This window comes from Pyrus communis, chromosome 10 (assembly GCF_041283825.1).
Source record: "Pyrus communis isolate YQ-2024b chromosome 10, ASM4128382v1, whole genome shotgun sequence".
Lineage (NCBI taxonomy): Eukaryota > Viridiplantae > Streptophyta > Magnoliopsida > Rosales > Rosaceae > Pyrus > Pyrus communis.
In genome coordinates, this window is record NC_142574.1 from 23,298,280 (window position 1) to 23,441,522 (window position 143,243).

A 143,243-nucleotide genomic window follows, 5' to 3' on the forward strand; every position below is an offset into this window, starting at 1 on the left:
CGGGTTCTATTGGAACTCCGAAGTTAAGCGAATAGCGCGCGAGAGCACTCCCATGATAGGTGACCCACTAGGAAGTTCTCGTGTGAGTTCCCAAAAACAAAACTGTGAGGGTGTGCTGGGGGTCCAAAGCGGAAAATATTGTGCTACGGTGGAGTCGGGCCCTGGAAGTGGTCCCGCCCAGGCCGGGATGTGACAATTTGGTATTAGAGCCTAACGCTGACCTCATGTGTGCCGACGAGGGCGTCGGGCCCCTAAGGGGGATGGATTGTGACATCCCACATTGCCCAGAGGTGTGATCCTTATATGTATATTCCCATCTCTACCTAGCACGAGGCCTTTTGGAGCTCACTGGCTTCAGGTTCCGTTGGAACTCCGAAGTTAAGCGAGTAGCGCGCAAGAGCACTCCCATGAATGGTGACCCACTAGGAAGTTCTCGTGTAAGTTCCCAGAAACAAAACCGTGAGGGTGTGCTGGAGGCCCAAAGCGCGGACAATATCGTGCTACGGTGGAGTCGGGCACGGGAAGTGGTCCCGCTTGGGCCAGGATGTGACAATTTACATCCCACATCGCCCAGGGGTGTGATCTTTATATGTATATTCCCATCTCTACCTAGCACAAGACTTTTTAGGAGCTCACTGGCTTCGGGTTTCATCGGAACTCCGAAGTTAAGCGAGTTTAGGCGAGAGCATTCCCAGGATGGGTGACCTACTGGGAAGTTGTCGTATGAGTTCCTAGAAACAAAACCGTGAGGGCGTGGTCAAGGCCCAAAGCGGACAATATCGTGCTGTGGTAGAGTCGAGCCCGAGATGTGATGGGGGCCCGAGCCGGGATGTGACAATTTGGTATCAGAGCCTAACCCTGGTCGTGGTGTGCCGACGAGGACGTCGGGCCCCTAAGGGGGGTGGATTGTGACATCCCACATCGCCCAGGGGTATGATCCTTATATGTATATTCTCATCTCTACCTAGCACAAGGCCTTTTGGGAGCTCACTGACTTCGGGTTCTATCGGAACTTCAAAGTTAAGCAAGTTTGGCCAAGAGCAGTCCCAGGATGGGTGACTTACTGGGAAGTTCTCGTATGAGTTCCCAGAAACAAAACCTTGAGGGCGTGGTCGGGGCCCAAAGCGGACAATATCGTGCCATGGAGGAGTCGAGCCCGGGATATAGTGGGGGCTCGGGCCGGGATGTGACAACTTTTATATAAAAGTCAAACAAAAATTAAAATCCTAATGCAAGATTATACTTTGTATATATTAAAAAATTTGTTATCTAAACTACATATTATAGAACCCTCTTTGTCAACCAAAAGGGGATTAATAACTATTTAGTCTTCTATTACTGAAAATGATAATGGGCAATAACGTAATTTCACAAGATTAAATTTTACTGTTTTTTATTAAAACATCACCTACATATAATTTTAGTATATATCTAATATTAAAAAATAAAAATAAGAAACAAAAATCTCTCGTCCAACTCCCACTCTCATGTTCTCTTCTCCCTTTCTCCTTATTTTAAAAACAAAAATAAAAAAAATATTCACACACACAAAGTGCATAAGTATATAAATTATGTTTAACTTTGTACTACAACGTCCTGTGTATGTTTTCTTTTCAATTAGTTAAATATATATTTGTTCGAATATAAAAATTTCAACTATTTGGTGGCATACCAGTAACATATAGGCACTATTTTACTCTAATTTTTGTTTTGTATATGTATGTCACCATAATTTTGGACGTTAGGCATTGTGGATGTCGATGACATGCATTTTGTCTTATCTAGCGATGACAGAAAAGAAAAAAATGCAATGCTATTTTCATCTATTTTAATTGAGTGGAGGGAGATTTTATTAAAATGTTTTATAATGTTAGTAAGAAAATTGACGTTAAAGTATAAAATGACAAAAAATTCATAGAAAGTCTACTTTCAAGAGAATCTTCTTAACTTTTTTCTTTTATCAATTCAAGAATACAAGATTGCAAATACCAGAGTATACTATAGTTTACATTATTGGCAAAATTTATATGTTGTTACCAATGCAGTATTGACACAATAATTGGGCACCACATTTAAATAAGCAATTCACTGATAAGTTATATGATCGGCCATGAAATCAGAAACAATTTTTAGGATTACAAGGTGTGCTGTATGAGCTAAGTTTTTAATTATATGAAACCTAATCGCTCAAGTAATAATCTTCAATACATGTACACACTAGGAAAACAAGCAATCCAAACCTAATAGGGCGCTTACTGCAACAATTCCCTATGCACACAACTTGTCTCCTAATAAGCCACAATATAGGATACGAACGATTTTTTTTTTTTTTTTTTTTAATTTTTTACAATAGGTTGTTATTCCACTCACAATAAGGCACAATGTTTCACTATTTTGTATCGAGCTTACTACAAGTAATCAGAACTGGTCCTGAGAATTTGAGAGCTTTAGGTGAGCTTTCGAAATTGGGTTCTAGAGTTCTATAATTCAAAATTCTTTGTACATTGATATGCATGAAAAAATTCGCTATATACATGAAAAAATCTATTTTTACATCAAATAAAAAGAAGAAAGATATACAAGCATTACTTAAATATTACACGTCTCGCGTTTTTAGATGCAAATGTGTATTAATTTATATAATCTAATTTTTCAACCGATTCTTTTCCAATTGGTAAAATAGCTAACTAATTCATTCAATCTTTCTTATGACATAATACCAAACCATTGGTCTATCACCATAATATAGAAAAAAAATCTCAATAACTCAAAAAGAAAAACTATAAAAATGATAATATTTTCTCTTCGATTACATTATCAATTTGCAGTCAAAAGTCTAAGATTGAGAGTTTGAGAGTTTTGTCTATTTAAGAAGGCAACCGATTAGAATAAACAATGGTGTTTGTTTGGTGTTTGTTTTGGGAATGCGACAAAAACCAAAGGGTTTAGCCGATTAGGGTTCGGTGTTTGGAAGTCTGGGAAGTGCAACAGAAAAACCACACAAGGTTGTTTTTCAAGTCAATAAGAATAGATTTGAGTCGCTTAACGTTTCACCTTTCAGCTTTCAATTAATTATAGGCTTATTAATTGCATTGCCTTATGAAACTGTCACTTAATTTCAATTTACCCTTTAAAATTGGTTGTCTCATTTCGTCCCCTGAAACTGATATTTTAAACTCTTTTGATCTCACTTCACCCATTCCATTAAAAAAAGGCTAAATGCTGAAGTATTTTATGATAATTTAAGGCTTAAACACGAATGATTAATAAAATATGAGATCGTGCTTGGTAATTATTTGCGAGTCATTGACCAAGGAGACAATTTCTGAAACATGGAACTGAGGACTCTAATTTTATCGTTTTGCCATTCCTCGAGCCGGTGATGACGTGGCAATTGGTAGATGTGGGGCCTTCAGATCTGGGGAAACAGTGCCATTCGTGCGGCGTGTCAACATCAGAATTGCAGAAGTAGATTCGATTCACAGATTCTTATTCACCACGTGCACTGCAATCCCGAGATTATTAACCCGTTCTCTCCTCATCCTTTGTCATCTTCTTATTTTCTTTTTCTTAAATTCAATTTAACAATTTTCGTTTATAAAAGTTTTTATTTCAATTAATCCTTTATCTTTTATCAACTCATCAATTTGGTTTTTTATGTTTTTTTTTCGAACAAACGATATTATCTACATTAAAGGGAAGGGTGGACTTAGCCTTACAATGGGCTAGCAATAATGTGGTTCAAATTCTCTTTTGGCGATAATCGAATATAAAACCTCTCACTTATAAGTGAAGAGGAGTACCAATGAACCGTAGTACTAAGTGGATGGTCTTTTATGTTTTAAATTCATCATTTTTTTTTTTTAAACAAGCGATATTATATATACTACGGGGGTGGGTGACTGGGCTAAGCCTCACAATTGGCTAGCAATAATATGGTTTAAATTCGTCTTTGGTGAGAATTGAACGTAAGATCTCTCACTTATAAGTGAAGATAAATATCATTAGACTGTACACCATATTACTAAGTGGCTCATCATATTTGTTCCTCATGTCTAGCTCTACTCATCGATGTTATTTTTGTCACCCAACTTTGTTAAAAATCTAGGAGCATTTAGATCAGGGTCCAAAAAATTAACATATTATTAGGTTCTGGTCCATTATTACCTTATCTTCGCTTCTATTTTTTTTTTAACTCATTTTACATTCTTTTCAATACTAGAGATAAATAAAAAAAATTAATTTCATGCATTTTTTATTGTATTTTTGAATTTCTCAAAATTAAAAAATTAGTTTATTTTTAATCTACTTAATATTTTCCAACAAAAAACTAATATATTAACATAAATCCACCTGCAAAGCATACAACAAATACATCAATAGATAATATATTTATAAGTGAGATATGAAACCTAATTAAAAGATGCAAAAATGTAATACTCCTACAAGCAAGATACATTAATCAGTGATACATGTTAATTATCAAAAAAAAATATATGTCATATAGGTTGATAAATACAATTAACCTATGACATGGGTTGATTATAAAAATTAAATAAATATATATGAATTGGATTTAGAGGTGGAGGAAGAAGAAGAAGAAGAAGAAGAAGAAGAAGAAAAAATAACAAGGAATAATTAAAGAATCTTTTAGTATGATGACTTGGAACTCATGTGGGATTCACAAAGCTAATCCTGTGTTGCCACATGGATTACTTAAAATAATTCAGTTTTTAATTAGTTTAAAATGTAAAAAATGTCTTGGCAAAAAAATGGAAAAAAAATAAGAAAAAGATGGACTCGTGTGGGTAGGGGTCGACAAATTATTATACACTTTTTCTCTTTTGTTGAATTATTTTCCATTTTGAAACTTTTCTTTTTTTGAACAAACGTATTAACTACACTAAGGTGGATGGGGTGGGCGTGGTCTCATAATGGGCTAGCAATAATATGATTCAAATTCGTCTTTGGTGAGGATTGAACCTAAGGCCTCTCACTTACATGTGAAGAGGAATATCACTAGACCGTTATACTAAGTGCAAAGCATTTGTTAAAAACATTTCGAAACTTAAAAACATTTGTTAAACTGCCAAAACAATTTTTTTAATTTAAGATTCTTTCTTGATTGGGATTATGATGCGTAAAATTTTGTTCTTAAATAGTTTACCATAATGATAAATTCTTATAGGCATCAACCAACAATAGTAAACTCTTTTTTCATGACAAACATGTATTAAACAAGGCTGATCTTTTGCAGCAGAGAAGATGAACACAGTAGAGAATACATAAATGAAGAGAGAAAGCTTAGAGAATAAGTTATCTCAATTGTATTGATATTTCACTAACTGAACCTAGTACATTAACATTGTAGTATTTATATGTAACTATGGTAGCTTACAAGATAAGCTAACCATTTAACAAACTCTAACTAACTGCCTAATCTTATGACACATGTCAAGAAAGTAACCTTTAGATTGGTTACTCCTTACATCCCCCTTCAAGCTCAGGGACAATACAATTGAGTTTGAGATTGGCATAATGAGTCATGAACAAAGGCGTGCAAACAATCCTTTAATTAATATGTCAGCAAACTGCTCGAGTGAAGAAACAAATTGAACCAACAACACTTGTTTAGCCACCCGTTCTCTCACAAAATGAACATCAATTTCAATATGCTTTGTTCTCTGTTGCATAATAGGATTACATGTGAGGGCAATAGCAGAGAGATTATCACAATATAGTGTAGGTGTACCAGAAATAAGAACCTGCAAAAACTGTAACAATTGTTTAATCCAGTCAATCTTGGCAGTAGTTGTAAACAATGCTCGATACTTTGCTTCAGTGGAAGAACGAGAAATAGTGTTTTGTTTCTTTGAAGACCATGAAATGGGATTTGAGCCAAGAAAAACAACTAGACCTGTAGTAAATCTCCTATTATTGGGATCCTCAGCCCAATCAACATCACTAAACGCTTGTAAATCCAATCCTCATTTGGTATAATGAAGTCCACAACCTTTAGTAGCTTTGAGATATCTCAGAACCTGCTTAACTGCCACAAAATGAGCTTTTATATGACATTGCATAAATTGACAAACCTGATGCACAACAATGCAATATCAGGTCGTGTAAAAGTTTGGTATTGAAGTGCTCCCACAAGGCTTCTATATAATGCTGGGTTATTGTATGGCTTCTCATAATCCTTCAACAACCTATTGTTGGGTAGGCAAGGAGTAGCACATGGTTTGGACATCTCCATTTCATATTTACTAAGTAAATCACTAACATATTTATCTTGAAAGAGAAATAATCCATCCTTCTTGTGAACAACTTGAATACCAAGGAAGTAGTGCAAAGGTCCTAGGTCCTTGATATCAAACTCTTGAGTAAGAGCATGCATAATATCTAATATAGCTTAAGATGTACTACTGTGATGATAATATCATCAACTTATAAAAAGAGGTCATAACTGAACCATTCACAGCTTTAACAAATAGAGAGGAATCATTATATGTGGATTTAAAACCCAAATATGGCAAGAAACTAGTAAATATGTCATTCCAAGCCCTTGGGGCTTACTTGAGACCATATAAAGACTTGTGTAATTTGCAGACATAATCACTGTGAGTAAAGTCCAGAAAACTAGGAGGTTGAGCCATATATACTTCCTCTTGTAACATACCATATAGAAAAACATTTTTCACATCAAGTTGTCTGAGAGTCCAATTAAAGTAAGTAGTCAAAGCAAGTACTAACCTCATAGTGGTTGGCTTAACCACTGGACTAAATGTCTCACCATAGTCTATACCTTCCTCTTAATTGTACCCTTTTGCAACCAATCGAGCCTTATATCTCCCTATAGAACCATCAACATTATTTTTAATCTTAAACACCCACTTGCAACCTACCAAGTTTTTGTGAGGAGGAAGAGGTACTAGAGACCAGGTTCTTTGATTACGAAGAACACTCAATTCATCTTTCATTACAACCAACCATACTGGAGATTTTAATGTTGATTTGTAACTTGCAGGTTCAACTTTAGTAAGATCAACACCACCATGTTCATGGACAGAAGCTAATAAAGAAACCTTTTTAGAAATGTCACTCTTTGATCTAGTTTGCATAGGATGAAGGTTCAATGGTGGTATAGACAAAAGCACTTGAAGTTGTTCACCCTGAAATTCAAGAACCACAGAGAGTGAAGGAGAAGATTGATGTGCAGTGCCAGTAATGGGTTAACTTGCGGTAGAAGAACTAGAACTGGAATCACTCAGAGTTACAGAGTTGTTGTCATTAAGAGATGCAGAACTGTGGGCATTCAGATTTGCAGGGCTAACTTTAGTTGACATAGGCACAGATTCTATGCTTGGTGTATGAGATACTGATGGTGATAATGAAATAGGCAAATAATTAAAATGAGGTGTAACTAGAACATTGTTAAGGTTTGGGGTTAACACAGGTGTAGATATGACACTATAGACAATGTAGTATTCACTCTTGAGCATTGAGAAACCAAATTGGGATATGGAAATCCTGTCTCATCAAATAGAACATGTCGAGATATATAAACTCTCCTCTTGTTGACTTCAAAACAAATATAGCCCCTATATTTTGAAGCATAACCTAAGAAAATGCACTTTGTAGTTTTAGGTTGCAGTGTGGTATGATTATAAGGTCTAAGCAAAGGATAGCATAAACAACGAAACACTCTAAGATGATGAATCTCAAGAATGGAGTTAAACAAAGCATCAAATGGTGATTTATTGTCCAATGTTGATGAAGGCATTCTATTGATGAGATAGACTAAGGCTTAAAATGACCAAAACGAAGGTGGTAATAAGGCTGTTTGTAATAAAGTGATGGATATCTCTATAATGTGCCTATGTTTCCTCTCTGCAAGCCCGTTTTCTTTTGAGGTATGTGTCTATGTTTCCTTACAACATGTTCCATGCGTAGAAAGTGTTTTTTTATAGGGTTTACCAAACATGAAAAACTTTTGTTATATATATATAGGAGTCAGTCGCACATGAAAAATTCTTGCTCTTCATATTGATGTCATCTTACTGTGCGTAATATCTTTTTCTTAACAGGAGTCCGATATATATGGACGAACCAAAATAGACGTCACAGGTTGCGATATCAAACCTTCCTTGGCTAACAACCTCCAAAAATCAGTGTCTGGTCATCTTGACGAACTCTACACCGTGGTCTGCTGCTCTCTTTAATATCGTCACTATAGCGAAACTGCCAAAGCTAATTATTATTAATAAAAACTTAAATTGCCAAAGCTTAAAATTCCTTTTTATCTTATTGGAATTTACTTGAAACTAAGTACTACTATTCCAAATTCTAGTAGTCAATTTATCCTTATGTATCTGCAGTGGTGTTTTGCAAAAAGTCATTTCCTTTCCTAAATTCTCATCATCCCTCTCTATTTCGTCAGCCACATTCTCTCTCAATGGTTACTGCTGGCTAATGTAAAGTTAAAAGTATAATGTTAGTTTAAAAGACAAAAACTCAGTGGGGGTTGAAATAAATGTATTTATAAAGTTTTGTTTTTTTACACAATCGATAATAGATATACCGAACATAAGACCTGGAGTGCTTTGAGAGAGAATAAAAGTGTCAAAACATTTGAAGAAAGGCGGTCTAATGAACGCAAAATATAATGGGGCGCAAATAAAGTACTGATAATGTTGGGGGGGGGGGGGGGGGGGGGAAAGGAGAAAATGTGAGCAATGGCCAATCACCATACAATGCATGGCATGAAATGGAGATGTTTTAAGACAATGTGAGAAAATGTTAGCATCACATGAAATGAAATATGCATGCTTGTGATTATCAGTATTTATTTAACCATCCCTAAAAGTTTTAAGACAAAAGTTTAGACAGGTGTGTACGCCATGATGTTCTCTTTTGAAGGTTAGTTGAATTCCTACTATACACATATCTCAAAGAACAATTATTTTATATATCTTCTATCCATTTGTAAACCTTCTTGTCCATATCCTTCTGCACATTATTTCCATGCTCAAGTGGCCAACAATACAGGATCCCCGTTGTTTAAAAGGTCTGCCAATGGTCCATATGGCTCCATTGCCGAGCACAACACCCCCCACACAAAACACACCCCGCCCCCCACACCCCCCCCCCCCCTCCCCTCTTTTCTTTGCCCCCCCAAAAAAAAAACCCCAAAACAAAAAACCCCAACCAAATGACGTCCACAGGTACCAGATATACTTAGCAGTTTTACATACAAGAAGTATTGCTCTCTATATTGCCAATTGAATTTAATTTATAATGAAATATCAACTTCTGTTTACAAACTTAAATTGTTAAGATCAGTCTCTTGCACGTATATTGATAATTTTGAAGTATAATATAGCTCCCACAATATCTTTGAGGTGGTTTTCAAAATAAGCCATGAAGTTTTAATCTCATTTTACATCCTGGGATTGAAAGGTATCAATTTTATAAATTTTGAGAAAGACATAAATTGATACAATTTCAATATATAATTTATGGTGCAAAATGAGAAAATTCAAACCTCGTGACCGAGTTTGAAAATCTCACCAAACCTGGAGGGTGCGAAATGTAGTTAGCCCTTACTTAAACTAGTATCAATTAGAACCAAACAGTTACATCCTTACCCAAATTTATACTGCTTATTGGGATCACAAATTAAATCGATATGCAGAACCAAAATGAAAAAAAGGGAGTTGGAAAGGAACAATACTTGGCTACTAAAAACATGTCAAAGCCAATTTATGAAACATTGTGCTTATAATTGAAATCTTGGTATTTAGAGAAGGAACTCCTCCTTATCTTTTGAGTAGCTAAGTTAATTTCGCTGGAAAGATGGGGGGATAGATAGTTATATTAAGTTAGGGTGTCATTATTAAGTTAGGGGGTGTAGGACCTAACCGCACGTCTACATGTTTGTAGCAGTGGGTGGCAAAGCAAAAGTGATTATGATTAATATAAGATTATTTATTTAATATACACTGTATTGCTCAGACAAACCGTGACTCCATAACTTAAACAAATAAATTGAGAGAAAGGACGGAGGAGAAAATCTCCTTTCTCTCTTCCTAATGTTTGTGCTTCCCTGGGCAGCCAGTGTTGCATTCCAATGTCATTCCCTTTTTTCATTCATTGTCGAATATCGTTAATTTCTTTTCTTCTATATCTTTATGCCTCTTGCACGTACGATTTGGATTTTATAGATTATGCCCAATTAATCCAATAACCACATTGGCACAATATTCCACCAAATATATATGTTTAAGATTTAATAAATTCATCATACTAATTGGATCTGATTAAAAATATTCTCCCATATGTGCAACTCCGTACTAATTAAACTATTGAAATGATATATACTTGTGTCTCCTATTTTTGTGAATTAAAGGGGCCAGCAGTTCCCTAACCTGGATTGATTACTTAATTAATTCTTATCCAAACTAATTAAATAGCTAGTTAGTGTTGTGAGCTTGTCTAACGACCACAGTTTTGTCGGGGGCTAGAGTTAATTAGTTCGAACGTAAACATCCCCTTCACCGCGGTCCAAATATTACCGATCAATGCCAGCTTTCTTTTTATCGAGGGATAAATTAGATGAATATAATATTTTAGTTAGGCTTATTTTTTGGAATGTCTCTAGAACTCAATTAGTATCACTTTCTTCCCTGTAATTCAATTATTCCATTTTTTTATGTAACTCAATTCTTATCCCACGCGTGTCACCACACAAGTAACCTGAAAGGTACATGAGCAAACTTAACATATATTTCATGAACTTAACGGAATTCTGGCAATGTAAAATGAACATTGAGTTCTAAAAGAAAGTGGAACAAAGTAAATTTTTGGAGAAAAAATGAGACTAAAATTAAATTTTAAGAGAATTACAAAAACTAAGCCACATTTGTTAGAAGTATACGATCACTAGTGATGTAGAGATATGCTCTCTTGCAGATAGGTTTAATGCAGGTTATATATAATTGGTGATGTGGCTCTACATGTATTACTACCCAACTACAAAGAACGAAATTAATTCATCAAAAGAATGGAAAGGGGTTTGGTTTGTGGTAGCTCTTTTTGTCGTATAAGGAGGTACAATGGAATCTAATATTGAGACTCAGTGTATACAAATTTAAGATGGAAGGAAAAGGGAAAAAAATAATGATGTATGTACCCCATTAAGGGAACCTAATGCAATTAATTATTGATATTTTATAATCAACTCCACTCTTCCTATAGTGTTTATAAACATGGTGATAAATAATGCTGAGCACAAATGATAAGCTAAAGCCAACAGAGCAGAAATCACCAAAATCCCTAAATTAAAACATAATTGAAATCATGACTGGTTCTGGTTCTCCTTGTGGAGCCTGCAAGTTCTTGAGAAGAAAATGTGTGAGAGGGTGTATTTTTGCACCTTACTTCTGCCATGAACAAGGTGCTACCCATTTCTCGGCCATCCACAAGGTTTTTGGCGCAAGCAATGTGTCGAAGCTGCTTGCTCACCTTCCGGTGAGTGATCGTTGTGAAGCCGCCATGACGATATCATATGAAGCTCAAGCGAGGCTTCAAGATCCCATTTATGGTTGTGTTTCACATATTTTTGCTCTCCAACAGCAGGTTTGTAGCTTTTGACCTTGAACTTGTGGGTAAAAATAGAAAACCTAATGCTGTTTAATTATTTTATAGTTATATTATATATCCAATTGATTGATGAATATATGCTTTTGCTTTGAAATCTTCAGGTGGTCAGCTTACAAGCACAATTAGCTTCCCTTAAGGATCAAGCAGCTCAATGCTTTCTCAATGGCTCTGCTGTAGCTAACCCTAATGAGAAATTTTATGGGAAAGCTCCTTCTCACACAGAAGAAGCTCATAGTTGGTTTCATGAGTTAGAAAATTCATCAAACCCTTTGCCAAAATTGATCAATTCCAATGATGCTGGAACCACATCATACTATGAGAATGGAATGAAGAATTCATATAACTCTGTTAATGGGAGTTATGAAAATTCAATGAATATCCCAGATGAAAATGTGTCTTCGTATGGCAGCATTGAAGAGGGCACTTCTCATTCCATGTCTTCTTTTGACATGCAAACGAATTACAACAGGCAATGGGGTTTTCAGGATGCTGATGAACTTCAGCCAGTGGCTTTCAGATACACTGACCTGCATTCACGATGATGAGGTGACCGGCAATGATAGTATACCGGTGCACGAGTTCTATATATCATCAGTTAAAATGACTGTGTGTCAGTTTTGAATTTCAGCAATGCATACTTTGAAGCATTCACTTTAAATTTGTTGCTATCGTTAAGCTCAGACTTATAATGAACCCTAGAAATGTTAATCCAAGTGGAAACCCTACGTACCATATATATGTTAAAGCTAGCTAGTGTAATTTTATATATTAGTCGAATAATATAAGTTCATTTCTCTGATCGGTCAGTCTCTGACAGAAATGGATAGATCGCATGATATTCTGCTTGAGCTAATTTTCTTTGTTTATTGAACCTCATGTAGACCTAAAATTTTGACCTAATTTTGCTTTGTTAATACTGCTCTTTCTATATAAACTTAGTATGTTGCATTTCACAAATTATTTTATCTTATTGTTTAATTTGATCTCAAGTTAAAGATATACTGATTTGAAGGCGTAATGGACAAATCTAATGACCCTAGAATATTCTATCTCCAATACATTTGCTTAAACAATAAGATCAGATAGAAATTTAATGTTTGAAGATTTATTAGGTGCAAGTAGCTGCACTAGCTAGCATAATTCTTTACTCGCACTGAATGTTTAAGCATATAATTTACTTCCTATCTTGCTATATAATTATATATTAGACCATTTTTACTATTTTTTTCCTTTCTTGAATGGTTTTTTCTGAAAATATATGATTGAAGTACTTGATGAAGTTCAGAATTAGTTTCCTTTTTGTCCTCATATAACTCTTGCTATATATATATATATATATATATATATATATATATCTATATGTATCTATGTATGAATGTATGTATATTATACCAACTGTCTAGCTACCTGTTTCCATTCTTGTATATAGTTTCTAAGAAAATAGATGATTGAATGACTTGATGAAGTTAATTCATGAAAGGATAACATCTAAATCTGCAGCTTGTACGTCTCATATTTGTAATATTAACATGAGGAGGATTGCACCTCAAATTTAGAAAGCCCTGATCCCAATGAAATCAAAACCTCTCCCTGTCATTGGAACTTGGGAGGAAACCCTGAAAATTTTCTCCCAACTCTGGTCTTCCAGCCCCTTTTGTTTAATTATTTCCTTCTTCCAAAAATTTTATCTTTCCCAGATTTTGTTTCATGATTTCTTGAAAAACATGCAAACATAGATATCTGAATACCACATTTGATCAAAGTGGAAACCTTAATTAGAACTCAATTGATATTTGTATCTTCCTAACACCTGCAATTTAAACTACTATTTTGTCAAGCGTACGTGATGCTTGTTTTTGTGTGAGAATCTGTAGTAGACTGCATATACATGCATGCTTTTTTCAAAATCATGTTTATCTGATTCTGATATATAATTGTATATATTGTGCTCATCAATGCAAATATTTTAGGGACTAAAGTTAAACTGCCTGCTTATGAGTTTTTTGCTAATTGCAGAATGATGATCCTGTGGATCAAAACCCTATCTATCTATATATTCTAGTGAAAGGATTTCAAGTATATCTCCAGCATTTCATTCATATTTCCTAATTAATAACAAATTAAGAAATGTGATATGGCTAATTCTGAGATCAATGTGGATCATCAAAACCCTAGCTATCTTCAGACCAAAAACGAACCCTAGCTATGTATATATCCAACATAATGTGATGCAGAATTCCATTATCCCAAATTTTATGGGTTACAAAACTCCGTTGATTTTACTATTTATAGTACTAGTGCTTATTGATTTCTTAATCAGGCGTGCCCTAATCCTTCCATAAAAAAGGGAAGTGGTTTTTTGCTATTATTGTCTTGCTCAACCCCGAGAACCATTACAGTTAAAAAGAAATAATCGCGTACACTAGTGAGGTGGTATGTTCCCAGCAATGCAATAGATAGCCTTATGGCTCTCATTTTTTTTATTAACTTCTTCACTAAGAAATATCAAGATTAGAGTTTCTCTCACTTCGATTCTTTCTCTGTTTTCTAAAGCTTCTCTCTCTAGACTGTTATACACATTTCTCTCTTTAGATTAACATGGTCAACCATTTAATAATGCTTCTTTTTACAAGAGTGTTGTAGGAGCTCTATAGTATCTTACCTTTACTAGACCTAACGTAACTTTCTTAGTCCAAGTTTGCTAGTTGATGCAAGATCCTATGATTTCTCATTTTACTGCGGTTAAATGGATCTTGAGATACTTGAAGCTTACTATACACTTTGGCATATCTTATTCCAGATGAGATTTGACTGTAAAATCATTTAGTAATGCTAACTGGGCAGGGGATGGCAATGACAAGATCGAAATGGAGTCGAGATGTTTTTCTGAAGTCAAACCAAATCTAGCAAAAAATCATCATGATTTTTCAGTGTAAGTCGTCGGGGATGACTGGGGTGTCACCGGTGACGACTTCAGGTCGTTGGGGATGGCAGTTTCACCAAAAAGCAATGAAAGAAGACAGGAGGGGCTCGGCGTGAGGCGAGCGCGGATGGCGTCTTTGGTCCAATGGGAAAGACGACACAAATGACGTCTTTTTGGCCATTTTGTTTTTTCTTTTACGGGTGTGATATCCACTTATCTTTTTTTTACTTCTCACACACATTTTTATTAATTTTCAGTCGTCGGATGAGATGAATTGAAGAAAATCATAGGATATAAATTAGAACAAGGGATGTGTGGATAGTACACTATTTTTTTATATTAAAAACAGCAGCTCGGCTCGGCTTGGAGCTGCTCATCGGCACTTTTTGAGCTGCTGGAGCGTGGTACGGCCGCGCGGCTCGACGTGGCGTGGCTTCAGGCACCGCTTACACAATTAGGATCTTTTTTTTTTTTTTTTTCTTTGCTTATTCACACAAATGCAATTCACCACAACTATAATAACAGTAAAAGAATATAATTGCAAACAATACTTTGAGTAAATATATAATTCGGTAATCGAAAATTAGAGTTCATAGTTAATGGTGAATGTTGCATGCAATCAAGCTGAAAAAAATATCGACAATTTAGATGGTGAACTATTCTCGCCCATGGTCAGATCTCAAAATCTTAACTTTTATACCATACTATGTTTTAAAAGAACCTGGATTGCGATGAACGGATTTGTAGCAAAAAACCTTTGATTCCTTTGATTCCTTAGCACAACAACAAAAGCGTACTGATAACGTGTTATGCCCTAATATACTAAAGGAAGAGAGAGTGTGGCAGATAAAGAGATGGAGAAAGGCTTGAGGAATTATGTGTGTGTTATTTCTTATGCCTAGTGCCTTTATATATATAGTAAACATGATAGGATTCCTTACCTTGCTAGTAATACAATCATAAAAGATAAGATCTTTTAATATCCTAAATACAATGTACTAGTAGTTAACACAATTACACATGTGCTATAATTAATATCACAATAGTTTTCCCTTTGAAGAAGCCGAAGGTGAAACAAATTAAACGGCAAACTAGTCCTCAGTTAAAAGTTAAAACTCCCAATTAACTTGGACCAAACCCATGAATTAGTATATAGACCCAACTCTGTGGGCAACCCCTAAGTGAGTCATGGTAAAAGCCCAAAGACCCATGGAATCTATTCAGGTTCATCTAACCAATTTGAGGAAAAATAAATAAAAGATTTAAAGGAGGCAAACTACTTGTCAAAGTAGGGTGATAGCATCCACACTTTTTTTACTTTTCACACACTTCTTAATTTTCTGTCATTGTATTGGATAAATTGAAAATGATAAAAAAAAAAAAAAATAGAAATTAACAGAGAGTAAGAGGTAAAAAAAAAAAAAAATGTGTGAATGACACCACAAGTCAAAATATACAAAGGAATTCTTTGTTAGTTCAAGGACTAATCCAACTGTAGCTGTTTTCCTTAGGCTAAAAATGGTGAGTAAAATTTAAGCTCAAGTGGTTAAAAACATTTATTTGTACACACAAAGTCTTATGTTCGGTTATCTTCTCTTTCAATATCGTTTATGTGAAAAATAAATAATTATAAGAAGAGAATAAGTGTTTATCAAAACATATACTATTATGCATTTATGCGTTTAGATACATCATTTTAACCAAATTTTACATGTGACCACAACAAGTTTTGTTACAACAAAATCATTGCAAAACTACATAATGTTAGAAGTATAAGATTGTAAGGCTGAGATGGTGCCACATGTAAGCAGATTAGCTTGTCTGTTATATTTGTTAGAAGAGTCGGTTAATTATGACTATAAATACTCTATCTTGTAATAGCTTCCTTATTAAGCAAGATATCAATTCAATTATATTCTCCCTCCTATTTCTCTGTCTACAATTCTCTCTCTCTCTCTCTCTCTCTCTCTCTCTCTCTCTCAACATTCATAGAACCTGAGATACTTGGTTAATATGGTATCCATCGCCATTGTTGCTCACGCATAAAGATTCGATCCTTCATTGCTTCCGCATTCTACAATTCTTCGTCTACTACTCTGGAGCTGAATTGTCTCTTCTCTTGGTGATTTTTCTTGGTGTTCAAGATTCTAGGGTTTCTACATCAAGTCAAGATTCTTGTTTTCTGGGTGTTTTTCGTTTGCACACCAGATGTTTGCTTTTTTTTCTAAGCCACAGAAAGGTATTTTTTCACTCAGATTCTTCGTATACAACCATGGTAACTGCTTCTCAACTTCAGATTTTGCAATCTCCAATTACTGGGTTGATTTCCTCTGTGTCAAATTCTGTGAATATCAAATTGGATGAATCTAATTACCTTAATTGGCATTTTCAAATGGAATTAATGATGGAGGGACATGGAATTATGGGGTTTGTTGATGGTTCATCCCCATGCCCTCCTTGTTTTGTATCTTTTGATTCTGTTGCATCTGAAGTTAGTTTTGGTAACTCATCTGCTAATGTTGAAAATGATGAATATAAAGTGTGGAAAATGCACAATCGTGCACTTATGCAGTTGCTAACTGCTACACTGTCACCTGTATCTGTTTCTTGTGCTATATGGAGTACTAGTTCTCAGGACATTTGGACTTATCTCAAAGATAATTTTTCGACAGTTTCAAGAACTAGTATCTTTTAGATGAAGTTTGATTTAAAAAACATTAAAAATGTTCCAATTCAGTATCTCAATATCTGCAAAGAATCAAAGAGGCTTGAGATTATCTCTCTGCTGCATGAGTGCTTTTTGAGGATGAAGATCTCGTTGAAGGAATTTCGATCTCAATTGCTTGCAGAAGAAGCAATTGTTGAAGCAAGTACTAATGCTCAGATATTGTCTGCAATGTTGGCTACCAATGCTCCTACTACTGACAGGGGTTCTAATGATCAATCATCTGCCAATTCTCCTAATTCTGGGCAATCCAACTATGGTTTTAGGCAGTACAACAATAAATACAAAGGAAAGGGCAAGTTCAATCAAGGAAACAGGTTTAACATGCCAAGGCAGTCATATCACACTCAAACTCGAGTGCTTCCAACTCCAAGTCCAGGTGTTCTTGGTCATGCACTTCAGCAATCTTATGGTGGTTATCTTGATCCTTATAATACTTTTCAACTGTGCTATCAAGAAGGGGCACACTACATGTTTATGTCCTAATCCGTTCAGGTATAAGCCTAAGTGTTACATTTGTGGTAGATATAATCATATTGCTCAACAACAATTTGGCATGTCTAATAATTCATGTACTCCACAATACTCTATGCAAGCAATGAACACTGTGTTTTCTCAACCCTCACAGTCAACACGTGGAATGCCCTCCACTCAAGCTGCTTCTCCTCAAGTTTAGATTGCTAACTCCGGTGCAACCAACCATATGACTGCTGACTTCAACAACTTGACCTTGGCCATTCCTTATCCTACTTCTGAAACAGTGCAAACTGCTAATGGTGAAGGTCTGGGAGTATCTCATATTGCGAGTACAATTCTCAAACCTCATGTTCATCCCATTAAGCTGAATTTTATACTATATGTGCCTCAAGTGTCTCAAAACTTGTTATTTGTGCATAGAATCTGTCTAGACAACAACTGTTGGCTAATATTTGATGCATATAATTTTTGATACAGGACAAGGCCACATTAAGGATACTGTTTAAAAGAATTTGCAGTAATGGGCTATATCCAATACCTTCACTTGCCAATCATCATCTTGCAACTCAGAAATCGATTCTGCAACCAACAGCTTTCCTTGGTTAGCTTGTCATATCTATTATTTGGCATAGTAGACTAGGTCATACCTCAAACCCCATTGTGTCTTTAATGCTTAGTAAAGCTAAAGTACCTTGTACAAAATCTTCATTACCTGTGTTATGTCAAAGCTGCTTAGAAGACAAGTTTAGCAAACTGCCATTTCATTGTAGTGTCAATAAGCCTGTTAAACCTTTTGAAGTTGTTCATAGTGACATTTGGAGTCCAGCACCATGTATTTTTGCCCATGGTTTTACATATTATGTTATAATTGATGAATGTACTCGGTATTGTTGGATGTTTCCTCTCATTAATAAATCATATTTGTTTGACAAGTTTGTTGGTCTTTATTCATTTGTGTTGAATCAATTCTCAGTTTCATTTCAAATGTTGCAAAGTGATGGGGATGGGGAATACCTTAGTAACTGGTTTCAAAGGTTTCTTAAAGAAAAAGGAATTTCCCATCAAATATCTTGTCCTTATACCCATGAGAAAAACGGGTTAGTAGAGAGGAAACATAAACACTTGGTAGAAACCACAATTACCCATCTTCAAAATGCTCAGTTGCCACCCCAATTTTGGTCCTTTGGTTGTCAAACTGCCAATTATCTCATAAATAGGACGCCTTCTGCAATTTTGCAGAATAAGTCACCTTTTGAGCTTTTGTGTGGGGAGTTACCTTTAATTTCACACTTACGGGTTTTTGGGTGTACCTATTATCCTCTTCTTAAGCCTTACAACAATACCAAATTGCAACAAAAAACAACCAAATGTGTTTTTCTTGGGTATGCTTCCAAATATAAAGGGTATATCTGTTATGAGGTGTTAAGTCAAAGGTTATACATTTCAAGACATGTGATCTTTGATGAACAAGAGTTTCATTCAGCCTTATTGACAGCAGCTAATTCTTCACATAAAACACATACACAGTCCTCTACAGCAGCTATTTTTACATATCCATTACCTGTCAATAATAGTCTTAATGAATTAGTTACATTCCCATCTCATTCATCATCGCATACATCTTTTATACCTGTGTCACCAAGATTATCATCTCATAGTCATGTTGCTACACCATTACAACATCTTGTTTCCACTCCAACTCCATCAATACCCTCATAAGAGTAACCCCAAATCCTGTATCTCAGTCCATTACTGCGGCTGCAAATTCCTATCCTAAAATCCCTGTGGAACTTGATTTCAATCCTGATAGTCTTCAAGTTGTGTTGACAATACCTCCACTAAATTTACATCCTATGCAAACAAGGAGTAAAAGTGGAATTGTTAAAAAGAAGGCACTCTTGACAACATTTGATGAATCTACAAATGTTGATCTCTCTTTGGTGGAACTTGCTACTTACAAGTTTGCACTCAAGGTTCCAGTTTGGTTAAATGCTATAAAAAAAGAACTAGATGCATTGTATAAACAAGGGACATGGAGTTTGGTTTCTTTACCACCACAAAAGAACTTAGTGGGCTGCAAATGGGTATTCAAGATCAAAAAGCACTCCGATGGATCTATAGCTCACCATAAAGCTCGGTTGGTAGCAAAAGGGTTTTGCCAAGAACCTAGTTTAGACTATGGAGAAATCTTCAGTCCTATGGTAAAGCCTACTACTGTGAGGTTAATTTTTGCATTGGCAGCTCAATTTGATTGGCCACTTAGACAACTTGATGTCAAAAATGCTCTTTTGCATGGAATTCTTCAAAAAGAGGTATATATGGCTCAACCTCTAGGGTTTGTAGATGCTAATCATCCTGAGCTAGTTTGTAAGTTACACAAGTCCCTTTATGGGTTGAAATAAGCCCCTCGGCCTTGGAATGAAAGGTTCACTGCATTTCTACCTTCTTTGGGGTTTCAAAATACCTATTCTGATTCTTTTTTCTTTTTGAAGCAAGCTGGTGAATCTGTTGTGATTTTATTGTTATATGTTGATGATATAATCATCACAGGGAGCAATTCTGTAGTAATTACACAGGTCATTCACTCTCTAACAACTGAGTTTGATATCAAGGATTTGGGGCCTTTACATTTTTTTCTGGGGACTCAAATTACTAGACATACAAATGGTCTGTTCTTATCCCAGACTAAATACATACAAGATCTGTTGCATAAAACAGAAATGATTGACTCTAAAGCTTGTGATACTCCATGTCTTCCTTATAATCGGGTTTTGAAGAATGATGGTCAACCCTATAACAATCCAACCATGTATAGGAGAATAGTAGTGGCTCTTCAGTACCTTACATTCACTAGGCCCGATATTGCCTTTTTTGTTCATCAGGTGTGCCAGTTTATGCAAGAACCAATGAATTCTCATTTTACAGTTGTGAAGAGGATCTTAAGATACTTAAAAGGGACTATGCATCTGGGGTTAAAATATTCCAAGGGTGATTTGAATCTAAAAGCTTTTAGTGATGCTAACTGGGCTGGAGATCCTAATGATAAGAGGTCTACAACCGGTTTAGTTGTCTTCTTAGGTACCAATCCCATCTATTGGTCATCTAAGAAACAACAAACCGTTTCTCGATCATCTACTGAAGGTGAATATCGGGCATGTCTTCAACAACTGCTAAATTAGACTAGATACAATAAATTCTGGCATTTTTGTAGGTTTCCATTAGTTCTTCCCCTGTGTTGTTTTGTGATAATCTTTCAACAATTGCCTTATCCTTCAATCCAGTTCAGCATCAACGAACTAAGCATATTGAGATAGATGTTCACTTTGTTCGAGAGAGGGTTGCCAAGAAGAAATTACTTGTTCAGTTTGTCTTTTCTCAAGAACAATTTACTGATATTCTCAAAAGGATTCAGTACTCCTTTGTTGAAGGTTCATTGTAACAATCTAATGCTTGGCAGCTCCAAGCATGAGATTGAGGGGGGATGTTAGAAGTATAAGATTGTAAGGTAGAGATGATACCACATGTAAACAGATTAGCTTATCTGTTATATTTGTTAGAAGAGTCAGTTAACTATGACTATAAATACTCTATCTTGTAATTGCTTCCTTATTAAGCAAGATATCAATTCAATCATATTCTCCCCCCTATTTCTCTGTCTACAATTCTCTCTCTCTCTCTCTCATAAAACCTGAGATACTTGGTTAACACATAAAAGGATTATGAAATAAAATAAACATGTTGATGCGTTTGGTTCATTTATTTACAATGAAAGGACAATCAATCATGCACATTATGTTGATTGTTTGACTCATTTATTTACAATGAGAAGAAAAATCCATCATGCACATTATATCTTTAACTTTAGTGGTCTATACAAAAGTAACTTTAAAAGTTCAAACAAAACCCTCTAAAAGTACGCAACAAAAATTGTCCATTTTTGCGTGAGACGCAACTCAGCACAAAGCTCAATAATCTAATTAAATCCTATTAGCGTTCTTCTGCGGCCAAACTTCTTCTTTTCCATCTTTTTCTTTATCATAAAACTTCGGTTATGTCAAGTTAATAATGCATTATTTTAAGCAGAGCGACACGCACTTCAAACTTGTAAAGAATTATAAGGAGCCCCAACCTCTCTATCACTGATCCCTAAGATCGGATGGCTCACATTGCACGTGTGTGCATCCATAGTCAACAGTCAAATTTTGGTATTTTTAAACCCTAGAGGCAATGTCCCCTCGTGCTTTTCCTCAGTTCACAATTACAACCTTCCAAGTTTCTTTATTTATTTTTTTTACCTACTCAATTCCATCTATTGAAAATATTCTCATTTTAAATCCGAATATTATAATGGTTATCAACATATTAACCTTGAATAAGACTACTCTAAGAACTGTAGATTTCAAAATTATGTTGGCGACTCACTGTTATCTTAGCCTCACAATGGGATAGTAATAATGTGGTTCAAATTCGCTTTTGCCGTAAATCGAACCTAAGACCTCTCATTTACAAATGAAGATGAATACCACTAGACCGCAGTACTAAGTAACAAGGAGATGTCAAATTTTAAATGCAAAATTTAAATTTGAAGATTTAAGGGGCACATTGAATTTTTTTTGTAAATTTTATTCTCTAACCGATATGTCAAATTTAAACTATTATTAATTACATTATTTAGTTTTCATAATTGTAATTAGTATTTTAAAACAAAAGATAATAACAAAAATTATACAGCATTTATTATCCACTAAATATAGATTTGAAGCTGCTGTCAAATTTGACAGTAACTCCATCAGTTGCCATTCCATGTCATGCAACATAGGAATTGACATTTCGGTTGGAAAACACTAGTGCTGTTTTTTTTTTTTTTTTTTTAATACCGTTATTGCTGATGTGGATTTTTTGACATCTCCTTTGAACATACTCTTAAAGCTTTCAAAATTGAGTTTGTGACCTAATACTAATACACAAATGTTGTCTCAATTTAATCATATGCACACAGTTCAACATGTGTTGAATTATATCACAAAAGGTCTGAATGCAAATAACAAAAACTATTTAATATAAGTGTTCCTTTATTTTGTCAAGTTTCGATGAGAAATTACCTTCTTAAACAAGAACTACTTGTTAAAGCATTAAAAACAGCAAATTTAGGTCATGACACTATATTCAGATGTGCCATAATGCTAGTTTTTCTGGCCAAATCTGACACCGATCTGACACCGTTGATGGTGGTTATGTCGATGATCATAAGTCATTGGAGCATTGTCGATTTTTTTTTGTTACAAATTATGAGGAAAAATAAAATGAAAACTTGGTGTTTGCGAACCATTTGTAAAAATCCAAAGATTTACAACAAAACATTTCTTCATCTCTTCTTCTTTCAAGAAAAAGACTATGGCAAGGAAGAGAGGCTAAACTACTTTTGAAGCTCTTAGTTTTCTATACATTTTCTATCAAAGTTCAATTCTTCATGTCTTTTTTTTTTTTTTTTTTTTTTTTTTTTTTTTTCAATTCACCTTTTTTTCGTAATTTTACTTTCTAAGTGCAACTGTTTTGCAGGTGCGTGCATTTTCTATTATTTTTCCACAATGCAATTGTTTAATGCCAAAGATGCAAAGGAGTAACAAAGTGGTTACAGGCCGCTTGACTGGACTGACTACAAATTTCGTGTCTACGCCACAGTTATGGGCCCGAAGAAACAAGATTAATTATTCAGTTAATGTGACTTCACTACCATTATTTATTCTTTCCCATGAACCCCTTTTTTTGTTGCTTCTAATATCTTGTTTAAAATTAGATTAATATGTCATAATCTTCTTTGTAATTATAGATTTTGGAGAAACAATTTGGTTAATTGGTTTGACAAAACTAAAGTTGCTGAGGTACTAACTAATGATTTAGGTTTGTGCATTCAATCAAGGGGACACTTTGTCTATATATAGGAATACAAAATCATAGGTACGAGAATATTAAATTTGGATTAGAGTACTAATGTTAGGTGAACCTACTTATTAGAACAAAAACCTCAAGCTAGCAAAGTGAGGCCATTAAGTACTCTTTAGTGTGTTTGCCCTTTAATTACAATGATAACATTCTCTTGATCTCCCCCTAATTAATCACACCATTAGGGAGACGACAGATTCCAAATCAAACTCATCATGTCAAACCCTAGCTCCCAGGGGATGTATATCCCAGTGAAATACCTTCTAGTTTTGCTAGCTAGGAGTATACTTCCTTATAAAGAAAGCTGCTCAATTAAGTTGGTAAATTTATTTATATTAGTTATAGAATTAGAAACATGGTTAGCATGGATGATTTATTGCTTTAATTTTGTTATTTGGTGATGACTATCAAGGACAGCTGGACCAACAATATTTGTTAATAAGGAAAAGATTAAACTATTCATGGGATTTCCAGGAATATTAAAGGTGTAGATGTTCTCCTTTAACCATGCTATACATGCCTTTGCATGTCAATCCAAATACCATAATAGACACCATTTGTTTCTAGAGGCAACCTCAAGTTAAAGTTCGAACATATATATAATTTCATGTTATTTAATAATGGGGCAAAACCAAGAGTGCTTGAATCTTAGCTAAATCCATGAAAAATAGGTTAATTACATTAGATATTTGAATGCTAGAGTGTCCAAAAGTATCATCTTTTGTTTTAAATGGAGATTAATGGAGGGGAAGGACAATAGTTGAACTTTTTTCTTGAAGGTGGCAAAAAATGCCCCATCGCTAAACTTGTAAACCGGGCCAAACGTGTATCATTGTTGAATTTGATAAGTGAAAGATGTAATTAACAATTCAAGATGACTCAGATTTCAAGATTAATTTGCCTCAATGTGGTGTATTCTATTATTGTCTCTCAGTAAAAACTACATTATCTTCATAAGATTAAGGTTGATTACTTAGATTAGCCAATAGTAATTTATGCACCTGCATTAGTATTTTTAGTGCAACAGAGAGAGAGAGAGAGAGGGAGAGAGAGATTATATGATTAATGGTGCTAATTTCTTTTTCTTGAAAGAAAAAAAAAAAAAAAGAGGCTCAGTATATACATCTTTGGTCACAGAAACATCTGAAAGGCCACCGTTATATCCTTGAAACAAAACATGATGTGTAGGGATCGATCAGTTTCTCATCATTCTGAGGGCCAAAGCTTGAAGATCCCCCAAGTTACCATTATATGGTCTCTTCTTAGAACAAACTTGGTACGAGAACTCCTCTCTGCTGCTTTGAATCTCCTGCATATTCATGGCAATATCACTGTTGGGGTCAATGGAGTCCAGAGAGCTCTGAGGTGAAATAGGATTCATGTAACTCGTATAACTCGGAAAGCTTGTGACTGATCCATTCCCAATCCCATTCCCCTGCCATTGAGTACTCTCCATGTTCCTTGAATCAACAAGGCTTTGGTGAGCCAGTTGAGCCTTTGCTTGCATCAATTGTGCTTGCAAACATGCCACCTACATATGAACGAAAAATTAAGACTAACTTTTAGACAATGATATGAAAGGAGTTTTCTTAATTCAACCTAACAACAAATGGGTTGGCTTATTTCAACCTAAAACCACGTATTCCATCCAAAAACCAAAAGTGTTTTTCTTATTTCAGCCTAAAACCAAAAGGGTTGGCTTAATTCAACCTAAGATGAAAAGGGTTTGCTTAAGTCGACAAAAATAGAAAAGGATTTACGAGTTAGCTAAGTTCGAATTCCTCCAGTGTAACAAAAAAAAAAGTAGAAGGGTTGGCTAATTCAACCTAAAAACAAAAGGGTTAGCTTAATATTCTACAGAAAAAAAAAAGAGAAGGGTTACCTGTTGTTGCAAGGCAAAAATGTGACCCACGCATCCATAAACGGGGTCTCGAATTCTTGCTTGAGCTTCGTACGCAATTGTGACAACAGCTTCACAACGATCATGAACAGGAACATGCAACAACAACTTGGACACATTGCTGGCGCCAAACACTTTGTGAATGGCAGCAAAACGAGCAGGTCCTTGCTCGGAGCAAAAATAAGGTGCAAATATGCAATCAGGTGCACACTTTCTCCTCAGAAACTTGCATGCCCCACAAGGAGATCCAGTGCCAATACCAGCGCTGCCAGCACCCCCAGAAGCCATTTTTGGTACAGACAAACACAGAGGAGGGGGAGGGAGGGAGAGAGAGAGAGAGAGAGAGAAATGGTGAGAGAAAAAAGAAAATATAATGAAAATTAAGCACACGAGCACACTAGGAAACGGTGATGAAGTTGAAGGAGGAAAGTGGGGCATTTAGAAACATAAAGGGGGAGTCTTATAAGCAATGTGAACGGGGGACAAGGAAGGTCTATGTGTAGGTTTCTAAGGGGACAATTTTTAATGGTTTATGTAATATCATGGGGTCTACTTTTTTTAAGCATTCATCATATTTTTAATGCAATCATTTCTTTTTTCGTTTTATATTTTTCCAGTGTGGATGATTAATGGCTACTGAGTATGATTAGCAATTTTTTAATTGCAAAGTTTGATTTTAGGGTTTGAATATGTTTATATTTTCCGCCGAACGCCGCACCTGGGAAATGCTGCAAGTTGTCGCCTTGTGACATTGTGGTTCACTCACTGCACTTGCCACAGCTCTTCTGGTATATTTTTCTACCGACAATTACTAATGATTCAGTTACCTTGAGCAATATGGCTTAAAAATAGGGTTTATAATGTTGCATACATATATACGCACGTGATTTATTAAACTAATTAGTCATTACTGTTGTTCAAGCTGAAGAGTCCAATCCTCCAACTTGGTGAAGAAGATTGGTGCTGCTTTGGTTTGGTTTGGTGTTTGTTACGAGGAAGACTTACTTGTGAAGAATATACTACATATATATGTTTTTATCTCATGTTTATGTGATTGAGGACATAATTAGTGAGATGGGCACAAAAATATAATCGGAGATGGGTAAGATTTTCTGATTAGGTCGAGATTTTCGAAACTGGGTCGTAAGAAGATGACGAGATAAGTGCCTTCTTGTAGCTGAAGGATTGAACTTGAAGTCTATAATGAAGTGAATGCAGTTGTGTTATCCGTGCGTTATACAACATACCATTGATCACATGAGACAAAAAGGAAAACTAGTCAAAAGTGGGTTTAATAAGGCCATCGTTTTCACAAACCAAAATCTCACCTGTCACAAATTAAATCCTTCAGTCACTACTGGCCTCAACTTGAACCACAAGAACTGCAAAATTTTGGATTTGTTGACTGATCCTAGTTGCTGCAGTCCAGATACTTTGTTAATTAGGGAAAAAAACTAGTTCGGTTACCATCAACTAACAAGTAACATCTCATAGAGATTTTATTATTATTATTTTTTCAGGAGGTCCGTTCTTTTCCAAATGATTGACTTGTCAAGAATAACCCTTTAGAGCTTCGATTTTAGGTTTTAAGTTTCAGAGTTTGGTGCTTTAAAATTTTATGTCTAAGCAATTACATACTATGAGACTAGCTGGACTCTAAAGTTTAAGCTTTTGGTATGGTAAATTTAACACTAGACAATCACTCATATCAATAAACAAAATCAAACAAGTAAAAAATATGAGATTTTCTCAACGCGCCCATAGTATGGGGTGAAAACCCTAAGTCCTCACTTCAACTATGCTAGTCCCTCACAAGACAGTTTTACCAAAACCAAAATAGAACTTGGTCAATCAAGTATATGACCCAATTTATCCAAGGTAAAATTCAATGAATGAATGCATGGATGAATAATACAACAGGTGCTCCCGCGGGAGTGGGATCAGAATTATTATTGACCAGCTGCCACCTCCTTAGGGCGCATGTATAAAAATTTTGTACTGTGGCTTGGTGCATAGATTAGAAGCCACAAGGGAAGAGGTTTCAACTCAAATGAATGAGAAGGTCGTCATCCTAAAAAAGGAAAATGGCAGTTTGCAACAAAAGCTACACTCCCATGTCACGGATAATTCTGACCTCAGGTTTCTGCTTCTGCTTCTGCATGCAGATCAGCTTACTGGACAAGCTCTTACCACCAAAGCACTTAATTAAGCACATGAATGAATGGATGAACGGTAGTAAATTAATATGACAAATATATACACACACACATATAGGGGTGGATCCATATAGACCTGGCAATTTCTTACACGACACGTAAACGATACGAAAATAATGGGTTTCGAGTCAACATGATAACTAATCAGATCCTTATTATGTCACACGAGAAGAACCTGTTAATAACAGGTCCTTAACAGGTTTACACGAAAGTGACACGCGGGTAACTTATTTCGACACGTTAAGAAAAAGTTATTTTGATGATTTTAATTTTTTAAACTACAAAAAGCTTACAATAAAATGCAATAGCCATAGTATATATGTATATAATTGTATATTAAATATGTATTGTTATTCTATATAAATGTAAAAAAATTGTTTTATTTATTTATTTATTTTTATAGTATACTATAGGTAAAGAGTGAAATTAAAAAAATTATGAAACACATTAAAAGTAAAAGTATCAAGTAATTTAAAAATACCAAACACATTAAAAAAATTATAATAATTAATTTACAAATGCGAAAAAATGTGACAAAATATGCAAAAGCTCGTGATCGCATCCTCTACGCTATGAATATGGATACATCATCATTTGAATTTTTCAAACCATACAAACCCTTATGAATAGTATTTTTAAGGGAGTTCAAAATAAATAAAATTCATAATCATTACTGTACAAGTCTAAAAAATGTGAAAACATATATAAACGTGCAAGGTTCCTCAACCTTGAAATGCACGTCCCTTCATTTTGCATATCCTTTAACATTTGGTATTTTGTAGTAATGTACTGATGTTTTTTCGTTACGCTCTGATTTTGGAGTATGTAATACTTGAAAGACAATTTTTTTTTTATTTTTTTATTTTATGTTTTGAAGTAATACCAATTTAGTATTATGTTTTCTATTTTTTGTGGGTCAAGTTATGTTTTTCATTTTCATTATTTATTGATTTAAAATATATTTTCCTTAATAGATAACGGGTCAGGTCTATTACCTGATAATATTAACGGGTCAATTTCGGGTCGTGTCATATTACTCGTTTACTTTAACAGGTATTACAAGATATGACCCCTTAAGATGTCGGATATGACATGAAAATGACACGATCCATAGCACCTCTTTTTTCACATAACTATTGACACACATTTTTGTGGGGCCTACTCCATAGTGTATTTAACGATCCAAACCGTTTATCTTTTAGAACATCATTCATAGATTATCCTTACAAAAAATTAGACAAATGCAAAACCATTAAGACATTCATTTGAAGTAAAGAAAATGGACGAATACGATTGTACAAAGAAACTCTAAACACTTAACTCCAACGGTCATATGGTTTCAAATTTGAGTAATTTTGGTAAACATGATTTTTGAGGGAATAACTAAAAGATAGACGGTTCAAATCGTTGAAAATACATTACGAAGTATGCCCCACAAAAACATATGTTAAAAATTATAAAAAAATAAAAAATAATAAAACTATGGACCCATCCCCATATGTATATAAACAAGAGTGAGGATCCTCGTCAGAACCTCTTTGTGAAGATCATGAGGATTCTCAAATCATATTCGTTCATCATACATCGTGGTGATCAGAAATCATTGTAATTTTTTTTTATTTAAAATTGAATATAAACAATACTTGACGAAAAATGATCTCATGATATACGATAAACGGATGTAATCGAAGGATCCCCGGGATTGTCACAAAGATGATCCGGCGAAGATCCTCCCTCTATAAACAACTCCTATCCATTCACATACATGACGTCGGAAGCTTATGTTAACATTTATTTGGAGTCAAACTTTGATCATCATCCAAGCACATGGCACACATGCAAGGCTGCCTGCAAGATCCCATATCCAAGTTCAGTTCATCCCGTATCGGTAACGATTTTTTTTTTCTTTGGGTCGTAATTTCTTTCTTTTTACTCATAGCACTAGACAAAAAATATTTACACCAATCTACATCAAGAGGCCAAAAAGAAAGATTTGAATTCGGGAGACAATGTGTTAAAGAAGAAGATTATAATCATCAAGTAATCCACCACTCGCATATGTTCATCTCCTTTATTTAGGGTAGAGTTGTCCTTCAGAGTTTTAACTTTAGGTTTTAAGTATCAAATTTTGGTCCTACAACCTAAAACCTAAACTCTAAATGACAATTCTACATCTTGAAACAATCGATCATGTATAAAAACAAAACTAAAGTTATAAAAACAAAATATAAGTAAGGGACAGGCTTTCAACCAGAGCTACTATGTCTGTTGCGTTCTAAAACAATATTGCGTAAGAAACTTAAAATACATTGTTTGATTTGCCAAGTTGACATATTGTCTCTAGGTAAACCTTTCCCCAAAAAAATCCAACTTACCCCAACTTGTAGTCCAATTGGGGATGGTTTTACATTTACGGTTTTCTCCTTCTAATTTTTCCTTTCGGTCCCTAGTCCAGTTGTTGTTTGGTCTGATATCCCAGCCCAGTTAGATGCTCCAGTTGCCTGCCAGATTGGATTTCATTTAAAGATAGATTCCTTGGTATACGCTACAAGGACTTACATTGAACGTGTTCATTGTCACGTACTGTCCCGGTTCAATAATATATTTCATGTTTAAATTTTTATCTCCACATGACAATGCAGTATTGGACCAGAATGGTAAATCCGTTCCATGTAAAGACGCTATAGAAAGATTGTGGATATTGTGAGGAAAGGAGAACAATGGCATCCTCAATGGTACAATACAAGAAGAGTGAACAAAATGCCCGAAGAGGGACTTGATTCTATTTCATAAAAACATTCTTTACAATGCCAGAAGCAAAAAGTTCAAAGATCTCACACAAAACCCCAAAATAGATCTTATCGCGCTATGTTCATCCAAAATCTGGCACAAAGAAACATCGTGCGAGTTTCTTAGCACACCACCGTTGACTCTACACCGCGGCCAAAATACTGAACATCAATACGTCTCCCTCATCTCTTGTGATGAAACCTCACCTTCAACAGGTATTGCATCTTCACCTGTCCACATATGTCATCACCCGGAAAAGTTACTAATGGCCCTCAAAAACTCCATTTTTAGATTTACTTGTAAACTATTTGTTTAATCAGCACAATTAAACGAGTGATGAAATAAGAGTCAAATGTGGCATGTGCCAATTACTAACAGAAACAAAGCTTAGAACTTACTTGAGCTGTATCATAAACGATGTACTCGTTATACATGAGCTCAGAGGCCTTGACATTTGATGGCACTGGTTTGCCACAAGGCACGATGACATCGTCCTTCCATTTCACATACTCCGACTCTTGAGGTATTTTCTTGCCCAGCCCCTTTGTAGAGTGCTTTCCTTTAGGAGGTTTGTCCATATACTGAAAGATAGCGGCATAACAATAAGTTAAATGGGCAAAAGTCAAATCAGAAATGGAAAATTTGATGCATCAATATGGGATTATTTTTTTGGCTCCACACGCCAACATTAGAACTTTTAGGATGCATAAGAACGCCGACAAACTGCTACTAAAGTTACACATGACAAGTCTATACCACTAGCTCGGGTTAGTGGACACACCATGTCAAATTTCAGATGGAATATCAAAACACACAACCAAAGCACATAAAACGATAATGGAAAATGTCCTCACCGCAGCCTTCTTGAGCTCATACACCTCCCCCAATGCAACTTCACTTAGAAGCATGAGGCCCACAGGATTTTTCTTATCTGTATAGCAATACTGTGCACTCTTGCTGACAAGGTCAGCAAAGTAAATCCCCTTGCCGAACTGAAATACAAAATGTTTACACTTAGTCTAGCAGAAAAAGCAGATACACCACTACTATGCACCCGCAGAGACATGTAAGACATCACATAGACATAAATGTGCAAGAGAGAGAGAGAGAGAGAGATACCATGTAACCAGTAGCTGGAGCTTCAGGAGGAGCTATTCTTAGTCCTTGGCTAAGTATACCCACGAAATTTGTAAACCGAGAACCTAGGAGGATAAAGTTATCAGTTAGTACAGTTAGTAGTGCATTTCTATCAACCTTGGTAAAAGAAAAATTGCAAGGAACTTTCCCATCTCACTGCACAGAAGTTTTATGACGTTATGTTTATAGGTAGTGCAACTTACCATGCCAAAGAAGCATTCTGTTCTTAAGCTTTTTCCGATAGGGAGCAAATTTATCAAATTCTCCTTCCCTTTCAAGTGCAAAAACTTCTTCAAGTTCAAGACTCCAATCCTGATTGCATTAGAAGATGCCAGACACAAGATTTAGGGGAAGAAAACTATAAATTAACATTTAAATATTGAGTACACTAACATAGGTCACCAGCACATATGCTCAAAACTCAAGAGTATCAAGATAACCCACCGTATGTGTAGGAGCATGAGTAGTAAGAAGGTATTTTTCAATCAACCAATAATCTTCACTATCATGAGGAATTGGATCAATATCACACCGGAGCTTCTTATACTTCTCATCAAGGGAGTCATCACTATCAGCATCCAAACCAACTAATCTGGAAGCAATTTCAATGTCCTGGAGAGCTTCTAACATTTTCACCTGCCAAGGATAAATGAAGGCTGATAAACATTTTATCCCTTGCTTGTAACCATGCGGACTTGCCAATATCAGTTTCAATGTAAATGTTCATCACAGCAGTAAATTCAGCATCAACGTCTTTTAATATGTCAAACACCAATATCCCACCTTTTACATGAACTTTTTCTTTTCACATGAGTTCATCTTTTAACATATGAAAAGTAATGAAACATAAATATTATTCATACCAGAATCACATTTTTTTTTAGTAAATAACTTATCAAAATAATTATGGTTACAAAGATAATATCTGAACGATGAAACAATAATATTACAGTGCTAGCATAAAAATTAACATAAGCAATCCATTAAGGAAGAGATTGGTATCATCAACCAAAAAAAAAAAAAAAAAACTCCAACGACATCATTTAATACATGCATATTAAACATAGGAGCAGAAAAACCATCTTTCGATATTGAAAAGGCATGAAGGAAGCCACTGGCTTGAGAATATGCAAAACACCCTTATGTACCTTTGACTTAAAGTCATCCTCATCCCTGATAACCCGTGGGTGTATGGAAGGGATCACAGTGAAAAAACGGTTGCTTGCATCTATAATCAAGCTTTCTTTTATGGAAGGAGCATGGCCATTATTATTCAACAGATTCTGTATTTCCGTTAATGCCTCAAATCCTGAATAGAGAGAACAGACAAATGACGAAGTTAAAGGACACAATACTTTATTATCCAAACAGCTAGAATAAGTATGAATATAAAACAGTTTCTATTTAAGCTCTGCAGAGCATTGAAGAGATCCTCCCTTCAATGTTTACCCTTTTGGATGTTGGCTTTACTCAGTTTTCCAAGCGGCATTTCTGACATATTTATCTCAAATTCCATCATGGCAGCTCTGCAAAACTCAGTACTCAGTCTCACAGTTATACATAAATAAAAAGACGGGATGGGGGAGAAACAAACATTTAAAGAAAAAAACTTGCTAACCTGTATGTTTCAACATTGAAAAGCATCTTCATCAATTCTGCTAACTGAGGAGCCAATTTGCTGTCCCCATTGTTCTGATTTTTTTTGGAAACCTGTTTATTAACCCCATAATCCTGAAAATTCCAAGTTTTAGTCAGATATTAAATTTAAGAACAAGAAACAGAGTTAAGGAAAATATAAAAGAACAAAAAGAACAAGCAGTACAATATCCAATGGAAAGAATTTTCCAGCTTGCTTCTGAAAATTTTGTTTTTGCTCCCATGCTTCCCACGAATTCCCAGTCTTCTCAAGGAACAAACGTTTAAATTCACGGATCGCATCTGATTTCGACATATCTTCCAGTTTGTTTCCTCCAATTTTATCATTCCCCACTCGTCCCCATTTACGGAACAAATAACATTCAGAACTCTTATCATCTTGTATAATTTGGAGAATGTAGTAACTTTACATAGAAAACAGAAAGAGAGAGTTAGAAATAAGAATTTATAATCATATATTGTGAATTTTTATGGACAGATAATAGGCACTAAAATAAGAGTTCAAATGTTTATTTTAAAAAAGCTAAGATGAAAAGAAAAGACACAACTACTGCAAGTGATGGGTAAACCAATACAATAAAGTTCATCTTCCAATACAGTAGAACAACACTTTATTCCTTTTAATTTATAAAGAAAATTATTGATAAGAACTAATGTTTATATCCCAACCTAAGTTCAGAAGAAAACTGCAATTTTGAGAGACTATTTCAATGAGACTTCGCAAAATTGTTTTATCTTAAAACATGATGGTCTAGTCATGCATTGGGATACAAGGCTAGAAACGATAATAGCAACTTAAATTCAAGAAATGATTAGTACCAATTGATGCAAAGAACAACAGATTAGTTCCAGAAAAATATGCGAGCAAGGAAGATAGAATAAACCGAACACACCTGTTAACACCAGTTGACAGATCAGACATACTTAAAGTTGTATTGTAGATGCTTTTCCCATCCTCAAGTATATGCCCAGTATCTTGCAGACCAGAAGATTCATGAACAGCACTTCGGCCTTTCACTTTGACAGTGACCATGCTAGACGATTCACCGACAGCTTCGACTTTGTACATATCAAATGGAAGCTTCTTCTGTCTTTTAAAGCAATCAACCAGATAATCTTCCCTAACAATTGGTAATTTCATCCTCCTGAAAACGTACCTATCATAGTCAGATAAAAAGGAACCAAGGTAGAAATATACTCAAGAGTCAAAACCAGAATTTAATAGCATCTTAACCTGGCTTTTCTCATCTCAGCATCATCATCAAATGCTCCACTCACAACTAAGCAATTAGTATCTGCACTTTGATATGGTAAGCAAGGATAACTATCATTATGCATCTTTTACTGATACAGCTGTAAACCAAAGAACGCAAAAATTAAATCAAAATTATGTCAATGAACAGCACATGCCTTTCTTGATCTTCGAATGAACCGCTCCAGCTGCACCGTCAATTTTTCTACTCCATTCTTCCTGCAATATCACCCTCGATGAAAAAGATAAGACAGAACTGAAACTACGGAAGAAAGATAATTCCACAGATAATAAAAACTAAATACAACTTAAAAGGAGCAAAAAAGGGCATACCATTGATTCTTTAGGTAATCCGCGAAAAGCAACTTTTAAATCCGCCAAGCTTGTACTGTTAGATGAATGAGATTGGCCTGGACTCCCAGAAGGCTTGCTAGGTGTCAATGGAGGCAGTATCCGCACAGGTTTTGCAAGCTTTTGTGATTTAAACCACTGCAAATAAAAATAAATAAATACATAAATAAAACTCAATTCATAACTTGTCTACCAACCAATGCGTAATTAACCAAAGTTGAATACCTTCTTAAGATATTGATTCTCCGTATCTTCTGGGATTTTCCACTTCCCTTCAAGACGTTCAGGTTCCTGAGTAGAGTAAGAACACTTACTCCAGGCCGATAGGTAGCCATGGCACCGGTACATGCCTTCAGAATATCGAAGAGAACCAGAACAGAGTGGGCAGCTCTTAAGTGCTCCAAACATCATTCCATCAGCACTAAACAAGTACAGCAATACAAAATATCATCTCCAAGTCTATTAGATGAAAATAATGATCTACTTAGAGACGATGATTACACAATAGCAATTAACACATCGAGAATTTACACACAGCTGGGTACATCTAGGAAACAAAAAAAAGAGGTCTACATTATGGAAAACAATCAGGCAACAAAATCTAACAAGCCAATGCGAAGCTGCGAACCTTTAAAAAACAAGGAATATGAATAAAATTATTCACGGAAAAACCATTTTTAATCAAAAAAACTATTTTTAAAAGTGAAACTGCAAAAAAGAAGAAACTAAAGGGAGAAGAAAATAGCCAATTTCCACACTTAGAACAATGTATAAGATATTACCAACGCTCGCGCAAATCAAGCTCTGATCCTGTTGAATCTTGATCGTTGGCTTCAAGCATTTCACGCATCTCTGCATTTGTCACATGCTTTTTAAGATCATCTTTCAGTGCCCACAGCTCTTTAGTTTGGGCCTCCAGTTTATCCCCCACATCACAAGCACTCCTCACAGAAACATCCCTGCTCATTGACACATCTCCTTCAGACCTAGCAAATTTTGACTTCTGATCATCACCAGCATCTTTTCTTCGTTTTGTGCCAGCATTAGAAGGAACCTTCTTAACCAAGGCACGTACAGCTTCCTGATCAGAAATTGGGAGGGTCTCCCATCCAGGCAACTTCTCCACTTCGATGGATGGTGATAATTCCATGAAGCAGTTGGCATGGTTCCATGCCAGGCTCCTAGGCCCTTGACCTTCAGGCTTGGTTGATATACGGACCTAAGAATGAAATAAAAAGAAAAGAAGATTAATACAAAGCCCCTCGCAAAACCTTTTTTTTTTTTTTATTCAGAAACTCTTAGACAAGGTTCTTTATCATTAAGGTCACCTATGTTTATTATTAAGGACATGTTTTTCAATTCAAAACCCTCATGAAGTTTGACTCCTCTTTGTTTTTTGTCCTTATAATATAAAAAGTGTCCTTAATAATAAGACAAGTTGTTAAGTGTTTTTCGATTAAAAAAAAGTTTCGTGAGGGACTTTTTATTAGTTCCCCTAAAAAGGAATCATGCAGATTGACTCACTCAACTTCAGTTACACCATATTAACTAGAATTGCAGAAAGATATTGTATCTTATATATGATGATGATAGGTTTTTATAGATTAACTAAGACGAAAGCTTGTCACAACGAATACAAAAATTCACTTCCTGAACATAGAAATGGTAGAGATACATCAGTACCAACCTCTGTTTTTAAAATCTTTTGGCTGCATTGCTTGCAAGTAGCGCGAGAAGTTGGCGAAACTTCAATACCACATTCTTTAGTAGTGAACTTGCTTGTTGCTGGTGATGTATCCGGAGGTCCACCACTTTGTACATAACTTCTAACTTTCTGCTGATCTTCCCAACGAATGAGCTCAAGGCCTTCAACCTCATCAGTTCTAAATGCAAGACCAAAGCAATTAGTTAATCACTGCATTCATCCACTAAATTCAAGGGAGATTACGATAAGCATTACAGTAACACGTACGATTTTATCTGGTTCGATTTCTTCATTATGCAATCAGCATGGTTCCACATCTGATTCAGAAAACAAAAACAAACCAAACATTTATATATGCAGTAGTATTTGAGGAAATCGAACAAGAAAACAGGAGGGCTGATTAAGAAAACAAAAGTAGAGCAATATAAATCTATAAAGCTTCAGTTTTTTCAAGCGGAAATAGGATAAGTTTTCTCGATTATGTTTCGATAAATATGTCAACTTCACAATAGAGCTGGAAAAGTTGTCTCTTTTCTGATAAAGAACAAAGAAAAACATTTCTCACAAGCATCTCCTCATGTAATCTTGGAAAGTTATCTGCCGAAGAACACTTTCCGACTAACACAATATTTATCAAACATTTCTGAATAACTACGTCACTTTGAAACAAACAGAGACTAAGTTCCCAATTACATAACAGTAACTAAAATGCTAAACAATGTGAAAACCAACAAAAAGCTCCAGACTTTTGACTAACAAAACAGCAAAGTAATTGAAAATGCAACATAATATGCACAAAAAATAACAGAAATCCAAAATTTCTAAAGTTAAAATTCTAACACTATCGATGTTTTCAAGGTTCTTGTTTTCTTTCTTTAACTTTTTGCTGTTTTGTGTTAATACCAATGAGCCAATGGCAATGAGGGCAACAGTGCAAGTGAAATGGGGGTTAGAGAGAGAGAGAAAGATATATATATATATATATATAGAGAGAGAGAGAGAGAGAGAGAGAGTGAAGGGGGAGTGAGTTACAGGCATGACGCCGTCGAATTGGGTGGCCTGGACCATCTTGCCGAGGCGGAGCGTCTCCTTCTCAATGGGGGATTTGCAGGTCTTGCACGACGATCTCGACGACTTCGCGTACTCCACCTTCCATGGCTTCTGGGCCTGCGGGTTCTCCATTCCTCTCTCTCTCCTTTTCTCTCTGTCAACTGAGAAGTGAGACTCTTGCTGGGATTTGAAGAAGAAAGAATAACTTTCCTTCTCCACACGGGGTCCTTGTCGCTTGCTGTCTGGTTTTAACGGACCGAGGGCTCCGTCCCTTTTTCACCCGACCCGCCCCGAATCATCACACTCACACTTTTAAGTCCCGATATGGAACACATCACAACGTGCCAAAGAAGCTTTCTTGCGGCCTTTCAAAAAAAAGAAGCTTTCTTGCGTTTTTTAATGAACGATAATGTATTAAAGTGTGCTAAAGAAGCTTTTTGCAACCAAGTCAATTTCAAAAGGCCACTTTAGAGATGAGAGCTGTGCTTGGTTCGGTCTACCGACGTGAATGGTTCGGTCGACCGCTCGCATCTGGTCGATCGCCCACTCACACGTGACCGGCACTTGGAAGGAACAAAAATTCACATTTGTATATTACTCCATGCAATATGAATTTATTTGTTAAAGATCGTGTAGGTTATTACACAAACACCAATAATCCCAAACTAACAACTTTGTAACAATATGTATAACAATACAGCTTAATTCATTCGATTCGGACAAAGTAAAAAAATTTGGTTCCTTCTGTTTCTCCCCAACTTCATGCTTCCACGACATGGATGAACTGCCTGTGTCGGAATGATTTGGTGTACGGATGAAATGCACCGGGTGATGGAAACTGTCTGTCATTATCTACTGCACTAGAGGAGCTTGCATGAAGAGAAACTGCACATAAAACGGAGACTTCAGTCGTTCTCCTGATAAGATGTACTAAATCTAGAGTTTGATATGCATACCTCGAAGGATTTTCCTGATCTCTCAAATTCCAGCATGCTTAGAGCAACTTCGCAACTCTGTGACACAATGGGTTCAGGATCCCTCGCAAATTCTTCAAGAAGTGATACACTTCGGTCATCTACACACAAACTAGTAACTTAATTAAATAGCCCAAAACGCCAATTAGCTACTACACTATATACAGACATATATTTGGAAACATAATTGTATCAAGCAGTCGTACCTGCAATGGAACCAAGAGCTTCTGCAGCTTCATGTCTAACCATTGGGTGTTCATTTCTATCCATAAGTATGTTGGAAAGAGCAGTCGAAGCAGCTTTGTTCTGCAATTGGCCCAACACATAAGCAACCTGAAAGTCACAGAAAAGAAGACATGAAGGTGACAAAACACCGAGCAAATCTATATCAGATAAGAGGTGTAAACGTGCTAGTTTTGCATGAATGTCAATTGATCATACCCAAAAAGCAATTAGAAACATTAAACTTTAAGCATCCTTGTGCAAGTTTAGCAAATCAAATAGCCATTTTGAACCCAAGGAATCAACTATAGCGGTAACAGCTTCATCTCCACCATCATTCCGCAGTGCAAAGAGAGCGGCATAGCGCTCATACATACTTTTGTTTTCATCCAGAAGAACTTCCCTTAAAATGATTGACACAAGTCAGATATCTAACATATTAGAATAAATGGAAGAAAAAAATATAAGCCATGGATGATAGCCATGCAGACCTTAGCTGATTTACTGAAGAACCAGAAGAAGCAGGTGCAGCAGGATCAACCGACATAAAAGGTGATTTTTCATCATTTGATTGACAACCAGCATCCTTCAACTGCTCAATCCGATTAAGGGCCAATTCACAAGTTTCCTTGACCTCCTGAGCGGGATCTAGAGCTAGACTATTTTTCAAAAGAGGAACATTGCTCTCTAAACCAATTGCACCAAGAGCTTCTGCTGCCTGCATAAAATGCAATAAGAAAATTAAGATGTATTACAAGAACGCGAGGAATATTAGTAGATTGAGGTGGCAAAGCTCACCTCATGACAAACAATAGGATGCAAAGAGAAATCATTTAGAATGGCAACTAAGGCAGGGATTGCATCCACATCTTGCATTTGACCCAATGCAAATGCAGCCTCATGTCAAACAAATTGGAAGGATCCCTTGTTGCTACAGAGGAAACCACATATCCTTAATCCAATTAGAACAACACTAATTACCAATACACAATTATTTATAACAGGAGATCTACGAAGGTAAAACGTGCAATAATTTACCAAAGAACAAAACAAAAACTCCAATATATAGCATCCAGCCCATTTCCAAGCATTTGTAATTGTAATGCCAGAAGTTCAGTGTAACGCCGTGTCTATCAATAGACACCTAAGGTCCTAATGATCAATTTTCACTTATCTAGTAAAACTGATTACTGCCGTCACAATGTTCATCCAAAGTTCTAAACTTTTTCTTTTAATACATGCGAGGGAGGGAGCAAATCAAACAGAAGAATGCTCTTAACTAACCGAGCTACCAGCTCCTTGCCCAAAGTCCAAACTTTTACTTCAGCTCAAAGATAAAATAGTTAATTTCACTTTAAGAATCAAAACAACTACTTTCAAATTTCTAATCATTCCATAAAAAAAGTTTACCCTTTTTCTAGAAATTGAAAATCCAAAACAAGTCCTGAATTTCCAAGCAAATTGGCTCCGGAAAATATAATGATTAACAATAAATAATTGACAAGTAAAGAAAACGAACCGGCAATGAGGGCGTCGCGAGGGGCAGGGCCCTTAAGATTGCGGAGAGAGAACAAGGCTCTGAAACGCTCCGAGATGGGCTGGGCCCGGTCAAGCAACCGGTCGCAGAGAAATTTCACCATCTCCGGTGAGGACTCGAAGGTGGTGGCGGTGGTGGCGGCGGCGTCATCATTCAGTGAGCCCATTGATCTTGAGATGTGAGGTATTCAGATTCCAACAAGCCCCACCTTGTACGGATTAGGGTTTTGTTTGTCACAGTCCGACCAGAATTGGATGCTCGCCAATTGAAGACGACGATGAAGTTTCCACCTTTTTTTGCTTTTTTACACTTTTTATTTTAATTTTAGATATGATGGACTCTGTCCGGATTTGAAAAACCCTATTCAGATTCCAGCCCAGCCCAATAGGTCTTAAAAGCATCACCCGTGTATGAATGTTTGTCACGTGTTCAAAAATTATCTAATAAGTCGATAAATATTTATTATGTAGCGTCATCGGTTGTCATGTAGCAAAATATAACCTGACAAGAAAATTTAACAGTTTAATCCATCTTTATATCTTATTCAAGTTCGTCCAACTCACATATCACTTTAATAGTCGAACAATTTAACCATTAGAACATACTACAACTTCAGTGGTGAAAAACCGACATGTAAGTGTCAATCCTTCTCGTCAATATGATTTTATGGAGAAGAGTAACCTATTACAAGTAGAATCGTCAAATAATTAAGGTCGATCTTTGTCTTCTAATAATTGCTTCCACTTGGTCGACTAGGATTTAAATTTAATGTACATTAATGCAAGTTTGATACGCACTTATAACTGGCTACTTCGTGGTGCTATTTTAATTTATTTTTATTTTATTTTATTTATTTTATTTTTTTTTGACAAACGATAGCAATAATTTATCTGCGAAATTTTTAGTTGGTGAAGGAGACGAAAATTGGTGGACGAAACTACATCAAAATACGCATAAACATGATTGTTTTCTGTCGCTGCGAGCAGTAAAAAAATCCATTTGCTGCCAGTAGTGACAAATCCCAGTGCAGTAAAAACATTCCAATTCTTATCCAATATTTTCATACCCATCATCCAAGTTTATCCCCCACATCACAAGCACTCCTCACAGACACATCCCTGCTCATTGACACATCTCCTTCAGACCTAGCAACTTTTGACTTCTGATCATCACAAGCTTGTTTTCTTCGTTTTGTGCCAGCCTTAGAAGGAACCTTCTTAACCAAGGCACGTACAGCTTCCTGATCAGAAACTGGTAGGGTCTCCCATCCAGGCAACTTCTCCACTTCGATGGATGGTGATAATTCCATGAAGCAGTTGGCATGGTTCCATGCCAGGCTCCTAGGCCCTTGACCTTCAGGCTTCGTTGATATACGGACCTAAGAATGAAATAAAAAGAAAAGAAGATTAATACAAAGCCCCTCGCAAAACTTTTTTTTATTCAGAAACTCTTAGACAAGGTTCTTTATCATTAAGGTTACCTATGTTTATTATTAAGGACATGTTTTTCAATTCAAAACCCTCATGAAGTTTGACTCCTCTTTGTTTTTTGTCCTTATAATATAAAAAGTGTCCTTAATAATAAGACAAGTTGTTAAGTGTTTTTCGATTAAAAAAAAAGTTTCTTGAGGGACTTTTTATTAGTTCCCCTAAAAAGGAATCATGCAGATTGCAGAGTACTCAACTTCAGTTACACCATATTAACTAGAATTGCAGAAAGATATTGTATCTTATATATGATGATGATAGGTTTTTATAGATTAACTAAGACGAAAGCTTGTCACAACGAATACAAAAATTCACTTCCTGAACATAGAAATGGTAGAGATACATCAGTACCAACCTCTGTTTTTAAAATCTTTTGGCTGCATTGCTTGCAAGTAGCGCGAGAAGTTGGCGAAACTTCAATACCACATTCTTTAGCAGTGAACTCGCTTGTTGCTGGTGATGTATCCGGGGGTCCACCACTTTGTACATAACTTCTAACTTTCTGCTGATCTTCCCAACGAATGAGCTCAAGGCCTTCAACCTCATCAGTTCTAAATGCAAGACAAAAGCAATTAGTTAATCACTGCATTCATCCAGTAAATTCAAAGGAGATTACGATAAACATTAGAGTAACACGTACGATTTTATCTGGTTCGATTTCTTCATTATGCAATCAGCATGGTTCCACATCTGATTCAGAAAACAAAAAAAAATACCAAACATTTATATATGCGGTAGTATTTGAGGAAATCGAGCAAGAAAACAGGAGGGCTAATTAAGAAAACAAAAGTAGAGCAATATAAATCTATAAAGCTCCAGTTTTTTCAAGCGGAAATAGGATAAGTTTTCTTGATTATGTTTCGATAAATATGTCAACTTCACAATAGAGCTGGAAAAGTTGTCTCTTTTCTGAGAAAGAAGAAATAAAAACATTTCTCACAAGCATCTCCTCATGTAATCTTGGAAAGTTATCCGCCGAAGAACACCTTCCGACTAACACAAACATTATCAAACATTTCTGAATAACTACGTCACTTCGAAACAAACAGAGACTAAGTTCCCAATTACAGAACTGTAATTAAAATGCTAAACAATGTGAAAACGAACAAAAAGCTCCAGACTTTTGACTAACAAAACTGCAAAGTAAATGAAAATGCAGCATAATATGCACAAAAAATAACAGAAATTCAAAATTCTCACACTATCGATGTTTTGGGTTAATACCAATGAGCCAATGGCAATGAGAGTAACAGTGCAAGTGAAATGGGGGTTAGAGAGAGAGAAAGATATGTGTGTGTGTGTGTGTGTATATATATATAGAGAGAGAGAGAGAGAGAGAGAAATAGAGAGAGAGTGAAGGGGGAGTGAGTTACAGGCATGACGCCGTCGAATTGGGTGGCCTGGACCATCTTGCCGAGGCGGAGCGTCTCCTTTTCAATGGGGGATTTGCAGGTCTTGCACGACGATCTCGACGACTTAGCGTACTCCACCTTCCATGGCTTCTGGGCCTGCGGGTTCTCCATTCCTCTCTCTCTCCCTTTCTCTCTCTCAACTGAGAAGTGAGAGACTCTTGCTGGGATTTTGAAGAAGAAAGAATAACTTTCGTTCCCCACACGGGCTCCTTGTCGCTTGCTGTCTGGTTTTAACGGACCGAGGGCTCCGTCCCTTTTTCACCCGACCCGCCCCGAATCATCACACTCATACTTTTAAGTCCCGATATGGAACACATCACAACGTGCTAAAGAAGCTTTTTTGCGGCCTTCCAAAAAAAAGAAGCTTTCTTGCGTTTTTTATTGAACGATAATGTATTAAGGCGTGCTAAAGAAGCTTTTTGCAACCAAGTCAATGTCAAAAGGCCACTTTCGAGATAAGAGCTGTGCTTGGTTCGATCTACCGACGTGAATGGTTCGATCTACCGACGTGAATGGTTTGGTCGACCGCTCGCATCTGGTCGATTGTCCACTCACACGTGGCCGGCACTTGGAAGGAACAAAAATTCACATTTGTATATTACTCCATGCAATGTGAATTTATTTGTTAATGATCGTGTAGGTTATTACACAAACACCAATAATCCCAAACTAACAACTTTGCAACAATATGTATAACAATACAGCTTAATTCATTCGATTCTCACAAAGTAAAAAATTTGGGTCCTTCTGTTTCTCCCCAACTTCATGCTTCCACGACATGGATGAACTGTCTGTGTCGGAATGATTTGGTGTACGGATGAAATGCACCGGGTGATGGAAACTGTCTGTCATTATCTATTGCACTAGAGGAGCTTGCAAGAAGAGAAACTGCACATAAAACAGAGACTTCAGTCGTTCTCCTGATAAGATGTACTAAATCTAGAGTTTGATTGGTTTCAAACCATAGTTTGATATGCATACCTCGAAGGATTTTCCTGATCTCTCAAATTCCAGCATGCTTAGAGCAACTTCGCAACTCTGTGACACAATGGGTTCAGGATCCCTCGCAAATTCTTCAAGAAGTGATACACTTCGGTCATCTACAAACAAACTAGTAACTTAATTAAATAGCCCAAAACGCCAATTAGCTACTATGCTATATACAGACATATAATTGGAAACATAATTGTATCAAGCAGTCGTACCTGCAATGGAACCAAGAGCTTCTGCAGCTTCATGTCTAACCATTGGGTGTTCATTTCTATCCATAAGTATGTTGGAAAGAGCGGTCGAAGCAGCTTTGTTCTGCAATTGGCCCAACACATAAGCAACCTGAAAGTCACAGAAAAGAAGACATGAAGGTGACAAAACACTGAGCAAATCTATATCAGATAAGAGGTGTAAACATGCTAGTTTTGCATGAATGTCAATTGATCATACTCCAAAAGCAATTAGAAACATTAAACTTTAAGCATCCTTGTGCAAGTTTAGCAAATCAAATAGCCATTTTGAGAGAGAGAGAGAGAGAGAGAGAGTGTGTGTGTGTGTGTGTGTGTGAGTGTACGTGAGCGCCCAGTCTAAATTTAGCCATTTTGAGAGAGAGAGAGAGAGAGAGAGAGAGAGAGAGAGAGTGTGTGTGTGTGTGTGTGTGTGTGAGTGTACGTGAGCGCCCAGTCTAAATTTATAAAGTTCAGTATGATAGAGTAGATAATAAACAAACCTCGTGACGCAAGAGAGCACTGTTTGAACCCAAGGAATCAACTATAGCGGTAACAGCTTCATCTCCACCATCATTCCGCAGTGCAAAGAGAGCGGCATAGCGCTCATACATACTTTTGTTTTCATCCAGAAGAACTTCCCTTAAAATGATTGACACAAGTCAGACATCTAACATATTAGAATAAATGGAAGAAAAAAATATAAGCCATGGATGATAACCATGCAGACCTTAGCTGATTTACTGAAGAACCAGAAGTAGCAGGTGCAGCAGGATCAACTGACATAAAAGGTGATTTTTCATCATTTGATTGACAACCAGCATCCTTCAACTGCTCAATCCGATTAAGGGCCAATTCACAAGTTTCTTTGACCTCCTGAGCGGAATCTAGAGCTAGACTATTTTTCAAAAGAGGAACATTGCTCTCTAAACCAATTGCACCAAGAGCTTCTGCTGCCTGCATAAAATGCAATAAGAAAAATAAGATGTATTACAAAAACGCTAGGAATATTAGTAGATTGAGGTGGCAAAGCTCACCTCATGACGAACAATAGGATGCAAAGAGAAATCATTTAGAATGGCAACTAAGGCAGGGATTGCGTCCACATCTTGCATTTGACCCAATGCAAATGCAGCCTCATGTGCCAACAAATTGGAAGGATCCCTCGTTGCTACAGAGGAAACCACATATCCTTAATCCAATTAGAACAACACTAATTACCAATACACAATTATTTATAACAGGAGATCTACGAAGGTTAAACATCCATTAATTTACCGAAGAACAAAACAAAAAACTCCAATATATAGCATGTTTACTTCCAGCCCATTTCCAAGCATTTGTAATTGTAATGCCAGAAGTTCAGTGTAACGCCGTGTCTATCAACAAATACCTAAGGTCCTAATGATCAATGTTCACCTATCCAGTAAAACCGATTACTGCCGTCACAATGTTCATCCAAAGTTCTAAACTTTTTCTTTTAATACATGCGAGGGAGGGGGCAAATCAAACAGAAGAATGCTCTTAACTAACCGAGCTACCAGCTCCTTGCCCAAAGTCCAAACTTTTACTTCAGCTCAAAGATAAAATAGTTAATTTCGCTTTAAGAATCAAAACAACTACTTCCAAATTTCTAATCAATCGATAAAAATAGTTCACCCTTTTTCTAGAAATTGAAAATCCAAAACAAGTCCTGAATTTTCAAGCAAATTGGCTCCGGAAAATATAATGATTAACAATAAATAGTTGACAAGTAAAGAAAACGAACCGGCAATGAGGGCGTCGCGAGGGGCAGGGCCCTTGAGGTTGCGGAGAGAGAACAAGGCTCTGAAACGCTCCGAGATGGGCTGGGCCCGGTCAAGCAACCGGTCGCAGAGAAATTTCACCATCTCTGGTGAGGACTCGAAGGTGGTGGCGGTGGTGGCGGCGGCGTCATCATTCAGTGAGCCCATTGAGCTTGAGATGTGAGGTATTCGGATTCCAACAAGCCCTACCTTGTACGGATTAGGGTCACAGTCCGACCAGAATTGGATGCTCGCCAATTGAAGACGACCATGAGGTTCCCACCTTTTTTTGCTTTTTTACACTTTTTATTTTAATTTTATATATGATGGGCTCTGTCCGGGTTTGAAAAACCCTATTCAGATTCCAGCCCAGCCCAATAGGTCTTAAAAGCATCACCCGTCCATGAATGTTTGTCACGTGTTCGAAAATTACCTAATAAGTCGATAAATATTTGTTATATATCGTCATCGGTTGTCATGTAGGAAAATCTAACCTGACAAGAAAATTTAATAGTTTAATTCATCTTTATGTCTTATTCAATTTTATCCAACTCACATACCACTTTAATAGTCGAACAATCTAACCTTTAGAACATACTACAACTTGAGTGGTGAAAAGCCAACATGTAAATGTCTATCCTTCTCGTCAATATGATTTTATTGAGAAGAGTAACTTATTACAAGTAGAATCGTCAAATAATTAAGGTCGATCTTTGTCTTCTAATAATTGATTACACTTGGTCGAATAGGATTTAAGTACATTAATGCAAGTTTGATACGTACTTATAACTGGCTACATCGTGGTGCTATTTTAATTTTTTTTTTTTTTTTTGACAAACCATAGCAATAATTTATCTACGAAATAGCAATAATTTATCTACGAAATTTTTAATTTGTGAAGGAGAAAGAAAATTGGCGGACGAAACTACATCAACATGCATAAACAGGATTGTTTCTGCTGTTGCGAGCAGTAAAAAATCCATTTACTGCCAGTAGTAACAAATCCCAGTGCAGTAAAAACATTCCAATTCTTATCCAATATTTTCATACCCATCATCCAATTGGGACCCACAAACGTAAAATCTTTCTTCCTTCCTTCCCCCGCTAGATCAGTCGAACTCCTCCTCGTCCCCTCCATTTTCCCCCTCCTTTCTTACTCCGCAGGGAAAATTCCTCCGCTTCCCTCCAAAACGGTACGTTTCGTCGCTCCCAGTATCTCAGATCTGAATAGTTCATCACCTCTGCTTTTATCATGATTTTAATTTTCGGTTTCAGTTTTAAGATTTTTGGAAAAATTCGAATTTGCTTCACAGAAACTCGAATTCAAGGATCAAAGAAGCAGCAACTGGATTGAATTGCAGTCATGAATGCTCGAAGGTTAGCTCGATTCCGGTTCCCATACGAATCCGATTCATTTGGTGTTTTGTAATTTTCATCTTTCGTTTTCCAGAACATTCTGAAGCTTATTTACCTGATTGTGTTACGTAAATAGTAAATTTGTATTTGGATCTGTGTAGTGGTGTGGTTTTAGCTATGCGATTTTTCTGTTTGTTGTGTGTACTGATTGGTAACTGAGGGACAGACTTTGGGAATTTCGTGAACTCGAAAACCCATATTCGAATTGGGTCTTGGAGCATTTTTGGGTTAGTTTTCGGGTTCAGTCAGTGTTTCTGCTAAGTTATGTTTAGGCTGTTTTGGACCAATTCGTGTACGAATTGCTTCGGTTGTACAAAATAAAACGAGATTTATATTCGAGTAAGCGTTCATTCGACATGGTATTGCCTGTTTGGGATGTCTTAGCAATAATTTGATGAGAAAATGGTTTGATTGATTGGATACTGCAACCTCCTTGATTGCTCGTGATTGTTACCGAAACTTTTTAAAATTTTTCACTCGAAAAAAGGATTCTGTTAAATTTTGTGGAGTTTTCCCATGTTACATTTGTAGGAAATAATATCTGTTGTTGATGGCATGTTTTGCTGATCATTCTGACTTACCGAAATGATCTTCCTTATATTTAGGGACTTCCGCGGCAACAAAGTTGCTCTTTTTGATGGCATTGAGGAGGGTGGCATCAGGGCCTCAGCTTCCTACTCCCATGAAATTGATGAACATGATAATGAAAGGGCTGTGGACGGGTTGCAAGATAGAGTCAATTTGCTGAAGAGAGTAAGCTCCCCTCCCCCTACCCCCTTCATTCCCTTGTCTTTCAGTGCCCGGAAACTTTGAAAAGTTGTAATACAATTGTTATTGTACCGGTTTTTTGACTGACTTAGATATACATTGGTTTTTATGTCATGATATCAGTAAGATTTTGTGTTGTTGCGTAATCAGCGGTATGCTTTCTTCAACTGTTTGAATAGGTTGAGGAGGCAAAATGTAGCTTTTGAATTTGTTGTATGGTAATGTCTTAAAATCTTGCTTAATTCTTTATCTTTACCCTTTGCTTTATTGGCACTACATACAGCAACAATGACATCATTCAATGGTTCTTTGCCTTTGTCTTTTGACAATGTAATTAAACATCACCTGTTGAACTTAATGTCTGTCTCAAATCCTCCATTGTTTAAGACTAGTTTTGCTATGAAGTTATCGATTTAACAAAATATTATCTGAAGATAGATAGCAATTGATGTCAGTATTTATACCTTCATAGGTTTTAGTATGTCCCTGCCAAATACTTATCTGTTTCTCTCAAACAGTTGTCAGGTGATATACATGAGGAGGTGGAGACCCATAATCACATGTTGGACAGAATGGTATGTACGCTGCAGCTAATAAATCTTTTTCTCTATAATTTAGATTTGTTTTGGCCGGACATTGGTCTACCTGGTTTGTAACGTGCATCGTCTAATTCAGGGAAATGATATGGATTCATCGAGGGGAGTGCTATCTGGTACAATGGACAAGTTTAAGATGGTACATTCTCTAGATTTCTGTCGCTGTACTCCTTTCCAAATTTTTCGTTTTCCTTTTTGAAATTATACATATTTTTCCATTATTTATCCTCCCGAGGGTTCCCTCTTAATTCATGACATTGTGATGGGTTTCATTTTGGTCAGGTCTTCGAGACCAAGTCAAGCAAGAGAATGTTTACGCTAGTCGCATCGTTTGTGGTCATATTCCTAGTCGTATATTATCTCACTAGGTAACTAATCCATGAGGGATTTGGTACAGCCACTAGTTTTGAGTTGAATATGGAAGACGCTCGCTTTTCTTTGTAATCGATGTTTACCTTCTGCTTGTAAAGATATTCTGGTATGTTTGTATAAAGATATTCGAATGTATGAAGTAGGAGTTGAATGCCGGAAATTTGCATCGGGTTATACATCGTTTCATCAACCACATGACAAAATACAAAGTACTCTGCCTCTGTATCGTCAGTCAGAGGTTATCAATCTTCTAATTATGTTTAGCTGCAGAACTAACGTAAGTCCATAAATCTTTGTTCCGGCAAGGCGTTCATCCAGTCAAGTCAGTGTCCTCCAAGCTCCATCTAGATTGTAAGTTCTTTGAGTCATGTATTAGTAATGTGTGGCTAGTTGTTTGAAAGACAAGATTTGAACTTGTCGAGCATCAACTCGTAGAACAAGAAGAGAACGGAGGATGGTGATCAACCTCTTTGGAGCATTAACCTTTCGGGAAGTTAATTTAGAACGTTAAAAAATGCAATCTAGAAGCGATCGATATAGATGTTCATACAATCAACTCAAAAGAAGGAATGTATGTATAACGAATATAAATTATAAAAATTAAAATGTAATTTCAATATCAAGTCTATCTAACAAACGTGAGTTATCTGAGTTAACCAGACTAGAGTGTAGCCTTTTTGCAGCCAAATTTGAATCACTGTTACGGTAATTTTGTGGCCTAATATGAATTTTCGTTAATATAAATTAAAGTAGTTTAGAGTATCACATTATCAGAATATCAAGTTGTTCCCTGCACAGCCCTGCAGGCTGGTCGGCATTCCTGAGCATGACATGTGTTGATCTTGTGGCTGCGCGGCTCAAGTAAGAGCAGATCAAAGTCAGTAGATCGTCATGAAACCGCTCACCGCATTTACTCCCATGGCGGCATGGCCGTGGCCTGCATGCAGAAAATTCTTCAAATATTACTTCGTTTGGTCAAAGTCAGATTTCTCTTTTATATATTTAATTATATGCTTAGCCGATCATGTACGTACAATATTTTATTTATAGTTTAGTATATATTCAACCTCCAGTAATTGCTGTATAAATATCAAAGGATATTTCATTCATATGAGGATATTAATCTCCTAATTATCTATGTAATAAATAGATGAAAATTAAGAGATATTCATATTAGAATATACTTGAGATTTTCATAGGTTTTTCAGTCTTTATACACATTTCTCAACCACTATATAAGGAGGCTTTGAGAAGAGAGAAAATACAAGAAACACGAGTTTTTCCACAATTCAAATATTCTAGTTAGGTCATTAGGGGCTATCACTTTCAGCCCTAGCTCTTGGGAGTCGAAAACCAAGGGGCAACTTGACATACCATAGCCAACCCCATCAATGACCTGCAAGGTTCTAGACGTGCACGGAGGGTCAAAACAGTTGTTCGTGTTTGTAGGAGCATGTTGAGATTCAAGCTTCCGCATAAAAGATACACACGTCCTTCCGAATTTATTTATAGTCTTCCAACATATATACATATATATATATATATATAAGTGTGTGCGCACGCTGCTGCAGAATATCAAATTAATTGATGGCCAAAATATAAAACCAAATGCGAGAAATATAATTGTAGGGATCGCTAGTCATCAGCGCAGCTATTTAATTTGCACAAAAACTCCAGTCTAAGATCTCTCATTCTTGCAAAGGGAGTATAGCTCAAATGGTTAGACTCGTTTATTCTTGCATTTGAAGTCAGTTAAGTTTGATTTTTGTTTTTCCACATATCGTTTGTACAAAGTAAAAGATTTTTCATCCTTGATTTTACAATCCCTTTCCAAGCGAGTAAAGAGCTTTAAAGTCAAAATTATTAAAAAGCAATAGAATTGAACAAAAACCATATAATTATTAAGAATTATATATCTAAGATGTAGTCTGAAAATTATCCCAAAGTCCCACAAAGCATGCCATTCGAAATCCCAAATAATCAAAACTTTAACACATCAATTCGAGATCCGCTGGTTATAATTATCAGCTGGCCACTTCAAACATTACTAATTTTCCTAATTAACATCAAGGGCTACAACTAACATGATTCTTTATAGTTCAAGCCTTATATGTAGTTTAACTCGCCTAATCCGTTATCATCATTTCATAAAATTAGAAAAACTATATATGATAGTTATAAATGGTTAACATCTTACCTGGTATATACTAGTATCTTCGTTTAATTTGTACAAATATTACTATATATTACATACAAATCTAAAAGATTGCCAAGTTTATGAAGACAGATACAACTTAACAATGAAAACTAATGTGTTTACTGCACATGAGAGTGACCCTAAAATCAGTTGAATGAGCCTACGAAACAAATTTTGTCGGCACAAATTAAGCTTGTATAACCTAAATTTGATACCATATTCATATACGGCTGACAATCCTAGGTCCAGGGTTTAAACCCTCCAATGTAACTTAAGAAACTTAAAAAAGAATAATTTAGTCTAAAATCTCAGAGCGAACCTGAAATGTGTATGGCAAGTTGGGGTTGAATAGTCGAGCTACACCGGCCAATGGTATGCGATGATTTAGACGTACACAAGAGAAACTTGATTTGTAGAGTACTTGAACATGGAATTAAGCAAGGTTTCCCAGTTAGTATGTACTTGTTGATTCATTTTCTTGAAAAAAAAAAAGCAATTAAAGATAACTGATATATGGGTTAATGAAGCAAGAATTCAAGCAAATTAATTATGTCATTCTGGATAACAAGAAATTTCAATCTCTTCATACAATATGATATGAAGTACAGCAGTACAAATTTATAAGCAAAACTTGGGCTAAAAGAGACATATACAATGGAAGGAAGAAGAAGACATAAATTATAAGAAAACTTCTTAAAAAAACCTAACAAAAATTAGGGCTAGGTGTGTTGATGGATGAAGCAAAATTCCTTCTTTACTATACGTACCTGTAAAATTGCTCCTTCTTCCTGCCGTTAAATCCTGCCGGCCGTTAGAGTAAAATTGCCATGAAAATTTGGGATGTTGAGATATTCTATTAACTCATCACTTTTTTTCCATGAAAAAAAAAATATATATCACATGGAAATTTGTACAGATAAATCCATAACTGTACGCACAAATAAAAAGTGGTGTACAAATTAATTAATAAAAATGTATAGTTTATGATCTCTCAAATGTTTGATAAAATTAACTAATAAACTTAGGGATCATGACCAAGTCGAAGCTCCAAATCCAATTCATCGTCCGTTTCTTCAAGGCCACCATTAATCACTCTTTCCTTGTAATCATCTGATGGCTGGCCCATTCCCAAGCTCAAACTACTCCCTGATCTCCAATCCCGATGATCATCCCTTAGCAGATTCCGGTGCCTCGGAATATAATTTCTTGCACACAAGTCCTCATCACTAATATGATTTGCATGTGGGGGCCTTAACCCCCCTGATGTATTAGATGCAGGCACATCTGTTCTATAGTTCATATGGTCATCCGGAAGAGCTATAAAATAATGTGGCGGCCCTGGCCGGTAGCTTTGAATTGCCCGGTATAATGCTGCCCTGGGATGATTCTGATCTTCTACTGCCGTGCTAATCGACGAAGCCAAACTTGTAGGAGCTGAACTAGGTCTGGTCTTGGCTCTCTCTTTCCGGTGAATATTCATGTGTCCTCCCAAGGCCTGCGCCGTTGTGAAACCTCTCTTGCAAAATACACACTCGTACGACCGCCCTGTGCCCATGTCATCGTTCGCATCCGGTTGATGATCAGCCTCTTCATCAGTACTGGAGGTCTTTGAATCTTGATGATCATGATGCTTGGACTTCATACTTCAAAACAAAACTTCAAGTTTTAGTTTTCTAGGATATATGATGGTAATATGAAATATCGGAAATTAGGGTTTGTAATTATAGAGAGGAGGTGTTGGTGAAGGCGGGGGATAGGAGACAAGCACAAGGCATAGGTATTGTCAGACAAGAGGGTTGGGAACTTTCTTAGAACTTTGTTCAGAGAGTTTTCTGTTAAGCCGGCCGAAACTGGATTCTTCTTGTTTACTTTTCTTATTTAATATCTATTTCCTTATCCTCATTTGTCTCCCCATTTAACTAGAGAGCGGTCTTTCTTTGTCATATCTCTTTATCATACCGTCATTGTAATTTTTTTTAAGTGTAATTATCACATATTCACGGTCATATAATGTTATTAAAATATCTCACAACGACCTTATTTTATAGAAAATAAGACTCTAAATATCTTAACCCCACTTCAACTAATATCAAGGTCATTTGTGTTAAAACTCACACCTGACGAATTGTACACAGGTGGTAATTATTAAGTTGGGGACAATATGGATGTTGCTAGAAGTGGGATTTTGGCCCGTCTCTTTTGATAATTTGACATGGTATCAGAGGCAAGGAGCAGGCCCGTACTGCCACGTAATCGGTGGGTCCCCTTGACCCCACGCGATGATGGTGGGTCCCTTGACCCCGTAGAGGGTGAGTCCCCTTTTGGCTTCACATGGTTGCCGATGTGTAAATCTCCTATGTGCGGCCCACTAGTTGAGTCCCACATGAGGGGTCGTGTCGAAATATCTCACATCGACCATAGCTCTGAGAAAAGAAGAGTTTAAATGTCATAACCTCAATTCAACTAATATCGATGTTGTGCAGATAATAATTACCAAGTTGAGGACAATATCGGTGTTGTTGGAAATGGGCATTTAACCCGTCTCTTTGATAATTTGACATTTTCCTTTTCTTTTCCTTTTCTTTTTTTTTTTTTACTTAAAAAGAGATTATTGCATGCGTAGGTCTTGGGTGACCTACACTTGATAGCTCTGATAACATATTGAAGTATCTAACCTATAAAGTTATGTTGTTAGACCCACTCCAACTCTGGGCTAAAACCTATAATTCCCTTTTTTTTCACCCCAAAACCCAACCCAACCCATGACCTAAAACTAACTTAAAACCTAAACTCATCACGGGGCCAAATATCGACTTAAGTTTAGGCCACAAGTTGGAGTGGACCCCAGCTGGTGCAAATGCACCACGAGTTGTGAAGCCCAGATGCCAACCCAACTCACGCTAGACGCTAGCCCAATGGGACCCCACCCACATGGGCGTGTCCCCTAGCTGTCACATCATGTCGGTAGCCGTTGGCTAATCGAACGGTCCACGTTCAAATTTTTTTTATTTTTTATATTTATATAATTATTGAATCCAACGGTTTAGATCGAATATAATCAAATCTAACGGTAAAAAAAAGATCTAATGTCACATCCCGGCTCGGGCGGATCACTTCCCCGGCCCGCTCCACCACCGTAGCACGATATTGTCCGCTTTGGGCTTACCATTCCCTCACGGTTTTGTTTTTGGGAACTCACGAGCAACTTCCCAGTGGGTCACCCATCATGGGATTGCTCTAGCCCCCTTCTCGCTTAACTTCGAAGTTCCTACGGAACCCAAAGCCAGTGAGCTCCCAAAAGGCCTCGTGCTAGGTAGGGATCGGAATATACATTTAAGGATCACTCCCCTGGGCAATGTGGGATGTCACAATCCACCCCCCTTAGGGGCCTGACGTCCTCGTCGGCACACACGCGGCCAGGGTTAGGCTCTGATACCAAATTGTCACATCCTGCCCCGGGGCGAATCACTTCCCGGGCCCGCTCCACCACCGTAGCACGATATTGTCCGCTTTGGGCTTACCATTCCCTCACGGTTTTGTTTTTGGAAACTCACGAGCAACTTCCCAGTGGGTCACCCATCATGGGATTGCTCTAGCCCCCTTCTCGCTTAACTTCGGAGTTCCTACAAAACCCAAAGTCAGTGAGCTCCCAAAATGCCTCGTGCTAGGTAGGGATCGGAATATACATTTAAGGATCACTCCCCTGGGCAATGTGGGATGTCACATCTACCGGTCCAAATTTAAATCCAACGACTAAAATAATTTAAAAAAAAATTATTTAACTCAAAAATCACCCAAAAACTCTATAAATACCTATGTATTTGTTCAAACATCCACACAAAACTCACTTTTCTCCTACAATTCTTCCAATTTTTCTTTCTACCATTTCTTCTCATTTCCAAATTTTTCAAGATGGCAAAAGAGCATGTTAGAGGTTGTAATTGAACCTTTGATGAAGATATTGCTTTATGTTTGGCTTGGATTTCTATTAGCGAAGATGGTGTCGTCGGCACGAATCAAAATAGAAAGGTTTTGTGGGGTAAAATCGTTGATAAGTTCCATGAAAACTCCAACGTCAATCAAGGGGAAGCTAGTGGTGTTTATGATCGGTGGAAGATTATCAACAAAGCGTGCACTTTGTGGAAGGGAAGCTTGGAGAGAGCCACAATTGACATGCCTAGTGGAAGGAGTTTCTTAGAAATTGTGAGTTTCTTTGTTGATATTTTATTTGTCATGTACAAAATAGTATTTTTCAACTAACTGTTTTTAAGTATTTGATGCATAGGGTGACAAAGCAATGACAATTTATAAGACAAGAACTACAACAAAAAATAAAGCTTTTAAGTTGCATCATGCTTGGAACGTCCTCAAGGATTGTCCGAGGTGGGGAACTGATGCGGACCAACAATAGGGAAGATTATTTCATAGTGAAGCCCCGCCCCCAAATGATTTCAATGAAGTTGCCAATGAAGGTGTCAATAAAGGTGTCGAACAAATGACCCCAACTTCTTCTTTTGAAAGGACCCTGAGAAGAGATAAGCAAAAGGAAGCAAGAGAGAAAAGGGAAGTCCCAAGATCTGATGAGTGGACACATTGCTATTGGAATTGCAAAATTGAGCGAAACTCATAGCACTCGCTAAGAAGAAGCAGCCCGAATGCATTTGCAAATGAAGGAAGAAGGGGATAGGGAGCAAGATAGGTTTGAAATTAATTTCATGATGGAGGACCTCAACAAATACACTCCAGAGAGGAAGAAGTTCTTATGTGGTAAGCAAAATGAAATTTTGCGAAAGTATGCCACAATGAGTATATTTCAAGATGATGAATCAACTCAACCCTATATCCCAAGTCCACCACCAACTCCACCAACAAGTCAACCACCAAGTCAAGATGGTGGATATGATTATTAAGTTTATGTAGTGTATGAATTATCGATTGTCTTAAGTTTATGTGGTTTATTAATTGTTATTTGTATTAAGTTTATGTACTTTATTAATTGTCGTGTGTATTAATTATTGTTTCTATTAATCTAGATGCCTTCAATAATTCTTGTACTTATTATTCCACACTTTGATGTAGAATAGATGTCTTCAATAATTCAACCTCCATTCAATAATTTATCCAACGTACTACACAAAATAATTTGCACAAGAAGACACTTAAATGTATTACTAGAAAATACCAACATAGTACACTTAAAATTATTACATAAATGCTCAACCAACATCATCAACATTCACCTTCTCGGCGCCATACATGCTTAACCAAATCCTTGCGGAGTGTGTCATGACCTTGAGGAACTTGAATTCTATTTAAACATCTCATATACTCACTCAATGTGACTCTATCCTATCGGGTCTCGTATGTGGTTTCAACGAGATATTCAACATCTCTTGCAATAGCTCTTGCATGTGTTGGTTGGTCATCATCCACATTTTCGTCTGAATCTTCTTCAATTTTGATGTACTCATCTACCACAATCATGTTGTGAAAAATTATGCGCGTCATCATGATTGAATGGAGGTCTTTGGTATGCCAAAGTCGTGCAGGCCCTCTAACAATGGCCCATCGAGCTTGTAGGATTCCAAGCACTTTTTCCACATTTTTCCTGTAAGACTTTTGCCTCTGCGAAAATAATTTATTCTTTGCACTATCGGATGAGAAGACTTTTGACAAAGGTAGACCAACTAGAATAAATACCATCAGTTAGGCAGTAACCTAGCTCATACCTATTACTATTCACCTTGTACCGAAATTCTGGTGCCCATCCATTGACAACATCATCGAGTTTGCATAAACGAACGCCCCATGATAGAACCACAATAGCTAGATTCGGCATGGTGCTCAAATTGCATAAGCGAGTTTGCAAGTTCAGCTTCTGCATGGATCATTTCTGTATCCTCAATGTCAAGGCTTGCTTGGTATTGTGTCATCTGCATTGCCCTGCTACGCCTTCTTCTATCACCCATTGATGAGATATTGAGAATTTTTAGGAAACAAAAACACTTTGAAAGTTGAAAGATTGGTGAACATAGAGTATGATTAAAGGTTGAAAGATTGTGTGATTAACTGATATTCAACCTGTATTTATATAAAGGATGATTGATGAAAGTTGAAAGTTTGGTGAAAATTGAACGATTGGTGAAAGTTGAAAGTTTGGTGAGTTTCATGTGTCGATTTAATGATTTTTCAATATTTATCAGAATTTAAATATTTTTAGATTAAAATGTTCATAAAATTAAATTATTGTAGTCTACATAATTTTTTTTTTTTTTTGAAAAAAGTTAATTTAAGAAAAAAAAATAGCCTAAATTCATTTTTTAATAATCCTGGGCTAAAATTTTAGGCCAGAAGGGTTGGAGCAGAAAAGCTATTTTCTGGGTTAAAACCTAAATTTTCTAGGCTAAAAATTTTAGGTTTTAGGCAAGGTTGGAGATGGTCTTAGAAGGGGAACCAATCAGCCAATAAGTATATATCATTTTTGTGTGTTCAAATAATGTTATTGTATAAGTAATAAGGAAATATAGGTAAAAATCAATATAATCTTAGTAATTAGAAATATATCAAGAGTTAATTTTGATTTTGGACAAAGTCAATGGGCTTTGTTATTAATTAGTATAGGTTAATGCAAAATGTCATATGGGTTTTCATGCCCTTGTGAATACTTAAAATATGACTCTATCTTTCATTCTTAATGATCTGACTGAGACTTGAAAATTGAAACTTGACGTGCTAGCTCGTCCTTGAAGCTCAAATCATAAACTACATTGCAGTTTCTATCCTGCAGTTACGTGAATTCAGACTAAGTGTTGCCGTTTATGTTTTATTATAGTCGAACAGTCTAATATATATTGAATTTTAGTAAGATGATTGTGGAATTGTTATATAAATAAATTGGGTGAAATTTGGTGTTCTAGTACATTAATCAAGATTTTGAATTTTATTACCTTTTTATGCTTTTAGGTTTCAGGTTGGTTAATTAGGGATTAACAAAGTTAGTTAGTTTGGGTTTTAAAATGTTTTTTTGTTTTTTGTGGTGAAACTTGTGACTATTGGTTGACAGGCAAGTTAAATATGAAAAAGATATAATGAAGTAAGATTTTCTATTTCTATACACAAGGAAGGTGATAAATTAGTCATTTTAAATTTTCTATTTCTATACACAAGGAAGGTGATAAATTAGTCATTTTAAAACATGCTTCTATACACAAGTGCATACTATATTAGTAACAAAAGTTAAGGTTTTACCATAAAACTAATTGGTAATATAGAGAGTAGCTCAACTTACTTATAAGCCCATGCAAAGTTTCTCTTTTCACCAATGTGGGATTCATTCTCAACACGCTCCCTTACATGTGAGAAATTTTCAAGCTTAACACGTGAACAACACAACAGAGTGACATGGAGCATGCGTGGCCATTGAGCTTCACACGCAGGACAACCTGCTCTATTACCATGAAAAAAGTTAAGGTTCCACCATAAAACCAATTGGCAATATGGAGAATAGTCCAACCTCTTGCAATGTTTCTCCTTTCACCAATGTGGGACTCATCATTTACCTTCACATTCTCATAGGACCTCTCACGTGTGGTAGATTTTCAAGCCAAACAAGTGAACAACATGAATTGGGTGACGTGGAGTATGTGTACTGTTGGGCTTCACACGTGAGCCAACCTAACTTTGATATTATGAAGAAAGTTAAGGTTCCACTATAAAATCAATTGGCAATATGTAGAGTAACCCAACTGACTTATAAACTCATGCAAGGTCTCTTTTCCCATCAATGTGGGATTCATTCCTAACAATTACTACTATATATTATTTATGGTTAATTTGCACATTTTCAAAACAACATTAATTTTCAAAATATATAGAAACAAACCCTTTTAGATTATTCCACCTGTTGATTAAACACACACATAAATTAGAAACTTTTAGTTCAAAAGAAACTTTTACCATTACAGACCAATTAAGACGTAGCCAAGTTTGAATAATGCCACAAATTAAAAGATGACATGCAGATACAAAAACAAATTAAAATAATCGTACATGACTTTCTAACACCTTTTACTCCTTTCTTTTCTTTTGGGGTCAAATAATAGATTTTGTTAAATTCGATTTTAGATTAGTCACCGACGGAGTTTGAACCCACTTTGAAATACAAGAGTTCAACTCATTTCCACTACTACGATAAATGATCACTTACAACATCTTTTACTCCATTAGGTGATAAAGAATTGTACAGAAACAGTATTTCATGCTGAACTGATCGATGTTGCTTATCGTAATCGGCAGGAAAGGTGTAGGAAATTCCTCTACATGATATATAATAAGCAATAAACCGCGCATTTTGGAGCTTACAGTTATACGTAAGTGTAACATTTTACACCATATAGTTATATATATTACACACACACACACACACATAAATCAATTACAAAACATACATCAGTTTTATGCCATCACAATCAAAATCATGCCCTAACTTCAGTATATCATATAGCTAATCCTGCTTTAAGATCATGTTTCTGGTTCCACGGTATACTACTAAAGGAAAAACTCTGAGCACGACTAGACTTAACCTCTATATATTTCTACATAAATGTTTCTTTCGGCGGATTGTTTTGCAACGTAAAATGTTTATAATTTGAAATTTGTTAGTACTGTTTTATTCATCGTAACTCATGAGGATTTCATACGTGGTATGTGAAACATAGCTAGCTCTCTATCGCACCTATGTATTGTATAATATCATATGTGTATATATAATATGTATGCAGGCCAAAATATATAATTTAGTGTAGCAGGTTACTGGCATTAGGTATATGCCGTTTGCAAATTACATGAAAAATGACTGGACTAAATATTGTGACTATATTAGTTAATAATTAACATAATCTTCTGCAGAAATGACAAATTATATATTTTCCTCGAAAGAAATGAAATTCAGTCTGCGGGCTTGAATGAACACGTGTCACTATACGTGGTTCAAGCTTTTACTATGAATCCATGATACGACTTCTACCTTGTTATCTTACTATTGAATATGTATAAAAATAATCGAAGAAACACTAATTTTCTATGTGATTAATTCAAATTAATCATTGTATCATATCCTTTTCTGATGTGGGCGACAAAAAGGTGCATAGTGGTTTAAAAGAATGAGGACATAACCCCATTTGATGTTAATCTTTATCGTTCAATTTTGGCTTCAAGTAGAAGAAAAAGAGTTTAAGAGTTATAAGAAGATCGATTGAGACTAAGTCTGCAGGAAAATTCTAAGAAGAAAAGATAGAATTACATACATTCGTGGACAAGCAAGGAGATGATCATGAACATGGACAACAACCACAACGTGAGTAATGCGGCAACAAACCTCCAATTCTCCAACCAAATCATTTGCATCTTTTAATTTGAGTTTTGATAACCTTTTCTGTTTGTTTGTTTGTTGCCCTTAATTTGTTAGCTAATAAAAAACGGAATTTAGTATTCCTCTATCCGACCAAATCAAAGTCTAAAACTTCACTACTACTCCATCCTCTGATTTTTCTTTAAACTTTTTATAACAGTGTATGAATCACACTTTTTCCTGCTCCTAGAATTATTGCTTTAAATTTAGCATACAAATAAAGAGCCATATTTCCAAACAATTAAGAACCAAAGTCAGCAGACGGCCTGCCATTCAACGGTTGACCCACCAGCTTTCAACCCATCGCATCAAAAAATATAAACAAAGTTTCTGGAATTTTATTTGCTGAAGCTGGTGGTTTGGACCGAAATTGATGGATCCGTTGGCGTTTGCAGTTTGGAACATTCACAACAGTCAAAGCTTTCAAATGGGGAATGAATATCTTTCGAAGGGCTTAATTGCACCTATATTAAACTATTCATTTACCATGTGAAACTCAAATTGTATCACGTAACTTTGCCCCGTACTATTCAAGTCCGTCGAAAAATTAAAACAGCTTATGTGAGAGGGAGGGAGTTTGATGGTGGATATTCTTTTAGATTTTTTAATTTTAATTTCTGTTCTTTGTTTTGGAGAAAAGTTTTAATTTTAATTTGAGATTTTTGTTAACACGTCTACAAATAAGTGAGCCACATTTTTGCCATGTCATCATATTTAACAGATTATTTAACGAAATCGACAGTGGGGGACTAGTAAGGCAGATAGTTGAGTTCAAAAGGCTTAAGTGAGAAAAATAAAGTTTAATAGGATTAAGTGAGACTAAATTTGAGTTTCACGAAACGTTACCTTAAATAAGTCATCTCAATGTTCAAATTGAATAAGAAAAGAGACGAAAGCTATTTTGGGGAAGAAAAGAGAAAGAACAAAGATGTCCTACAGTTAATAATTAATCTTTAGTTATTTATAATCAACTACTTCATTGGTTTGGTATAGATTTAAAATTCTATATGCTAGATGGTCAAAAGATTTTGAAATGGGGTGTGCTATCCACACACCTTTTTTTACTTCTCACACACCTCTTATTAATTTATGTCCTTTGATTTTATTTAATTCATCCGATCCGACGGTTGAAAATTAAACAAGTGTCTGAGAAGTAAAAAAAGAGTGTGAATATCACATCCCTTTTGAAATATATGAATACAACACGAAATAATTTAGGTCGACAAAAAGTCAGATTAACTGCTAGTGTTTCTAACACTCTTAAGAACTATTTGAAAAATAGTCATTTAATACTACGGTCTAATGATATTCTTCTTCACTTGTAACTAAGAAGTCTTGGGTTTGGTTCTTGTCAAAGACGAATTTGAATCATATTATTACTAACTCATTATGAGATTAAGTCAACCTCCTCATCTGTTGAGAACGTTTGTACCAGAGAATTTTTTTCTTTAATATATGTTTCTTTTGGCTAAAAAATAATAATAATAATTACCCGACTGTATCACCATGTAAAATGAATTCCCTCAGAATTGCGACTAAAAAATTAATAAAAATAATATTATTTAATCTGTACTATTTTTTCAATTGTTTTTCATTTTTTTATTTTTTTCTTTCTTCCTTCCTGTTTCTTGAAACCTCTCATCTTTCTCCGATTTTTCTCCGTTGTACTTTCAACCTTCCCTCTTCCTTTTTTTTTTTCCTTGCCTTACCATCCCTTCCCCATATCCCCATCGGCTCCCGATCCCCTCCTTTCTCTCTCTCCCTTCCTTTTTTCTCCGTCCCACCCCTCTTTCGAATTCGACTTAACCGTCAAATCTACATATCTCCTTCACCTCCTCCAGCAATTCGTACCCCTCACTCTTACATTTTTTTTCCCGATCATTCTCTGCTCTTCTTACAATTCCTCTCCCTCACTCTTGCATGTTCTTCATTTTTTTTAAATTTTTTAACGTGGTTGACGTCAAACCACTTGGGCGATGGGTTGGGCAATCCCTGCCTGATTGCTCAATCCAGTTCTATTGGACTCACGAGTAGCCCGACTGATTAAGCTGGGTGGAGAGGGTCTTTTGGGTTTTGGGGATTCAATTGCCGAACTGCCAACGCAATTGCGATGGGGTGGAGTTTCTCCTAAACGCATACACTCACGTCATCTAACACGCTTAGGTCGCTACTTTAATCGTGTTAGCCGCCTTAAGGCACAACTGAATGCCACCTATTAGGAATTACAGTCTCTTTAGTACCAAATGATTGATATATCCCTGCTCCAACTCAGTGATATGATCGAGGTTACTCATTCTCTCTGGGCCCTGCTTATAAATAGAGCCAAAAGCCTTGAAGCTTGAGACCCTCGTCAAATTCAATCTCTACTATTAAACAAAAACCTTGAGTGATTATTCAACAAACCCAACTGTTTTACAACACAAACCCAATTACTCTTCACCAAAACCTTTCTTAGCTCTTCAACAATAATCTCAAAGCCTTCCTTTGAAGCAAACACTACCTACAACCTTGATATCTAAAACTTTAACAGCTTGGCCACCCTGTGGTATGATTTGGTTGATGTGCAAGTCCAACCACCCTGATTTCCTCTCCAAGGCACACGTTTTGTACTAAGTCCAATTTGACATCAGTGACCTCAATTGACTCCTCTAGCATTGAATCGTGCTAGAGTTTTACTGCTTTCTTTACATTTCCAGTCAAGTTACATTTCAAGTATGTAGCTCGGCCCATCAACCTAGATTTTATTTTTGTGAACGTTTTTAATCTTGAACCTATCATGCAATGATTACATTCTGTTTCTCGTTTTAGTTTCTTTTTTCGCTTTAATTTACTTTTTAGGCTTGCATACTCGAATTTACACTGAGTTTTAATTCCTCATTCCCTCGAGGCACAAAAAAGAGCTTAACTGATACAACGTCCCACTCGGTGCATAATCATTTGGTAAAGAAGTCAGATTAACGCGCAACTTTCACACACACTCAAACACGAACACTGTCTGTTGGCAACCTCCAAATGTGGCACGCCTATTCTCTATTTCTTTTGAGCCATCTCGTGGCACTAAGATTGAAAACAACACTACTCAAAGCAAGTATGTGTTGAATCCAGTCCAGATTCCTTCTGAATTTTGGCACCAATAATAACTTATACATGAAGAACCCAAAGAAAGATGATTAGACCCAAATAGAAGGACAACTCTAATAGCCTTGTTTTTCTCTTCATCATCATCTTCCTTCTTCTTTTCCTTTGGCTACAAGCTCTATTAATTCCTTCCTAACTGTACCATAGTTCTTTGAAATGTTTTAAGATTAGCATCAATAAATTTTGCAGTCTAGTTCTATTTCTTCTCCCAATATAATGCTCACTATTATCTAATTTGATCCTCATCCCTATTCTTCTCTTGCTGAATGATCAACTCAACGAGTTTTTTTAGTATGCTTCTATGTATTTTATACGCCGAGTTCTTTGGTCATTATTTTTTTTATCAAAGATTTAATAACCAATATCTTATGGTAGCCTAAAACAATTTCCCAAACAATATAATGTTTACTATTATTTTGATATTAACTCATGCTGTGTTTTGGGGCGAAGGCACAAAATAACTCAAAGGGTTGAAATGTGGTCCTTAACCAACGAGATTTTCTAATATGCTTTAATGTACTCTATACATTGAATTTTTTGGCTGTTATCTTTGATTAAAGATTCAATGACCAATATCTAACCGTACTCTTAAACAATCGCCCAAACCATATAATGCTTACTAATATTTAAAACTCATGTTGTGTTTTGGGGTGAAGGTACAAAACAACCAAAAAGATTGAAGTATATGGTCTTTAACTCCATTTCCTCTCCTACTGAATGAGTCCTACGAGATTTTATAATATGCTTCGATGTATTTTATATACTGAGTTTTGTTATCATTAGACCTTTGAACAAATTGATCAAGAATTCAATATTTGATACACCTTATTTTTTGGGTAAATTATATTTTCATACCTCAGGTTGAGGTCTATTTCAATTCCTTACAACATCTTCAAAACATTTCACTTTCATACCTCACGTACTATTTTATTTCAAAATAATACATCCGTTAGATTTTTCATCCATTGATCCGTTAAATGCTGACGTGGCTGCCAAATGTCTGTCACATGGCAAATAAAATAATTTAAAAAAAAAACCTGAATTTTCTCAAAAAAAAAAAAAAAAAAAAAATGAAACCCACGTTTGCAAGAAGAAGAAGACGGAGGAAGAGAAAAAAAAATTGTCCCCCCCCCCCCCAGCGAGGGTTTTAATTTTTTTAATTTTTAATTTTGAGAAAATTCAGGTTTTTTAAAAAATATTTTATTTGCCACGTGGCAGACATTTGGTAGCCACGTGGCATATATGTGGCAGCCACGTCAGCATTTAACGGATCAATGGAAGAAAAATGTAACGGAGGTATTATTTTGAAATAAAATAGTACTTAAGGTATGAAAGTGAAATGTTTTAAAAATGTTATAAGGAATTAAAATAGATCACAAACCTAAAGTATGAAATTGTAGTTTACCCTTATTTTTTTCATCTTATATATGGAAACATTTGATGAAAAGGATTTCATTTTTGTTTTTGGTAAAAAGAAAAAGAATTAAAAAATATAATGAATAGAGAGAGGAGGTGGATGTATCATTTAAGTTTAGGTGAGAAAGAGAGAATTAGGGGGTGGGGATGGTGACGTGCGCCGACTAGCCTATACTTTATCCCATGCCCTCATCTTTCACAAAAACAAGCACTCTGGCAGGTTCTGTCCTACTCACCCAGATGTCCAATTTTATTGCCATTTTCTTCTCTACAACACTTAAATCTTCTAACCTCATTTCAAACTTCAAACTCCATCCAACGCCCCCAATGACCACCCTACCTTTTAATTATTTCCTTTTCACAAATATCCCATTAACTGTTCATTTTTCTTTTCTGAAACAATATCTATTAATTTAGGGATGTGGGAATTTTCTGAAACAATATCTATTAAATTAGGGGTGTGCTTTTTTTACTTGTTATATACTCCTTGTTAATTTATGTCATTTGATTTTTGTAGTTCATCTGATCCGACGTCAAAAATTAAAAAGATGTGTAAAAGGTAAAAAAAAAAATATGGATAGCACATCCTTTAATTTATTAAAGAGATATCTTGAATAGTGGTGGCACATATCTTGAATGGTAGCAGTACTAGTATAGTGATGAGAGAGAGAGTGTGTGTGTGTGTGTGTGTGGGGTGTCATTTATCTAGTTTTGGGTTCCAGTGAGCAAATTATGAAGTTCTAAATAAGGAAGGTCATCATGCAGCTGAGAGACTGGGTAGTTATTGGGAACATGCTAAACAGCAGAAGTCGGGAAATGCAAATCTCTGCAGCAGCAGAGAGAGAGAAAGAGACAGCAAAAACACAAAACCACCAATTTGTTGCATCACCGGAGTTGGACATTCGACAAGGCAACACATACGTGACATGCAAAAATATTGAACCAATTCATAATTATGTCTTGCTCTAATTTGCATTAATTTGACATACAATTGTGATATCTCTGATATTTGAAGTACATACGCAGGTCATCAAATCATGATGCAGAAATTACATGTTAATGTTCCCTCCAGCTGACAAGTCATGACAATATCCTGTCTATAGGCTATAGTCATAGTAATATTTAAATGTTGTTCTTTCTTTTTTTCTCATATATTTTCATGAAAATATTTTGAATCCAATAGAATGCAGGTACAGGCTTACAGCTCTGATTTAATCAGGAGTAAGTTTATTCAGATTGTAAATTGTAACATCCACTACTTGTTTGTAAATACAGTTTATCCCTTTGTAAACAACAGATTTGTTAAAGGGTTAAAGCTAGAGAAAGTGAAGACATTGGCGCTTATAATTTCAACTTCTTAAATATGCGTAGCCTTTAAAAAATCTTCATTCTCTTGAAGTAAAATTAGAATTGCTGTTCTGACTCTGATTTGTTTATTAACTAATATTCTTTTACTAATATCTAATGGTTACGGTTACTCACAACTACGTAGTATAGCAAGTAATTAATTTGAATCTTCTGCTTGGTTTAAATCTGCTAGGCTTTTGCTTTGATCGAAACTAACTTAGCTAATTAAACTGCTCAATATTTGAATAATTGAATACTGTGATAACCAACGAATTAAGAAAACCCATAAAGCAAATGTATATACATGTCTAATATTTTCAATATGTAATGATTATATATGTAGTTATATAATAATATATACTAACAGTTCGACATATATGCAGTTATGATCAAATTTGTGCTCACTGCACACAAAGGAGAGAGTTACAAGATTAAAATAAGCTTGCAGGAACTTGTAACCTTTAAATTTGTGCTCTTTCTATGCTATACAACTTTGCTTCCAGTTTTCCCATTTCCAAGAAAGTAAAGGAAGAAAAAAAGAGAGAGAAAGAAGATGCAGGTTTGCATTTCCTAGAGAACAATCACACGAGAACATCAACTGTACAAGCATCCCGTTTCTTTTGAAACAATTAATGATATATCATGATATATCTCAAACAGTGTAGCAATTCAATACAATTATGAGACAGCTGCAGATATCAGATCATTCAACTCTAGCCATATGCACGCTCACCCCAAAAAGGACCAGCTAGTAACCCCACCTTATCACCACATAAAATATTAGAACAAGGAAAAAAATGAATATTTCAAGATCAATTAGACTAAAGACATTTTGCAGGACTGAATTAGTCCAGAAATTGAGCATGCCATGAAGTAGATTACTATCTTAAGTACTAACCAAATTAACTGAGAAATTAAGAAGAAAAAAAAAAGCAGAAAAAAAAAAAAAAAAAGGTTGCATAAACCTATAAGTTTAATCATCCAATGGATCTATGATTAAAATTCAACCTTCTCAAACCATCTATAATTTCAGTCTACTATTGGGTTGCTGAGAGAAGAAAGGAAAAAAAGCAAATTTCAAATCTAAAATAACTTAACTAATTCCCCCAAAAGTAGGGAAGAATATTGCAGCTAAAGATGCCCAAGTCGAAGCTCCAGATCCACTTCCTCCTTGTGATCTTTGAGCAACCCTATGTCCAAATCCAAGTCCAAGTCCAAGTGCAACTCCAAGTCAACCCTAATTATTTTATTCTCTTCCTCCGGATCAATCTTGTTGAAGTATTCATCATCTCTTTGTGCAAAACCCTTAAATATTTGTCCAGCCTCATGATCAGCACCACCTCCCATGCCTTTCTTGGGAATCAGATCAGGAAAATGATTTTCCGGCCAGTAGTCATATCTCGGTTTTTTATTTTCATCCATAGATGAAGCTGATGAAGGTGTAGAGACCAGAGTCCTCAGAGAAGGAGAAAACAAGGAATGACATGATGAAAGAGATGAGGATGATGATGTAGAAAAATAAGAGCTAGGGTTAGGGCTAGGGATTTGAGGACATATTTCTGAAGAAAGAGTTGGAGGTAGGAGTCTCAACCTAGCTCTGTCTCTTCTGTGAACATTCATATGACCCCCAAGTGCTTGAGCAGACCTGAACTCTCTCTTGCAAAAGCTACATGCAAAGTTTCTTGTAGGCCATGAATTATCACATAAATTTTCTCCTTCAAAGAAGTTGATACAATCCATTGATCTCGATCCCTTCAGCATCGATATCTTGCCACAAGTACTCAAGTGAGCCTCTCCATATCACATCTGGTTCAGTTCATCAAATGAAACATAAAAAACGGATTTAATTATGCTATAATCGGAGTAAAACGAAAACCCCATCTTTTAATTTCACAATTTGAGAGAGAGAGAGAGAGAGAGAGAGAGAGAGACTCACTGAGCTGTTGGATCAGAGAACTATAGTAGTTCGGGTCGAGGAAAGCTGGCTGAGCTGACACTGAAATAAGAAGAAGAAGAAGAAGAAGAAGAAGAAGAAGAAGATGAAGATCCTATTTGATATGAAGTACTACAAATAAAGGCCAAAGTGCTGATACCTATATCTGGATATTGCTCAGCAATGAAAGTGTACAAACTTAAAAAGACATTATTTTAACTTTTTGCTGATTCTAGGAGAGATGTGTCTAGCAAATGTGCCTTACGAAGTGTAATACATGAGGACATGGGAAACTAGCTAAAGCTAGCTAGGGTTTTGTGGTCAGTGGGAATAGGAGGAATATCGGAACATGTAAAAGCATATGACTTGTAAAAAGCTCACTGCGCACTTGAAGGGTGTATAATTAGGGAAAGGATCCTCGCCGGATTTTTTCTTGGAGATCCTAGAGATCCCGTGATCGTGATTGTTCATCGTACATTGTATGGTTAGAAATCATTTCAAAATTTAAAATTTAAAATTAAATATAAATAGTACCCAACAAAAACTGATCGTACGATGCACAATAAACGGTCATGATCTCAGAATTCCTAGGATCTCTAGGAAAAGGATCCAACGAGGATCCTTTTCCGTATAATTATTATGCAGGACTTGCGGTATATAATTATAATGGCATATATGCCTTAAGATGAACACCTCCATAGGATTTTGCGTTAATCCCAGTAATTATGGTTGTACTATAGAGAGGTGCCTCCTTTTTACTTAAAGAGTGAGAGAGGGGGAGGGTTCACCTGACCTCTATTAATTAAAGTGTGTTAGCAATGTAATTAACTTTGTGTCCTATTATTGTTGATTTTTCCACAACACGATTAAGCTGGTGAAAATGTGGTTATAATGTATAAGACTCCTAATTTCAAGAAATGCTAGAGACTGTATCACATTGTATATCACCTCTCTAGCATAGGTGATGCCTACTTCTGATGTGGTTTTTATTATAAAGCCATACATTAATGGTGGATTAGACTAGTTAATTAGGGCAACATGCCCTTGTTACAACCATATTCGATTTCTCTCCATGTAGATTTAAAGTAGTTTAAAACAGATGGCTTGTTTACGGAAACACCTCCCTAAAACTCAACTCGTTTAACTTAATTCCTTGAAATTCATATTTTGTCACTTAACCCATTGAGACTAAACTTGTGTGTCTCACTTGGCTTCTACATCCAAAGCCTGTTAATAAATCCGTTGCAATTGTTTACGTTGTACAAATAGAACAACTTGTTTGTTGAGATGTGTGCCACATAAATAGTTTTAACGGGTTTATTAACGTATTTTAGCAATAGGGGCAAAGTGAGATGCAAGTTGATTTCAAGAGATTAAGTGGCAAAATTTATGTTTTAGGGGTAGATTTATGACTCGTTTGGAACTACTTATTTAAAAAGCACTTATGCTCAAAAGAACTTTCAATTTTAAGCACTTATTAGAAGCACATTGAAAGTTTCAATAAAAATGCATATTCTTCTGGACATACACTTCTTCATGTGCTTTTTTGAACCTAGAAACACTTCAAATTTTTTTATGTAAAACGGGGTTGGTTTGGTATTGCTGTGTTTTGGAAAAAAACTGATTCTGCTATGATGTGAGAATAAGCTCATTTTTGCTGCTTCCCGTTTTCAGCTTCTTTTCACCTAAAAGTGTGAAAATAAGTTGTCTTTAAGTATTTGTCAAACACCTTTTTTAGCCCAGTTTTTTTTATATCCATTTTTTATAAATGCACATCAGTACCAAACTAGTACGTAGTCATTCACTTTTAGTGCTTTGAAAGTACTTTAAATTATTTTAAATACGTAGTCTATGGTTCACAAAACCGCTTTAAATTACAAGTTGCCACCCCCATACGCATGAAAGGATTTGGGATTTTACTCATCCCAAATCTGAAAAATCTCATAAATACAGAAAAATTTATAGGTATATTCGGGATAGTTCACCGTTGAACACTGATGAAAACCATCAAACAGAATTTCGGTCTACATTATTGAATCCAACTGTAACATGAAATTTGAAAGATTATGCCCACGTGGCGGTGTTACAGTTACATTGAAAAAAATTAGGAGAAAACGAGAAAATTGGCTTGATCTGAATCAACACAAATGTTTTCCACATAAGCAGTTGTTTGTAAAGAAAAGTACCACAAAATATATACTGAGTTGAGATAAATTAACACATTGAAGCTATCTGATACAATCAATTACAGTGAAATGTTAACAGTAAAACTGGAGGAGGATTCTTATGCACACGTTAACGTCGTGGCCAGTTATCAGGGCGAAATGAAATCACAAAGGACGTTAGTGAATGAGCTCCGACTACGTACTACTCTAAAGTTTACTACACTTGATCCTTTGCTACATGCTACCTGACTAATTGATCTATATAATCCTGAGAGAAACTTTTCGGTCTATGATCCTGTATGAAGCATATGGGACGTATATGTTCAAGTCTGGCGATCTATTTACAGTGCCAGAAGTCTGACGTTTAATGAGAGACCCAAATCTAAGCAAGAAGGAAGAAAAATAATTAGAACAAGCTCCGTCAGAAGAAGTCATCAAAAGCCCCCTCCTTCTCACTTTCGGATCCTGCAAAATGTATCATCGAGGGAAAAAAGAAAACATAAAGCAATGAAACACAACTCGTAAGTTAGAAACATAAACCATTTTATCCAAGTTGCAAGGTGAGAAAATGATGTGCAAGGAAATGACTGCTGAATCATGATATCTTTTAGAAAATTTGAGAAGATTCTAATAATTCTTTTCTCAATTGAATAAAAGACGGCAACAAGCTGATCTAGATTGCGCTTAGTTTTAGCGAATTAAATCACCATAGAAACATTAAATGTTATGTATGATACATGACCGTTGTGACCAAAAGGTCAAGGGTTTGAGTCGTGGAAACAGCCTCTTTGCAAAGCAAGGATAAGGCTGCGTACGATACACGTTCCCCCTAGACCCTCGCAAAGGAGGGAGCCTTGTTGGCCTAGGGTCGCCCTTTTATCATATAGGACCATTGTCTTTTGTGAAATCACTTACAAAGTGGGATCAAATGCAAACTCACTTAGAAAATTGATGGTGGTTCTGGATTAAAATTACATATGACCAGAAAATTAAAATGCATAGAACTGAGCTAACCTGAAACTTCTATGCCTGAAACGTCCTGAACTATAAGCTGGATAGAATTGGGGCCGAGAGAGGAAAAGTTAGCTGAACTTGTAGCTGGAGCTGGAAAAGTGAAATCTGAGTCGGCGGATGAACATTCAGAGTTACTGGAAATGCTATCAAACCCTTCATGTCTAACAAAAGGTCCTGAAGTTGTTGAACTTGACTTGGACGCGGTAGATAAGATTGTTTTCAGCTCCGAAACTTGGTTTGACATGCAATATATCATCCTGACACACACTAGATTATATTTAGTATTAGTCAAATGAATTTATGAGCAGCTTTACAAACATCATTAGAATGATCGTAAGTTGTCATATATGCACGAATCTTAACAAGTAAGAAGCAAAATTCCCATCACTGAAACGCTCCGTCTCTGGTACTTTCCAGCTTAATGCATCATGTACCCAAAGAAAAAGAAATCTTAATTAATGATTTAAAGGAAATTAGATTGGGTTATCTCATTACAGTGATTGTGAATCGAATTATTTTTTAAAGAAAAACCTATAACACGCTTCAACAAATAGGATTTGATAGTCCTAACATACAGAAACTATATTTGATTCCTTTCTATGGTGAAGAAACTAGACAAGCACATACACAAAATGAATGAGAACTGAAATACAGAGAGAGTATAATTTGTACTACCTGTTCAAAGATTCCTGAAGCTGATGAACTATTCTTTCAGTTTCCTCTAATTTTTTACGTCCTTCCTCACTTGATACCCGAGCTTCTACAAACCTCCTTTCACACTCATTGGCTCTTTGTTTTTCTGCTTGCAACATGGCCTATGTGAAAAAAGACAGGAGTATCAATTTGTAGATGCTGCAATTCCTAAGCCAGTAAAAGATGGTAACAAAATTGACATAAACCTAATGTTAATTCCCTCATCTATTAGTTCGATATCATTACCTTCAGACTTTCAACCTCTGCAGTAAGAGTTTTAACTCTTTCAGCATTTTGATCAGGACTTGAAAGATCTTTGGTCATAGAGCATGCGTCTTCAGTTTCTACCTGTGCAACCTGACTTTTAGACAACACATCTATTTCAACACCTCTGCTTACATTAGTAAGCAGGGGGGACTCCGCATTTGTTGCCTCTTTAACCTTTTCTTTTTCCAAGTCAGTCTGCAAAAATTATTTAAACGTTTAGTAAAAAGTAAAAAAAAAGCACCACCTGACATAACGCTCCTGACTTTATACAAAGTATAATACTCGTCTGTAACAAATAGATTTCATTACGAGAATTGAGAAGTAAAGAAACTTTGTGCCACATTATTGTGAGTGCCATGTATTGATTTCAACAAGTTGATCAGGATATTCTTTGATATTTCTTAATTTCTATCAGTGCAACCTGATATTAAAGCAACAAATACATTTCAACTTTGCTCACACTAGCTTGCACGGAGGACTCCAACTCTGTTGTTTCTTCTCCTTTTGCTTCCAAGCCAGTCTGCACAAATTAGCATAATTCAGTAAAAGAATTTAAAAGGGACTGCCTAGCATGAAGATTCTGAACTCGGAGAAAGTACAATAGTCATCTGTAAAACATTGAGTTCATAATACGAATTTTAAGTGAAGATATTATCTTTCATGATGCTTCTGATCATGTAGAAAGGATAGTTCCATTACAAGATTTAAAAGTGAAGATATTTGATGCCCCAGTAACCCTAGCATAATGTTTATCATTCATATGCAAAGCATTGATTTCTTAGTAAGAGCTTAGAAGTAAATAAATTTGGTGCTGCATTATTGATATTTCTTTAAGTTCTGAACAATAACTTTCAGCTTAGATTGGGCTCTACATATAAAATCATTACAAGCAGCCATTGTCCGTAAACCTCTCTTTAGACAACTGAGGAGAATTTAATTTTGAGGTTTTCTCCAAATGTTTCACAAATCCTTTGGGAATGTGAAAAGCAACCAAATATGTAATATAGAGAAACAAGAAACTAGGTCACCTGAATAACTGCCGCATTAACTTTACATCTAAAATCTTCACGAGCAGCCATTGCCCGTAAACCTGTCTGTAAGACAAAGGAGGACCAAGATGAGAGCCTTTTCTCAAACTATGTATATTTTATATAGAAACTCTGTACATTGCATGTAGAAAGTCTTCCAAGTAAGGCATTAAGACAAATTCTTTGAAAAAGTGAAAAGCACCTCTGTATATTGTATATAGAAAGTTAGCAACGGAGGAAGCTGGATAATCACCTGAATAATAATTGCCGCATTAACCCTATATCTAAATTCATCACGGGCAGCCATTGCCAGCACGCCTGCCTGTAAGATAGTCGAAGAGAACTTTATTCTGAGATAATCTTTTCTCGCCAGGCGTTTACGGGCAGTCTTCTGAATTTTAACTGCAGAAATCTCCCGCTTCTTGAGCTTCAATAACTTGCGAGCCAGTTCTCCTGAATCATAACAACGAAATACTTGTGAAATATTGTATTATATAAAACTAGCAAGTATATGCAGGTAATTGCAAAGGTATTTAGTATATATAGCTGATAAGCGCACTAACTGCTAGGGTAACGGAAATCTACATAAATGAATGAGGAGGATCAAATCCATCAAAATACATTCAGTAAAACTTAAAATTTTAAGGATTTTGCATGAAAAAAGAAAAAAAAAAGGAACATCTCAAGAAAATGGCTACCTCTTCTTTTTATGCACTCACCTTTGCAAAATGATTGTACGCAAATAGAAGCCTCCAGTGTAGAAACATACTTCTTACGAGTAATACAAGTTCTGCCCCGGGTTTGAATCACCTTAGCTGAGTCACCGAGTAAGAGTATTCTCTTTGCATCTAGCTCAGCCATCTGACCAGCTCTTAGGAAAACCTTTGTTTTCCCTATCTGAGTAAACAAATAAATAGATAAAGCTTAATTGAATATATAAAGATATCTTGCAAGTAAACGTAATCTTTGATTTTAAGGTATTTCACACTGCCTCTATAAATAAGCCATGGGTAAACTCTTTAGGGGAAAATTCATTATTTACAGAACAATTTTGTGTCTTGAATTTCTATTGGTCTTCCTATTTTCTTTCCTCCCCTCCTTATTCCCTCTTCACTCTGTTTTCAGTTATTTCAATTGGGTTATGCATCATAGCTAATCCAATTAACAATCGTCATAGGTTCGGAGCTTCCTTAGTATATGATAATTCTGTTGAAACACCAAGGCAAAGCCAAGTATATCTGGAGGTCCATAATTTTCTGTTGTGAATCTTGTCATGTGATTGTCAATGTAAGAGAGATTGATAAGCACTAATGCTCTTATTACCTGATAATCTTTAAGCCCCATCTTCACCAGAATCTTTTCGCTGGCTTCATTTTCAGGACAACTGATCATATAGGCATTGAGTTCAGAAGTGGGAACATAACCAAAACGCCATTGAAAAACCAGAAAAGATAGCAATGAGATTGAAGACGAAAATGTGAAAAAAAAAAATGGATGCATAAGTTGAAACTTACTCCATTTTTAAAACTTCTGGGGCCAGGACACGAAATCGAGTTAAAAATTCAGAAAAACTCCTGTAAGTAGGGTATCCAGCACATTTTATTCGCACAGCCTCTAAAACACCCTACGCAGATGACGAAGTTTTAATGCCACCAATTCATAATAAGTCATAACACACAATTCACGTTATACTTACACCAGAACGTAGCTGTTGCAAGACATTAACATTCTCGAATATAGCAGGCTTTAAGACACTATTCGGCTTTATACATCTTATGTAATGGGGTTCTGTAAAATTTAGTATTTCCATCAATTGTTGGAGTTGTAGCTGCATCAATAAGGTCAAGAAATTAGGTTTCACCTTTATGAATTAAATCATCTCATGACACTTGGAAAAACATGAGTAATTGCTTTTCCAGTATTTTCTAAAGTACAATCCAAAACACCAATATTCATTCTTTCTGAGACCACAATTGTAGGCAGATGGCCTCAATAGAAGATACCTTAAAACGAGAACTGATGGATGAGAACTTGGAAGATTTGGTTGCCTCCTCAGTAAGTGGAGGGAAAAGGCCTGCTACAAAAGAACATGTTGAAGCACTCAACAAGTCTCGATGTTCAGGAACAATATAGTCTTTTTTTTTGTCTAGGAATTGATCAGACTGATATTGTACCTGAAAAAAGAAGTGCAGAAAGTTAACAAAGTTCAGTGGAAACCACATTACAAAAGATAGATTTCAGTGCAAAACACAGGAACCAAGCTCACTTCTCCTGCATAATGAACAATGGTGAAATCTGAGCGGGTCAGTTTTGGCTTGATGAAGCGTTTGTGATCTTTGAATGTCTGATACAGCTTCGTTGAAAATGTTTCATGAGTTGATTTTGGAAACATACTGCAATGCGACAATGTTATCCAAGAAAAATGTGAGTAGAAATTTAAATGAACTATTGAAAACTTAAGTTTTACAATAATGTTTGATAAAAGAACAATGGAGTCAAAGGATTAGATGCAACCAGTATCTGATTGATTTAAACCTGGCATGCATGAAAAGCAGGGTAGAACATCTAATCTAATGGTGGGATCGGAAAAGATGAATGTGATAAATTGCATCTCTCTCTCTCTCTCTCTCTCTCTCTCTCTCTCTGTACATGCACTTATGTATACATACTACATAGGGTCTTCAAAAAGATGAATGTCATAAATTGCATCCAAGTGATTTAAGACCTCTCTCTCTCTCTCTCTCTGTACATGCACATATGTGTACATACTACATAGGGTCTTCGAACATACTACCTCTCTCTCTCTCTCTCTCTCTCTCTCTCTCTCCATTTACATGCCAGTGTGCACACACATATGTGTACATAGGGTCTTCGAACATACTACCTAATAAAATAAATCTTACGAAGTTCCAATAAGAGAACAAACCATACTATATAAAGGCAGTTTCTTTTCTTTTGGGCATGAAAATAAGAAGAGTGTCATGATTTCATAAAAAGCTGGAGATGTACTATTCACCTAATACGAAGTATCCGAGCAGGAATCTCTGTCCACATGTGTGTGCAATATCAGTGAAGAACGTGGATATTTTCTATCTTAACTTCACCTAATATGAAGTATCTGAGCAAGAACCACTTTGTATATGTGCAAGTGTGTGTGTGCATGTAACTGCAGTCAAGAATAAGAGATGTTCATACCAAGCTTCATCAAGTAGAGAAATAATCCCACCTTTCTTCTGCAGAAATAAAATCAATTAGTGATGAGTGTATGGCAGCTAATTCAGTATACTACATAATTTAACTGCTGGATGAACAAATCAGAAATACACTAAAATAAGGCCGAATAAACCATTCAGAAACACATGCAGAATTTTAACAATTATTAGCACGGAATGAAAAGACATGCTGGGGTCCAAAATAAAGGTTGCAACAACAAACATGAAGCCCCATAGACATGGCCGTTTGTAATTATACACTCTAATATCATGAACGATGCATCAATGGGAAAGGGACAAGTCTCTGTTTTTAGAATAAAGGCTTATACAACTTTGAGAGAGAGAGAGAGAGAGAGAGAGAGAGAGAGAGAGGGAGAGAGAATAAAAAGAAGACCTGTTCAATGAGATCCAGGACATCTTTATTATCCACAAATTCTATGTAGCTCCAATCGATTTCCTCTTTAGTGTATTCCTCTTGTTCCGTTTTGAATACATGCTGAATCAAATCATAACACTTAGATGATACATTAAAAAAATTTCCTTAAAACTGAAGTTTTCAAGTATGACTAACCTCGTACCTTGTTGAAATGTTGTTGCAGCTTTTCATTAGTGTAATTAATACAGAACTGCTCAAAACTGCATTAATGAAACATAATAAGTTAGGACTGAAAATACTCAGTGAGATTCTAGCTAAATTTAATTTCATTGTTCTAGCTCAATTTCATACCCTCGTTTATTATTATCTATAACTGAGTGAATTTGGATTCAGCAATACAGACGATTTCCCAAGTACCTTAGTGCAGGTCAGAAGTTCAAGTCACCCGATGGTAGGTAGTGATAGGTCTCCTTACGTGTACTAATAGTCTAGTATAGATTACAATGTCGTTTTGTATTTGTTACATGCACAGAACTTAATCACGCAGATTCCAGCCCAAATATATCTATGCATACCACAATTTTGTAGTCAATCATTACCTGTTAGTTTTGAAGCTTTCAAAACCATATATATCAAGAACCCCAATCAGACATTTTGAGCTAGGGTCTTGTCCGATTGAGAAATTGATCTTATCCACCAACCTGAAGATATAAAGGAAAATAAATAAATCGAAAAAACCAATATTGTTAGATGCTACATTTCCACGGTAAGCATTTGAGTGAAAATGATTCAGAAGATAGAATGTTACCAGTCAAACAAACGAGAATATATAGTTTTGGCCAATCCATCCCTGCTAACTGTTGCGCCAAGGGGATCAAGACTTCTTTTAATAATTTCTTCTGGAGTAACCATTACACGCTTACACAGTGCATCTTCCAATGCCCGAGGATTACACCTGAAATATGAATAAGACAGATCAAAACTGCACTGTGATTGAAAGAGAAAAGTATGAATTATGTCTATAGCAAAGCTTGAGTCACACATGAGAAGTTCTGCTGTCATTTGAAGATGAAAAAGGGATTCATCATTTTTCAGAACAGATGAGTCATTATCTTCCCCATTGGCAAAATCTATATTACCAAGGTGAAGAATTGCAGCTACAACTCTGAAAATAGCCTCCTGAGAGATGAGACAAAATTATTCCCAGATTTTCGGTATAATGATACTTAACTTAGCAGTAAACAAATATCACATTCAAATAAAATAAAATAAAAAATACCTGTTCTACTGCATTTATTCCAACAACATCCATGCCTCTCCGAGTGGCGAGATAATCATGTTGATCACTTATTCCATCAAGTTCATAGCAATTTGATTGATTCAGATAGTGATATAATTTAGGTTCTCCCAACTTATATTTCTCTGTTTCCTGATGAGATTAAATCTGTTAACAGGAAATTTTTGAAAATATCATAGATATGCACTAAAGTAGAAAATTAAGCTATCTACCTGAGGTGGAGCAGCACAAAGGAGATAAAAACAGTGATAGTTACGCTCTGAATCCGAAATCTGGCAAACACGAGATCTCTCTAAGAGATATGTTCTAATGGCTGCCCCTGATATTCTACCACGTTTATCAAATTGAATCTCGACAAATTTCCCAAAGCGGCTGCACCAATATATTCAAGAGAAAAAAAGTTAGGAAAGGACTACGAAAGTTTCAATGTATTTTTTTTTTTTCCACCAGGAATCTCATCACAAACAACTGCAACCCTGGTTTTTAGGTGCACATGCAAACCCATATTATTTTCTACTCCTGATTTTAATATACACTGAATGCCCATGAAATATAAGACATGAAAGCATATCCAAAGACATGCTGAGCCTACAAACCTAACAACAGCAGAAACAACACAAAATCTCAAAGCATTTAACAATTTCTCACCTGGAATTGTTATTTCTAACAGTCTTAGCATTGCCAAATGCTTCAAGAACTGGATTTGACTGTACCATGTAAGTTACAACAACAACAAAAATTAGAATGGTACAACCCAGTTGAGAAAAAATATTAATAAAATATTGACACTGAATATCATTTTCTTAGTGATGGGAATGAATGGTTATGCAAGGGTTCAGATCTCACTAGACTGACTAAAAATGTTAGAAGCTGAAATACAGTTCAAGCTAAACAGCTTACTTCTAAAACTTTCTGTTCAACACTCCGCCCTTCAGCTGCAGCATTACCACCCAAATAGGCAAGGTAGCGCATAAGCATTTTAGTTGTTTCAGTCTTACCAGCTCCACTTTCCCCACTAACCAGAATCGAGTTGCCTTTTCCCTCAGTAATCATTTCCCTGATCACATTCAGGAAATTCAATTAAATAACTGCATCATCATTTAAAGATAAAGAGTAGCAAGCAAAAGAAACATAGTTCACCTGTATGCAGCATCTGCTATTGCAAAAACATGAGGGCTCAGTTCTCCAAATGGCACTCCATTATACCGTTCCATCATATGAGCATCATACAGATGTGAGAGACTTTGGAATGGATTGATGGCGATGAGAATGTTTCCAGTGTAAGTCTGCCATGATGTCAAAGTATTATAACAGAGACGCCCATAGCTGCAGTGATTAATCACTTTCTTCACCAGGGTGTACATTATTTTACTCAAAACAGAAGATGAGAAAAATCTTACATAAATTTCATTTATCTCATATCTAGTTGCCAAATTGTGAAGCACTCCAGGTTCATGCAAGTATGCTAGCTTAGTCATGTCATCAAGTCCATCAGGAGGAGTTTCTGTATCTTTTGGGTATATTTTTGACAGCTTTGCTACAACCTGGACAAAATGAAAGTAGGTCGACTGAACAAATAAACAAATTGGTGTTTCAGTAAAGCTGCATATGAAGTGACATTTTGGCACATGACTCAAGGAGTCATTTTCACATAAGGAAACTAAGATGGAAATATCGAACAGAAGCTTCTAATAAGAAGAGACTTTCAGTAAGTCCCAAAATGATAACGGATCTGCATAAATTGCTTGCGAGAAACTCAAAATTATAAAAATTATATGTCTATGAAGTCTTTCAGGAGAACATAATAAATCTTGCAGAAGAAGAAGAGGAGAAGGAAAAATGATAGGGAAGGGGCAAACCACAATGATATAGACCATGCAGAAAAAGAACCATCCAACACAAAAAAGATAACAGCAGATTTGATCTCTTCTTAAATAACATCTTAGTATTTCTAAGCAGAAGCTAGAACAATGCAGAAAACTGCTGGCCAAAGCTGTGTTAACAAGCACTAAAATACCAATGTCTATAAATGGAGAGAAAATCTTATCGTGCTTGAAATCCAGTTCTTAACTATCTCTTTGGTTAGCCAAAAACACAAAAAATAAAGAAATATCACACCACAACTGCTACTTCTTCGTAATGAACCCAACATGTACAAAATCATATAAATACCAACGAAGATCAAAGCCCCAAAATCCTTAAAACTGAAACTAGCAAATAATAAATTAGAAAAATGTTGGATTTAAAGACAAATGAATAAGACCAAAAGCTTCAGACTTAAAATAATAACAACTCTTGTGGCAGAAAGAAAACAATAACAACTGCATTACCTTATTCCCATCACTAGTTTGAATCTCAGCATCATCACCCTTAATATTTAGTACTTCACCGTCAATCCAAACTGATTCTGGTTTTTCAACCCAAACATGAGAACCAACAACAATGGTCACTGGCTTGGCCTGCAGCAGTTAAAGGTTTTACCACTTAATCAGTTCAATGCTTTCTTTTCCCTTTCAGTAAGCAGTTAAAATCTGGAATGCAAGTAAAATACATCTCCTTTTTCACATTTTTGTTTGGACAATATATACCAAAATCCACAATAGTCAGTTTACATGTTCAGTAGGTAATAAGCTCATCAGATCACCGACCACGGAAAAAAAGAAACTTATGGGATCTCATTTTATCCACTGTGTTTTCAATCTAAAAAGATTACAACGATATCCCTAAGCACCCAAGTTTGAATCCACCTCCAGTAGTTTAGAGTACTTTAAAATATCGTCTTTTCGGAAAAAGCACAATAGTTTTCCTTAACCTACACACTAAAGGAGCAGCATTCATCATCATACTACATTTTCATGGGAAGATCACAAATAGAAACCAGAAATGTAAAGCAAAGTTTCGAAATTTGACACACCATTCCAATCGATTCTCAACGAGAAACCCAGAAACGGAGATACCCTTCTGCACAAGAATCAAAACCCACAAAGATTTCAGCGATTTTAATTTCCATTTCTCATAAAAATAATGGTAGATTTTTAGAGTGGAAGGAAACGAAAAAACTTGCAGAAGTTGCTTACTCTTTGCTTTTCTTCTTTTTGTTCCTCGTTGGTTTGGGATTGCGTTGTTCGTGTCGTTTGGTTTGTGGAAGTGGCAGTCTTCGCACGCCCCACAATTTCGCCATTCTTGTGGCTCTCTTTCACTCTCTTCGCGCCTTACTCTCACTCTTTCTTCACAGGAAAGAGACGACTGTTAAAATATTTTTCTAAAGTAATTCGTTGGTATTTTATTGGGCCCAAAGAATGGGTCCAACGGCTTGGAAAATGGATTTTCTTATTGTTCATGTTGGTTTGTGCTCTTGACCAAGAAAATGAGAATTCTTAACGTTTGTCGCTGTCGCAGGTGACTAATAAGAATATTTTTTTGCCGACTGCAAAATCATCGTAATGTGATGCAACTTCTTCTTGCAGTGTTTTTACTACAGTTCTCTTGCTTGCAAAGTTTAAGCTCTAGTTTGGTACTGAAGTGATTCTGAAAAAAATGGATATAAAAAAGCGCTCAGCTTTTTTTATGTTTGGTAAACATTCAGCTTCAGTTTTTTTTCACAATTTTGGATGAAAAAAAGCCAAAAACACAAAACTGCAAAACCTAGCTTTCAAAAACCAGCTTTTTTCACATCTGTTTTACATAAAAGTTTATCAAACACTATAATACTGTTTTTTTTTTTCCTTTTCCAAAAGCACTTTTACAAAAAAGTTTACCAAACATTCTGCTGCTTTATTTCACAACTGCTTATTCTCACAGAACAGTAGAAGCAGTTTTTTTTCCAAAGCACAGCAATACCAAACCAGCCGCCTCGTGAATGTTATCTTTTCAGTTGGTTAAACGTCCTTTATAATAGAATAGTAATCGTTTTACTATAGTATTCTAGTTTGCGTACCTTGTTTGTCAAGTAATCATTTTATAATATACCGTGAGTGAGCCATGAGGTTGAACTATGTGGAGCCAATGTTCTAAAATACGTTATGTTCTAGTTGGGCGGCAGGGTGGGACCTAGCACCTAAGCGGATTTAAGTAAATTTATTATATTTTGTGTAAATAAGTATATGTTTATACTTAAAATATATAATTTCATCATAAACTACAAAATAAAGTGACATATATATTATGAAGTATTGGAACATAATGAAAACATGGAGAACAAGTATATAATGTGTGTTCATTTAAGTATTCAACAAGCCTCTTACAATTTATTAAAAAAATAAAATGCAAAATGAAAGTTATCTATTTTATGTCTAAGTAAGTCATAACATACGCGGGTGCCTGGGCGGGCTAGGTAGATGCCTCAGCAAGTTTAGGCCTTTCTTAATTTCCAAACGTCTAGTCATTAATCAAGGCGGTGACCAGCCGCCTAATGCCTAGGCAAGAACTTTTAGAACAATGTGTGGGGCATATAATAGTGAGATATGTATTGTATGTGCAAATTGTTTGAGTAGCATGAGATGCCTTTTATTTTAGAAAGTTTTAACGAAACACTCCCAGTACTGTTCACTTTTAATGAACACACCTCCGGTATTGTTCACTTTTAATGAAAAACCACATTTTTACCTTTCCCTTGTACTATTCACAACACTTTTATTTGTCATTTTTCATTTTTCATTAAAACTAAAGTTTTTTGAACTTTTCATTAGTTTTCCTTTTATTTTAAGGAGAAACTAATGAAAAACACTAAAATACTTCATGTTTAATCATCATGACATAAAACTTTCAAAATTTCCAGAATAGGCAAAGCGGTACTTCCACCCACATCATTCAAAGAAGACAAGCAAAATCATGGAGGAGTCCAAAACAGCATAAAAGCAAAAGATTCCAATTTCACTTTCAGAAACAATCCATGTTTTCAAAAACAATGACATAGTCAAAGAAAATGAAAATATTTTCAATATAATAGTACATCTTTTTGAAATGATCTTTGTAACGTAGCACCATCATACTTGTGTATATGAAGGGGTTCTCCTTCATGCACACACAATCCCTAAACACAAACCTCCACACAGAAGAACGCAAACCTCCACACAGAACCAACTATCCATAGTTTTCTAGCATCCTTTGTAAATTTTTATAAATTAATAAAAGAGTAAGTGTACATATTCAAGTAGTTTCTTCAGTCTTAAGTACGTTTCTTTTCCTTCTTTTAGTATATTTGTTTAAATAGACTTTCAATCCAAAACAAGAAAACATTATTGTAGGTATATTATTATCTTGCTAAACTGATTATCATATTTTGTTTGACAACTATTTTATAGTTGAATGTTTGTCATACAAATAATTGGACATTAACTAGGATACCTATGAGTTCTCGATACCTATGAGTTTAGTCTTTGTGGTCTTATACCTGCATTGTAAGTAGTCATCATGTTGAAACATATCGAGTTCTATATGCAAGGTTTTATGTCTAGTTGTTACAATGGTCATCTAACCATTTAACTAGGCTTTACTCCGAACTTGGTATCAGAGCCAAGTTTAATATTTAAATAATATTACAATAAAGTATCTTGATAACATAAGTCATCAACACAACTAATAATACACACTTGTGTTATTTTGAATGAACATTGTATATTATTGTCTTTGTAGACTTTGTCTACCACAACCATCAGGAATTTGTTGTCATAGACAGCCTATTATAATTAGCATGAAGAGAAGATTAGCATATATTTATAAAAAAAATTTAATAAAAACACGAAGAAGTAAATGTTTTATCTTAGTTATATTGAACACCCTACTTTTACCAATAAGGATAAAGAAGTGCAGCATAAGGTATTAACAGCAAAAAGAGCACTAATCATACTTTATAGTCATTGAGAGAATAAAGAGAGTTTTTAAGAACCATTAGCAATAACTTTAGAGAATGGTAGTATGTAGTTTATGATAGATTACCTTAATTTAGAAAATAGTAAATAACAAAAGAGAAAAATCACCCTAGACCAAATAGTTTAGTTTGTTATTTTTCATTAGGCAATCATAACATTACTACAAAATTACCTATAACCGGGCGGTCCAAAAACCGACAATAAAACATAATTTCTGTCGGATAATAGGTAAAAATCCGACATAAACTGTTGTAATGTCGGATAACAAAACCGACACCATTACTAGCGTCACGAAAAAGCTTTTGATGTCAGTTAGTCCCCTTAATCGGCCACGAAAAAGGAAAGCAATATAAAATAAAAAAAGGATAGTGTGTCGGGTAAAAGTGACATTGAAACTCACGTCGGATATAGGCGACATTAAAAAAGGATGGTAGTGTCAATCCTAACCGACACCACCTAACTATTTAATAAATAAAAGGGATTTTTTAACTTTAAGCCTTCAAGAATATTGAAATTTAAAATAAACCCGATACTAGATTATATATTGATTATGGTCCCTTGATGTGTCCTTAATTCAAAATAATTAATGTGCATTTTATTTAATGCCTCCCATTAAATATTTAAATTTATTAATATACAAATTTTAATTTATTTTTTGACCAAAAAAAGTTTTATTTTTAATTTATTAATTTTATTTAACATTCTTCAAACTTGAAAGACTCAATAATGTACCTAAATGTATGACCAAAATGTATTATATTGAACTAATGTATTTAAATGTTAGCACCAAAATGTATGTACTGAAATATATGCATCGAAATGTATTATATTAAATTAATGTACCTAAATGTGTGTACCAAAATATATGCACCGAAATGTCAATACCGAAATGTGTGTACCTAAATGTATTATAATCAATTTAATGTACCTAAATGAAAAAGACAAAGCATATCGAAATATATTGTATAACAAAAATTAGTTTACTAAATGTTTACAACAAACCATATTACAATAAATGAAATGAAAATTATAATTATAATAAAATAAAATTAATACATTAAAATTAGGAAGAAAAGGAGAAGAATTAAAAAATGCAAATGTAATTAATAAATGAGGTTATGAATGTATCAAGGGACTACAATTATATTTTGATTTTACTCATGGTTTTGGTCTAAAAGCCATCTTCGCCAAGGATTAGAATGAAGTTTCCTATAAATAAAATAAACAATTATATTGTCAGTCCTAACCGACACCACCTAATAATTCAATAAATAAAATAACAACTATACCGTCGCTCATAAGGGATACCACAAACTATTAATAATAAAAAAATAAAAAGTTTCCTAGCACAAGTAAACAGCTTCATGAGTTATTGAGCAAACGCTATTGTGTTTAGCGGATCTATCACTAATGCATTCGGGAAAAAAAAAAAAAAAAAAACATGTCATTTATTCAGTTTGGAGGTGGATTTTTCTTTTGTTCTCAAAGCAGGTCAAGTTCCAAATGGTCCACATGTATCTTCAAATGATACATGCATTCCATATCCGTTCACACACGCTGCAGATCCAGCAAAATCTCAGCACAGATGAGTGTACGCCTTTCAGATCCGAATATGTGTCAGTTGATAATTTGTTTGCCTTTGGATCTGCAACTTCAACATTTCCTTTTCTCGGATATACCTTAGGTCGTAGTGTCCTACACAGACAATGCAGAAATATGAGACATGCCGTGATACATAGCCATATTTTTGAAGATCAAACCTACAGCATGTACAAACAAGTTTTCTTACCTTTTGTTTGCTTGGAACTGTGATTTAACCAAGCCACTCTTGTCATATCCCTTGCGGACGCCAGATCAGGCATTGTTCTGCACACAACCAGAAACAAGGAGTTAACATTCATATATGGGCAGATTTAATGTATGCCGAGCTCACATCAGTGAAGGGAAATCAGAAAAGATTATTACCTTTCGTGTAGATTAGCTGAGATCGGACGTTTGGGGACAAGTACCATGACTATTGGACCTCTGCATCTTTCTTGGGTTGTATCTGCAGTCGTTGTGCATGTATCAACAACGGATTTTTTTTAACATCAAAACAAGCACATCCAAGATGAATTTTATATGCGACATGCAGTGAGAGATCAGTTATGGAGGCTAGTGATTTTACCCTTTTTGTTTCGAATCTGACTTGTTCGAGTGTTATTCTGCCTTTTCCCATTATTTCTTCGCCGGATCCATATACTCGTACACAAATCAAACAAGCACGTGTTAGTTTGCTTCTTATTTCTGTATAAAATCATCAAATGGACACATATTCAACAATGGAAGGGTCCATGTTTACCTCTGTAGGAAGATTGGAGCTTAGATGTGCCTACATTTCCATAGCAGACTCGCTGGTTTTGGATTTTTGCATAGAAGAGTGAGTAATGAGATGCGGCTAGGGTTCTTCATTATAGGGAAATGAGATGCGGCTAGGGTTCTTCATTATAGGGAAATGAGATGCAGCGAGGGTTCTGATATTAAAGGGAGAGAGGGCTGAGAGAAATGAGAGAGAGGAAAAACGCAAGAAAGGAAGCATAAGACATGAGACAGGATATATAAAGAGCACCAACCTGTTGGCTACAACCGATAGGAAGTTTTAAAATATTTAAAAATAATTATTAATATCAGGTACAAGCGATACGATTCTCTTTTTAATCGACATTAACTTTATGTTGGTTGAAAGCAACACGATTCGTTTTTTATACGACACCACCATTTAAAAAGATTAAAAACTATGTCGGTTATAAGCGACATTAACAGTTTATGTCGGTTATAAGCAACATAGACAATTTTATGTTGGTTATAACCGACAGTAATTCCAACACCATGTAAAGTGATTGTCGAAAATGTCTAATCCGCCACTATATTATATAAAACCGACACCAACCGTCGACACAATAAGCCACTTTCGTAGTAGTGTAATCATATTTTACATAGTGAAGAAAATCCTCAAGCAAATAGTATCGTAGATCTTTTTAGGATAAAGTACAAAAAACTACCTCAACTATTGGGGTTACGACAGTTTCATACCTCATCTTTTAAAATTGACAATGTCATACCGCATCTTACGAATTTGTGACAATGTCATACCTCCATCAAATTTTCTGTTAAGTGCTGACGTGGCTTGATTCGGAACCTACTTTCTATTAAAAAATTATTAAAAACTAAAAAGCAATTATTTAATATTTTTTAAATATTAAAATAATAATAAAAAGTAAAAAAAAAAAAAAAAAAAAACCCTCATTTCGTCCCTCCCCTCCCCCCTCCTCCCTCCTCTCTCCTCTCCCCCATCTTCATCTTCTTCCCCCACCTGCAAATCCCAACAAACAAACAAAAACAAAAAAAAAACAAAAAAAATCCAATTTGTCTTCCCCCACACCCACACTCTTCTCCCTCCTGCAACCCAGATAAAAAAAAAATAAAAAAAAAAACCCAGATCCTATCGGCGAGAAGATGGGTGCGCAGAGAAGGTGGAGGATGGGTGTGGAAGAAGATGTGAAGAATGGATGAGAATGGTGGATTTGGGGTTTGATGGGTTTTCAAAATTTTTATTTTTTTTCCCTCTTCTTCTTCTTCTTCCTCCTTCTCCTTCTCCTTCTCCTTTTCTTTCTCCTTCTTCCGCTGGGGGTGTTGATGGGTTTTCAATTTCTTTTTTTTCTTCCTCTTCTTCTTCTTCCTCCTCCTTTTCTTCCTCTTCTTCTTCTTCCTCCTTCTCCTTTTCCCTTCTTCTTCCGCGCCGACTGTGGAGGGGGTGGGGGGGGGGGAATTTTTTTTTTTCCTTCCTCCTTTTTTTCCTCTTCTTCTTCTTCTTCCTCCTCCTCCTCCTCCTTCTCCTTCTTCTTCTTCTGCAAGGGGGGTTGTTGGGTTTTCAAATTTTTTTTTTATTTTTTATTTTGGGTTTGCAGGTGGAGGGAAGAAAATGAAGATGGGGAGAAGAGAGAGGAAGGTGGAGGGGGAGGAGAGGGACAAACTGATGGTTTTATATTTTTATTTATTTTTTATTTTTTTACTTTTTATGATTATTTTAATATTTAAATAATATTAAATATTTTTTTTTTGTTTTTAATAATATTTTAATGATTTTTTTAATAGAAAGTGGACCCCGAATCAAGCCACATCAGCATTTAACTAAAAAGTAAACGATCACGTCAGCATTTAACTGAAAAGTAAACGGTCAAGTAACGGAAGGTATAATATTGGACCAAAGTCTAAAGATGAGGTATGACATTGTCAATTTTAAAAGATGAGGTATGACATTGTCAATTTTAAAAGATGAAGTATGAAAGTGTCATGACACCAATAGTTGAGGTAGTTTTTTGTACTTTACCCATCTTTTTATTAGTCAAGCAGAAAATATAAAATTAGAAAATATTACACATAATAATTTATTAAACCAGTTATTAGACTATGTAAAAAATAAAAAAAAAACTGTTAGACAAAATATAAATCACATTGCATCCCAACTAGAAGATAATAATAAAAATATTCAGAGACTTCCTAACAAGAGAGAGATAAATAGCTCATTGATACCGTAGATAGTAAGCCCAAGCAAGTAGAAGGTGGGTCACTAGAAATAGTTGACCAATTAAAATTAGAAGTTCAAAAGTTCAATTAGTACATAAAGATTTCACTCAGTAAATAGATAAGTTACATAATAAAATAGATAGATCATTAGTTTAATGGCCGATTCCTGAACCAATAGAATATATATCCAAGTTTTGAAGGAATTAGATATTAAATAAGGGACCAGTTGATTTAATTGATATTTCATCACAAGTAGATAGTAGTAATATTTCAATTAGACAAAATAATTTAATCATCCAATTAGTTTTAAATTTAGTTGAAAAATTAGATCAAGTTGAAGAACAAATAACATAAATTAATCAAGTTTTGCATAACACGTCTTTACCACTACCACCACCTTTATTACAAAATTAGAAAATTCAACTTTGGGCACAAATAATCATATTAGAATATCTAAGATTAATTATTTTGATAATAAAAAATAGAACACATCAAAAGAAAAGAAATAGAAATTAGCAGAAGATTACTTAGCAGTTTGGAAGGAAATTTGTATAAGTTTTATTAGAAGATTACATGCATATGCACAAGGAAGAAGCGAGGCATATTGACACACCCAGACACAAATTGTCCACTTAGACTCCAAATCAAACTGTTCTGACCGACACTTGGAGTGTGACGAAGCCATAAAAGTGTAGTGAGGTGGAAAATGTGAGTAAATTTAAACCTAAAAGTGCCTAAATGAAAGAGTGCACTAGTGAGTGGGAATAAACTCATTTGACATGTGATGTCAGAGTATAAGTAAAGTACAATAAAGGTAGGGTAAGAATTATACCATCGAAGGTAATTGCTTATACTAAGATTTTCCAAGAATCCTCGTCGACACGAAAGCTCTTCTACTAAAACCCGTAGGGGTGAAAAATAAGGTTGAGTGGGCCTAAAAATAAAACTTTGTAAAAATATTTTTGAAAAGGTAATAACCCCTCGCCATAAAAAAAGTATAGTTTCCAAACATAACATACTACGTATAGTATGAAAATACTTATCTTAGCCAGCAATATCTCAATAATACAATATGTCATGACATTTCGTAAATAAACACATAACGTTCAGTAATCACATAATTTCATATAAACAAGCATATCATATCGAGTGCTCATCGACATATGTTGACACACGAGTTCATGCAGAGATATTCTGACATGAACATGACTGGGTGTAATAGTGATTTACGCTCTAGTATTACAATTACGTGAAGACTGGCATTTTGCGCTTCAAGTACGAGTTCTAATTGCATATAGCAATTTAGGACATGACTAGCACCTACAATGGATCCAAAGTGAGCGTACGGTGCATGTGAACATGCACGTGAAAGACTGGCCCTGGGCGAGTACTAACACCAGTGCAGCACACAATGAGCACATAACGTAAATATGATCATGCCACGGTAAATCAATAATTCGATAATTTTAATCAAGGCAATATTATTCATGACATAACTCCAATTAAGGCATCAATAATAACACGCATACATGTGCATCCAGTAGGATGCAACATAATTTCATGAATTCCCTTAATACGCTAATTCTTATAAACATTAATCTAATATAAGGGTAACGTGGAAAGTTCTTTATCAAATAAATAAATGGAAACTAAACAACTATGTAATATTTAAAAGCAAAAACTCACTCACAAATCATGTCGTCAGGTCAAACCTACCTCGTGGGGATCGAAGCTTTTTGTGATATGTTGCACCTAGAAACGAAACCATTTACATAAATATACAACATACTACTGTATATACACATTTTCGTACTAAGTATGACAAGTAAAGAAACTATTTTAAAATGGTCGAATTTGGGAAAATGGATGGCGGATTTGGATTTGGCATGTTGAGAAACCTAAGGAGGGACCTCGGGTTCTCCCACACGTTGCCGCACACACCACCACTCTTAGGTTGCAGGCCTAACTTTTAGAGCTCCAAACGAGCTCATTTCGCAACCAAAAACAGTGATTCAAAAGCCAATTAGAAGCTAAGAATATGAGGAAGATTTTTATACCAGTTCAAGGACCAATCGTGATGGGATTTGGCTGGGTGAATGGCCTAAAAGTGGCTTGATGGCATGGTCCAAAGTTCCATAATTCTTGGAAAATTCTTCCCCAAGTTTATTTCATGCTACGCTTCACCAAAACAGGTATTCAAGGCCACCATCCATGTGATATCCCGTCCCTAAAATTATTATTTTACTTTATTCTTGACGTATTTCGAAGAATTGATTGGAACTAGTTCTTTATTTCTTCAAATTTAAGAAAACGAAGTGAGGGGTACTTTAGTCATTTCTAATTTCTCGACCTTTTCGGTCAACTCTTGAATTGGTTAGGTAGAGTTCGATTCCATGAACGCGTATGCATAAACAGATCTTATGTCCGAGTCCGAACGGAGAAGTTAGAGTCTTTTAAAGTTGGTGGCATTTTGGTAATATTACCAAAATGCTATAAATGGGTGGGAAACCTCCAGAAAAGGGGGAGGTTTTCTGAAAATGGAGGGGGGGGGGGAACTGCACTAACCCGTTTTAGGAGAGAATTAGACCCATTAACCGACCAAATTTGACCTGCTTGTATCTTCTTCATCCGAGCTCCGTTTTGGGTGATCTTGGTGTCCATGGAAAGCTCTTGAAGAGCCCTACATCTCTGTCATGTTAGATTTCCCCATTTCTTTTCCATCTTTGCAGCTCGAGGTCGCAAAGTCCACGACTTTTCCGGCGGTTTTATCATTTTTCCAGCGATTCCGGCAACGATTTCCTTCGAGTGAGGTATGAAACTTCATCTACTCGTCATAATCTTCAAGTTGGTTTGCTTAGTTTGTGCTTTCGTATTCATTTTAGAGTTGGGTGTTTAGAACCCTATAAATTCGGTTTTCTCCGGTGAAATTGGATGGTTTTCGGTTAGAATTTATTGTCAGCCTAGTTCTGAAAAGTGTTTCCCTTGTTGAGCTCTAGCTACCACGTAAATTTGAGTTCATCTAGTTAATGTTGAAATTCGGGGTTTCTAAACCCTCCATCTTGACTTCCACCGCGTGTGGCGGTGCGTGGGATCGTTCACGAGTGTTATCTAGGTTTCAAATACCTTCTAGTGACCATGTGAACCTATGTCTAGCTCGGTTTCCAAAGATTCAATTGTTTGGTGCGGTGATCAATTTGAACTGCCACTTGTTTGTGTGATTGACGACAATTCGACCATTGGATCATAATGAAACTTTAGTATGTTATCCTTGAAGCATAATGTGGACTTTGGGAAGTTATGGATCATAAATCTGATATGCGGATCGTTGTGGACCCCATCGTTGACCGAAAGTTGAATTATGGTCAACATGTCTCGGAACGTTCTAAATAATACAATTACTACTATAGGAGACTTAAGAGAAGTCTAGTGGGCCTACATTGGTTAGAGAGTGACTTGAACATATGTGATATGGTTATTACCTTGATTTCTTATATTGGCATCATCTGTGAATTTGACTTGGTCTTATAATGTGATTCTATTGAAATGTGATTTCATATATATATATATATATATATATATATATATATATATATATATATATATATTTAGCCATAGACCTATGTTTAATAAATATGATTTGGCTTGTGTACTGATGATGATCGTGATATGTGATTTGACATGCATATTCGAAGGTGGTTGATTTACATAGATGGTATGATATGATGAAATGTGAGTGACTTTAATATATGTGAATATGAAATGGTTTTATAATCATTTTTCCTATAAATTGTTAATTTTCATATTTAGCCAATGATATAGTTATATGAAGTGGGATTTGACGTGCATATTGGAAATATGGTTTGTTTTGTATGATTGGCTTGATTTGATGAGGTGAGGGCTAGTGTTGGACCGTTAACCCATTGTCATGGGGTTTGTTGCTTTGAAACATGTGTCAATGCTCGTTTCATTATTTCATTTCTTGTTTTGTTGAGCCTTTATAACTTGAGTAACTTGGTTCATGTGTTGTTTCATTGATTGGTGGTTATGTAATGTACTCCGCGATTCCATTGAGTAATGGTCCGGAATCGTATCCTGGTTTGGATTCCGTTGAGTGATGGTCCGAAATCTTTCCTACTCCACTTTGCGATTCCGTTGAGTAATGGTCAGAAATCGTATCTTGGTTTGGGTTCCGTTAAGTGATGGTCCGGAATCCCTCTTACTCCGTGATCCCGTTGAGTGATGGTCCGGGATTGTATCCACCTTAGTTCATTGAGTTTAGTTTGAGATGGTTGCAAAGGTGTAGGCTTTTGATGAACTGTGTCGCCCTAATTCTACTTTCATTGTGTGTATGTAAATATGGGTGTGAGATGTTATGGTTGTTTGAAATGAACTTTTGGATGTCTGGGTGACTCCCTCGGAGTTTTCAAAAGTTTGGTATTGATTTCTTATGAAAGATTTATATTCAAGGTTTATAAATTACGATTGATGGCTGGTTTTATTATTGTATCACATGTTTATTTTATTGTCCCTCACCCGAGCCTCTCAGCTTATCTGAGTGCCTGATTTGCCAGTGAACCAATTCCATAATATTGGCATTGACTTTACATATGACAGGTCTGGGTAGATTATAAGAAACCGATTGATATTTTGGTTCCGTTAAGTGGTCCGGAACCCAATGTTGTTGGATTCCGTTGAGTGGTCCGGAATCCTTGCTCTTGTTCATTCCGTAAGGTGATCTTAGAATCTTAAATTCGAGTAGATGGGAATTACCCACAATAGATATTGTGAAAATAAATTAGAATTATCATGTTATTATTCATAACCCAAGATGGGAATTATGTAGAGTTCTTTAATTAAATTCGTGAAATGATATGTTATCTCACTGATTGATTAACATAATTAAATATTAATATTGTGCTTTGCGATTCCTTGATATGTTACAAGCTATGTATTGAGATATAATGTTGGAAGTATAGTGAATTGGTAAGATGAAGTGAAATGTGATTTGACTTGTGTATTGGAAATAATTGTGACATGTGATTGAAATGCATATTGAATTGCTTGGGAGATGTAAGGTCTAGTAATTGATCGATAACCCATTGTGATGTGGAATTGTGCTCGATATTGCTTCGTTTGTTGAGTTTTCATGAATTAGGTAACTTGAATCATGTATTGTTCCTTCGAGCCGTTGTTATGCTTCTTGGACTTCCGTTCAATTCGGTTGGGTGGTCTGGAATTGAGTTCTGTTTGGATTCCGTTGACTGATGGTCCGGAATCCCCTTTGGTGCCTTGGTCCGTTGGGTGGTCCAAAATCCCCTTTTTCAAAGAAGTAGTCTTCAATCGAGTTGTGTTACTCTAGCCTTGCATTTCGACATGTTGTATGTGTTATTGATGATGTGATGGTTGACATTATTGATTGATGTGATTATGGAATGACGTTGGATATGAGTGTGGTTATCATGAGTATTTTAGTTGATTAATATTTCTAGAGAATATTGTGTACTTTGTTAATTCTTAACTATGTTACACACTATGAAATGCGATTTTATGTGGAAAACGTGATGAATTACGTGATGGATGAAGTGGAAATGTTAATCGTCATGTGGGATTGTTATGTTGGATATCATGGTTATTGTTATGATTAGACTTGTTGATAAATGTGGCTAGAGAATGGTATTGTGCTTCGTTGGTTCTTTGAAATGATATATGTTGTGAATTGCGGTATCATGTTGCGACATAATGATTTATATATAGATGGAAGGGAAATCATGATTTTCAGGTGGGTTTGCTATGTAACCCTGAGTCAAGAAATTTCATGCTTGTCAAGTTCTATTGATTGATTGAGAAACGTTATGCCTTTCGACTTAATCGGACTGTGTTATAAGTCAATTATTGTGCATGACGAACTACGAATGGCTTGATCCCTATTTAGGGTACGTAGGCAGTCTAACGGGGAGGTTAGATGCAGCCATAAAGCATACGAAAAATAACTATGTGATTCGATTATTGAGTTGTGCTTGCCCATATCCCGGAGGTGGGGTATGATATATATGGATTTTTAGTGACGTCACGTGTCAATTCTGGACTTATGTCGGGTTTGGGGCGTGACAATCCAATCCAACAACAAAAGAGAAATGACTTACAAAACCCCGAGGCTTACCTTGGCTGAAAACTCAAGAAACTAGTTGGGAAATTGGCACCTACGGCGACGTCCGTAGTTCATTTCTTCACCAACGGTGAGAAGAAAGATAACATGTGAGGGAGATACAGAGACATGACAGTGCAATGGGCTAAGAACTTGCTGGAGTGGTGATGGTGATGATGGTTGGGATTAGCTCACTGCCTCCGTGTTTACAGAGAGATTGAAAGATATAGGGTTGTTGAAAGAGCATCAAGGCTACTGGTGGCTTGCTGCGAGGCCTGCGAAAAGTGGGTGGTTCGACTGGGGCTCTCCGAAGATGGAAAAATGGCAATGAGTCATCGTCCTCTGTGTTACAGAGATGAGAAAGAAGAGATAAATAGAGTTTGAGTGTGAGAGAGAAAGAAATGAAAGGGAAACCAAGAGAGTTAGTGAGCTTGAGGGAGAAGAAGTGAGGTGGCAGCAAGAGAGAGGTCAGAGAGATTTCTGGAAAGGGACAAGGGATGAGTGCGGTGTGGGCCCCACGTGGCTCACAAAGCAAAAAATCCTCCTAATACAAAATTACCAATTTGCCCTTGGCATTCGGTGATTCGTAAAATCTTCCAAATTCAATTCCGTTTGTCGTATCGTCGAGTACTTCGAGAATATGGTATAATAATAACTTATACACATCATGAGATGACGATCAACAAAATCAACGATCTCGCCTTCAGGGGCATTTTCGTTGATTCACTCATTTAAAATTAATAAAATCGTAAAATTAGAGACTAGTTGTTACACATGTAGCCATGATAAATTAATACTCTTTTGGATTATCTCCCATATCACCCTACAAATGGACTCTTACACAACAAAATGTTCTGAGATATTGAGGAGCCCAAATGTTAGTTTTATATGAATTTGAAGATTTCAAGCACGATATATTATTAGTAACAGAAGATGAAGTAATGTATACTTATAGCAAAATAAATATTATACATCAACCATACTGGAGCCCCAAAATTTCCAAGAAAAAATTGTAAAAATATACTACAAAATAAAAGAAGATAGTGAAAAAGAAGTGGAGATGAACAATACTAGAATAACTTGACATAAATAAGAACTGCATGACATCAACAAAATGATGGAAACATAGAGGATTTCACATCAGATAATCAAAAGATGAAAAAGCAACACAATAATGCAACAAGTGGAGAATATTTCATAGTATCATCATGTAAAGTTACGTACAATAATTCAAGGGTTGTTGACAAAAATATAAACATAATTGTGGAACATGCCAAGATAAATGGAATAATGGCACAAAAGTAAATAAACTTACATCTTTGTACCGTTGAGATTTTTCAAATAGGAAAATATTGTGTGCTATACATAATTACACATAAAAAAAAAGAGTTTTAACGAAAAGTCCGCGATACTGCTTACTTTAACGAAAAATCACATTTTTACACTAAAAAGTCGAACTAGTACTATTCACTTTACCTTTTATTTTATCTTTATCGTTAAAACTCAAAATTTTCAAACAATTTTTATTAGTTTTTCTATAAAAAAAAAACCATAATTATTATCCCAAAAATTAACTCAATGGCAAGTAACCCCATCCCTTGTGGATAAATTGGAGGGAATAATCAACCGCCACGTGTTACTAAACTGTAGCCTTTCGGATAATCTACAAAAACTGCATGTCCAAAAAAACCACTAACTCAAAGCCCACTCGGAATCCGAAGAGGAAGAAATGACCCGATTTGGACCTCCATCTCCTCATTCTTCTTCTTCCTCTCCGCCATTGATTCCGATCGGCGAATCCCCAACCCTTATTCCCGGCCTCCCAAACGACATCGCAGCGCTGATCCTCTCCTTCGTCCCCTTCTCCCACCAGGGCCGCCTCCGACCCACCTGCAAATCATGGAGGCTCTTCCTCTCCTCCAAAACCCTAATCGCCCTCCGCCAGACCCATCACCGCACCAACCTCTCCCACCTCCTTTGCGTCTTCCCCCAAGACCCCTCCGTCGCCGCCCCTTACCTCTTCGACCCTCGAACCCTAGCCTGGTGCCCCCTCCCGCCAATGCCCTGCAACCCCCACGTCTCCGGCCTCTGCAACTTCACCTCCCTCTCCGTTGGGCCCCACCTCTACGTCATCGGCGGCGCCCTCTTCGACACTCGCTCGTTTCCGATCGACCTCCCCTCCCCGTCCTCCGCCATATTCCGGTTCGACTTCAGCACTTCTTCGTGGGACTTCCTCGCCCCGATGCTCACACCGCGCGGAAGTTTCGCCTGTGCTGCGGTTCCAAAATCGGGAGAGATTCTCGTCGCCGGCGGCGGATCCCGGCACACTCTGTTCAGCGCGGCTGGAAGCCGAACGAGCTAGGTGGAGCGGTATGATATTGGGAGAAATGACTGGGTTGCAATGGATGGGTTGCCAGGTTCTCGGGCCGGGTGCGCGGGGTTCTTTGTTGGCGACGACGATGGGTGGGTACGGCGAATCCAGAACAAAATCAGGGGTTTTTCCTGTGGATGAGCATTACAGAGACGCTGTGGTGATGGAATTGAAGAATGGGAATGGTGGTTGTAGGTGGAGAGAGGTTGGGGATATGTGGGAAGCAGGGGAGAGGGTAAGACTGGGCAAAATTGTTGTCGTCGAAGGTGGCGATGATTGCGGTGGACCTGCTGTCTTCATGCTTGATCGGAATGTTATATTCAAGTAGTTTTTCCATTTTCTTTACTTTTTGTGTTTTGAGCTTGGGCTTGAAGTAACATTGTTTGTATGTTCAGCTAGTGACAGTTGGTTCCAATTAGATTGAGATTATTCATGCTAATCTAAGGTTAGTGTCAGCATTAAATATCTCTCGACGCTCCAAGTTGAAGTTTTTTTTTTCTGCATTGTGAATATCATTTTTGAATGAACTAAAAGTGTGATCGAGATAGGGATACTTGGTGCTGCCTTATGTTCTGGTGTATAGATGCATATTACATTTCCTTAGGTCTCACCAGGTGTGGAATTTATCTTTATTGATTAAAGGAATTTTGACTGAGAGGTGTGCCAAAAACTTGTCCTTTCCATAATTTGGGATATAGGGTTCAAAATGCTAGTGTCACTAGATCATGCGGGGACTCTACACTTTTCTGTAACTTGGGGAGGGAGAGAAATCAGCATGCAGAGTTGCTAAGATGGTCTAGACCAGAGCAAGTACCCACTCAGGGACATTCCTGAAGAAGTTTGTTGTGAATGTAGTGACCAAATTAGTGTTGGAGTTTGGTGGCTTAGATTAGAGCCACATTTGAGTCCCACATTGGCTAGGGGAAGAGTCGTGTAGTGCTTTATAAGCAATGCCACCACACACACATATTGTCAAGGCCTTTTGGTAAAATCCCATACCCATTGCTTCCGGGTGGCTAAAGTGAGGGGAGTATCGGCAATACCGACTTGTGTGTGTGGGACCTGTTGACGACCCGTCCGTTGGCGACCCGTTGTTGTGGGCTTCCGCACAATAATTAGGGTATAAGAAACTGGATTGAGTTGGCCATTGTTTCCTTGCACCATGGGAAAAACATGTGTTGTGTGTGTGCGCGCGCATGCGCGAGTGTGAGAGAGAGTGATCTGGCTGAAAGTATCCAAATTAGCTTTGATTTTGAATCCTAATGTGCTAATAGTAGCTCTTGATGATTTTTGTAAGAATATCCGGGCTTTTTGGATTGGTGGAAGTTGTTAGGTGGCTTTGGTCGTATATGATATATGACTCCACTTTAGTTTTGTGCTTGGATTTTTTCGGAATGAAACAACTAGGAGAGGGGAAGGTCTTGAACTTACTCTGATTTGGCATGATTTCGTTAGTACTTATACTTTGCACCATAAGGAGAATGCAGAAGGCTGAGCTTGAAATCTTCCTGTGTTCATTTATATTGAATTAAGGGCTTGTTTACTTATCAATAATGGGAAAATAAGGAATCACTTACCTACGGAATGCGAAAATTTAAGGAAAGGGAATTGGATTAACACTCAAATTGCTGAAACTGGGTTGTTCCATTACGTATTTTAGATAATCCATTACTGATTACGTGCAAGTAGACGCGGGGAAGTCATGAAGGGAACCCATTCCGTTTCTTTTCATTCCCATTGCAGATAAACAACCCTAAGAAAAACTTATTATTCTGTTTACAGAAAAGTTCCAAAGTTTCATCATTTGAGGGATATGCGATGATGTAATTTGGATGGTTATGCTAATTTAAATTTATGACGTAAATGACACAGGTTCTACCAACACATAACGCTTCGATGTTTTAGATTACTTTTCTATTGCGGTTTACAGGAGGGAAATTCTTGTTTATCATTCTTATGCAATATATAAAAAATGTTGATTATCAGTAGTTTAGTACAAGTAATTCTATTATACGGGATCACATTCTTTTAAGTTCTCCTTTGTGTATGCTTATTGATGTCTTTTTGGACGTATGCATCTGCCCCTAATTTATGTCCTTTGAATTTCTTTCTCGTTGTTATTAATTTGATCTTTTGAGTGATAATTTACTGCAGATATGACATGGCTTCAAACCGTTGGTGTAAGGAGTCACGTATACCAAGACAGGCCGCATGCAACTCTGCATTTAGATTCGTTGTATTGGATGGAGAGTTGCATGTAATAACCCTTTTGAAGGCAGTCGAGCCAGCAGAAATCTGCAGGTCGCGATTGCATACGAGAGCAGGCACTCTTTACGTCCAAATATACCATCCTAAGAAGAAGACATGGAGATCTATCATAACAAAGTCACCTTTCCATTACAGCTTGGATTTCAATACTGCCGTTATGAGCACCATTTGCTTGTGAATCTCGATTCTTGTTGCTTGTACTTGTGTTGATAATTGTACCGATTGATGTGCAGCGCTGTCTATATTGGTTCTTCGGGGTCATTGCTGCTAGCATATTTGTCTAGTCCGACAGTACGGCAGACCAAAATAAATACCTTACCTGTGAGTAAAGTGGTAAGTAGTCAAGGTTGAATTGATGAGTTACATATATTTGTATCATTTATTTTTCCATAGAACAGGCATAGATATGTATTATATGCACATGTATATGTAAAGATGTGTTATATAGCTTTGTTGCTTGTGCACTAATCAATCTTTACCCGTGTCATTTTACGTTTTAAGTTGATTTGTTTAGTATGATTTTCAAGTCCGGTTCCCGGGGTTTGTAGCGTCACCGAGTATTTGCTCCTCCGTACGTATGATAATTATACTTTACATCTAAGGTTGGAGTCGGACTCTCTCCTTTGCTCCCCACTCGTGTTTCGTTATCCCAACAAATGAAGTCTTTTCGGAATTTCCAACCAACAAAAATAATGTAGTGTAAATTCGTAGCACGGGCAAAAATTGAGACCAAAATGCAGACATTCCCAAGTAAAGATTCAGTTTTCCACCCGGTTTGGTGAGTTCAACATTTTCCATACATGACGAAGCAATTAATGCGGCTAAAGCAAAGGATTGGATCCTCTCCTGAGCTCAGGATGGGGGTCCTCATGAGCAGCCCATCCGGGCTGTTCAAATTTAATTCAACAGTTGCAATTATTATAACTTTTAGAGAGGTCTCTTGTTTGGAGCTGTTGAATCAAATTTCAACTGTCCGGGTGAACTACTCAGGAAGATCCCCATCCTGAACTCAGGAGAGGATCTAGTTCCTAAAGCAGAAACTGGCTGGCCGTGAAGAATTGGGTACAAGTCAAAACTCAAACCATTGCTGCGTTAAACCGCAACTTGTATTGCAAGTTTCGCTTTTATACACCCATGACTTCAAATTTGAGATACACGAAATTCAAGTCCTAACATACAATCAACAAGTCAACCCAAAAGTTTTCATTAACATTTTGGTCAAACGTTCGGGTGGAAAATGAGAAAATTTGCTTTGTCATCAGAGATAAATATCTATGTATCTACAACACTCATCATGTAACCTGTAAACATAAGAAGATATATATTTCTGTGAAATTATCTCGGTTGTAGGTCTCGAAGTGAAGGTATTGTGAAGTCCATAGCAAGTGCAAAGAAACATACGTTGTGGGTTTTGTTTTGATTTCTTTGTGACCCAAAATGCATGCCAATTAAATAGAGAACTTTCTTTGCAAGACTCGTGCTAACACATGTAAGAAGAGATGCCAACTTAAGAACTTTGAAAGTTTTACTTTGAATTCTACTATCATAGAACAAAATCGTTTTTTCTGTTCTGACCCATTCAATTTTTAATGTTTTTCACAGAAGAAAAAGGTTGAAAGTCATGCAGATTGGTGCATATAAAAACAAACGTATCTAACCTCCACATAACACATCCTTCGTAATTAAGCTGGCTATCTTTGTTTAATATCTCTAAGTAAAAGATCAATAGATCACCATGAGGTTTCTTAAGTGTTTATTCGCAGTTATAACAGTTGTATTTCTCGTGAGTTTGGACTTGCATGTGATTAGTGCAGGCAGGATGTTGCATGATGAGAAAGAAAAGTTGAAGACCATAACGACGGTGAACAAAATCAACGTGTTGATGGATTCGAAGCAGAGGGGCCCTCCTCCTCCCGGTGGACATAATGGGAAGGTCCCTGGGTCTGCTGATCTTGCCGATACAACCATCAACCAAAGGAACTTTGCAGGCCACACTACTACTGCTCCACCTCCTCCACACGATGCATACCCTAATAATGCCGTGGCTAGGTCACTACTCGCCGTGGCTATAGATCGTTAATCATTTATTTGAATGATTAACAATAACTACAGAAATTCCAACGTAATAAGATATAATATAGTGTTTCTTGTGCAGAATAAGTAAAGGGGGAAAAAACCTATGTAATGTGATATAATATAGTGTTTACCGTGCAGAATAAGTAGAGGGGAAAAAGACTAGTTGTCTTTGTATTGCTTGCAGCACACTCTACTTGAATAAGAAACTAGACGAATTCTCTTACAAATATCTTATTTTCTTCCTTATGCAGTATGAGAGTTGAGATGAATAGGATGTAAGACGTTTTATTCAAGCACCATGAGATGTTTCAAAGAACAGTTTAAAATGTTTCATTTGAAAGCCAAACATAAGCATTACGGTAACAAAAATGTGATAAAAAAATGCGTTGCCCGAATACTATCATGGGGCAAAACAAAGAAATATACAAAAAAAATAAAAAATAAAAAATAAAAAGCCCACATACAGGTGTTTACAACCATATCTCCTAGTATTGAAATCTTCTAATCAATCGTGGAAATGTCAAGTTAGACTTGGTACACCAATGCAGTGTGCCTCGGTAAATAACCATGGCATCATAAAACATGTAACGCTTTGCCGATCTGCCATCTGCATCCCACACTGAAATCCAATGGAGTCCATCACAATCATTTAACCTCGCGTTCTTCGGCCAAAGCCCTCCATTCATCGTGGGCATGTGAGGTTTTTAGTCTTAATCAAAGATGTTAATTGTTTTGTAGGTGTAATTTTTATCCAAAGAGAAGGTGGAAATTTACATCCACAATGGTCTCCATCGCTCTCAAGCTTTTCTCCCATTCTCTTTGTCGCCATGGTCTCCTTCACTCTCAAACCTTCGTTTCTATCCCTGTCAAATCTTGGCTCGCTGGAAAAGTTTGAAGCAATTTAAGCTTCTTCCGCCTTTTGATTTGGATTGAAGATGATTTTAAGTCAAAAAGGTTAATGTTTTCTGGTAAGTTCTTTGAATCCTACATCTCGGAGTTTTTTTTTTTTTTTTTTTTTTTTTTTTTTTTTTTTCTTTCAAATCTATGGGTTTTGTTTTCTTCAGTTTTAAAATATTAAAAATTGAATCTTTTTATTTTTGGGTAATATTTTTCAATTAGATTATGCTATGGGTTCTGATGAGGCATGGAATTGGGTTTGAGAGTTTTGATTTAATGAGAGAGACAAGGAGTATACACGGAGAGAGGGAGGTAGGTCATTTGCAGAAATGGAGATTAGGGTGAGAGAAAAATGGGAGAGAAGGGATAGCAGACTAAATTTTGATTTTATAATTTTGGGGGGGTTTTGTGTTTAATTTTGAGGTTTTGTGTGAGCGCTTTGTTATGATTTAGGTATCAATTTCGGGAAATGGTGGTGTTGCAATTTTGGTGCTTTCGTTGCAACCTTGGAACCACTTTGTGCTCAAGGTATATAAAAGGTATGAAACCTCATTGTACCTTATCTTCAGTGGATAGGAATTTTGTTGGTTTTTCGATTTTATCCGGGTCCCTTTTTTTACCTCCAAGGTCTGCATTTGCTGATGAGTTTTTTACTTTCTTAGTATGGCCCTTAAATTTTTTTGGTAGTTTTTGTAGATATAGCGTATAAATGTTGACCTGAAGTTTGGACATAATCATTACTTCCTTTTACAATTTATTAACGTTTATTCAATTAACTAAAGTTGATTGGAATTTGACGATGATCGAGATATTTGTATTCAGATGGGATTTGTGTATGAATTTTGTTTTTGTAATTTTGGGTTTTGTTTATATCGTTAGATTCGTCGTCTGGGCATATGATTTGCTTCTGTTTTACATTTCAGGAGATGTTACTCTTCGTTTCTTGGGGCTTTTGTGTGAAGCTTTCGAAGGCCTCTGTGCTCACGGTAAATAATTATGGTTTTTTCCTTTGAGGCTTTTGTGGAACAATTTTTTTTTGGTAATATTGTGATAGTTTTATTTTATATATTGTGAAAGTTGATTCTTTGAGAAACTGAGTAACTATGTACTTGTTTGTAGTTATGGTATGAGACGTGATATAAATTGAACAGGGTGAGATAAGGTATTTAGGTATCACAACAATTGATCGTGAAAAACATTTAACAAACTACATTTGAAACATTCATTCATTTATATTGTATATGGTGGTTCCACTTTAAGCACTTACAGCATTTTGGTATGCCTTCCAAGATTGCAGAAGTTTGGAATGATCACAAGCTCCAGTCACAAAGAAACTTGTAAGACATGCATTTCCAAGATTGTCTGCCAATAAAGTCAGAGAAATTCTGTTAAACGGAATAAGCAATGATCTCCAAAAAAATGACCAAAGAAATGAAACAAGGGATTAAGTGAATCAGTAAAAAATATTTATGCATGTACAAGATACCAGTCAAACTATGCTAACTGGAAGAAGGCTAGCAAACATCCAAGGTAAATGGTAAAGCAAACTAAGTGTTACATGCTATACAACTTATCAAGTATAAATCTTACTCAAATCTAAAGAATATAGAACTTTTTGAGATGGTTGATTATGAGATCTTACACCATGAATTGCCATCCTTGACATCAAGAGTTATGGCTTCCTTGGCATGTTGAATGCTTTCAGCAACAAGTTCTGCTTCATTGTCGGTACCCAGAAAAATGATGAAAATTAGGTAAGCATAATGATGCACACATCATGAAAAACAACAAGAAAAACAAGTTGAGTGACAAAACGGTTGCCTTGAGCCATTTTTCTTTCAAGCATCGAAAGTTGACAAAGTATTTGCCTGTTTGGACCCTACCTCCAAACGCAATGCACATATCAATCATAAAAGTTATAGTACAATGAATTGAGAGGTCACTGCAATAAAACTACAAAAATCTAATCAAGAATAACCTTGCTTAGGGCAAGATTAAAGCAGTTCTTGGTTGAAGATAGATCTCCCTTCTTCCAAATGCAGTTACCTAAACATAGCCAAGCATCTGCAAAAGATGGATTCAACTTAATTTCAGGAAGTGAACTGAAAGCATTACAAACATGCTCAACTACAGGAAGTCACAATGCATTGTTACAGTTGTTGAGAGATGATCATCTGCTTCTTTTCTATAATTCGGTAAAACATCCAATATCTTTCCTCTCAGATATTCGTATTTCGCACGTTGAGCCGGATGTTTTCTTTGCTCTGGTAAAAGACACAGTTTTTGAAACTTGAACTAATAAGATACAAATACAAATGCAACATAATAACAAAGGAATTAGCAATGACAACGATTTGAGAACACAATGTAGGCATTATCGTTACAGAAACAACACTTTTATCAGGGGGAGATTTTGAATTCATCAACTTTTTAGTCTATTTTTCAAAGTTTAAGCTTCTATGTGTACCAATGTAGTCCAAAATTGGAACTTCAAAGTTGAAACAAGCGTATCAACGAAAACCCACAAAAGAGAAAGGCACAAATCGGGTTTATAAAAGGGCACTTAGGTCAGCTTCAAATGGAATTAACAGAGATTAAAACGAAATGGGTTAATGGAAAAATTATCAAGAGGAATGGAATCGAGGAGGTTGAGAGCAAGATCGGAATCGACGTTTAATCTGGAGATTTTGTCATCTAGGTCGACCAGAAAGTAGGAGTCTCGGAGGAGGTAAAGAGCTTTGGTAGCTCTTGCGGCTTTCGCCAGTGCGTCGTCTTCCACTGCTCGACTACTCATCACTTAGACACAGTTGCACGCAGAGCCAACTGTGAGAATGAGAAATGATTCTCAACTCCAAGTTGTTCTTCGGAGGAAACTGAAGCAAACGACGTCATCTGGGTGATGAAACGGGATATTATGAGTTTGTGCTGTGTGAAATAAGCAAGAGGAGAGCACTCAGCTCTGAGCGTGAGCGTGACGGAGTGATAGAGAGGGCGAGATGAGTGAGAGGGGAGAGAAACCGAGTGAGCCAGAAGGAGTAGAGAGACAGATGGGTAGGTAGTGTCTGGACTCTTTTCCAATTAAACCTTAAAAAAAAAAAAGCCTATTTTTTTCAATTAAACTGCCAAAATTTTAACAATTGCGTGACGTAGTTATAAATTATGACGTCGCGCAAAGTGCTTTTGCGCAACGATCACATTATGTCGTCATGCAAGGTTTTTTTTTTTTTTAAATTATTATAAAATTTACTAAAATTTGACTTTACTCCCTTCAAACTCATTTTTTTTTACATAAAACCCACAATAATATATTTTTCTAACAAAACCCAGACCCAAACTAAAATAATAAATTTAAAACTACTTAATAAATATACATACCATTCAATTTCTTAAGTGTTATACATACAAAATAAATAAATTTAAATCTACTTAATAATTATATACACACACACACACACACACATACATACATAAACCATTGAACTTGATGGGATACGAAGTGTACAAAACTAACTTCAACGATCCAAATGTTAAATTTGTTTGTATATGCTTCAAGATCACATACGCAAAAAATTGCAAAAAAAAACATTCAGAGATCAAGTAATGGGACAAAAATTTTCGACGGTTATAAACGAAAAATCATGATTTAACGGTTATTGTAACTTTGATTTTGATTATTTTTTATAGCTACATTCCTTGATCCTATATGAATACGATGAATGAATTCAATCTTCAATTTAAAATATTTACACTAGTGAATTATGTTATACTTAGAGCACTTCCACCGGAGAACAAATAGGCCGGCACCCAGCCAAATTATTGGCCCGACATCTAGCCATTCCACTCCAGCCCAGTAGATAGGCTGGCACCCAGCCCAAGATGGTCTCCAGGCCAGCCTAAAATCGACAGAGCCATGGACCGGCCCGTATGACGTCATGCGAACGCCAGCGTGGCGTCAGATGATTAGAAAACAAAATTTTCCGGAGATACAAAATTTTACTTCCTATTATTTTTTGTGTAATTAAATTTCTAGGTATTGGAAATGGAAAATTCAATAAAAAAAAAGGAATTAAATCAAGGAGCCGGCGTGTATTACCTTGAAAGCGTGGATTTAAAGGTTTGGGGATGAACAGGGAGTGGGGATTGTCCCACCAACCAAACAGAATAGTTGGATTGGGCACAAAAGCCAACTCGATCGATCTCGTCCGCTGCTGGTCTTGCTGCAGCAGGCAGTACCGGAAGCAGCAGCTCAGAGAGAGGGAGAGAGAGGAGAGGGTGAGTGGGGGAGAGGGGGAGAGGGAGAGAATTTCGCTTTTGTTGTTTGTAGAAGGTTCCAGAGGTGTTTATTCATGGGTTCAAGAAGAAAACTATTTTATTTATTTATTATTTTATAAAAAAATTATTTAATATTTTAAATGGACTGGGTGCCAGCGCATTTTGTAGGGGTGGAGATCGTTTGTGCCAGCGCATTTTTAGACTGGGTGCCAGCACATTTTTTTTGGGGTGGAGATGCTTTGGCCTATTACTGTTCATTAGGGTCTATTACTGTTCACTGAAGTGGATAAATGGGCTGGGTGCTGGCGCAAAGTTTTTAGGGGTGGAGTTGCTCTTAATGAAAGTATAAATAAACTCTAAATGTTAGTGAATCTATCATTTTGATAGGATACGCATCCTATGAAACTAATTTCAACAATCCAACCGTCAAACTTGTTTGTATATACTTCAAGATTATATACGCCAAAAATTGCAAAAAACAAACATTCAGAGATCAAGTAATGGGATAAAATTTTTTTACGGTTATAAACGAAAAATCATAATTTAACGGTTACTTTAACTCCGATTTTGATGATTGTTTACAACTACACTCCTTGACCCTATATGAATACAATGAATGAATTCATTCTTCAATTTAAAATATTTACACTAGTGGATGCCACAAAATCTTATGTTATACTTAATGAAAGTATAAATAAACTCTTAAGTGTTAGTGAATCTATTGTTTTGATGGGATAAACATTCTACGAAATTAGTTTCAACGATCTAACCATCAAACATGTTTGTATATACTTCGAGTTCGCATACACCAAAAATTGCAAAAAACAAACCTTCAAAGATCAAGTAACAGGACAAAACATTTCGACCGTCATAAATGAAAAATCATGATTTAACAGTTATTTTAACTTCGATTTTGATGATTTTTTACAGCTACACTCCTTGACCCTATATGAATACAATGAATGAATTCGATCTTCAATTTAAAATATTTACACTAATGGATACCACAAAATCTTATGTTATACTTAATAAAAGTATAAATAAACTCTTAAGTGTTAGTGAATCTATTGTTTGATGGGATACACATTCTACAAAATTAGTTTCAACAATCCAACCGTCAAACATGTTTATATATACTTTGAGATCGCATACGCCAAAAATCGCAAATAACAAACATTCAAAGATCAAGTAACAGGACAAAACTTTTCGACGGTCATAAACGAAAAATCAAGATTTAACGATTATTTTAACTCCAATTTTGATGATTTTTTAGAGTTACACTCCTTGACCCTATATGAATACAATGAATGAATTTGATCTTCGATTTAAAATATTTACAGTAGTGGATACCACAAAAAAGACTTTGCGCAAAGTAGTTTTACGCGACGTAGGTCACTTCTTCGCTGTGCAAACCCTTTTTTTTTTTCCTTTTTTGGCAAAAATATTTTTTATTTAATTTTTAATAAATATTGTAATTAAATTCTAAACAATAATTAATAAACCAAGAAAAAGTATTTAATTATAAAATATATGAAAATGTACAAACAAGATGTCCGAACAAAAATGCAAAAACTACAAATCTTCTAGGTTTAATAAATCATGCTACTGGGTATCGGTTGGGCGAAGTGGTTGGGAAGTCGAAGGTGGAGCAAGATCAGGTGCTGGCATCAGGATTTGGAGGCCGAACGTCGCTAAGGCCCGTACAATCAAGTGGATACAACAAAATCTTATGTTATACTTAATGAAAGTATAAATAAACTCCAAGTGTTAGTGAATCTATTGTTTTGATGGCATACGCAATGTACGAAACTAGTTTCAACGATCAAGAAATGCTGGAATTTTTAGTAGTTCTGATTTCTTTTCAATTTTTACTTTATTTTATTTTGAAGCCCTGAGTTTTATAAGAACCGTCTACCCTGTGCATACACTAGATACTCCTAACATTTCAAATAAACTACCAGTGAGTTCTATAACTTTACTAATATTTGTTTGCAATGCAAGTTAAATTGTTGGTTTTCTGTTTGTCAATGCGTTAGTAACGCATTGAGGTTGCCATGTCAGGTGAGTTCAAGTTCTACTTAGTACACAAGGGTTGTTTTTAGCTAATTCTCTAATTTGTGTGCTCTTCATCATGTCTTTTATTTTGGTGGTAGTTAGGTGTCATTAATATGAAGTGTGAGCTGGTTGATCCAGATGGTCTACTAAAGCGGCTAAGGGTATTGGAATCAGTTAATGTAGATGGCGTTTATGATTGATTGCTGGTGGGGAATAGTGGAGGGAGATGCTCCACATAAGTATAATTGGAATGGATACAATAGGCTCTTTCAGATGGTGTGTGAGCTTAGACTAAAGTGACATGTCTGTTTTATATAAATTCGTTTTTTCAATTGCAGAAGCTTTTTCCTCTCATTGGGCATATAAACAACATGTGTGGTTAATCGTTTTGCCATCTTTGTGGTCATTTTTATTCTTTCTATGCATGTTTTTGCTGGCAATTTAACAACTGATTGTAGAAACTTTTGTCGTTGTATCTTGATGCTTATTAATAGTGGTGGTGCCGTGCATGTTCTTGGTTAAATTAATCGAGTACATCCGTAATTTGGAATAGTTCTTTTCTAAATTGGCAGGAATTTTTTCAGTCGAGGAGATTGTTGGATACTTCTGCTAATTGGATCAATGGAAGCGATAGCCAGTGATTAGGGGTATCTTTTGGCAGGATTACAAGGACTTTGTTGCGGATGGGATTCAAACAGAAGCTTTCAACTTGAACGAGGAGAGGGAAGAAGGTTATTTTCATGCAGATGGAAAGTTTATTAATTATGCCATTAAAAAATGAAGTCAAGGTAAACATGTTTATCATTTTTGGCAATAAGCATGTTTATCATTCTTGGGTAGTTAATGCTAGAGTGTTTATTGTACAATTAGGTTCTTGGAGTTTACTGATGATTTGCTATGCGTTTAGGTCATAAAATATTTTTTATACTGAAGCCTTCATCTCTCTGATTAAATTCAGTTGAATTAAGTAATTCAGTCGATTACTTAATTCAGTAAAAGAGAACCAAAAAACGTGGAGGCGGAGTCAAATGCAAAATCATAGAATCAGAAATTAAGGTAATCTTTATACATTTCGTATGATTTGTTTGAATAGGATGATTTATAACTGTTTCAGTATTATGTTTCTTTGTATGCAGATTACCATATGTATTTGAGAGCACAGCTGATGTAAGTTCTCTCTTTATGCCTCTATCTCTCCGTGCATCGATCTGTTTTTTGTCAATTTTATTCTTCCGTATGCATTATGTTTATCCTGAACCAAAGGTTTCTTATCTTTTATTTATGAGTGTGTGCTGCTCGGTCTCCAATGATTATTTATATTTCCGAGGGTATAATGGGAGGAAAAATCCATTCAACCTCCACCAAATTGCAGGGAATCCAATTAAGATGCTTAAGTGAATTTTTTTTTTTTTTTTTTCAGATGATAAATGTTTAAGGTTAAGCTTTGAAAATTGCAGATTTATAAACTATGAGTAGGGTTTCCGGGCAATATAATCATTTCCTAATGGGCAATGAATAATTAAGGTTTGAAATCGAAAAGTAGATTGCAAATGTCGTTCGTGATGAAAAACCTACAGGAACATTAGTTCCTAGCATATGTCAAACATGTGTGAATTTTAATAACAAAGTGCAGTTGTACTCGAGACTGAGAGAGTGGCGTTTAATTGTTCTTCTATGTGATGTTGTTGATCTTACCCTTTATATGTTTAATTTTATATATACTTAGTTGAGTTATTTTTTCCTTTTGGAATTCAGGCCCAGACACTATTGATTCCTCAAATTTTTCGCCATGACGCAAAAGGTGGTGACTCACGCAGACAGCTTGTTGAGTTTTACGGCTCAAAATTAAGATGATGCAAAAAATTAGGTTTGTGTTACCTATTTGGTTTTGGTGTCCTATTTAGGGTTTGTAATTTGTGGGATTTGGGTTGTAAGAGTTTAAACACTCTCTTTTGTAATCTCCGTTTGTTTAGTAAAATTCCTCGCAGTGCTTCGCCCATGGACATAGGCTTTACGCCAAATCACGTAAATCTCTTGTGTTAGTTTGAGATTGTTTGTTTTAGCTTTCGCCTACGACTTTGATATTTGGTACTTTGTTATAATTCGCTTCCATTTGCACATAAAAGTACAACAAGTGGTATCAGAGACCAAGTTTCGACTTGGGCTTTGCTTGGTAGTCACCATGAAGCCTTCTGTGTCATCGGTGAAAGTTGATATTGAAAAGTTCGACGGCAATGACTTTTGTATTTGGCAATTGAAGATGTGTGCTTTGTTAGTTCAACAAGGGCTTTTGAAAACGCTAAAGGGTGTGAAGGCTTTGCCGAATTCATGGACTAATGAGGAAAAAGAAGACGTTATGGAGCGGGCACTTGGAGCAATTCTGCTGACTTTATCTAATGAAGTCTTGCATGAAGTTGGTAACGTCAAATCTGCATCGGAGTTGTGGCTCAAATTGGAGAGTTTGTATATGACCAAATCTCTTGCTAAACGATTGTATTTGAAGAAAAGTTTGCATACTCTTCGTATGGATGAAGGCATGTCAATTCATAGGCATGTTGATGAATTCAATAAACTTATGATGAATTTGAAAAGTGTGGATGACCAAATTAGTGATGAGGATTATACAATACTTTGTTGTGTTCTTTATCTCCTTCATATGAACAATTTGTCGATACCATGCTATTTTGCAGAGAAAGTCTTAGTTTGGAAGATGTTAAAGTGCCTTGAATTCTAAAGAGCTAAAGAATAAAGTGTCTGACATACAAGATGGAGCTTTGGTAGTTCAAGGAAGGAATAAGGAAAGGGGCAAACTTGGAAAGAACACGTGTAGCTATTGTTATAAGGAGGGTCATTGGAAAGTAGATTGCCCCAAACTCAAGGCAAAAAGAAGGCCTTTGATAAGTCTTTTGGTAGTGTTGAGGCAAACATTGCAGAAGATCGTTGTTCTGAACTCCTTTAAAGGTTATGTGAGGAGGTGGAGCATGGTACTCAAGCTCTTTGGGTGGAGTGCAATTCACACTTTTTGTTTGTATGTTCAATCTTTTGCTTGGATTTTGTTTCGTATTTGTTAGTTTTCATAATGAAATTTATTGGAGAAGGCGTCAGAGAAAATTTCAAGTTTGAAGACTTTTGGATTTTTTATTTTTTATTTTTGTTTTTTGAGTCTAGGTGAAAATCAGTTTCGAAAGAATTTGGTGCACGTTTACGTTTGTATTTTGGTATCCCAAATTTGAAGTTTGTATTTGATTTGGAAGTTTGCTAATTTCTCACCGAGGTGGAGATTGTTGGGTTTTACGGCTCAAAATTAGGATGATGCAAAAAATTAAGTTTGTGTTACCTATTTGGTTTTGGTGTCCTATTTGGTTCTGTCTTTGAAGTTGGAAAAATATATATGTTGCCTTTACAGTTTGATTAACAATTCTTAATTAGAATTGGCTAATTTTTGTAATAAGCATTCGTTTGTACTCATACTTTTAACGTTGGAGGTTTATTCTAATTTAAGATGGAAATTGATGTTACAAAGAGTTTAAAATGTCTGGTCGAAACGCTGTTGTTCTGTATGCAACTGAGCTTCTCAATTTCTTAATTTCTGAACATTTGAGGTACTCTTCTTCTTAACAACCCGTTCTCTCCACTTCCTTATTTTCTGTTTGCTCACAGAGAGAGTGGAGAATAATATCCTCAGTTTTCTTGCTTTGATTATTTAAGACTGAAACTAATGATGATTTTGTTGAGAAATAAGCTTTTAAATGAAACTAAGCTGCAGAAACAAAGTCCAGGGTAAGTTGGGTTTGAGAGAGTAAAAGTGGGATTATGAGGGTTTAGAGAGGAAAGTAAGGGTGGGATTAGATGAAGGGTTTGATGGAAGCTAACTCTTAAATATGATGCCGTTGAAAACAAAGTCAATGATAAGTTGAAGGGTTTGAGAGAAAGTAAAGGAGGGATTAATTGCAACTAAACCATTCAATAGAATGGGTATATTCTTATGTGTATTTGGAATACAAAGTAGTATAATATGTGATACATGTGGTTTATAGCTTCTATACTTTTTCTTATGTTTTTTTTATGCCTTGGTCCAATTACCTTTTGAATTCAATCTGTTTTTTAGAAATTTGGTTGCAAGAAGAAGTTGGAAAGGCAGCATAATTGGAAATTGAGTTACCACAATCACCTTCTAAACAGCAGAAGAGTCTGTATTTGATGTTATTTTTGACTGGGATGAGAAGATTGGAGTCCCGATAGCATTCATATTAGAAATAAGCATCAGACTAGTACAAAAAAGGCTTTGCACGACGCAGGACCTTCGTCGCGCAAAGTCAAAAAACGTCGTGCAAAAATTAGCCCAACGGACGTTCGTCGCGCATTCACCGTTGCGCCAAGTGCGTGAAAGCAGGGTTTGCGCGACGCAAAGTGATCTACGTTGCGCAAAACCACTTTGCGCGACGAATGTCCTGCGTCGCGCAAAACCACTTTGCGCAACCTAGGTCCTGTGTTGCGCAAAACAACTTTGCGCAACTAAGAACCTAGGTCGCGCAAAGTGGTTTTGCGCAACGCAGATCACTTCTTCGTCGCGCAAGGTTTTTTTTTTTTTTTTTGTACCAAAGAATTTTTTTATTTAATTTTTAATAAATATTGTAATGAAATTCTAAACAATAATTATTAAACCAAGAAAAAGTATTTAATTATAAAATATATAAAAATATATAAAAATATATAAAAGTATTTAATTACAAAATGAATTTTTCTGCCTTCATTGCGCAAATTTGGAAAAAAAAGCGGTAAAGATCCTTCGTTTGGCGCAAAAATCTTGCGCAACGCATATAGGAGTCACGCAAACGTCTTTTGCGCAATGAAACTTTGCGCGACGATGTCTTCGTCGCGCAAAGCTGTTTTGCGCGACATCGTTTTCGTCGCGCAAAGTACGTTGCGCAAAAGACGTTTGCGCGACGCTTTTTGTATAGGGTCGCGCAAACACACTTTGGGCGACGAAATTTGATGTGTCGCGCAAATTTCCGTCGCGCAAATTGATTTTTGTACTAGTGAGAGTGAGTTTTATTTGAGTTCATAACTTACCTTTATGTGCATTTTTGGTTTGAATAAAGTGACGCGATTGTCAACGCTTTTCTTCTTGCTTTTACTTTATGTCTTGGTTTGTTAAATGCATGTATGATTTGTTGCTTTCTGTTAGGTAAAATAGTTTTTGTTAGTTAGTGGGCAGTAGAGAACTAAGTGATAAGGTAAACTGTATGGTTAGATAGAGATGATGGGTACAGATTAGTTAATTAGGTTTAATGAATGATTATTTGCTTTGTCAGTGTGTTGTAACAAATTTTTTTGGTGTGCAGGTATCTGAAAATTTTGAACCCTCTGCCCTGGCCGAAGGCACATAATTTTTGTTCGCAATTGATACAAAAGCAGAAGAAAAGAGGTAAAATTTTTATCAATACTGTGTTTTTGCTTTCGATTGGTGCTATGTGATTTTTAATGTTAATTGTTCAAATAAGGTAAACTGTATGGTTGGATAGAGATGATGGGTACAAATTTGTTAATTAGGTTTAATGAATGATTATTTGCTTTGTCAGTGTATTGTAACAAATTTCTTTGGTGTATAGGTACCTGAAAAATTTCAACCCTCTGCCTTGGCTGAAAGTAAATAATTTTTGTTCGCAATTGATACAAAAGCAGAAGAAAAGAGATAAAAATTTTATCGGTGCTGTTTTTTGCTTTTGATTGGTGCTATGTGATTTTTAATGTTAATTGCTCAAATTATTTTGAATTTTGTTTACCCTCTGTTTCATATCTTTATTGCTTATTTTCTTGGTGATTCTATTTAGTTTGTGTATTGAGATTAACTGTGTTTTGTCTGTGGTCATTGTTGATTTTAGCATGTGAATTAGAATGTTATTACAAATTTTTTTTCAGCTTATAGCAAATTTTCTGGAAATTTTTAACAGGCAAATTCAGTTGATCTTTGTACTGAATGATGGGATGACATTATTAAGACTTGAAAAGTAACATTTCCTTGGTTGCTTGTCGTTTGTTGTTTTCTATTTCTTTCTCCTTGAAATGGTTGTTTTTCTTTTATTGTTTTCAAATTCTTTCTTCTTATTTCCCTGCCTGCCTTATGTTTTATTTGTTTTTTGGGTTTCAAATGAGAAGTTCAGTTCAATGCTTGATCGCAGAATGCTTGGTTGCTGGATATTAGACGAGTGATAGAAGGAATCGGCGGTGGGTTAATTATCTATGTGGTAATTGCGAATTGCAAACAAACTGTATTTTTTTTAATTTTTTTTTTTTCTCTTTTTTTTGCTTCTTCTTTATAGCTCTCTCTTTGAATTAGTTATAGGAGTTGTTTTTCATTATGGGTAAAAGATGAATAAATGCATTGCTAAATAATGTTGTCAACCAAAACGGAAACAGCAGTGATGATGAATATAATATGTCGGCTCAATATAGTGAGCATCTAAGGTAAGTGTGTGGAACCAGTTGTGTGGAAGATTGTCAAAATGCTGTTTCGTCTGAAAATGATGGATTTCTAAGTGAAGCTTCACATTTAAAACATAATTTACAGTTGATGAGCCACTGAAGAATACATCTAACTTTAGATAATGCCATCGGTTCCAGCAACGGCTAGCCTCTAGATTGGTCTGAAACGACTCCTCATCATGTCAGGTACCTTGTACAGCTATTGCATGTGAAGATTTGCTTCAAATTTGTAATTTTCAGTTCAAATCCTAAAGTCTCCATTTTTTGGCGAATTTATAGAGAACCGCCAAGCTCAGTTCCAGCCAGATTCCGTCAATTTAGGAGAGTTGGTGATGTTAATTAATATCTTGGGTAAATGATTCAATTCCTTATTTTTGTTGTTTAAATTAGTTCATATGAATATTGATTTCAATTCAACATTGAATTATATCTTGGCTAAGCAGCAAGTATATATTTGTAATGAGCACTAATTAATTACATATTGCTGCTCACCGATTTCCTAAATTGATTCAAGCGTTTAATTTTTTTATTAATTAAATTAGAAATAAGTATTAATGGCCTTCATTTGGTACCAATCAATCTAGATATGAGTTGTTTGAATGTTTGATTTTACTTGAATGATAGTCTCCAAGGAGAATAAAGACAATAGGAGCAAGGCACGACTTGGAACAAGCACGCTCATGAGAATGTCAACGTTCAAGTGATTCGGGAAGAGGGTGACAGATTATTTCAAAAAATTCAGGTATATTGTTGTTCCTCTTCGAATTACATGAACATGGCTGTGCATACATCCAATATTATTAATACAACGAATCAAACAATTAAACTTGGCAACTGTGTGCAGTGCACATATAATATGTGCGGCATATATACATATATATATATATATATTATTTGATTAAGTATTTGAAAGAGTTTGTTGTATTGATTGCACTTGAATGGTGATCAGGGTTATCAAGGTGAACAAGGCCTCATGCGAGGGGAGGACATGAGTCGGGATCAGGGCAGGGAGGAGAGTTGGTGACCACCAATGTTCCATTGAAGTTCTGGAGGCAGAGCACCCAATAGTCGATTTCAACTTCCAAATGAACACGAAGTCGTCTTCTCAAGTCAGCATCTTTGCATTGCAATAGTATACTTGATATATGTGTGATTGCAAGATTTTTTTTTCTTTCTTTCGCTGTGCTAAATTTTCCAGTAGATCCAATCATCAGGTGTAAAGTCTTGAATGTGATGTTTTTAATAGCTGTACTGGGTTTTTTGGAATTTGATTGGCTGATTGTGTCCAAGAACTTTTGACGTTTTATTGGGCTTTTAGTTCTTGGTTATTCCTTTTGAGCGATTTAAATTTTTGTTTCCCTTATGCCAATTTATGATGCTAATTTGATTTTTGTAGAGAACTAAACTTAATTTCAACAGGTTTTATAGAAGGGAGTAATTTTTAAGTGTCGGACTTGAGTTCTTTTTGCACAATGTGGTTAGATCAGGTTGTATTTACATTGACCATCTCTGGTTTTTTATGCGCTTGCGTCTGTTGTGCTGCAAATGAACATTAGCATACTCAACAACAAAAATTATGCTTTGATATATAGATGTTTGTACAAAATTCTCATATTGATGGTTCATTGATCTCTTTGTAATGACATATATTAACCATGTGCTCTGGAGAACTAAACATTGAACCACAAATATAGTAAATATATAAGTATTACGTAATCAATAAACAATCAATATATACGAGGACATTATCTTATCATGCTCCTTGAAAAATTAGTGTCTAATTTGAAAAACCGAGGAATAATTTTTTTCTTTTGAGCAAAGCCCATCTACTAAAATGTCTAGATTTCTCAATTGATTGAAGGAAACATATGGTAAACACTCTATACTTTAGGCCAAATATATTTTTGAATCACTTTACTCTTCAGGGATACAATGAAAGATGAAGTGAGGACTTGCCATCTATTTTGTTGCATATCTAGGGATGTGAGATCACATACTACTGTATTCGGGTCAATTTTTTGAAAACTTGATTGATCAACCATTCTAATGAATCTATTGTATAAAGATTGCTACACTATTTTGGATAACAAGCGGTTCATAATGTACATGGAAAAATATGGTTAGCCACTTTACATTATTTTGGTTGTAGCATACCAAGGTATGTGTGCCCAAATGCATTTAAAATTTTCTACATTTACACAGATATTTATATTTTGTGATCTCCAAAAACACTTTACATTATTTTGGTTGTAGCATACCAAGGTATGTGTGCCCAAATGCATTTAAGATTTTCTACATTTACACAGATATTTATATTTTGTGATCTCCAAAAACACTTTGGATGACTTTTAGATTCTGCTGTGGATGTAAATAGATTTCAATATAATTCATACGTATAACATCGTTTTACAACTCACGGCATTGCGCGGGCTTAAATGCTAATATTTTCTAAATAATATTACATCATTTTGAAAATATTTTTTGTAACATAGCACCATCATACTTGTATATATGAAGGGGTTCTCCTTCATTCACACACAATGCCTAAACACAAACCTCTACACAGACGAACACACACCTACACAGAACCAACTTTCCATAGTTTTATAGCATCCTTTGCAAACACTCATTCTTTGTAAACTTTCATCCTTTGTAAATTTTTATATATCAATAAAAGAGTAAGTATACATATTCAAGCCATTTCTCCAGTCTTAACTAAGTTTCCTTTCTTTCTTTTAGTATGTTTGTTTAAAAAGACTTCCAATCCAAAATAGGAAACACACTATTGTCGGCATATTATTATCTTGCTAAACTGATGATCATATTTTGTTTGAGCACTATTTTATAGTTGAATGCTTGTCAAACAAATAATTGGACATTAACTAGGATACCAATAAGTTCTCGGTACCTCTGAGTTTAGTCTTTGTGGTCTTATACCTGCATTGTAAGTAGCCATCATGTTGAAACATGTCCAGTTCTATATGCAAGGTTTTATATCTAGTTGTTACAATGGTCATCCGACTATTTAACCGGGCCTTACTCCGAAATTAGTATTAGAGCCAAGTTTAATATTTAAATAATATAATTACAGTAAAGTATCTTGATGATAGAAGTCATCAACACAATTGATATCACACACTTGTTTATTTTGAACGAACATTGTATATTATTGTCTTTATAGACTTTGTCAACCATAACCATCAAGAATCAATTGTCCTAGACATCCTATTATAACTAGCATGAAAAGAAGATTAGCATATATTTATTAAAAAAAATTAATAAAAACATGAAGAAGCAAATGTTTTATTTTAGTTATATTGAACACCCCACTCTTACCAGTAAGGATAAAGAAGTGCAGCATAAGGTATTACAGCCAAAAAGAGCAACTGATTATACTTTATAGTCATTGAGAGAAGAAAAAGAGTTTTTAAGAACCATTAGCAATAACTTTAGAGAATGGTAGTCTATAGTTTATAATAGATTACCTTAATTTAGAAACTAGTAAATAACAAAAAAGACAAATCACCCTAAGCCAAAATAGTTTAATTTGTTATTTTTCATTAGGTGATTATAATCATATTTTACATAGTAAAGGAAATCCCCAAGCAAATAGTATCGTATATCTTTTTATTAGTCAAGCAAAACATATAAAATTAGAAAATATTATGCATAATAATTTATTAAACCAGTTATTAGACTATTTAAAAAAAAATTAAAACAAATTGTTAGATAAAATATAAATCACATTACAACCAAACTGGAAGATAATAATAAAAATATTCAGAGACTTCCTAGCAAGAGAGAGATAAAAAAGCTCATTGATACCATAGATAGTAAGCCCAAGCAACTAGAAAGTAGGCCACTAGAACTAGTTGAGCAATTAAAATTAGAAGTTCAAAAGTTCAATTGGTACAAAAAGATTTCACTAAGCAAATAGAAAAGTTACATAATAAAATAGCTAGATCATTAGTTTAATGGCCGATTCCGAATTAAGCTGTGTTGACCGACACCCGGAAGGTGACGAAGTCATAAAAATGTAATGAGGTGGAAAATGTGAGTAAATTTAAACCTAAAAGTGCCTAAATGAAAGAGTGCGATAGTGAGCGGGAATAAACTCATTTCACACGTGATCTCAGAGCATAAGTAAAGTATAGTTAAGGTAGGATAAGAATTATACCATCGAAGGTAATCGCCTATACCAAGATTTGCCAAGAATTCTCGTCGACATGAAAAATCTTCTACTAAAACCTAGAGGGGCAAAAAACAAGGGTAAGTGGGCCTAAAAATAAAACTTTGTACACTCTTTTCAAAAATGTAATAACCCTTCACCGTAAAATAAGTATAATTTCCAAACATAAGATACTATGTATAGTATGAAAAAACTTACCGTAGCCAACAATATCTCAATAATGCAATATGTCACGACATTTCATAAATTAATACATAATGTCCAGTAATCACATAATTTCATACAAACAAACGTATCATATCGAGTGCTCATCGACATATGCTGGCACATGAGTTCATGCAAAGATATTCTGACGTAAACATAACTGGGTGTAATAGTGATTTATGTTCTAGTACTACAATCATGTGAAGACTGGCGCTATGCGCATCACATATGAGTCCTAATTGCCTATAGCAATATAGGACATAGCTGGCACCTACAATGGATCCAAAGTAAGTGTACGGTGCGATGTGAACATATACATGAAAGACTAGCTCTGGCCCTGGGCGAGTACTAACACCAATGCAACACACGATGAACATATAATGTACATATGATCATGCCACGATAAATGGATAATTCGATAATTCTAAGCAATGCAATGATATTCATGACCGTAACTCCAATTAAGGCATCAATAATAACATGCATATTTGTGCATCTCGTATGATGTTGCATAATTTCATAAATTCCGTTAATACGTTAATTCTTATAAACATTAATCTAATCAAAGCATACGTGGAAAGTTCTTTATCAAATATATAAATGGAAACTAAACAAATATGTAATATTTAAAAGCAAAAACCCATTCACAAATCATGTCGTTAGGTCGAACCCACCTCGCGGGCATTGAAGCACCTTTTGTTGCATTGCACTGGGAAAGGAAACCATTTACGTAAATATATAACATACTAACGTATATACACCTTTTTGTACTAAGTACGACAAATAAAGAAACTATTTTAAAATGGTCAAGTTTCGGAAAATGGACGATATATTTGGGTCCGGCACATCGAGAAACCTAAGGAGGGACCTTGAGTTCCCCCACACATCGCCACACATGCCACCACGCGCCACTCTCAAGTTGCAGGCCTAATTTTTAGAGCTCCAAACGAGCTCGTTTTACAACCAGAAATAGTGATTCAAAAGCCAATTAGAAGCTAGGAATATGAGGAAAGGTTTTATACCAGTTCAAGATCTAATCATGGTCAGAATTCGCTGGGCGAACGGCCTAAAAGTGGCCTGATGGTCACGGTCCAAAGTTCCAGAATTCTGAGAAAATTCTTCCCTGAGTCTATTTCATGATAAGCTTCACCAAATAAGGTATTCAAGGCCACCATCTAATCCAACAACAAAAGAGAAGTGACTCACAAAACCCCGAGGCTTACCTTGGTCGAAAACTCAAGAAACTCGCCGAGAAATATGGCATTGACAATGAGGTTCGTAGTTCATTTCTACACTAATGGTAAGAAGAGAGATAATAGGTGAGGAAGAGAGAGAAAGACATGGCAGTGCAGTGGCCTAAGAACTCGCTGGGGTGGTGATGGTGATGATGAGTAAGTGATGGTGGTCGGGATTAGTTCACTGCCTCTGTGTTTACAAAGAGATTGAGAGATATAGGGCTGTTGAAAGAGCTTCAAGGCTGCTGGTTGCTTGCTGCGAGGCCTGCAGAAAGTGGGTGGTTCGACTGGTGCTTGCCGGAGATGGAAAAATGGCGATGGGACGCCGGTCCTTTGCGTTACAAAGATGAGAAAGAGAGAGATAAATAAAGTTTGGCTGAGAGAGAGAAAAAAATGAGAGGAAGAATGAGAGACTTAGTGAGTTTAAGGGAGAAGATGTGAGGTGGCAGTAAGAGGGGGGATTATAAAGATTTTTGGAAAGGGACATAAGGACAAGGGAAGAGTGGGGTGTGGGCCCCATGTAACAACCCCCCGGGATTTACGGAAGAAAAGACTATTTTTATATTTTCACTAAGTTTGGGGGATACTTTCCTTTTTTCAAAATTGTTTTTGAGTCTTAATTGGTGAGCCCAAGGGGCCCACCCCCTGATTCTATCCCCCTGAGCCTCTCATTTCTTTCTTCTCTCTCAGTTCTCTCTTTTCTCATTTCCCCCGACCTCTCTCCCTCACCCATTCTCTCTGTCTTTCTCTACCTCCCTCCGAGCAGAACACACACACACACACCAACAAACCCTCATCTCCCTTATCATCAAACACCATAACGACAACAGCATCACCATCTTCACCATGTCAACTCTCTCCCTCTCTTCCGTTTTGGGTAAGCCTCAAAACACTTCAAATGCTTCTCTTTTCATCCCTATAATTCTGTTTTAACCCCATGGTTGTGTTTTGGGCGTCAAACCACGAAGAAACCACCTCGGAGACATTTCCCCAGTTTTCCTACGAGCACCGCCCCTTTCGAGGCAATTTACGGCCAAACCACGATAAGTTGGCCAGCGTGCAAGGTATCAATCTCTTCGTCTCGCTGAGTACTACAACTTTCCTTTTTGTTTCACCCGATTTTATTGAGTATTGAAGAAGTTATACTCATTTGAATCTTACCCAGTTTCCGGCGGACAACCGTGATTTCCAGGCTGTTTTCCGGCCAACTCTGGGCACTATGACGGGAACCAAGGGTATATTTCGATTCCTTACCTTCAGGGCTTCAATTTGGTATATTGAATGACATGTTTTGGTTGAGTTTTGAGCTTCATCGGAGCTTGGGAATTCTCTGGCCGAAATCCGGCCTTCTCCTTCCTTGGAATCCGACGAACCATCAAACCCAAGGCCTTTGGGCCTTTCCTGCCAAGCCCAAAACTCTGGGCAGCCCAACCCAACCCTTTTATTTATTTTTTTTGTTTTGTTAATTTAAAGGCCTTTGGGCCGTTTCCTTTAGGGCCTTCGGCCCGTTAACCCTAAATCCATTACAGCTAAACCCTTTAGGCCCAAACCCGGATCCAACCCATGTCCAAACCCTTTAACCCTCCGGATCCAAGCCCAGACTCGTTTGACTTGCTGACCGTTGACCCGGTCAACGGTCAGCGTTGACGTTGACTTTGACCGGTCAACGGTCAACGTTGACATTGACCGTTGACTTTTTGGGTTTTCGTGCGGGACCCCTCTTAGGCTAATTTTGACGTCCTGAACCTGTTTTCGATGTCCGTTTTCCTAAATTCAATCGTTTGAGTAGAGTTTGACTAAATGTACCATTTATGTGCTTAGGGGCGATTATCTGTGGCGTTTCCTTCTTCGCTAGATGGCGTGGCTTTTCGACGGCGAAGTACTGTGAGTGGACCCCTTCTAAAAATGCATGTTTTGATAGTATAAATGCATACATGAAAAACATGATTTGATGATTATGTTTTATGAAACGTTTTACGAGATAACATGCTTACTGAAACTAGTTTGAATTATTAATATTTTTCCTATAACCCATGTTCTTATAAAATATCTGATGGATGACGATATGATATTTAGAACATGTTTAGAACACCTCTTTATGGTATAGATGATGCATGACTTTATACTATGAAGTTGATTTTCAATATATGTATGTTCACTGGTTTTGTACTTACCTAGTGGTCCTTTCCGTTACGGGACGTAGGGATAGATCCGGTCCATCCCGGGCGACGGTTTGGTGTTGGCATAGGGCCTGGAGTGTATTTCCTCTGGCTATTTAGCACAGGGACGGGGAGCCGGTATGGGGCCTGAAATGTATGTTCCTTTGACTGTCTGCTCAGAGATGGGGAGCCGGCATGGGGCCTGGAGAGTTATATCGGACATTCACTAGTGTTTATTATATTTACAAATTATGATTTGACATATTGCACGACATGCTAGGTTTCGGAAAACCTATGTTTATCATTATTTATGTGTTTTCATAAAACCTGGGGGTTAGTACGTTGATCACTGTTTTATTATATATATATATATATATATATATATTAACTTGGACCACTCATGTTTGTTTTGCACCCCCTTCAGGACTTAGAATCGAGGCATACAATCCTGACGTCCAAGCACTTCCGCATCGGCATTTTCGAGTCCTCTCGGTGTAGGACCCACTCCTTTGTTTCATTCAATTTTATATTATTTTCCTTTAGTATTCTAGATTGAGGTGTGCTCTGAACACGGTCCTTATTTGCATATTAATTATTCTTTTATATTTTTAAGCCTTATTCATCCCTTGTTTTCAGCATTTGCACTAAATAAATGGCTTTCGTCACCCTCGGGTGTCGGCCACCACGTGCCTATCCTGGTATTCGGAGAATATCTGGGTCGGGGCGTGTCACCCCACGTGGCTCACAAAGCAACTCAAAAATTCTCCGAATACGAAATTACCAATTTGCCCTTGGTATTCGATGATTCATTCTTTGTTATAGCTCAAAATTCAATTTTGTTTGTGCCTACACGTTCGTTTCATCGACTACTTTGAGATTATGGTATAATAATAGCTTATACGCGTCACGATATGACAATCAACAATCTTGCCTCAAGAGGCATTTTCTTCGATTCACTCATTTAAAATTAATAAAATCGTAAAATTAAAGACGGGTTTTTACACATGTAGCCATGATAAATTAATAATCTTTTGGATTATCTCCCATATCACCCTACAAATGGACTCTTGCACAACAATATTTGGGGATTTTCCTTTGGATGAGCACTACAGAGATGCTGTGGTGATGGAATTGAAGAATGGGAATGGTGGTTGTACGTGGAGAGAAGTTGGGGATATGTGGGAAGCAAGGGAGAAGGTGAGACTGGGCAAAATTGTTGTCCTTGAAGATGGCGATGATTGCGGCGAACCTGTTGTTTTCATGCTTGATCGGAATGTTATATTCATGTAGTTTTTCCATTTTCTTTAGTTTTTCTGTTTGAGCTTGGGCTTGAAGTAACATTGTTTGATATGTTCAGCTAGTGACAATTGGTTCCAATTAGATTGAGATTATTCATGCTAATCTAAGGTTAGTGTCAGCATTAAATATCTCTACAATGCTCCAAGTTGAAGTTTTTTTGTTCTGCATTGTGAGCATCATTATTGGATCTGTTTGAATTGGATGTCAATTGAGTTTAGTTTAGTGGGTAACAGTCGTTTTCGAATGAACTAAAAGTGTGATCGAGATAGGGATACTTGGTGCTGCCTTATGTTCTGGTGTATAGAGGCATATTACATTTTCTTATACCTCACCAGGTATGGAATTTATCTTTATTGATTAACGGAATTTTGACTGAGAGGTTTGCCCAAAACTTGTCTTTTCCGTATTTTGGGACATATGTTTCGAAATGCTAGTGTGACTAGATCATGCAGGGACTGTATGCTTTTTTGTAACTTGGGGAAGGAGAGAAATCTGCATGCAGAGTTGCTAAGATGGTCTAGACCAGAGCAAGTACCCACTCAGGGACATTCCTGAAGAAGTTTGTCATAAACGGAGCGACGAAATTAGTGTTGGAGTTTGGTGGAGCCACATTTGAGTCCCATTTTGGCTAGGGCAAGAGTCATGTAGTGCTTTGTAAGCAATACCGACTTGCGTGTATGGGATCCATTGGCGACAAGTCCGTTGGCAACCAGTTGTTGTGGGCTTCTGCACAACAATTGGTATCAGAGCCCAGACAACGCTTGGTATTAGTGGCATTCACAATATTTGAAGTTGAAGAGCTCATTTGGCATTTGGTGCATGTGGTCAAGGTGGAGCTATCTTTGCATTTGGATCATGAGACATCAATTTGGAGATGGCTCGAATCACGCCAAGATGGAGATTGTTGGAGTTTGGTGGCTTAGATTAGAGCCACATTTGAAACCCACATTGGCTAGAGGAAGAGTCGTGTAATGCTTTATAAGCAATGGTACCACACACACATATTGTTGTGGCCTTTTGGTAAAATCCCATACATGTTGCTTCCAGGTGGCTAAAGTGAGGGGAGTATTGGCAATACCGACTTGTGTGTGTGTGAGACCTGTTGGCGACCCGTCCGTTGGCAACCAGTTGTTGTGGGCTTCCACACAATAATTAGCGTATAAGAAATTGGATTGAGTTGGCCATTGTCTCCTTGCACCATGGGCAAAACATGTGTTGTGTGTGTGCTCGCGAGCGCATGAGTGTCAGAGAAAGTGATCTGGCTGAAAGTATCCAAATTCGCTTTGATTTTGAATCCTAATGTGCTAATAGTAGCTCTTGATGATTTTTGTAAGAATATCCGAGCTTTTTGGATTGGTGAAAGTTGTTAGGTGGCTTTGGTCGTATATGATATATGACTCCACCTTAGTTTTGTGCTTGGATTTTTTCGGAATGAAACAACTAGGAGAGGAGAAGGTCTTGAACTTACTCTGATTTGGCATGACTTTGTTAGTACTTATACTTTGCACCATAAGGAGAATGCAGAAGGCTGAGCTTGAAATCTTCCTGTGTTCATTTATATTGTATTAAGGGCTTGTTTACTTATCAGTAATGGGAAAAGAAGGAATCAGTTAACTATGGAATGTGAAAAAGTAAGGAAAGGGAATCGGATTAACACTCAAATTGCTGAAATTGGGTTGTTCCATTACGTAATTTAGGTAATCCATTACTAATTACATGCAAGTAGACGTGGGGAAGTCATGAAGGGAACCCATTCCCTTTCTTTTCATTCCCATTACAGATAAAGAACCCTGAGAAAAACTTATTATTCAGTTTACAAAAAAGTTCCAAAGTTTCATCATTTGAGGGATATGCGATGACTTAATTCGGATGGTTATACTAATTTAAATTTATGATGTAAATGACACAGATTCTACCAACACATAACGCTTCGACATTTTAGATTACTTTTCTATTAGATTTATTGCGGTTTACACGAGGGAAATTCTTGTTTATCATTCTTAAGCAAAATAAAAAATGTTGAGAGATGCACGGTTTTATGGGATTATCAGTAGTTTAGTTCAAGTAATACTATTATATGGGATCACATACTTTTAAAGTTCACTGTTGTGTATTCTTATTGATGTCTCTTTTGACGTATGCATCTGCCCCTAATTTATGTCCTTTGAATTTCTTCCTCGTCGTTATTAATTTGATCTTTGAGTGATAATTTTATGGAAGTTTTTGCTTATCTTGCTTCCACATGATATATACTGCAGATATCACTTGGCTTCAAACCGTTGGTGTATGGAGTCACGTATACCAAGACAGGCTTCATGCAACTCAGCATTTAGATTCGTTGTATTGGATGGAGAGTTGCATGTAATAACCCTTTTGAAGGCAGTCGAGCCAGCAGAAATCCGCAGGTCGCGAATTGCATACGAGAGCTGGCACACTTTTTACGTCCAAATATACCATCCTAAGAAGAAAACATGGAGATCTATCATAACATAACAAAGTCACCTTTCCATTACAGCTTGGATTTCAATACTGCAGTTATGAGCACCATTTGCTTGTGAATCTCGATTCTTATTGCTTGTACTTGTGTTGATAATTGTACTGATTGATGTGCAGCGCTGTCTATATTGGTTCCTCGGGGTCATTGCTGCTAACATATTTGTCTAGTCCGATTGTACAGCAGACCGAGATAAATACCTTACCTGTGAGTAAAGTGGTAAGTAGTTAAGGTTGAATTCATGAGTTACATATATTTGTATCATTTGTTTTTCCAGAGAACAGGCATAGATATGTATTATATAGACATATATATGTAACGATGTGTTATAAAGCTTTGTTGCTTGTGGACTAATCAATCTTTACCCGTGTCATTTTACATTTTAAGTTGATTTGTGTACTATGATTTTCAAGTCCGGTTTCCAGGTTTGTAGCGTCACCGAGTATTTACTCCTTCATATGTATGATAATGATACTTTACATCTAAGGACAGAGTCGGACTCTTTCCTTTGCTCCCATCACATGCCGTGTTGAGAACAATAAATTGGCTCCTGTTAGAAACAAGAGTTGTTAACACGAGTCGTTTCCCAACAAGTGAAGTCTTTTCAGAAGTTCCAACCAACAAAAAGAATGTAGTGTAAATTCATAGCACGGACAAAAATTGAGACCAAAATGCACACATTCCCAAGTAAAGATTCAGTTTACCACCAGGTTTGGTGAGTTCCAACATTTTCAATATATGACGAAGCAATTAGTGCGGCTAAAGCAGAAACTGGCTGGCCGTGAAGAATGAGGTACAAGTCAAAACTCAAACCAGATTGCGGGTTAAACCGCAACATGTATTGCAAGTTTCGCTTTTATATATACATCCATGACTTCAAACTTGATATATACGAAATTCAAGTCCTAATATACAATCAGCAAGTCAACCCAAAAGTTTTCATTAACATTTTGGTCAAACGTTCGGGCAGAAAATGAGGGAATCTGCTTAATTATCGGAGATATATCTTTTTAAATTTGCAACATTCATCATGTAACTTGTAAACATAAGAAGATATATATTTTTGCGACACTTTCTCGGTTGTAGGTTTCGAAGTTAAGGTATTGCGAAGTCCATAGTAAATGCAAAGAAACTTATATTGTGGGTTTGGTTTTGATTTCTTTGACCCAAAATGCATCCCAATTAAATATAGAACTTCCTTTGCAAGACTCGTGCTAATACATGTAAAAAGAGATGCCAACTTAAGAAATTTGAAAGTTTTACTTTGAATTGTACTATCATAGAACAAACTCGTTTCTTCTGTTCTGACCCATTCAATTTTTAATGTTTTCCACAAAAAAAAAAGGTTGAAAGTCATGCGGATTGGTGCATATAAATACACACGTATCTAACCTCCACATAACACATCCTTCATAATTAAGCGAACTATCTTTGTATAATATCTACAAGTACAAGATTAATAGATCACCATGAGGTTTCTTAATTGTTTATTCGTAGTTATAACAGTTGTATTTCTCATGAGTATGGACCTGCATGTGGTTAGTGCAGGCAGGATGTTGCATGATGAGAAAGAAAACTCGAAGACGATAACGACGGTGAACAAAAAAATCGTGTTGATGGATTCGAAGCAGAGAGGCGATCCTCCTTCCCATGGATCTAATCCGACGACCCCTAGGTCTGGTGACCTTGCCGATACAACCATCAACCAAAGGAACTTTGCAGGCCACACTACTACTACTCCACCTCCTCCACACGATGCATACCCTAAAAGGCACTTTGTCGGGCACACTGCTACTACTCCACCTCCTCCACACGATGCATACCCTAATAATGCCGTGGCTAGATCACTACTCGGCGTGGCTACAGATCGTTAATCATTTGTTTGAATGATTAACAATAACTACAGAAATTCCAACCTAATAAGATACATCAGATTATGTGATATAATATAGTGTTTACTGTGCAGAAAAAGTAGAGGGGAAGAAACCTATATTATGTTATATAATATAGGGTCTACCGTGCAGAATAAGTAGAGGGGAAAAACCCTAGTTGTCTTTGTATTGCTTGCAGCACACTCTACTTAAATAAGAAAATAGACGAATTCTATTACAAATATCTTATTTTCTTCTTTACGTAGTATGAGATTTGAGACGAATAAAATGTAATAAGACGTTTTATTCAAGCACCATGAGATGATTCAAAGAACATTTATTTAAAATGTTTCATTTGAAAGTCAAGCATAAGCATTATAGTAACAAAAGCATCATCAAAAGATGTGCGGCCCGAACACTATCATGGGGGAAAACAAAGAAATATAAACACAAAAACACACATACAAGCGTTTACAACCATATCTCCTAGTACTGAAATCTTCTAATTAGTCGTGGATATGTCAAGTTACACTTGGTACACTAATGCAGTGTGTCTCCGTAAATAACAATCGCATCATAAAACATGTAACGCTTTGCCCACCTCCCATCTGCATCCCGCTGAAATCCGATGGAGTCCAACACAACCATTTAATCTTCTCCCATCCGCCATAGGCAAATAACAAGATTCTCAGTACTCATTTAAAGTTTGTTGTGAAAAGGAAAATGTTTGTGCAAATATAGAATGCAGTAACAACATTCCGCGTGATTGAACTGGGTGGAGCCGAAGGAGGTGGTCATACCTGTATAACTGAGCAAATACTTAAGGGGTGTAATATCCACAAACCCCATTTTACTTCTCACACATCTTTTTAATTTTCAGCTGTCAAACAGATGAATTGTAGAAGATCAATGAACATAAATTATTAAAAGGTGTGTGAGAGGTAAAATAGGGTGTGTGGATAGCACACCCCATACTCAAAGCTAGTCAAGAATTTGGTTTTTTTTTTTTTTTTTTTCCAGACAAATTATTGACTACCGAGACTTCAAATTCTCTCTTTATTTTTTTTTTCTTTTTTTTCTTTTAGGTGCAGTGACTTGACCTTAATGTCTGAAGAAAGTTGGGGTTGATAAACCAATTGGCAATATAAGGAGTAACTCAACCTCTTATAAGCTCATGTAAGGTCTCCCCTCCATCAATGTGAGATTCTTTCTCAACACGTCCCCTTTCGTGTGGCGAATTTCAAGCGAAACATGTGGACAACACAAACGGGGTTAGGTGGAGCGCGTGTGACCGTTAAGTTTCACACGTGAGACAATCTACTTTGATACCATGAAAAAAGTTGGGGTTACACCATAAAGCCAATTGGCAATATGAAAAGTAGCTCAACCTCTTATAAGCCCACGCAAGATTCTCTTTTCCCATCAATGTGAGATTTTTTCTCAACAATGTCTAGCATTGCCTTGCTAGCCTTGGAGCACAATCAAAATATTGTTTATGTCTTCTATTTAATTACAAGATTGTCTGCATTTTGTGAGCCTTTATTAAGTCAATTGATACAGATAAAACATTATCTTTATTCCAAATTGATATAAAAAATTTGGAGTATATGGATGGTTGACTTTATATCATAGGTAAGTTTGAAGGGCAATTTCTCAGCTTTATATGTGCACTATTTTTCCTCTTCAACCATTATGAGGCTAGATACATATTGAGGGAATGAAGAAGCTTATTTCAAGCTGGTACAACGGTCAAACCCTGCCTGAGAGTTACATATTCCCACTGGATGCAAGACCCGGGAATTTTACTGATGTATATTTAAACTAACCTAAATAATAGATTAATTTAAACCAAATTAAACTCGCAAGTGCACGAATCAATTGTAGTAATATATGCAAATACGAGGTCGATCCCACATGGATTGATTTAACACCAATTTAACCGATTAATCACGCTAGACTTAATTAAACAAACAAAGGATATATTGAATTGAATAATTGATTAAGACTAAAATTAACAGGAAAAATAGAAGACAATGAATTATAATAAACACACGACACAAGAAAAGCTAAGGTTATGAATCCACCAATAACAATCCTATTTACTTTGCCTAGAGCCAACTACTATCCAATTACCATGCCAATGTTAAAGGTTGTTCTTTCTAAGGTATGAATTAATCTGTGATCAGACATCAACTCTTGTATCTCTACATGATAATTATATCATATTGGTTAGGCATACAATTAAACACATAAAAACCCATTAAGCGTAGAAGAATCATGTCAACCAAGTAGGACTAGCTTGATATTAGTCATCCTCACTAGTTTTTCTACTCTTCTTAATCTTGGTTCCAATAAACCTAATTGATTGGTCATCCTCATAGATTTATCTAAATATCTAGATGAAAAATTCCTAAAGGTGATCAGTCATTAGAAATTTGAATCTAGAATAAAATACCCGCAAAGATTAAGAATATAACATGGCATATAATCAGATAATAATCAACAAAGTACTTCGCAAATATTCATGTCATCGCTTCATCATAAACCTTAGAAAATAACTTAGTGACACACATAAATAAAAATAAAAGAAAGATAGAACCCGGAATCCATGGCAAAGCACGTCCCCAAGCTCTTCTTCACTTATTGCGGAGATGGTGAATGGTGTAATGGTTGTGTGGTAACATGGGTATGTGGGGTGGATGGATGGATGGATGGATGGATGGATCTTAGAGAGAGCTTAGGGCACTTATTTATACTAGAAAAATCCTAAAAGGTTTGGGAGAAACTCTCCTAAAACAAAACAAACTCCAAAACAATTAATGACACAAACTAGGAAAGAATCCTTCTTGACTTGGGAAACACGGCATCTGTCTTACACGCTAGATTTGGGGGTTGATTTATCACCTGAAAAATTCTGTAAAAATATGAGAAACGTAGCTTTATCTCTTATCTTTCCAGAAATATATCGCATGCCACTAAGAAAAATCGAGAAAGCCTTCAAATCTTCATTCTCCTACAGCTACGCAATTCTGACGGGAAAACAATGGATTGATTTGTAAAACTAGAATGCATGGCTCCATGGAAAATTATGAAATTTGGATACAACGATCTTCAGCCTCTTAGCTTCCTTCTCCAATTGGCCTTGCATCAAAACTCATCCGGAAAGTCGAATTATCACCAAAAACGTCATGCGTGCGTAGATTGGCTAAAACTGAGAAAATGAAAGTAAGGGTTTAGGTAGCAAAAAGAGTTTTGCTAACAGTATTAATAGCAAACAACAATTCATGCCAAATAACCATACCTAACAAGAACTCAAAATAGTTCAGCTCATGGATTGCTAGGGATTCGGCTTCACTCTTTGACTTAGGATCTTCACTAGTATTTGCCAAGTGAATCAAAGCATCTCTTATCTGTTGAGCACTTTCTCTTATGGGATTAACACTATCAATATGACTTTCCCAACGAGTTTGTGACAACAGTTTGAGGGTGTGACTTCCTTGCATATGATCTGTAAAAACTTTCCATTGCTTTTTTTGAGGATGAGAACAATGTATATATACGTTGTACCACTCCAAAAAAAGACATAGCTTTAGGACAACAGTTGACCATATCAAAAAGTGCAAGATTAAGGCTATGACAGCCACATGGAATGTAGAATGCTCTAGGATTTATTTCAAGTACTCTGCTTTGCGCGTCTTTAGTTTTTCCTTTCATATTTGAACTGTTGTCATAACTTTGTCCCCTTATGTCATCAACATCAAGTTCAAGAGTGCTCAATGCACCTAAAAGCACATCAAATAGTGCACGTCCTATTGAGTCATGTACATTCAAAACTTCCAAAAAGAATTCTTCAACATTTATTGGAGTTTTTTTTAACATCCACACACCTTATTACAAGAGACATTTGATCTTTGTGACTAGCATTTGGAGTGCAATCAAGTATCATTGAAAATATATGATTTTATACTTAAATATTTTATTAAATTCAAACTCTAAAAATATATATATATATATATATATATATATATATATATTATATACACATACTTAAAAATTATTTTGGGCCTTTCGGCCCTTCCCGAGGCCAAAAGTTGCACAACAAGTTCCAAATTTTTTTTTTTTATAATTTCATATTGAGATATTTTACTCAAACTACAAAATTATATATATATATATATATATATATATATATATAAATTGTTATTGGCATTCCAAAATTCTAGTGGAGTACGTTCCAAACTTTCTATATTTTAAAAGAAATATATACTTCTAAAAAGTGTATAACGAGATTTTTAAAGTATTAATAATACTTATATATATATAATTAAAAAACATTTGGGGGCCCCCACTAGGCGTCTGCCTACTCGGGCTATTCCCAGGACCGGCATTGATTCTAGTTGGGGAGTTTTCTGGGATTGCAGGCAGAGAAAAAGGCTAGCATCTGCTGTATATGTGTTGAATTCCAACATTATGTAAAAATCTTATTTAACTCCATATCATGTATAGATATATGAAATCGATTACATAAGATAACAAGTAAATTTTTATTCATAATTGTCAGCTCTTTGTAAGTACCATAACAGAAAAATTATGTCTTAAAAAGTAACATAATAATAGGATAACCAAACAAAGAAAATACAACAAATTAAACTCTCAACTCCTAATTACGCTTAACTCGAACTCCATCCTTCTCTTGGTAGCGTACGTAATTTTCCTTCTTTACTCAATTTGCTTCTTCATTGAAGCTTTTATTCAAATCACGCTTTGGGGCTTTCTTAGGATTAGCTCCATTATTACGAGGTTGGTACTTTTTCTGTGCTGGTGGGCATGGGATCTTCTGGTCGCATTAATCTACTTCCTTCAGTTGTTGGCATTGTTGGACTTACTTTAGACATCTTGATCATTGAAATAAGTTAAAGCGTACACTACTTTGCAGTGAACAAACACAAGAACAATGGAAGAATCCTAAAGCCAAGCACTCAAGGAAATTATACGTTGCTGTGTTGAGAATACTAAGCCCTAGATTTATACTGTTTGTCGTCGGCTTGTTTCCTTTCCCGAAAACAAATGAAATCCTAAATAGGTTAAGCACATTTAAAGCTTTTCAAACCATAAAAGGAATATAGCTTCATCCTAGAAAGAAAGGGAGCCAACCTCCCTAAAGGCAAAGTTAAGCCGGATAACGCAGGGGGTACAACAAAAGCAAAACCCAATAATAAAACCACACTGTTAAAGGAAAATAGAGAAGAAAAATAAATTCATTTTATCATTTTTTCTGTCCCTTAAAAGAATACAATGTTTACAAACATATATAGTATAAGTTACATCGTATCACATACAAAAAATGTGTAAAAATGAAATACATTATCAAATAAAGATTTTTTCAGTCATTTGTATTATATTCTGTCAAACTCATATACATTGATAAGCTAATAAACAATTTTTTATAGCTTACACAACTTATTAAGCTAAAACGAAAAACCAACAGTTAGGTCTTTCCTTAATTATTCATTAGAAAGAATAAAAAATTATTTGCATATTATTTGCAAAAAAATAAAAAATAAAAAATCTTTGGTTGATGGTTAAAATTTGATATGTGCATAGATGTGGCCCTCTTTGCAGGATAAACTCGTCGACATCATTCTTCATGTGAGTATTGTACTCGTCATCTGGCCATGACATGCAAGAATCCCGCCTTTGTAGAGTCTTATTAATTTGTTACGACTTCAAGGATTGGTCGGATTTGAACCACCGGGTGGGGCAGAACCCTTCTGCAGTACTTGCTTGATAATCAAATTCATAGGGAAGTTGTATTTGACAGTAGTACCCCTATCCCTAATTTGCAGAACATCCTCCTTCATCATCATGAGTTTCTCTTTCCCCTAAAAAACTCTACAGGCCTCGTGTGAGTGCATGTTCACAAGAAACACCACAATACCATGGCCACCAAACGCATATTAAAAAACTTCATGTTGTTCCTTGTTTGGCAATTAGTAATTTTTCTTTTTTCTTTCTTCTTTCTTTCTCTGTATGCAATGCAAACAAGGAGATGGAGAACGAATGAATGAATTATAGAGGACTATAGAGCTCTCTATATATATGGACCAACTTATATTATGAGTTGAATTTTCCAATAATATTTTATGAAGCTATTCTTTGTTTTCACTATTGTGTCAAAAGACCAGATATTGAATGAGTCATACAATTACAAGAAGAAACTAGGTTTCAAAAAAAAAAAAAAAAAAAACATTTATATGTAAAATCACCTCAGAAAATTCCATGTCATTTCGATCGTTATTATACATTGTATTTAACTATATATACATGGAATATCTCGCAATATTATATGGAATAAGGAAATATTAATTAATTAACCTAGTGATAAAGTTGAGAATTGATCAATTCATTTGCTTGCTTCGCAGACTGAGAACTGAGAAGTGAGGCTTGACGGGGAAGCATTAACTACGACCTTGAAAGTTTGAACGTTTGTAGTATTGGATGTGTGCTAACCTTTTACACGACATGCATTACTCTGAAAAAAAATAATTGAATTTCATGGTATACGACTGAAAGTCCCATTTGACTGGAATATATCATGCATGATGTGTAGAATGATTGTCTTAATTAGGTTAAATACTCCCTGATTTTATGAACACTATTCTTTAATTGCTACTTTATATCTTCATTTATGTACGTATAAGGGTTTAGGAGATTTCTCATTGAAACATATTAAGCTCAGGATGCACAGTAGTAAGCAATTTTTTAATGTAATTAAGGGTCACACATGACATGTGTATAATAGAGTGGACATTATATATAGTTGATATATCATACACTAAGGTATAATATTTATAAATAAATACACGCATGTTAACATAAGTGAATTAATAACAAGACATACCAGTGTGACAGTCACTACATAAAATCTCCAAGGACTGCAACTAACAGCCGATACCAATTAAGTTTTTAATATTTTGATGATCGACAGGCACAAGGTTTGGTTTTGATATCTTTGTACCCGAAGTGTGATACTGCAGCGCAGCCTTAAAACTAAAAGGTCTTTAGTTGCAAAACTTCTGCATGCATGTTATAACCATAAACCCTAAACCATGTATTATTGGACTCTGCAGTTATATAACCTATATAATTGAGGGAAAAACCTATATAATGTGATATAATATAGTGTTTACTGTGCAGAATAAGTAGAGGGGAAAAACCCTAGTTGTCTTTGTATTGCTTGCAGCACACTCTACTTGAATAAGAAAATAGACGAATTCTTTAACAAATATCTTATTTTATTCTTTATGCAGTATGAGACTTGAGACGAATAGAATGTAATAAAATGTTTTATTCAAGCACTATAAGATAATACAAAGAACAATTTAAAATGTTTCATTTGAAAGTCAAACATAAGCATTATAGTAACAAAAACGTCATCAAAAGATGCGCTACCCAAACACCATCACGGAGCAAAACAAAGAAATATACACAAAAAAAAACAAAAAACAAAAAAAAAACACACACACACATACAAGCGTCTACAACCATATCTCCTAATATCCTAATATTGAAATCTTCTAATCAGTCGTGGAAATTTCAAGTTAGACTTGGAACACTAATGCAGTGTGCCTCGGAAAATAACTATCGCATCATAAAACATGTAACGCTTTGCCGACCTCCCATCTGCATCCCACACTGAAATCCGATGGAGTCCATCACAACCATTTAACCTCCCAGCGTCCGCCATAGGCAAATAACAAGATTCTCAATACTCATTTAAAAGTTTGTTGTGATAAGGAAACTGTTTGTGCAAATATAGAATGCAGTAAACATTCCGGTGATTGATCTACGTGGAGCCGAAGGCAGTGGTCATACTAGTATAACTGAGCAGATACTCAAAGCTAGTCAAGAATTCCGTTTTTTTTTCTTTCTCTTTTTCAGGTAACTTATCGACTATCGAGACTTCAAATTCTTTCCTTCATTTTTTTCTTTTTTGTGCAGTGACTTGACCTTAATGTCTGAAGAAAGTTGAGGTTCCACTATAAACCAATTGATAATAAGGGGAGTAACCCACCTCTTATAAGCTCATGCAAGGTCTCTGCTTCCATCAATGTGAGATTTTTTTTCAACACGCCCCCTTACATGTGGCAAATTTCAAGCCAAATACGTGGTCAACACAAACGGGATTACGTGGAGTTTGTATAGCCGTTTTGCTTCACATGTGAGACAACCTGCTCTTATACCATGAAGAAAGTTGGGGCTCCACCATAAAACCAATTAGCAATATGAGAAGTACTCCAACCTTTTATAAGTCTATGCAAGGTTCTCGCCCCTGTCAATACGAAATTCTTTCTCAACAATGTCGAGCATCGCCTTGCCGGCATTGGATCACAATCAAGGTATCGTTTACGTCTTCTATTTAATTACAAGATTGTCTGCATTATGTGAGCCTTTATTAAGCCAAGTGATACACAAAGAAATATCTTTATTCCAAATTGATATAAAAAATTTGGAATATATGGATGGTTGACTTTAAATCATAGGTAAGTTTGAAAGCAATTTCTCAGCTTTATATGTGCACTAATTTTCCCCTTTAATCATTGTAAGGCAAGATACACATTGAGGGAACGGAGAAGCTTATTTCAAGCTGGTACAACGGTCAAACCTTGCCTGAGAGTTACATATTCCCACGGGATGCAAGACCCGGGAATCTTACTACCGCTCCTTCGCGAGACAACATTCCAGTGATTGATCTGGGCGATGATCAAACCTATATAATCCAGAAAATACTCAAGGCTAGCCAGGAATTTGGGTTTTTTTCAGGTAACTTTTTGAGACTTCAAATACTCTTCCTTGATCATCGAATAACCACTGCTTCAGATTTTCAATTACTATGTTATGCGTCATCCAATTAATGTTATTTACAAATCAGGTTGTCAACCATGGCATATCAGAAAGTTTGTTGAACGACACGATGGGTGTGTTCAAGGACTTCTTTGACTTGCCTGCAGAAGACAAGGCAAACCTCTACTCTGACGACAGTAAAAAAAAGTTGCAGGCTCTCAGCCAGCAGTGGATATTTTGAGTTGGAAGATGTTCATTTGTGGCGTAATTACGTACAACACCCTTGCCATCCTCTAGAGGAATGTATGCAGCAGTGGCCTCAACAGCCTAGTAGATATAGGCACCAAAGATATATAGATTTCATGTTCGGAAAACTCAATTCTTTTTTTTTTGTTGCATATATTTGACATATATATTTTCATATCTACAAAGACTAATTATCGATGATATGGATTCCAGAGATCTTGTTGGGACATGTTCTGCACAAGTGAGAAAAGTAGCTATGAAAGTTTTGGAGCTAATAAGTGAAGGACTTGGGCTCGGAACTGCATATTTTAGGGATGAACTTTGCCATAATGTGACACTCTCAGTTAATCATTACCCGCCTTGCTTGGACCCAAGTTTAACATTAGGTGTACCTCAACATTTTGATCCAAACCTCATAACCATTTTACTTCAAGAAGGTCATGTAATTGGACTTCCAAGTTTTCCAGGACGGGGAATGGATCAGTGTGGAGCCTATTTCACAAGCATTGGTGGTTAACATTGGCCATCACCTACAGGTAAATCATTAGATTCAGTATGTACCCTTCTTTACGGGGAAGATTATATGTAGTTTTCAAGGCTGTCAATATCATGTTTGTTGATATAGTTGATAGTAACGGTACTTTAATACATAGCTGTCAATATCATGTCGATATGAGGGCCTGAGTATATTTTCCCACATATGTAGTCACCCTTCTTAATTACCATATGAAAACCCTTTTCTTTTTTATTGACATGAGATGTAGATTATCAGTAATGGGAAGCTGAAAAGTGCTGAACATCGTGCAGTGACGAGTTCAAGCCATTCCTGGACATCTGCTGCATTTTTCATCGCGCCTTCAGATGATTGCATTGTTGAATCTGCATTGTTACGCCTACAAACCCTTTCAATACAAAGAGTTCTTTATCAACTATGTTATGAAGCAGGGTAAAACCGAAGTTTTACTAGAAACGTTTAAGCTCCAAGCTTAGTTGATCATCATGCAAGAATTTTAGGACCTGTTTTGTTACTCTACTTGAATCTAACCTGTTAAATTCAAAAATAATTTTCAAGTTTTAGGCCTTAAAAAACTTGTTTGGTAGGACTATTTTCAAAAATTGAACTCAAGACTAACTAAAAAATATAGTATATTCTCTAAAGACATAAAAAGTGAGTTTTTAGAGTTTTTAAACTTAAATTCACTCCTTTCTTCTCTGTCCCTCCTCCCCTCTCACTCCAAATCTATCTCTATCTCTTTTCTTCCTTCTCTCTCCTCTTTTTTTTTTTTTTTTTTTGACCGTTTCCATCTATCCTCCAATCCGCTCTCTTCATTCTCTCACTCCTTTTCCTCTCTATCTCATCCGATCCTTTCTCTTCTTTTGCTTCCGCTCAATCATCTCTTTCTTTTCTCCTCTATCGTTTTCTCCCTCTCCTGCAACCCCCTCTTTTTAGATCTCTTTGTCTAGTTTAAGTCGTAAAATTTAAAATTTTTAAATCGCAAACCAATCTAGTTTTTGAGTCTTAAAGAAAAAAAATTTCAAGAAATGTAATAAATATTTTGAGAAATAATAAAAAGTTTCAAATAGGATACCAAACAAGCCCTTAGTTTTGTGTTGTTTTCATTTGAATAGCTTGCTTTCTCTTTGCTCTATGTGCGTGGAAAAACTAGAACAACTGGTTCAAATTTATTTCGGTGTTGGTTCATAAACATTGTAAAATAATTGCTAAGTGCAGTACTTTTTATTGGAAAGTTTGATCACAATAATTCCAGTTGGGGAGTTTTCTGGGATTGCAGCAGAGAAAAAGGCTAGCATCTGCTGTATATGTGTTGAATTCCAACATTATGTAAAAATCTTATTTAACTCCATAACATGTATAGATATATGAAATCGATTACATAAGATAACAAGTAAATTTTTATTCATAATTGTCAGCTCTTTGTAAGTACCATAACAGAAAAATTATGTCTTAAAAAGTAACATAATAATAGGATAACCAAACAAAGAAAATACAACAAATTAAACTCTCAACTCCTAATTAATCTTAACTCGAACTCCATCCTTCTCTTGGTAGGGTAATTTTCCTTCTTTACTCAATTTGCTTCTTCATTGAAGCTTTTATTCAAATCACGCTTTGGGGCTTTCTTACGATCAGCACCATTATTACGAGGTTGGTACTTTTTCTGTGCTGGTGGGCATGGGACATCTTGTGGTCGCATTAATCTACTTCCTTCAGTTGTTGGCGTTGTTGGACTTACTTCAGACATCTTGATCACTGAAATAAGTTAAAGCGTACACTACTTTGCAGCGAACGAACACAAGAACAATGGAAGAACCCTAAAGCCAAGTACTCAAGGAAATTATACGTTGCTGTGTTGAGAATACTAAGCCCTAGATTTATACTGTTTGTCGTAGGCTTGTTTCCTTTCCCGAAAACAAATGAAATCCTAAATAGGTTAAGCACATTTAAAGCTTTTCAAACCATAAAAGGAATATATATAGTTTCATCCTAGAAAGAAAGGGAGCCAACCTCCCTTAAGGGAAAGTTAAGCCGGATAACGCAGGGGGTACAACAAAAGCAAAACCCAATAATAAAACCACACTGTTAAAGAAAAATAGAAAAGAAAAATAAATTCGTTTTATCATTTTTTTTCTGTCCCTTAAAAGAATACAGTGTTTACAAACATATATAGTATAAGTTACATCGTATCACATACAAAAAATGTGTAAAAACGAAATACATTATCAAATAAAGATTTTTTCAGTCATTTGAATTATATTCTGTCAAACTCATATACATTGATAATCTAATACACAATTTTTTACAGCTTACACAACTTATTAAGCTAAAACGAAAAACCAACAGTTAGGTCTTTCCTTAACTATTCATTAGAAAGAATATAAAATTATTTGCATATTATTTGCAAAAAACAAAAAAAAAAAAATGAAAAAAAAAATCTTTGGTTGATGGTTAAAAATTTATGTGGACGGATGTGGCCCTCTTTGCAGGATAAACTCGTCGACATCATTTTTTATGTGAGTATTGTACTCGTCATCTGGCCATGACATGCAATAATCCCGCCTTTTTAGAGTCTTATTAATTTGTTACGACTTCAAGGGTTGGTCGGATTTGAACCACCGGGTGGGGCAGAACCCTTCTGCAGTACTTGCTTGATAATCAAGTTCATAGGGAAGTTGTATTTGACAGTAGTACCCCTATCCCTAATTTGCAGAACATCCTCCTTCATCATCATGAGTTTCTCTTTCCCCTGCAAAACTCTACAGGCCTCGTGTGAGTGCATGTTCACAAGAAACACCACTACCATGGCCACCAAAAGCATATTCAAAAACTTCATGTTGTTTCTTGTTTGGCAATTAGTAATTTTTCTTTTTTCTTTCTTCTTTCTTTCTCTGCATGCAATGCAAACAAGGAGATGGAGAACGAATGAATGAATTATAGAGGACTATAGAGCTCTCTATATATGGACCAACTTATATTATGAATTGAATTTTCCAATAATATTTTATGAAGCTATTCTTTGTTTTGACTATTGTGTCAAAAGACCAGATATTGAATGAGTCATACAATTACAAGAAGAAACTGGGTTTCAAAAAAAAAAAAAAAAAAAAAAAAAATACATATATATGTAAAATCACCTCAGAAAATTCCGTGTCATTTCGATCGTTATTATACATTGTATTTAACTATATATACATGGAATATCTCGCAATATTATATGGAATAAGGTAATATTAATTAATTGACCTAGTGGAATTGATCAATTCATTTGCTTGCTTCGCAAACTGAGGACTGAAAAGTAAGGCTTGACGGGGAAGCATTAACTACGACCTTGAAAGTTTGAACGTTTGTAGTATTGGATGTGTGCTAACCTTTTACACGACATGCATTACTCTGAAAAAAAAAAGTTGAATTTCATGGTATACGACTGAAAGTCCCATTTGACTGGAATATATCATGCATGATGTGTAGAATGATTGTCTTAATTAGGTTAAATACTCCCTGATTTTATGAACACTATTCTTTAATTGCTACTTTTTATGTTCATTTATGTACGTATAAGGGTTTAGGAGATTTCTCATTGAAACATATTAAGCTCAGGATGCAGTAGTAAGCAATTTTTTAGTGTAATTAACGGTCACACGTGACACGTGTATAATAGATTGGACATTATATATAGTTGATATATCATACACTAGGGTATAATATTTATAAATAAATACATGCATGTTAACACAAGTAAATTAATAACAAGACATAACTGTAGACATCGAAATTTCGGTGAAATGAATGTTAACCAATAATTAAAATTTCAACGCTCACGTGTCACATAAATTTTACATGTAGCGTGTGACTCAACGAAAAATCGAAATAAATTGGAAAGTTCATCAAATAGGACACGTGTCAATATCTGGCAGAAATGATTTATTTCATCTGATTATTTAAATCCAAAAATCAAGTTTTGGAATTCTATAAATAGGAGGCCAAGGCATTCATTTAGGGAGAGGGAGGGAAGAAAGAAGAGAAGGAAAGAAAGGAATTTACATCACACCAAAACCTTGAAGCCTCGACACTCTAAAGCTCTCAAGCAAATCCCGAAGGATCAAGAAAACACTC

At 35.9% G+C, this 143,243-nt stretch overlaps 10 protein-coding genes, 3 long non-coding RNA genes and 2 pseudogenes across 26 annotated transcripts; 6 read left to right on the forward strand and 9 right to left on the reverse strand.

Annotated features, from left to right (window-relative positions):
• The first annotated feature begins 11,322 nt into the window (after positions 1 to 11,322).
• On the forward strand, positions 11,323 to 12,425 carry LOC137728400 (LOB domain-containing protein 29-like). The gene is made up of 2 exons (XM_068467197.2): positions 11,323 to 11,637; positions 11,763 to 12,425. Exons 1-2 carry the CDS (start codon positions 11,359 to 11,361, stop codon positions 12,201 to 12,203), a joined length of 720 nt encoding a protein of 239 aa, XP_068323298.2. The 5' UTR covers positions 11,323 to 11,358; the 3' UTR covers positions 12,204 to 12,425.
• Positions 12,426 to 24,807: 12,382 nt separating this feature from the next.
• On the reverse strand, positions 24,808 to 25,986 carry LOC137727627 (LOB domain-containing protein 16-like). Its single transcript, XM_068466451.2, has 2 exons — positions 25,612 to 25,986; positions 24,808 to 25,260 (listed from the first exon to the last, which is right to left on the reverse strand). Exons 1-2 carry the CDS (start codon positions 25,915 to 25,917, stop codon positions 24,925 to 24,927), a joined length of 642 nt encoding a protein of 213 aa, XP_068322552.1. The 5' UTR covers positions 25,918 to 25,986; the 3' UTR covers positions 24,808 to 24,924.
• A 4,611-nt stretch (positions 25,987 to 30,597) lies between these two features.
• On the reverse strand, positions 30,598 to 43,672 carry LOC137727965 (poly [ADP-ribose] polymerase 1-like). 3 transcript variants are annotated; one of them, XM_088677113.1, is made up of 20 exons: positions 43,380 to 43,672; positions 42,647 to 42,696; positions 42,362 to 42,557; positions 41,673 to 41,897; positions 35,814 to 36,088; positions 35,257 to 35,452; positions 35,014 to 35,169; positions 34,839 to 34,899; positions 34,663 to 34,723; positions 34,322 to 34,573; positions 33,595 to 33,832; positions 33,391 to 33,503; positions 33,222 to 33,298; positions 32,921 to 33,081; positions 32,217 to 32,408; positions 31,976 to 32,084; positions 31,755 to 31,837; positions 31,490 to 31,627; positions 31,034 to 31,216; positions 30,598 to 30,865 (listed from the first exon to the last, which is right to left on the reverse strand). In XM_088677113.1, the coding sequence occupies exons 1-20, from the start codon at positions 43,527 to 43,529 to the stop codon at positions 30,818 to 30,820; spliced, it is 2,964 nt and encodes a 987-aa protein (XP_088533239.1). In that variant the 5' UTR covers positions 43,530 to 43,672; the 3' UTR covers positions 30,598 to 30,817. The 3 variants fall into 3 exon arrangements, with proteins under 3 accessions (XP_088533239.1, XP_068322929.2, XP_088533238.1); XM_068466828.2 differs by lacking the exons at positions 41,673 to 41,897; positions 42,362 to 42,557; positions 42,647 to 42,696; positions 43,380 to 43,672 and adding exons at positions 36,719 to 36,914; positions 37,004 to 37,053; positions 37,769 to 38,209 and having other exon boundaries at positions 35,814 to 36,250; XM_088677112.1 differs by lacking the exons at positions 41,673 to 41,897; positions 42,362 to 42,557; positions 42,647 to 42,696; positions 43,380 to 43,672 and adding exons at positions 36,719 to 36,914; positions 37,004 to 37,053; positions 37,577 to 38,060 and having other exon boundaries at positions 35,814 to 36,250.
• LOC137727966 (deoxyhypusine hydroxylase-A) lies at positions 38,512 to 39,087 on the reverse strand. Its single transcript, XM_088677114.1, has 3 exons — positions 38,967 to 39,087; positions 38,743 to 38,861; positions 38,512 to 38,671 (listed from the first exon to the last, which is right to left on the reverse strand). Exons 1-3 carry the CDS (start codon positions 39,028 to 39,030, stop codon positions 38,639 to 38,641), a joined length of 216 nt encoding a protein of 71 aa, XP_088533240.1. The 5' UTR covers positions 39,031 to 39,087; the 3' UTR covers positions 38,512 to 38,638.
• Positions 38,967 to 40,818, reverse strand: LOC148693743 (deoxyhypusine hydroxylase-like; annotated as a pseudogene). Its single transcript, XR_015951858.1, has 5 exons — positions 40,502 to 40,818; positions 39,781 to 39,913; positions 39,474 to 39,700; positions 39,202 to 39,385; positions 38,967 to 39,093 (listed from the first exon to the last, which is right to left on the reverse strand). The product of XR_015951858.1 is annotated as a deoxyhypusine hydroxylase-like (transcript).
• Positions 43,673 to 43,993: 321 nt separating the features above from the next.
• Positions 43,994 to 46,699, reverse strand: LOC137727967 (deoxyhypusine hydroxylase-B). Its single transcript, XM_068466830.2, has 7 exons — positions 46,404 to 46,699; positions 45,673 to 45,806; positions 45,366 to 45,592; positions 45,139 to 45,277; positions 44,624 to 44,750; positions 44,400 to 44,518; positions 43,994 to 44,306 (listed from the first exon to the last, which is right to left on the reverse strand). Exons 1-7 carry the CDS (start codon positions 46,585 to 46,587, stop codon positions 44,274 to 44,276), a joined length of 963 nt encoding a protein of 320 aa, XP_068322931.2. The 5' UTR covers positions 46,588 to 46,699; the 3' UTR covers positions 43,994 to 44,273.
• A 766-nt stretch (positions 46,700 to 47,465) lies between these two features.
• LOC137729652 (bet1-like SNARE 1-1) lies at positions 47,466 to 49,731 on the forward strand. 3 transcript variants are annotated; one of them, XM_068468648.2, is made up of 6 exons: positions 47,466 to 47,612; positions 47,733 to 47,796; positions 48,441 to 48,588; positions 49,122 to 49,178; positions 49,279 to 49,338; positions 49,482 to 49,731. In XM_068468648.2, the coding sequence occupies exons 2-6, from the start codon at positions 47,783 to 47,785 to the stop codon at positions 49,569 to 49,571; spliced, it is 369 nt and encodes a 122-aa protein (XP_068324749.2). In that variant the 5' UTR covers positions 47,466 to 47,612; positions 47,733 to 47,782; the 3' UTR covers positions 49,572 to 49,731. The 3 variants fall into 3 exon arrangements, with proteins under 3 accessions (XP_068324749.2, XP_068324751.2, XP_068324750.2); XM_068468650.2 differs by having other exon boundaries at positions 47,482 to 47,612; positions 47,695 to 47,796; XM_068468649.2 differs by having other exon boundaries at positions 47,485 to 47,612; positions 47,702 to 47,796.
• A 2,871-nt stretch (positions 49,732 to 52,602) lies between these two features.
• On the reverse strand, positions 52,603 to 53,597 carry LOC137727487 (putative transcriptional regulator RABBIT EARS). The gene has a single exon (XM_068466341.2). It carries the CDS (start codon positions 53,408 to 53,410, stop codon positions 52,790 to 52,792), a length of 621 nt encoding a protein of 206 aa, XP_068322442.2. The 5' UTR covers positions 53,411 to 53,597; the 3' UTR covers positions 52,603 to 52,789.
• Positions 53,598 to 68,050: 14,453 nt separating this feature from the next.
• On the reverse strand, positions 68,051 to 69,301 carry LOC137727253 (uncharacterized). Of its 2 annotated transcripts, XM_068466109.2 has the most exons (3): positions 69,172 to 69,301; positions 69,015 to 69,074; positions 68,051 to 68,884 (listed from the first exon to the last, which is right to left on the reverse strand). In XM_068466109.2, the coding sequence occupies exon 3, from the start codon at positions 68,837 to 68,839 to the stop codon at positions 68,210 to 68,212; it is 630 nt and encodes a 209-aa protein (XP_068322210.2). In that variant the 5' UTR covers positions 68,840 to 68,884; positions 69,015 to 69,074; positions 69,172 to 69,301; the 3' UTR covers positions 68,051 to 68,209. The 2 variants fall into 2 exon arrangements, with proteins under 2 accessions (XP_068322210.2, XP_088534084.1); XM_088677958.1 differs by lacking the exon at positions 69,172 to 69,301 and having other exon boundaries at positions 69,015 to 69,145.
• A 1,879-nt stretch (positions 69,302 to 71,180) lies between these two features.
• Positions 71,181 to 82,319, reverse strand: LOC137727928 (myosin-16). 7 transcript variants are annotated; one of them, XR_015952378.1, is made up of 28 exons: positions 82,141 to 82,319; positions 81,978 to 82,024; positions 81,394 to 81,522; positions 80,464 to 80,607; positions 80,204 to 80,349; positions 79,964 to 80,120; positions 79,712 to 79,770; positions 79,276 to 79,435; positions 79,046 to 79,195; positions 78,809 to 78,945; positions 78,575 to 78,721; positions 78,366 to 78,467; positions 77,969 to 78,026; positions 77,785 to 77,886; positions 77,374 to 77,411; positions 76,445 to 76,571; positions 76,182 to 76,352; positions 75,875 to 76,006; positions 75,693 to 75,802; positions 75,502 to 75,562; positions 74,898 to 75,075; positions 74,432 to 74,631; positions 74,179 to 74,244; positions 73,611 to 73,670; positions 73,130 to 73,345; positions 72,866 to 73,005; positions 72,191 to 72,457; positions 71,181 to 71,641 (listed from the first exon to the last, which is right to left on the reverse strand). XR_015952378.1 is itself a non-coding variant. In XM_088677954.1 (28 exons), exons 2-28 carry the CDS (start codon positions 81,978 to 81,980, stop codon positions 71,598 to 71,600), a joined length of 3,294 nt encoding a protein of 1,097 aa, XP_088534080.1. In that variant the 5' UTR covers positions 81,981 to 82,024; positions 82,141 to 82,319; the 3' UTR covers positions 71,181 to 71,597. The 7 variants fall into 7 exon arrangements, 4 of the variants coding, with proteins under 4 accessions (XP_088534080.1, XP_068322896.2, XP_088534081.1 ...); XR_015952377.1 differs by having other exon boundaries at positions 80,464 to 80,631; positions 82,141 to 82,281; XR_015952379.1 differs by having other exon boundaries at positions 72,191 to 72,447; positions 73,572 to 73,670; positions 80,464 to 80,631; positions 82,141 to 82,281.
• Positions 82,320 to 86,193: 3,874 nt separating this feature from the next.
• LOC148693744 (uncharacterized) lies at positions 86,194 to 87,227 on the reverse strand. The gene is made up of 4 exons (XR_015952788.1): positions 87,101 to 87,227; positions 86,899 to 86,980; positions 86,723 to 86,799; positions 86,194 to 86,628 (listed from the first exon to the last, which is right to left on the reverse strand). It is a non-coding gene; the product is annotated as an uncharacterized LOC148693744 (long non-coding RNA).
• Positions 87,228 to 97,277: 10,050 nt separating this feature from the next.
• LOC137728401 (F-box/kelch-repeat protein OR23) lies at positions 97,278 to 100,755 on the forward strand. Of its 2 annotated transcripts, none has more exons than XR_015951813.1 (2): positions 97,278 to 98,339; positions 100,170 to 100,755. XR_015951813.1 is itself a non-coding variant. In XM_088677062.1 (2 exons), exons 1-2 carry the CDS (start codon positions 98,104 to 98,106, stop codon positions 100,459 to 100,461), a joined length of 528 nt encoding a protein of 175 aa, XP_088533188.1. In that variant the 5' UTR covers positions 98,088 to 98,103; the 3' UTR covers positions 100,462 to 100,628. The 2 variants fall into 2 exon arrangements, 1 of the variants encoding a protein (XP_088533188.1); XM_088677062.1 differs by having other exon boundaries at positions 98,088 to 98,339; positions 100,170 to 100,628.
• Positions 100,756 to 102,968: 2,213 nt separating this feature from the next.
• On the forward strand, positions 102,969 to 104,250 carry LOC148693745 (uncharacterized). Its single transcript, XR_015952026.1, has 3 exons — positions 102,969 to 103,327; positions 103,710 to 103,795; positions 104,180 to 104,250. It is a non-coding gene; the product is annotated as an uncharacterized LOC148693745 (long non-coding RNA).
• An 8,999-nt stretch (positions 104,251 to 113,249) lies between these two features.
• On the forward strand, positions 113,250 to 117,397 carry LOC148693746 (uncharacterized). The gene is made up of 5 exons (XR_015951989.1): positions 113,250 to 113,854; positions 114,628 to 116,255; positions 116,349 to 116,420; positions 116,694 to 116,811; positions 117,019 to 117,397. It is a non-coding gene; the product is annotated as an uncharacterized LOC148693746 (long non-coding RNA).
• Positions 117,398 to 137,879: 20,482 nt separating this feature from the next.
• LOC148693747 (protein DOWNY MILDEW RESISTANCE 6-like) lies at positions 137,880 to 139,600 on the forward strand (annotated as a pseudogene).
• Positions 139,601 to 143,243: the final 3,643 nt, after the last annotated feature.

Excerpts from the sequence above, each read along its gene's own strand:
- LOC137729652 (XM_068468648.2), top strand. Across the intron at positions 48,589-49,121 it reads GAGTCAATTTGCTGAAGAGA|TTGTCAGGTGATATACATGA; the intron begins GTAAGCTCCCCT and ends TCTCTCAAACAG. Across the intron at positions 49,339-49,481 it reads CAATGGACAAGTTTAAGATG|GTCTTCGAGACCAAGTCAAG; the intron begins GTACATTCTCTA and ends CATTTTGGTCAG.
- LOC137727487 (XM_068466341.2), bottom strand. The coding sequence starts at position 53,410 with ATGAAGTCCAAGCATCATGATCATCAAGATTCAAAGACCTCCAGTACT.
- LOC137727627 (XM_068466451.2), bottom strand. The coding sequence starts at position 25,917 with ATGGCTTCTGGGGGTGCTGGCAGCGCTGGTATTGGCACTGGATCTCCT. Across the intron at positions 25,261-25,611 it reads TTTTTGCCTTGCAACAACAG|GTGGCATGTTTGCAAGCACA; the intron begins GTAACCCTTCTC and ends GTTCATATGTAG.
- LOC137727967 (XM_068466830.2), bottom strand. The coding sequence starts at position 46,587 with ATGGGCTCACTGAATGATGACGCCGCCGCCACCACCGCCACCACCTTC. Across the intron at positions 45,593-45,672 it reads ATCCTATTGTTCGTCATGAG|GCAGCAGAAGCTCTTGGTGC; the intron begins GTGAGCTTTGCC and ends CATTTTATGCAG. Across the intron at positions 45,278-45,365 it reads TCTTCAGTAAATCAGCTAAG|GGAAGTTCTTCTGGATGAAA; the intron begins GTCTGCATGGTT and ends AATCATTTTAAG.
- LOC137728400 (XM_068467197.2), top strand. The coding sequence starts at position 11,359 with ATGACTGGTTCTGGTTCTCCTTGTGGAGCCTGCAAGTTCTTGAGAAGA. Across the intron at positions 11,638-11,762 it reads TTTTTGCTCTCCAACAGCAG|GTGGTCAGCTTACAAGCACA; the intron begins GTTTGTAGCTTT and ends TGAAATCTTCAG.
- LOC137728401 (XM_088677062.1), top strand. The coding sequence starts at position 98,104 with ATGGGTGGGTACGGCGAATCCAGAACAAAATCAGGGGTTTTTCCTGTG. Across the intron at positions 98,340-100,169 it reads GATCGGAATGTTATATTCAA|ATATGACATGGCTTCAAACC; the intron begins GTAGTTTTTCCA and ends AATTTACTGCAG.
- LOC137727965 (XM_088677112.1), bottom strand. The coding sequence starts at position 37,918 with ATGGAGAACCCGCAGGCCCAGAAGCCATGGAAGGTGGAGTACGCGAAG. Across the intron at positions 33,504-33,594 it reads AATTCTTTCCATTGGATATT|GATTATGGGGTTAATAAACA; the intron begins GTACTGCTTGTT and ends TGGAATTTTCAG. Across the intron at positions 32,409-32,920 it reads AGGATGACTTTAAGTCAAAG|GTGAAAATGTTAGAAGCTCT; the intron begins GTACATAAGGGT and ends TATCCTTGGCAG.
- LOC137727966 (XM_088677114.1), bottom strand. The coding sequence starts at position 39,030 with ATGGATAGAAATGAACACCCAATGGTTAGACATGAAGCTGCAGAAGCT. Across the intron at positions 38,862-38,966 it reads AGCTCTTGGTTCCATTGCAG|ATGACCGAAGTGTATCACTT; the intron begins GTACGACTGCTT and ends GTTTGTGTGTAG. Across the intron at positions 38,672-38,742 it reads GATCAGGAAAATCCTTCGAG|TTTCTCTTCATGCAAGCTCC; the intron begins GTATGCATATCA and ends TTTTATGTGCAG.
- LOC137727253 (XM_068466109.2), bottom strand. The coding sequence starts at position 68,839 with ATGCTGAAGGGATCGAGATCAATGGATTGTATCAACTTCTTTGAAGGA.
- LOC137727928 (XM_068466795.2), bottom strand. Across the intron at positions 78,468-78,574 it reads TATTCTCGTTTGTTTGACTG|GTTGGTGGATAAGATCAATT; the intron begins GTAACATTCTAT and ends TTATATCTTCAG. Across the intron at positions 71,642-72,190 it reads TTCAGGCATAGAAGTTTCAG|GATCCGAAAGTGAGAAGGAG; the intron begins GTTAGCTCAGTT and ends TACATTTTGCAG.